The following is a 139,851-nucleotide window of genomic DNA, read 5'->3' as shown; positions in this document are numbered from 1 at the left end:
CGCTTTTTCTTTTGTAAGAATTATTTTGTTCATTGTTGTGTGAGAAAGCGTAGTTAAGATGGAGTCGCCAACACTACAGGAGCTAACAGAACACGGGAGAAAGATGGAGTTGAAGGGAACAGACCTTCAGAAATTCATCTTGGATCAGCAAACTCATTATCGGGAGTTGAGAGCAGCATAGATATCTAAGGAGAAAGAGGAGAGAGAGTATCAGCTGAAGAGATAAGATCTGGATTTAGAAAGGATGAAGTAAGCGGAAGCTAAAGGTATTGCTGAAGCTAAAAGTAAGTACAAAGAGACGTTACTTAAGCTTGAACAACAGTTACAAGAAACTAAAGCTGATATGTCTAGTAATGCTTCTGCTAAAGTGCCTAAAATGCCTTTCTTTGATGAAACAAAAGCTTATATTGATTCATATTTACGTCGATTTGAGCGTTATGGTACAGCACAGAAGTGGAACGGCGAAACGTAGGCGGTAAACCTTAGTGCATTGCTACGGGGAAGAGCGGTGGACGTATACTCTCTTCTGCCACATAAGAGGGACCTATACTATGCAACCCTGAAGGCAGCTCCGTTGAAACGTGTCTAGAAGACTGAGGATGGGTTTAGACAGCAATTTCGCGGATGTCGCCCAGAGAGAGGTGAGACATTTACCCAGCTTTCTGTTAGATTAGCGTGCTATCTCGACAGATGGATAGATATTGGGAAAATGAACAAGACTTTTCAAGAACTATATGACTTAGTTCTGCGTGATCAATTTCTATCAGTATGCAACAAAGACTTAATTTTGTTTCTTTGCGAACGCATTCCCAATACTATTCAAGATATGAGTGCTTTGGCTGATCAATATAAGGAGGCAAGATGTGCTAGCATTCAAACATTAGTTAATTCTAGCAAAAAGGACACATCAGTTGATTCTCAGAATTCTAGCCAATCCAAACCTCAGGTTCAGCGAGATCAGAAGGAAACTGCTGGGAAACCCAAAGATCAACAACCTCAAAGTAAGGATGGATATTACGTGCTACAAGTGTCGAAAACCAGGCCACTTCTCATATCAGTGTTCAAAGGGACGAAATTCTGTTGGGATGGCAGTCGACCGGAAAGGATCTTCGGATAACAGTAATCCAGGCAAGTGCACTGCATTTATTACAGTAACTACTACCTCATCCGTATCCGCAGCAAACAATTTTAGTAAACTGAACATTTCTTGTAACGCTAGTGCATCAGAAGGTAGCTTGCCTACAAGTGATGGTATACTTAATGAACATTTTGTGAAAGTGTTGAGATACACTGGGTGTAATGGGGTTGTTGTTCGTTAAGAGTTAGTTCCAGAGGAGCAACTGACAGGAAACAAGCGGCTTTGCATCCTTGCAGATGAATCGCAGATTGAGGGACCGATAGCTCGTGTGAGTATTGATACCCCATATTTTGTGGGTGAAGTTGATGCTTGGTGTTTGAAAAATCCTTTATTTTAGATTATAATAGGAAACATCCAAAAAGCCAGAGACCCATCTGATCCAGATCGAAACTGGAAGCCGAGTCAGGTGAATGCAGTAATGACGCGTCAGCAGGCGAAGCGGGAAGGTAAGAAGGACAAACCTCTTCATGTACCTGACATAATTCGTCCCGAACTTGCGTTTAGTCCAGATGACGTCACCAGAGCTCAAGTAGAAGATGAACCTGCAGACGAAAGAAGCAAAGTCCGATTCTTCCAGAAAAACGGAATTCTTTATCGATCTTTTCAATCACCTACAGTTGAAAATAATAAGAACATTTCTCAACTTATCGTACCAAAACCTTTAAGAAACAAAGTAATGTCTCTTGCACACGATTCATTAATGACTGGACATTTGGGCTCAAGTAGGACAGCTTATAAACTGAATTTTGTTGGCCTGGGGTGCAATCGGGTGTGCGTCGTTATTGCAGATCGTGTGACATACGTCAGAGAACGACTCCTAAAGGAAGGACAATAAAGGTTCTTCTAGGTGAAATGCCGCTTATCGACGTCCCTTTTCACCGTGTAGCAGTAGACTTGATAGGACCGATGCAGCCAGCTACGGACCGGTGCAATCTCTACATTTTGACGCTGGTGGACTTTGCTTCTCGTTATCCGGAAGCTGTAGCACTTAAAGGTATAGAAACAGAGAAAGGTGCCGAAGCTTTGATTAATATATCTTGTAGAATTTGAGTTCCGAAAGAAATGCTTCGCGGTTATGTTAAGGCTGTCCGAAGCTAGAAATATATCGAAAAATGATACTATTTTAATTATCAAAAAATACTCTAACCAAGCAAGTTTGCTTAAACTTTTATTACATAAATTAACAGTGACATCCAACACTATATTTGATGTATTTTTGTGACGTCATATATTTTTTAAGCACGTGACGGGTGTATTCTAACACGGTAAATAATCTATAAAAATCGCATCGGCACAAGTGAATAATGACATTAAATCAAAAATATTTTTTTGAAAAATCCTTCGATAAGTAATGTATTTTGCAGTTCTTGCTGGTGGTTCTTATAAATATTTCGTTTATTTGAAATATTGTCAAAACATTTCGCACCGCCATCGAAATTATGCACATTTTTACCTTTTAGGCTCGATTTACACAAAATTGGGTCAATCGGTAGGTTACCCCCAGCACGATTCACATTGGTACTTATTTTCTCTCCCGATTTCACGTAAAATATACTAAGATTGATTTTATCTTTCACTTGCACCAAGCCGTTTTTATATGCTTATACATATCACCATTCATTAGATTAAACGTAGCAGGGGGAGTCTCAAAACCATTAGTTTATGAATAGTTATTTACCTATTACAAAACTTTGAAACTGTTGATTTTTTTATACTCCATATCGGTGATATTGAATTTAGTATCACTAGTATTTACAACAGTGTCTATGTAAAGAAATGAAGCGTTTTTATTATGCACAATGAATATCACTTATTACGTTACGATGCATACCCGAAGAACGATCGAAAGGAATGCAGATCGTGACGTCAAAGTGAAATATGACGTCATATCTTATTAAGTACAGACAAGTGACTTTTTACATATCGCTGTGAAATTAATTAATTGAAATTAATTCCTTTAGGCAGCTTACGACTACACTTCACCACCTAATGTGTAATGGTCTTGTCGAACGCTTCAATGGGACGCTGAAACAGATTCTACGCCGTTTATGTGCAGAGCGACCGAAGGATGGGGACAAGTATCTATCAGCAGCTTTATTCGGCTACCGTGATGCTATTCAAGAAAGTTTAGGTTTCTCGCCTTTTGAACTGGTGTATGGACTTATAGTGAGAGGACCGATGAGAATTTTGCGTGAACTCTGGACTAAAGAGGTAAATGATCCTGAAGTTCGTACTACTTATCAATACATTGTAGATCTCAAAGAGCGACTCGAGCCAACGTGCACTAAGGCGAAGGAGAACCTGGAAAAGGCAGCGCAACGGTACCGCATCAACTACAACAAACGTGCAAAGAAGAGAGATATGGAAGTGGGTGAAAAGGTACTAGTCGTGTTGCCGACATCAAGCAATAAACTTTTATTGCAATGGTGAGGTCCGTATGAAATACTTGAAAAAGTTGGTAATGTAGATTACAGAATTAACATGGACGGTAAAACTTAAACATTTCCTGCAAACATGTTGAAATTATACATTGACACAGACAATTAGAATGATGCAGGTGTTTTAGGAATTGCAGGAGTCGCAGTCTTAGATCTTGCGGACGACGAAGACGATGGTGAATATGAGCTGTGTGATTCTCCGGGACAGGAAAGAACAGAAGGTGCTGGGGAAGTTACAGTAAGTGATGAACTCTCTAAAGAAGAAAAGACTGAAATACGAACATTACTTGACGATTTTGAAGATGTTTTATCAGATGTTCCTGGTGTGACGACTTTGGGAATCCACGACATCAAGTTGACGACAAATGAACCAGTTCGTTCGAAACCATATCCTCTTCCTTTCGTTTCCCGGGATACCGTGTGTGAAGAAGTGCGGAAGATGATAGAAGCAGGAGTAATTGAACCGTCGTCAAGTCCATAATGTTCACCCATAGTTATTGTGAAGAAGAAGGACGGGACTAAAAGATTCTGTATTGACTTTCGTGCAATCAATAATATCACTGTTTTTGATGCTGAAACAATCCCTAACGCTGATGACATTTTTGTTCAATTGTCAGCTTGTAGATATGTGTCTTAATTCGATCTTTCTAAATGCTACTGGCAGTTACCGTTGGGGCAATCTTCGGAGGAGATCACAGCGTTCCAGACTCCGATGGGTTTATACCAATTTTCAGTGATAACTTTATTGACGATTTCATTGTTTTTACTCGTACGTTTCGAGAGCATGTTTGTGTTATTAAAGACTTTTTACAGAGACTTCGTGCTGCGAACCTTACTGTTAAACCTAGCAAATGTTTCATAGGATATAAAAGTCTTGAGTGTCTTGGGCATATTGCAGGAAACGACGACCTTCCACCACTTCCGGACAAATGTCAGCTATTTCGAATTTCGCAAGACCTTCTACAAAGAAGCAAGTACGTTCCTTTCTCGGTCTGGTAGGATTCTATCGCAAGTTCATACCAAACTTTTCTGCTGTGGCAGCACCACTGATAGATCTTACCAAGAAGGGCCAATCAAACAAGGTGGTGTGGGGTGAAGCACAGGAGAACGCCTTTACAGCCCTCAAATCGGTGCTTATAGTACGCCTGTTTTGAAGTTGCCAAATTTGAATGAAACGTTTATTTTACAGACAGAAGCTTCTGATTTGGGAGTTGGCGCAGTGTTACTTCAGTACGAGGATGGTGTAAAGAAGCCAGTCGCGTATGCCAGCAAGAAACTAACCAAAGGGCAAGTCAACTACTCCACGATAGAGAAAGAGTGCTTGGCAATAGCATGGTCAGTGCAAAAGTTTGGCGATATCTATACGGAAGGGAGTTTCTTTTAGAAACAGATCATCAACCGTTAGTATACTTGACACAAGCTAAAGTATCCAATGCTCGATTGATGCGATGGGTGTTATAATTACAACCTTATAGATTTCGAATTATATCTATTAAGGGATCAGATAATGTTGGAGCTGACTGTCTAAGTCGTTTGTAAATATGTTTTTTTGTAGATTTTGCATATGTATTTTTGATATTTTTTTATTAAGGGATCAGATAGTGTTGGAGCTGACTGTCTAAGTCGTTTGTAAATATATTTTTTGTAGATTTTGCATATGTATTTTTGATATTTTTTTTTAAAGTTCTTCGAACTTTTTTTTGTTTTGGCAGGTGTTGTTGTCACAAATCAGTATCTACCGGTATTATATTTTTTCTTTACATATTAGTATCCTGTAGGGACCCTCTTAAACGTTCCTGTGTAACTAGTTTTATACCCGTAGTTTACCTTTCTGGACACGGTGTCAGCTACAGTACGTATTGGTCAGTTCTTTTCTATTGTTTGATTACCTTATTTAAACTGCCGCATTGCAGACCTGGCAGACAGTGGCCACATTTTCTACATGACAGGTATGAGCAGCTAAGGTTTTGAGTAACCCTTTCTCCTACTAGGGGTAAGTTAAACTATTATATACTTTTGTAATTTAACTACGGCTCAGTCTTTTTACATTACTGTGGAGTTTATATTAAATATTTTTTGTCACTTCTTGATATACTGGTTTTACGAGGTAGAACTGTTAAACATAGGTGCCTGCTCGCGCGTGTTCCTGTGTGGTCAAGTGTCGAGTATGTGTGCTTTATATTGGGGTATAAATTCATGATATACTTGTATTTTTGCCGTGTAGTACAGTGTACTTGTATATTTTCTGTGTAGTACGGAGTATTTTGTCTATCGTCTAGACGTGGTTTTTCTTTGTTAAGTAGTGTGATACTCTTAACGTTATGCAGTGTTCGTATTCGCTGTGGTTTCACTACTGGCTCTAAACAGTACTGAAAGTGCCATTTTTTACTGATAATTTCTGATATTTACTGATATTGTACTGTTAGTGCTGAGAATTGCTGATATTTACTGATAATTTTACTGCTGTTACTGATAATTGCTGTTGGTTCTGATATTTACTGATATTTACTGATGCTTTTGCTGTGAGCTCTGATAATTACTGATATTTACTGAGATTTACTGTTGGTACTGAGAATTGTTTATAATTACTGAGAATATTTTAAGGCCCAAAACATTGTCTTTTAATTATTAAATAACACATATTTAAGATTTAACACAGTTTATTTGATTATATATTCTTAAGTTTTATTTATTGATATTTAGCTTCTTTTGAACTTCGGAAACTCACAGATCACATTTAAGACAATATTAGAAAGCCGGTCAAAAATTGGTACTTAAACTTAAGGCAGACTCCACACAAAAATTTTAATTTCTAAATGCGGTGGACATTTTGTTTTCAACAATGAAAAATCCCACAATTCTTAAAATGATTATTTTTCTTTTCAAAATAGAGAGATACCCGGTCAGGACTTTATAATGTCTTTGAGGTTTTACTTCACAGAAAGATTAGCGAGGCAGTATCTGTGTATAGTATACATACTTTCAGCAGATCAAGAGGTTTGAATGTCGCAATTCAACCTTGTAAATTGTCAGTCTGGCACCTTGTGTATGACATTACGTAATATCCGTATACAGGAATCCATGATCTTGAGAATATTTATTCAAAGAGAAAAGTATTATTTTTATTGACAACAATATAAATAACGTATTAGAATGATTTTCATATTCATCATCTTATTTGTTCCGCATTCAATTGATTAAAAAAAGTTGGATAAATAATCTCTCTCTCTTTCTCTCTCTCTCTCCTACCATTTGCTGAAATCAAAATAGGTAACAATCAGCGAAGAATAATTTTTATTGTCCGACCTTTCACTCTTTCTCTTTTAATACATATGTAATATATCTTCTGTTGCACGGCTAAGTAATGTTGTCATGATCTAGTTCTATTATTGTAAATCTGCCCACCCTGCTCTCTCTCTCTCTCTTACGCATATATTATCTAGTCCTAAAATTTGAGTTTCAGAGTCAAAATGGCATAACGGCATTAGCACGATAAAGTTCTATTTCAGCATCACAACCGCCATTTCAAACACAGATTTCGAGTGTAAACTATTCTAAGACTACAAAGAACACCAGCTTAATATAGTGAAAAAGTGTTACGGCTTATCATGCTTTCATTTTCTCTCTCTTTCTCTCTCTCTCTCTCTCTCTCTCTCTTACGCATGTATTATCTAGTCCTAAAATTTGAGTTTCAGAGTCAAAATGGCATAACGGCATTAGCACGATAAAGTTCTATTTCAGCATCACAACCGCTATTTCAAACACAGATTTCGAGTGTAAACTATTCTAAGACTACAAAGAACACCAGCTTAATATAGTGAAAAAGTGTTACGGCTTATCATGCTTTCATTCCCTCTCTCTTTCTCTCTCTCTCTCTCTCTCTCTCTCTCTCTCAGATAATCTATTATAACGTATTTTGAGGCGTCAATGCAGAAAGGCATAAGCATGATTATGTCCCATTACAGTATCATAACCACCGATTGCAACAGCAATTTGATTGAAAACCTCTCTCTCTCTCTCTCTCTCTCTCTCTCTCTCTCTCTCTCTCTCTCTCATTAATACTTTATTCATGCACTTGTATGCGGTTATATGACCAGCGGCTATATAATTTTGAAAAGAAGACACACAATTTAACTGATTTTCCTTAATCTATGAACGCTTAGATATTATTTAATCTCCACGCCTAAAAGCAAGCAGAATCAAATATTTTGTATGTCTGGGATTAAGAAAAACCTCAGAACTAACAGAGAGCACTCAGACTATACACACGACAGGGTGACCACGGCAAGGTGTGAAAATTGACCACCTGTGTATATGTCTGGCAGTCGCTGAAAAGATTCTTTTGTATGTCTGGGATCAAGAAAACCCTCAGAACTAACAGACAGCGCTCAGAATATATACACGACAGAGAGACCGTGGCAAGGTGTGAAAATTGTCCACCTGTATATATGTCTTGCAGCCTCAGAATAAACAAATATAAATGGCCGGGAAATACAATGTGAAACAAAAGTGTTTGATTTTATTTTGAAAACAAAATTAGTGATTATGGCCGGGATAAAAACATCTTAAGTTTATAATTATAAATATTTAACACGGTTCAAATTAAAGAATTGATCGCTCAAAATTTAGAATCATTAAATAGATGTTTATCAATTACATAAAGTGGTTAAAATCTTTAAAAAATTTTTCTTTACTATGGATTGTTCTATATATACAATGTAACACTGTAGTATCGAGTGGATTGGCGCACGGGGATAGGATATATAGCAATTCTGCAATTTCTACATTCATTTATTTATGTGCTGAATTGTGTTAATCAGCTAAAATAAAACTTAGAACAAGAACAAACAGAAAAAATATGCATTGAAATAAATAAGCAGATTATAAGAAGAATAATCAAATATAATTTTTGTGGTTGTAAAAAAGAAGTTACTGTTGATAAAAATTTAGTTAGATCTTACATATTTCTTTTTAAAAAATGCCCGGTATTTGTTTACCGATAATTTTAAATAAATATAATTTGCATGTTACAGTAATTAAAATTAATCTCTTAAAAATCCCCTGCCTGTAATTCTCAGTAATTATCAGCAATTGTCAGTACCAACAGTAAATCTCAGTAAATATCAGTAATTATCAGAGCTCACAGCAAAAGCATCAGTAAATATCAGTAAATATCAGAACCAACAGCAATTATCAGTAACAGCAGTAAAATTATCAGTAAATATCAGCAATTCTCAGCACTAACAGTACAATATCAGTAAATATCAGAAATTATCAGTAAAAAATGGCACTTTCAGTACTTTTTAAAGCCAGTAGTGTTTGGTGCTGTTGTATTGCGTGCTGTTGTTGCCATAATGTTATATTAAGTCCGTGCGCTTTAGCCTATGTTTATGTAAGTTATATTAATCATGTAACTCAAAATATGTTTGTTTAATTTAATAAGGTCCCTATCCAGTTTCTGGCAGTCCATCGCCATGGTTATACCTGTCCGCCACTGTCTCACGCCATGCCATGTCTACCCATATCGTCCGTCTACTCACTGGATGGCATCTACTACTATTCTACATGCCTGTGATGGAGACTTGGGACACAAGAGAGCTTTTAACATTTTATTGTTCATGTTATGTATAAATTATGTATATTTGTTTGGTTTTAATTATTTTATATAAAAATTGTAAATAGAAATCGAACTTTGTTGTGTTTGACTGAACAGTCACGATGGCTGCTGTGACAGCTTGTATGACTGGAATGCTGATATATAAGCTGCCACTGTGGATGGAGATAAAGAATTATACAATAAAAACTTTGAGGTTTGGCTTAAAGACTTATCAATGCTGGGCTCATAGGGATGCAGGCCGGATCCATGTAGGAAAAACGTGCTTGGAATTCTTTGACCTGTAATCTAGAAAGTAGATCTGCAGCTATGTAATTGACCCCTTCCATATGTTTAGCTTGGAAAAGGATGTTGTGCGTTAGAGATAAAACCATAAGGCGTCGCATGAGTTGCATGAGTGATGGGTCTTTGGAAGAGTTTTAGTTGATGACATGAATCACTGTTGAGTTGTCGACATGTAAAACAACAGTGCTATTAGATAATAAATGTATTGTGCCGATAAATAACTAAAACTACTCATTGAGTTAAGCGTTTATTGCTCCTCCAGTGAGGGTGAAAACTGCAAAAGTACAAATACAAGTTACAGAAAATTGTACCATGTCAAGTCCATTTATTTTTCACACTGTGCCAAAATGATGAGAATTTTATCATGGAAAGGTTTAGGGCTCATACTTAACTCAGATTGATAATAACAGTTTAAACTTGTAAGAACATCTAGGATATTTACTGTAACATTCTGCTAGTGTGACTAAATAGCATGTGATTAACAATATTCCTAAATTTCCATGTTTTACTATATGCCTTCCACAAGTTTTGATAAAGCTAGTTGAGATGAACTGACATCTAAAGGGATGACAACAGAACTACATTAATGCAAATTGGTCATCTTGGTGTAATTAAATGTTTTATATAATGCTAAACAAAATACTTACTCCGTAGTGCGTAAATGTACACAAAAAATGAGTTGGGCAAAAGTGTCTCAAGCACATAAACACCGGATGAACTAAATAAAAAACAAACCAAACCGGACTCATCAGTTCCGAATTCACCACATATCTCCAGATTTCAAAGGCGATCACAATGGGCAGAAACTCTCTAACTGAAATGTGAAAATCCACCCAAGATAAAGGAAAAGGGGCATAACACCATTTTCTTCCAAAAGTACAACCGAAACCCAAATTGCTAGTATCAGTAAATACGTGTATAGAGGAAGTTGTGTGTTCTATTCCTGATGGAAAGAAACATTTACCATTCTAATGATCAAGTAAAATAGCCCATGCCTTCAGATCAGCTCGAGCCTTTTTGTCTAGATTTCTATGGTGGAAAGGATTTTGCAGGCCCCCAGTAAGGTTAATAATACGCCTAAGGAAAGTACGCCCAGGTGGAACGACTGCACAAGCATAATTTAATGTTCCTATCAAGGACTGCAGTTGGCGTAGTGTAGCAGTGCGTTTATTTTGGAATGATTTTATTTCCAGTTTGAAGCGCTCCAACCTATATGCCGGAAGTCTGATTTCAAACTTAAGTGTATCTAACTCCAACCCAAGGAAAGTTAAAGTGGTTGTTGGGTAAACTGTTTTCTCAGACTTTATAGGAAGGTTAATGTCTTTGGCAAGTGAATAGAAAGCTAACAATGAGCTGTAGCAGTCAGGAGACCTTGGGGTACTAACAAAAAGAAAGTCGTCATATACATGCACACAATAAACCACTTTAAACCTCTCTTCTAAAATCCATTGTAAGGCAGAGCTAAAATGTTCAAAAAAGTGACAAGAATAGCTCAAGCCAAATGGAAGTGTCTAGTCGAAATAATGAGTCAGATATTAGAAAGCTAAGAGCTCGAAGTCGCTAGGATGTATTGGTATTTGTTTATAGGCATTTTCCAAATGTGTCTTAGCAAGGATAGCCCCCTGGCCTACTTGCTTTATGAGAGCAACAGCAGCATCAATAGTTTGATAACTAACAGTGGTCATTTCTTTAGGAATGTGAGAATTGATGGAAACCCCTTCAGGGTAAGACAAATGATGGATCAGTCTAAAATCATTAGAAGCCTTTTTAGGGACCAGGCCCAAGGGAGAGACTTGGATATTCGGGAAGGGTGGGGATAGAGAATGGTGTTTAAATTTGTATTTGATGCCATAGTCATTCCGATAATAATATATAGAGGGAAAAGCGATTTACGTGCAATCTGCACATTCGAATTCAGTGCAGAAAGGTCATATTAAAGACACCGTAACCAAATGAAGCATTATAGACCCCAAAATTTTGTTTTGAATTTTGGTTAAGCTATGTGTGTAGATTTTTTAAAAATACTTTAGAAAAAAATTTGAGACTTTTGATCGCAGGATCCAACGTCCTTAATGTTAAGATCTAGTAAATGATTCCAGACTGATTTTTTGGTGCTAGAACCATTATGACGTCATAATTGATTTGATGAATTTTTCCCGTATTTTACGGCTTTAAAGAAATAATGTAGAAAATAAAACAATTTTTTGACATTCTATATTCAATCACGGGGAAAGTAACCCCAGTACCTATATTCTATTTAACATCATTTTAAAGAGGGGGTCAAGAGCCGTTTTTAAGCCGTTTTTTGGAGAGACTGTGGGTATTCTAGATATATTTTATTAGTCAAAAATGGACAAAACTCTGATATTTGTTCTTTTTTCTTCATATTTCATAGAAAATGATTGTTTAAAACATAATTTTTCATTGTGTTTACCAAAAAATTAAGCACCCTTTGAAACAAAGATATTGTTTTGAAGCATCATTAAATGAGTTTATATCACACACACAAAATTCTCCCAGTTGGGTACTACCTTAAAAAAATCAATATAAAAATTACTGACAGATTTGGGTTTTGTAAAAATAATGTTGAAACAATAGTACATGTTTTTATTTCCTGTAAGAAAATACATACCCTGTGGAGTGAACTTAGTTTATACATTTATAGAAAGACCTCTAAAAGAATTGGATTTAAATTGTCTAATATAATACTTCGCCAAATGCCATTGTCATTTCATAACAAAGTCATATATTTTATAATTCTGAATATGAAACAATATATTTTTTGTTTTCTTATGTCAAATAAAATTCCATGTTTGATTGGTTTCCTTTGTCACTTAAAACTAAAATACAATATTGAAAGATATGCTGCAATACAAACTTGTAAATTACAATATTTTGAAAACTTATGGGATAGTTGGAAAGGTATCTTGGCTGCTGATATCTGATTTATTTTATTATGAATTTTTTTTGGTCTATACTTAATTTTTTCCCCATGTAGGCAAGTAACCACAAAATAATACATTTCGGTGTTTCGGTGTTTATTCATAAGGTGTATATGTGTGTGTGTATGATTGAATGTCTGTTTTGCATGTTTGTTTCTTTGAAAAAGAAATAAATCATAAAAAAAAAATGAGTTTATATCTTAAACCTTTCATTTACTAGACCTTGGCATTAATGCACGTTTGCTCTTCAAATTGGGGACATTAATGAAAAAGTATGTTCTGAATTAAAAGCAATCGATCGTAATTATACCTTAGTGTAAGTACGCTTTGTTTGAGTTAACTCGATGCAGGTGCCACGTAAAACATTCATGCCGAGCAAACACTGTTGATAATTGAGAGAAGTATTGCAAAGATGATTCAGTTTGTTCTTTGCAAAGAGTATGTGCATTGGTGACATTTTACGCCAAAAATGCGGGGGAAGGTTTATAAATTAGAAAAATGGGGTGGGTCAGTTAGAGTTTACCGCCATGTTAATAAATAAGTTCAACGAAAGAAAATCTTGTAAATTTAAGTTCTGAATATAAAAAATAATTTTCTCCAAGAACATATTAAATTCCATTAGAAATTTACTATATAAACGGAGATGAACTGACTTTGAAAACACAATCTTCCAGGATGATTGCTTTTGGTCTTGCTGTGTTAATGTTAATCGCCATAGTTCAAACTTCCACTAATTCTATGCTAACAGATGATGAAACAACAAACTCAACAAGTATCAACCTTGATACGTTGGATTCTAACAATGTGGACGTATTTAGTCAACGACCTTGGTCAAGAATGTCCACGCACTTATGAAAGACATGTTGGCATTACAAAAAAAACCTCATTGCAGCCGAAAACAGGATTTCTAAGATTCACACATCGACTGATCATGAAATATCTGAGCTGAAGGAGGAGGAAAAACTTTTGAAAACGGAAAACGAAATTTAGAAAAATAACAGCGTTTTCATGAAAGCCGACATTGATCATATGAATGAAAACTTCACTAATTTTTCTAACACTCTACCCAACTTAAAAGTGGAGGTTCGATATTCGTCAATAACGTTGTTTGATATAAACACCAATTTGCAAGAAACTGCTAAATTGTTACAGCATCACAATGATTCAATGGAAAATATAAAATCAGACATGGCGGACAACGAACAAAATCAATCGGCAGCACTGTTGGAGCTAGGAAAACAACACATGAGATTTTATGGTAAGTGTATAACTTTTTTAAAGAAATATTATTTTCGAGCTTATTCATTTTACTGCGTTTTACCTACACGATCGACTATAATATTGAAATATCTTCATATATTGACAATAACTTCTGATAATATGATTGGTCTCAAAGCCAAATTCCTATATAGAGTTATAAAGGTAGATGGCATCCATTAAGATGCGTGAGCTTTTCTGATCGTCCGTCGTCCGTCTGTCCGTCCGTCTGTAAACTTCTTACATTTTAAACTTCTTCTTTAAAACCACTTGGCCAAATTCAACCAAATTTGGAACAAAGGATCCTTATAAGAAGGTGAATTTAGATTGCAAAAATAAACGGCCAGATTGTATTCAAAGCAGAGAAAACCTCGAGACTGTAAAAGAGGGGTTACATTTTAAAAAATCTTTTTCTCAAGAACTACCGAGTTAATTTAAACGTAATTTAGCATAAATCATCCTTATGGAAAGGAAAAAATATAAATTGCAAAAATTAAGGGCTAATAATGTTCCAAATTTAAGCTAATTCGGGTTCGTTATTCCATATTTCGTTGACTAGTAATTTCTTACGCTATGGTCATCTGACACGCATTGCCAGCCTATCGTACTATAGAGACAGTACCATATCTCGAAAACGATGTTCTTTGTCTTGGATGCATGTTGTTAATCTTACAAAGATCTATATGTTTCTTGTGCAACAGTTTACGTGCGAATATATCAATATAATCTATAAAATAGGAAGATATATTGGTGCCGATTATTGTTAAGTAAATTGAGGTTAAATATTTCACCGCGTTTTCATTTTCACTTGTGACTGTGGTTTTATTTAGCTTGTGTTGATTTTCGTTTCATTTTTCTTTTTGACTTAGGGAACGATTGCCTGTATTCAGTATTCTGGTATATGGAATTTTTACGTAACGAATCAAACATAGACTTCGTAAACAAGCAGTTGATTATTTGCCTGCGAAAAACTAACAACGCCATTTAATTGGTAATTCGGTATGATCTCTAAGCAATCGTTGGGGTCGCAATGGTGATTAATTCAATGTGTTTTGATAAATGCGTAGCATTTTCTCGAGTCTATTCATTTTAAACAGATATTATTTTCGTTGATGCTGATATGAAGGTATTTTTATGATTTTATGATATGTATAATTTTAAAAATGATTTGTGCTCTTTCTGATTAAGTGCATTTTCCCTGTGTTTTTATTGTTTATTAATTTATTATTTAGTGTTAACAAGGACCAAACAAGAGGGCGACATTGGTTGAGATAATCGATTTTCGATCGGTAACTTCGCCGGAATTTCCTCCGAAAGAAAATTTGAAGTAGCCATGTATTCCAAGTTCATAATCGTGCAAATTAGCTCTAAGGCAATAAAACGATGTTTATGTGATTGAAAAGACGTTTTCACAGCCTCAGTTAAACCCTGTTGTTAATAATCACCCGCAACTATCTTATCGATCTTTACTGTAGAGGTTATAAATATACCGGTGACGCAAACACATTCCGTGCATTAAAAATTATAACTGATATTTATTACATTTCGTGTTGATATTACAATTAGTTGGTAATTTTTTATTAAGTAATAACTCTGCCAAATTAATACAAACCCGTTTATTCGGGGCCTTCCGTTTCCAACGGAAGACCCTATTGATTTCGTAAGGTTTCTTTTTCTCTATTTTTTACTATTACATGTAATCTTCTTCCTTTTTTCTGAACATTTTTCTTAAAACTCAAATATCTCGAATATGCTACAACGGATTTTTATGAAATTTTTACGAATAATACAAAATATCAAGGTTTTTTATCAGGTACATTTTTGTTGATCACTTCCGGCCAGCTGTTATATTTGTTTTTATTTTTGTAAAAAGTGCTTTTGTTCTCCCTTTTTCTCAAAAACGATTAAATATAAAAATTTTAAAATTTCAGGAATGATAGAATTTTGAATTCCTTGTGCCGATCAGGTAAAACCAAGATCGTCTGTCACTTCCAGTCCGCTCAAATAGCATTTTTGGAAAATTGTGTTTTAAAAAGTTTTCAAATTAAAAAATTTACAATTTTTTTTCCATCAGAATATGTTTTAAACTTATCAAATTTTTATATGAGCAGGTCGTCCGTCACTTCCGGTCGTGATTATAAAATTTCGATATTATGATTTTAAAAGCATATACGTGTTGTAGACATGTTTGTACTGAATTCAAAACTAAAAACCGTTTTGAAATCGGAAAACGCATTGCAGTTTAAAAATGACCTTTTCCGGAAATCTCAATTTTGCAGTATAGGTCCAAAATTAGTTTAAAAGGAAGTTAATATAGTAACGCGTACCAAATGATATTTAAATTTAATTAAATTTATCATTTATTCATAATCAAACGGAAGACCAACTCGTTGCTAGCAACGAGATCGTGTCTAGTTTACAGTTATTTTTAAAATTAAAAAGATCCTCTACCTTACCGTTTGTATTTGGGTCATAGGGTAGGATTAATGCCTTCAAAATACACAGAAGTGCATAAACTGATTATGTAACTTGGCTAACTCAATTACAAAACTATTTATCTAAATAATTTACATGAATGCACTACAAATGAACTTAAACAAATTGGATAAGTTTTTAAAGGGTGCTTATAATTTTACGACTGACGTTTGTTGATCATTAGAATTGCCTTACTAAACAATAAATACTTGTGTACAGAAAAATCAAAAGGATGATGTGCTATAACTACTTTGTGGGGTCGCTTCTCATTTGATGAATTATATAAAATCTGCAGCAATTTTGGTGGTTTTCAAACGAGTAAATAAAATGAACTTCTTTTAAACAGTTCTGACACATTATAATTTTGATGAGATCTGCATTATCATTATATTTAAGAAAATATTGCAGCAGAAAATCATCTTGGTGTGTAGCGATTTGTTGTTTTTGTGGAAAGATGAAAAAAATAGATGGTCCCTAGTACAAAAGTGATACCTATTTGCCTGACGATACATTGAATTATATATATAGCTTAATTTTAACATATCACGGGAAGAAATATTAAGGGAAGACCGATTAAGTTTTTTGACTGTAGTCTAGGCAACTTCTGCTACAGAGTGCAAATACTGCATACTGGCTGCCAGACTATCTGGCGATCCTCTGTCCGTCAATCATTGTTAACTTTCACATATGAGATAAGAGCTGTGAAAATGAAATGTATCTCATCGGCATAATATATTCATAGAGCTTAGCATCTTAAATACACACAAAAAAAATATTCACTTAGATGTGGAAAATGAAAATTACACTAATTTAAGGTTTTTTTAATGAATACCAATACACCAAACACAAAAATATTGCAGGTAAATGGTAGCCACATTTTCCAGTATTTTCATCATATAAATTAGATATGTGTTTCATGACCTCTGAGACAAACTAGTAATGAAATTAGAATGTTGGCATCCTTTAATTGTGTAGATTCAATATGTTCAAATTATGATTACACATGATAAGGTAAGCCCACAAAGGGTGATGATTTTTAAACTGATATACGTTTTCCAAAATGTATGAAATTTGTTATCTTTAGAGAGCTAATACTGTTGAGCAAAAACTGCAGGAAATAATAATATACTGGTGTTATATATAATTTATATATTACAATACATGTATAATTTTACCCCCGCTTCTTTATAAAATATTTTGTCTTACATAAGAAAGTTATGGTACTTATTTATAACTTTGCTAAATGTTAAATTTTAATGTTCTTAATCATTTAAAGTGTTTTAAGTCAGAGTAGTTCGCCATTGTTCCTCAGGTAAGCAATGTGGCCCATGGGCCTCTTGTTGAAGACATTTTTATATGTATAGATTTGCAATGGTTTACGATTATTTTTGACTTGTTTACTATCCACGATTTTTTTTAGAGTTGTTTACTATCCACGATCCTTGGCAAGATGAGAGACGCACAACGAGATGGATAAAAATCATATACTTTGGCAAATCATGAGAGATTCTTTTTCCCAAATGCTATATCACGTCCTTTGTGTAAATTGAATTGTTTCTATAAACATCACAGTTGTGAGGCGCACAACACATTTACTACGAAATTCAACAATTTTACTCATGAAGAAAACTGTTCTAAGCTAATCAAACAAACATACAATTCATTTCCGAATATATTCTAATCAGTTGATGAAATAAAATTTATAAACCACAGTTCAACCCTTTACAATTATAAATCTAAACTTTTTAACTTTATCTTGTGTTACTTTTTCAATCTAAGTCGATCAACCGACTTTAAGTTAGACGTAGTAATTAATTATGACGTCATTTGGCGTTATATTTTTAAGAAAAAAATTATTACATGAGTAATATTCACCGCATGTTTACCTAATAATATGATAAAATAGTTTTATCCTAATTCAATACTAATCGCCCTTCTGATAAACCATTCATGACCAATGCCATAAGACGTAAAATGCGCCAACGTAATAGGATCCATTATAAAGCAAAAAAAACTAATAGTGACTACCAATGGAACAAATATCGTTGCTTAAGAAATCAGGTTATTGACATGGTTCGTACTGAAAAAAACAAGTATAAACAAAAGCTTACATCACAAATACTAGATAAATCAATTCCTCCTGGTAAATGGTGGCGAATAGTGAAAGCATTATCAAAGTGTAACAATAAAAAAAAAGTACCACCTCCGATAAATTCTAATGGTAAAATACATATACACCCAGTAGATAAAGCATCAGAACTTAACAAACATTTTGCAAGCATATCACATATAGAAACAACTAATGAACCCAGGCTTCCACCTCAGGGCCCAGGGCCCCCTCACAGCATAGAAAGAATTAACATCACAGCCCAAGATGTTGTTGATCAATTATCAAATCTAAATATCACCAAACCTCCAGGCCCAGACGGTATCTCACCTAAGATTCTTAAAAATATCATACCTTCAATCAAACATCCAATCGCTAAATTATTTAACCTTACACTTCAACATCAAGAATTACCTTTTATATGGAAATTGTCACATATTACACCTGTATATAAGAACAAGGGCAACCCAGAGGACCCCTCAAACTATAGACCAATTGCACTCACATGCACCTTATGTAAAATACTGGAAAAAATTCTTTTAAAAACCCTGCACAATTATATGAAGGACCACAATCTTTTATTTAAAAACCAATCAGGATTTCAGCCCTCTGATTCCACTATTAATCAGCTTACTGAAATTTATTATATTATAATATCTAACCTTGATAAAGGTAAAGATATTATGTTCATATTTTGTGATATATCAAAAGCTTTCAATAAGGTCTGGCATAAAGGTCTCATCTATAAATTACAAAAATATGGAATCAGAGAAGAAATCCTTGGATGGATAGAAAACTATATTACTGATAGAACACAAAAGGTTGTCATCGAGGGCTATTCCTCAGGAATTGAAACCACTAATGCAGGAGTACCCCAGGGGTCAGTGTTAGGACCCTTCCTCTTTCTTATTTACATTAATGATATTGTTGAAAATATATGCAACCAAATAAGACTCTTTGCAGATGACACATCACTTTTTGTAGTAGTTGATGATAATGATAATAATTCAGCTAAATCATTAACAGCTGATCTTGAAAAAATCAAACAGTGGTCTAATCAATGGCTGGTGGATTTTAATCCAAGCAAAACAATAAATGTTAACTTTTCCAGAAAGAAAAAAACCCATCCCCAGGTGTCTTTTGGTAACACTATAAACAATATTATCCAAAAAAATAATCATTGTCATTTAGGACTTACTTTGCAATCAAATGGGGGATGGTCACATCATATATCAAATATCTACGAAAAAGCATGCCAAAGATTGAACATGCTACGCATACTCAAATATAAAATAAATAGGGAATTTTTGATTAAAATTTACTTTGCATTTATTCGCCCTGTGTTAGAGTATGGTGATGTAGTCTGGGACAATTGTACAGATGAACAAAGTAATTTATTGGAAAGTATACAGATTGAAGCTGCACGAATAATTACTGGTCTTAGACGAAACTCATCTAAACAATACCTATATCAGGAATTAGGCTGGGAAACACTTAAGAAACGTAGAAGTAACCATAAATTAATATTATTGTTCAAAATATTAAACAATTATACCCCTGAATACTTATCTAATATTGTTGGTGAATGTTTCCCCCCACATAATACTTACAATCTTCGAAACAATTTCATCTATCGCACACCTGTTGCAAGAACAACATCTTACTTCAATAGTTTTATACCATCTACAATTATATTGTGGAACAATCTACCTCAAAATACAAAAAATATAACTACAGTTTCAGCATTTAAGAACAGCCTCAAAAATATTAATAGTAAAAAACTGTATATGCATAAATTATTTAACCATGGCAAAACATTAGAAAATATTTGGCATTGTCAGTTGAGAAATAACAGTAGTAACTTAAATGCTGACCTTTATTCACACCACCTTATTGCTTCTCCACTATGTCAGAAGTGCTTTCTTGAAGTGGAAGACTCTAAACATTATTTCTTACACTGTCCATTATATGCCTCCCAGAGAAAATCTCTATTTGATTATATGAACGACAATTCCATACCAATCACAATTAAGAATCTACTTTTTGGAAGTGATAAACTAACATTTCAAAATAACTTACTATTATTTGATAAAATTCATTTTTACATAAAAAGTACAAACAGATTTAAGTAAATGCATAGGTAAAAATGTACACATTGTATAAAAAATGTATCAAAATGGGTACCACTGACTCTCCTTACACTCCTTTCTTTTCATTTTTTATTGCTTATTTGTTCTCCCCCTCCCCCTCCCACCCCATCCCCCCAAACTTTCCATTTTTTTCTACTCTGTTATTAATTTTTGTTTTGTTTTTATTACATGTTTTTTCTTTTCTTTCTCATTTTTTCCCTACATTACATATACTTTTTTATTTCCAACCTTAGCAATTAACCATTATTTTTCTATTTTTTTTATTTTCATTTTCCTATCATGAGCTATTTGTTTTGTTTATTTTTTTGCACTGTACCTCCTTCCAATACTATTTACAATATTAATCTATTATACAAAATTCCATGGCAATATATATGTATATATATAAATTATATATAATTATATAATTACTCATATTATACCTTGACTACAGGAGAGAACATAAATAGGCATTGTGCCTGCTGTTCAATCCAATTCAATGTATTTATATACTTGAATAAAATACTTATTAAATTAATTAATACTAATATCCTTGAATAAACATGTTTTGCAATGTGATGACCAATCTCTTAAAAATAAATATATGTCGGTTTTGATCATAAAAATCAGTGTATAAAATAATAATTATTTTCTAGTAATATCATTTGTCTAGTTTAAATACATGTAACATTCACAGTAGCATGTGCGTATCTGATTGAGATCGCATTATTCATTTGCGTAAAACCATAGCGTTATTTTCAATACTGAACTAATCGCCTCATGATAATTTGCCCTATAAACAATTTGCCCTCTTTTAAGGCCCAGACGCTAACCCTTTTAAAACGGACCAATTAAAATTATATTAATCATAAAAGGGCGCGTTAACACGAAAAAAGGGAAAAGTCGGCTAGGGGGGGTTCTGACTTTTCTGGGGACGTTTTATCATAAAAGTAACATCTTTCGATATTTTTTTGTTGTTGACGATTTCTCTTTTGCAGTCAGCACATCGCATACATAAGTATAATTATCTAGAAATCCTAGTGGCATTCACATATATAACTATATTCACATTAAAAAAATATTGAATTGCAAACTATTGCACCTTCCAATTAAAATTCGAAGGCTGTATTGAAAATAAAGTTATGTTTACAAGCAATAAAAATCGTGAAATGTGTTTTAATTTTTTGGCATATATACGGCAGTGGGTTTATTAATCAATATTTTGAAAGTGTGTATAATATATTCTATAACTTATAATTCATAGCAACAAAGAACTATGTGCGGTATTATGCATTTTTCGCCCCCAAAATTGAAGTTTTTTGAAGAGCTTTATAAATAAGGTGGCAGATAGTTGAAATCAAATTGAAAATAATTGTGTAACAGGTTATCACCACCGTGACGTCATAACGTAGAAATGACGTCATGAAAATTGTCTTATTTTGATAAAATCAAGTTTTGTAGCAAAATATAGGTGTTTTCCGATGGTTTTTCGACTGGGAAACATCGAGCACAGGCTTGCTCAAGTACCATCTTTTAGTATGATGTGTATAAGTATAGGAAGAAAAACATACATTCAAATCGTACATGAGCAGACCTGCGCTCTATACTTCCGAATGCAAAATATGAAAAAAAAAAAAACATTCATTTTTTACAAAATTTCGGAAAATGGGTTATTTAGGTGACGTCATAGATAAACAACAAATGAGTAATGATGACTCAAATCAAGATAAAAGTGATAGGCATCCTTTGGAGATTTGATTTTTATACGACACTATTTAAAAATTGGTTAAAATTTGGGGCAGATATTAAACCATACCAAATAAGGTCCTTTTCCATTAAAAAAAACATTCATATTTTAGCTAATTTTGTAATCATAATCATGAATAATCCTTTATATTCCCTAGCTGGTTCAATTTTGTTATTCTTATCGGTGCATTTTAGATGATATCCGTAATGCAACAAGGACATTAAAGGCTGATATGGATCATTTTCAAATCAGTGGAGGTTATCAGCTTCTGTATCGTCTTTGGAACTTTTCAGAAACAATCAAAGAAAGGCTAAATGTGGTATGGAGTAACATTTGAAGAAATAATTTTGGTTTCTTATGTAAAGTGTAATGCATAATATAAAGCAAGATATAAAACTTTTGTTTTGGTACATTAAGGACGTTGTTTACTCAGGGTTTGAGTTCTCAAATTTGGATTGTCATACAGTTCAAAGTCATTAGTAAAATTTGTTCTAAACACTAAAATTATTTATGAAATGAACTATTATTAACGAACCATTCGATATTTTTACTATATTATGGAATTAGGCTCAAACAAAGTTGGACTTTTACCAAAACAGAGGAAATTCGGACTAAAATTTTCAGATTTTGTTTTTCACTGAAATATTTTTGTTAGTACTGTAATATTCAAAGTTAAGATTTTATTTGTTAGTCAACATAATTTTGCATATTTTACGTTGTTTTTATCTCACTTTTTCGTTTAGATATTTGAATGGCACCCACTACAAAAATATTGAAAAATGCTTAAAAACGATAAAAGACACCATATCTCAAAATTTTGATCATTGACCTCATATAACTTTTATGCCTGCAGAGTAAGGTCAATATACCTAGTTTAATGTTATAAACTAGTTTAATTCATTCATTTTTTTGTAAAATTGAATCAAAAAAGGGTAGGAATTTGAAAAATGATAGAGGAAATTCGAACTGGAATATTCATAAATATTGTGAATGAAAACTTAATGCTTTGTGTCTGTTTAGGGTCACTGCCATTCATAAACTGTATTTTATTTTTAAAAGAGTTTAGCAATTTGTATTATTTTCACAATTGAGAAAATTTCAATCATAGTGTAAAATTTTTGGGGACTTTTCTTAAATTTTCAAAAAATATTCAATGGCCATTATCTCAAAAAGTAGGTCATTGACCTACTTTTGTGAAAGTGAAAAATAGCACTACCATGATAGGTCTTTAACACACAATAAATGGTTTTTTATTATCATCAGTGGAATTTTTTTTCATCCTGAGTAAACGTATACCTTAATAGTGACATGACTCATGAAGACAGCTGTGTTGCGTTCACACCCTGACCCAAACACAAGTGGCTTTTAATGAAAACATAAATAGAGAGAGAACATTATAAATTGAATTTGCTTTCCATTAGTCTTAATAGTAATATCCTTTTATGAATATTAATTAATTTAAAAATATCCCTAAAAAAAGAACAGATATATGAAATTAATGTACTTGGTTTAATGTTGTACATTTCTATTTCTAGATCAAAAACAAGAAGTAGCTTTCTCTGCTCCGGTTACCTCATCCAACACAAACTGGAATAGCGGGACACTGATATTCAATGTTGTCATCACCAACGTGGGAAATGGATACAACCATAGTTCTTGAGTATTCACCTCTCCTAAGGAGGGTACTTTTGTATTCTATGTCAGTGCTGTCGGATACTCAAGTCAACTTATTAGTCCCCTACCGGTTTCACCGGAGGGGACTATAGCTTTCCTCTGCGTCCGTCAGTCCGTCTGTCTGTCTGTCCATCCGTCTGTCCGTCTGTCCGTCCGTCTGTCTGTCCCACTTCAGTTTTCCACTGTTTTTTTCTTTATGCGTTTGACAAATGATGTGAAACTTGCTGAGCAGCTTCAAAATATCAAACAGCAGACCAAGTTTATACTTTTGTAGCGTCTGGTCTACACAATTTCCAGAAAATTAATTTTTTCACTCCAAATTTTTTAATGATCGGGTTCGTTATCGGGCTCGGTGTGTACTAAATGAACTAGGACATTATGTGGTCAGTAAAAATATCGTGCATTATTTGTATCGTTACATCTTATATCATTTATAATAACAAACAAATAAGTTCTGTAAAATGGTGTCAAGTATTGTGTTATACATTCTAACGGCAGGGTTTTATTATTAGGGTCTTCCGTTTCCAACGGAAGACCCTCTTGTTATTCTATTGTTTCTTTTTATTATTATTAGGGTCTTCCGTTTTCCAACGGAAGACCCTTTTGTTTTTCTTCGGTTTCTTTTTATTATTATTATACTTTTTCTTTTTTTTCTGACTCCTTTTTTGCTTCATAACTCAAAAAGTTTTCAACCGATTTCAATGAAACTTCCGGAGATTTTAGCAAGTTATCGTCCCTCCAAGATGTTTAAGTTTTAAAGACAACGTCACTTCCGTTTTGACGTTACGTCATTTTTCAATTTTTAAAAAAGTCATTTTGTCCGGGAGTTTTCTCAAAAACGCTTAAAGATAGAGGCTTGAAATTTTAAATGGTTATGATTTGGTCGATTTACCTCTGTAATGAGGCTATTTGATAAAAATCCGTCACTTCCGGTCGAATCTGGAAGCGAATCAAATTTTTCGAAAAATTGAATTTTTTGATCAAACAATAAACGTATACGTATTTTGTAGAGCTTTTTAAGCTGAATCTAATGCTGAAAACCGTTTAAAATTCGGAGGATGCATTACAGAGATATCGGGGTTTAAAAACTGATTTTCCCGGAAATTTTGATGCCGCGTTCTTGGCTTCAAAAATAGTGCAAAATTCACACTGAAAGTAACTTCTACTGTAACAATTCGTACTGATCATAAAACTTTATAAAAAACATCAAATTATGTGCATAGTGTATAGTTTGCAAAGCTAAATACAAAACTTAAATTGGTTTTAAAATCGGATACTGCATTGCAGAGATATCGGGGTTTAAATATTGATTTTTCCGGAAATGTTGATTCCTCGTTATTGGTTTAAAAAATAGTGCAAAATTCACACTTAAAGTAACTCCTGCTGAAAAGATTTCGTACAGGTCATAAAACCGAACTCCTTTTTTATATAGTTAATCAGAGTGTTTATTGAAATAATTTCGTTAATTCGGTCGATAATTACGTTGTTAGTTTTTTATTAGTCTTATTAGCTTTAATCGAAATAATTATCGTACGATTCACCATGTCAACTCGCCATGTTTTGACTGCGAACAACAGCTGATAGCGGTTTGTTAGAAGAAAGGCCTGCAAGACGGCGATAGTGGAAATTTCAGCTCAACTAACGTATGACAAATTATAAAGGTATGTTTCAATACAGGATATGTCGTATTGACTTTTTCTTTTCAAAGTGTTTGTGCACTTTTCAATCTAATCCGACATTCCTCTGACTCTAACCTCCGCTTTTGGCGTGCGTAACAATATAAAGGCGGGTATTTGAGTCAGAGAAATCTCGGGATATTATCTGTCCAATGTATTTTCATGTGTATGTTTCGCTCACTACTCTTTTGAATTTCTATTTATATATTATGTATATGTATGTCTTATTTTGTATTGAACAACACACCACACACTGTAAAACAGTGCAATTAAAAAGGGTGGGGGTCCAAAGGCACACAAGAGTAGAATGTTGTAATTAGAGTGCATGTTTGCATGATGATAACTTTACCCTAAATATTTGAATATAGCAGATCTTTACCATATCACCTCCACTTAATTAATGAATTAAAGAACTCAGACAGCCTTGTGCTTAATTAAATAAATATTTGACATGGTAAATATTCAATCTAATTAAAATTAGAACTTTTGTTTGGCTCGCCGTTATATATGATTATCGCCTGTGAAAGAGCATGTAAAACAGAGTGCAAGATGAAAAGAACTTTAAGTTCAGATTTTAGGTTAATGTTCCCTGATATCTATAAAACATTCTTCTCAAGATTTGATTATTTCGCAGAACCATTGCAAATTCTTTGAGATTAGTTTATCTTTTATATATATTGAATTTTATTGATTCATTTTAGGTAAACTTTACATGCAGAACACATCTACATTGTAAACAATTTTTACAGTAAGACAAATGTATGTAATAATGTTTACTACATGTGCCTCAGATCTCTCTCTCTCTCTCTCTCATGCTTTTAATCTTTGCAAAGCATCACAGAGCAACATCATTTTGTGCATATCTCCATCTAGTAAAAGAAATCAACAATGCTTTAAATTTCAAAATGAGCATGTATTATCGTGCAATCCCTCATTTTTTCATTGTGCAACTAAAATCCAAAGCTTTGTAAAATTGTTTATGGAATTTTATACATGCTAAACATAATATTGTTTTTAAAACCTGTCATTAATAAGAAAAGAGAAAAAAATCCTCGCTAAATTTCTTTGCAAAAAACCCCCAGTAGAATTCATTTAATAAAAAATGGTATAGCAGAAAATTATACTTTGAGGCTGTTCGGATGAAATACTGTAAGTCGTTTTAATTCCACTGTGTTAAAATTTCATAATTTTTACTAAAATATCAATTGCGATGGTTTTAATTTCACGCTGCTTAAAAATTCAATTGATCAGAATAGAAGCATTTAAATTTCATAATATTTGGTTAAAGTGTTCAAACTAATGCTTCTTAGGAAAATCAAAAAATAGGGGGATGGTATACATGTAAGGGTATTTCTAAGTGATGTGATGCTTTTGTCATGATAATATCATGTATATGTATGTAGTTTTGAATAAAGTTTCTTATTTAGGAAGGTTGAACAACAGTTGACCTCTAAAAGATTAGGTAAAGATGCTTTATTTATGGAGAGCCCTATGAATCTGTGTTAAATAGAGGAAAGTGGAAATGCTGGGTTCACTTAAATGGCCATATTTTTCTTAATCCTTAATGGATTTGACAAAATGAGGTATACTTTTTCTCGGAATAGCATAAGCTTTGTAAGTTTAAGACAAGATGACTTTTCAAAGAATGTTAGTGTAAGTTTCAAGACTACATGGTATTTTCAGATTTCTCATTTAACTGTAATTTTTAGTGGATTTTGCACCAAAAGTAGTTTTTTTGGGGGGAAAATGGATGATTTTGTTGGTAATATATGTCATTACATGATTTTTTAGCTATAATATACAAGGGAAGTAACTCCCTTTTAAATGTGTAGAATGACCACCACTAGAGTAAATTGGCTTAGAGAGTAGGCATTTCCTACCCTGATGACAATTAATAGGCTTAAGTTAATTACCGAGATAAGAATTAATACTGTAAAAGAGTTTTGATCAATTGAATTATTTAAATTATAAATTTGCAGCAATTTTGCTGTCTGATTTCATGAAATAACATTAAGCAACTTGACTTATATAACTCAATTTTTTTAAAACAGCATATTTTTCTTTCAAATAAAATTCACACGTAGACAAATACAGTTATCAAAATATACAATATGTCAAAAAACTCAAGTTTTTGCTCCTTCCTATCCAAAAGTGATATTTTAGATATATTTACAGAATTCAAAAAGCCACCCCCTCTTTCCAATAAATTGTCTCCATTACCATTACATGTTTGATATGTAAATGTACATTTGACCTTGAAATAACATCTGCTATAATAATTACTCTCGAAATGATCAAGAAACAACATATTTTTACCCTTTTATTGTATATATGCATCAAAAATGTTGGAAAACATGTAAAATTTGAACATTTATCATGGAATTCTCATCCGTCCCCAGGTACCCGCTTGTGTTTGAATTTTATTTTAATTAAGAGCAGACATCACACCTGTAGGTGTTACTATTTTAGCAAAGTTAAAAGGAGACTAGAAACCAGAATAAATAAGATATTCACTAAATATGATTATTAGCTTACTGTTTCATGAAAACAAGAAATCACATGTATGGCAGCATGTCTTTTTGTGAAAAAAAATGTTACATTTCATCCATTTATCAAGAAAAGATCAATTTTCAATATCAGTGATGGTTGTTTTCAAATATTTGTGAGAAATGACTCAAGGGAATTGCCATAAGTTTCATAATATTTGGTTAAAGTGTTCAAACTAATGCTTCTTAGGAAAATCAAAAAATAGGAGGAGGGTATACATGTAAGGGTATTTCTAAGTGATGTGATGCTTTTGTCATGATAATATCATGTATATGTATGTAGTTTTTAATAAGGTTTCTTATTTAGGGAGGTTGAACAACAGTTGACCTCTATAAGATTAGGTAAAGATACTTTATTTATGGAGAGCCCTATGAATCTGTGTTAAATAGAGGAAAGTGGAAATGCTGGGTTCACTTAAATGGCCATATTTTTATTAATCCTTAATGGAATTGGCAAAATGAGGTATACTTTTTCTCGGAATAGCATAAGCTTTGTAAGTTTAAGACAAGATGACTTTTCAAAGAATGTTAGTGTAAGTAAAAGGTAGCAAGGGACAGTTTCGGATAAAGTACCCGTCAATATTTTTGAAAAATTGAGAGTTGCTGTACTAGTAGGCTTATGAGTGTTGCTAAAATTCATGAAATGATTTTTAATGATTATCATTAGTTAGAGGGATGTCTCTTGTTGAAATTGATATTCAATATGTAGGCCCTATATGTTAGGTACATGAGATTCAGAAGTAAAATGCGAAACCTGCGGCTATGACTGTTGTGTTGACTTTAGACAGTGAAAATGCAAGTTACAGACGGGAGGGTAAATAACACGAAAAGTAGGTGGATGGGGCATTATAAACTATACACCGGTAAGTTTCTGACATGTGATGGAGCAACATGCACATGGTACGGAAGGTCAACCCTTTCCAGGGAATTGGCTGGGGGAGGTATAAAAAGCTGAAAAATCATGAAAAATTAGCAAAATATGGAAGGGTCAAAATCTCATAAAAACCAATATGTAGAAAATTTTACAGGTTTTGACTAGTAATTTTCTTCCGAAATTGGTGATTGGCCTTATAAAGAGTGAATTAAAGGTATTTGTGCTGAATGGGAACTGAGGAAATTCTAGTTACAGGGTTCCGAAGACACACGTTCCCAGGCTACAATGGAATGTATAAAAAAAACTGTCCTGTGCCATCTAATGTCACGTATCGGGATATGTCATACTAATTACACTGCATGGTCAGTGTATTTTTTTTCAGAAATACTATGCATATGTTAATGTAAAGACAGCTATTATTAGTACCGGTACATGTATTAACACAGCTTATTGATTTTTTTAATTTCAGCTATTGGTGGCCACGTGGTTTTTACCTGTTGATTCTTTTGAGCTCTTGAGGTTAACCTGTCACCTCTACCCACATGCATATTCCTTAATGTGTTCTACAGACTATTTACCAGTAATTCAAATTATTAATCGGATAATTCATGAACACTTACTGTAATGGAACTTTAAGAAAGCATCATGCCTTGTTGTGGTTTGTGTTTGATAAGAAATTATAACAAACAAAATTATGGCTGTTTAAAGTAATTTACAATTGTTAGCTATGAAAATTTGTTTTTCAATAAAAGTATGCAATTATGTTTCCTTCATTTTGTTTTTAGCTCACCTGAGCCAAAGGCTTAAGTGAGCTTTTCTGATCACAATTTGTCGTCGTTGTTGTAAACTTTTCATATTTTCATCTTCTTCTCAAGAACCACTGGGCAGATTTCAACCAAATTTGGCACTAAGCACCACTAGGTGAAGGGGATTCAAGTTTGTTCAAATGAAGGGCCACGCCCTCTTTAAAGGGGAGATAATTGAGAATTATTGAAAACTTGTTGGTATTTTTCAAAAATCTTCTTCTAAAAAACTATTCGGCCTGAAAAGCTTAAACTTGTGTGGAGGCATCCTCAGGTAGTGTAGATTCAAGTTTGTTCAAATCATAGTCCCAGGTGGTATGGTGGGGTCACAATGGGGGAATGGATTTTTACATAGGAATATATAGAGAAAATCTTTAAAAATCTTTTTCTCAGAAACTAATCAGCCAGGAAAGCTGAAACTTATGTGGAAGCATCCTCAGGTAGTGTAGATACAAAGTTGTGAAAATCATGATACCGGGGGTAGGTTTGAGCCACAGTGGGTGGGGGGGGGGGGGGTCAAAGTTTAACATAGGAATATATAGAGTAAATATTTAAAAATATTCTTCTCAGAAACTAATTAGCCAGATGAATCTTTATAATTGTTAAGTTCTTTGGCCTCACAAGAAGGTTAAGAGTTTGATGTAGGTTTATATCCCATATATAAACTATTGTTAAGGATCTTTTTGAGAACTGCAATACTCAACATGTGATATGACTATAAAATCATCCAAAAGGGACAAATGATTATAAACATAAGAGTATCCAGGGGGAAATGGATTTTATTTATACAGGATCTACATGTATTATTGTACATTGTCCAGATAGTTTGTATTGGGACTCCATTAAGCTAATTTTATCATACCTATTGTTCCTCAGGTGAGCGATGTGGCCCATTTGCCTCTTGTTTTAGTTTTTCATGTTTTTCAATAGTAAAAATTAAACATATGTAACTTTTGGTAATTTTTATGATGAGTACAAAACTAAAATCCGTTTTTAAATCGGACGATGCATAACAGATATCGTGGTTTAAAAATTGATTTTTCGGAAATTTTGATTCTGCGTTTTTGGTTTCAAAAATAGCGTAAAGTTCAAAGTTAAATAACTCGTGCCAAAAATAATTCGATTTTTGTTAAGTACTTTGATACCTTCGGAATTTTTTTTGTTAAGTCGTTCTTAGAATGGTTAAGGTTTTTGTAAATTCGTACAAAGTATCATTCGTATTTTGTTAAGTCGTACCAAGAATTATTCGATTTTTTTAATGTTTTAGTTTAAGTTGCTTTTGTTATTGATTTAAACAGTCTGCTTCCTGCAGGAACATCAAGCTTTACTCTTGACATTAACGGAAGACCCACTCGTTGCTTTGCAACGAGCTTTGCTCTAGTTATTATTCTTTTTCTTTTCTTCTGACTCCTTTTTTGCTTCATAACTCAAAAAGTTTTTAACCGATTTTGATGAAATTTTCAGAGATATTTGCAAGTTGGCGTCCCTCAAAAATGATACAGTTTTAGAAAAAACGTCACCTCCGTTTTGACGTGACGTCATTTTTAAAAATTTCAAAAAGTCATTTTGTCCCGGACTTTTCTCAAAAACGCTTTAAGAAAGAGGCTTGAAAATTTCAATGGTGATGATTTGGTCGATTTACCTCTGTAATAAGGCTCGAAATGAAAATCTGTCACTTCCGGTCGAAACCGGAAGTGAAACAAATTTTTCGAAAAAATGAATTTTCTGATCAAATGAAAAATGAATATGTGTTTTGTAGAGCTTAATTAGCTGAATCAAACACTGAAAGCCGTTTTAAAATCGGACGATGCATTACAGAGATATCGGGGTTTAAAAATTGACTTTTCCGGAAATTTTGATTCCGCATCCTTGGTTTAAAAAATAGCGTAATGTTCAAAGTAATATTAACTCGTACCAAAAATAATTGTTAAGTCGTACTTGAACAATTCGGATTCTTTTTGTTAAGTTGTTCTTGAAATCGGAAAGGTGTTTGTTAAGTCGTACTAAAAATTATTCGTATTTTGTTAAGTCGTACCAGGAATAATTCGTTTTTTTTTTATCTTTTCATTTTGGTTACTCTTGTTATTGGTTTAAGAGCTCTGCTTCTTACAGGAACTTCCAGCTTTACTTCCGACATTTACGGAAGACCCACTCGTTGCTTTGCAACGAGCTTTGCTCTAGTTATTATACTTTTTCTTTTTTTTTTCTGACTCCTTCTCGGCTTAATAACTCAAAAAGTTTCCAACCGATTTTTATGAAACTTTCAGAGATAATGTGAAACTAATATCCCTCAAAGATGTTAAAGTTTTCTCGACCACGTCACTTCCGTTTTGACGTAACGTCATTTTTAAAATTTTCAAAAAGTCATTTTGTCCGCGGCGTTTCTCAAAAACGCTTAAAGATAGAGGCTTGAAATTTTCAATGGTTATGATTTGGTCGATTTACCTCTGTAATAAGGCTGGAAATGAAAATCTGTCACTTCCGGTCGAAACCGGAAGTGAAACAAATTTTTCGAAAAAATGAATTTTCTGATCAAATCAAAAATGAATATGTGTTCTGCAGAGCTTATTAAACTGAATCTAACACTGAAAGCCATTTTAAAATCGGACGATGCATTACAGAGATATCGGGGTTTAAAAATTGATTTTTCCGGAAATTTTGATTCCGTGTCCTTGGTTTAAAAAATAGCGTAATGTTCAAAGTAAAATTAACTCGTACCAAAAATAATTGTTAAGTCGTACTTGAACACATTCGGATTTTTTTGTTAAGTCGTTCGTGAAATTGAAAAGATTTTTGTTAATTCGTACTCAGAATCATTCGGATTTTGTTAAGTCGTACCAGGAATAATTCGATTTTTTCATCTTTTTATTTTAGTTACTCTTGTTATTGGTTTAAGTGCTCTGCTTCTTACAGGAACTTCCAGCTTTACTTCGGACATTAACGGAAGACCCACTCGTTGCTTTGCAACGAGCTTTGCTCTAGTTATTATTATTATTATAATCGGGTTCGTTATTGGGTTTGGGCGGTTGAATGATAGACTAGACTGCTTCAAATATGTATTTTTTTAATGGATTTTTTAGATTGTTTGCTGTTTATTATAATCATTTTTCATAATTTCATACTATACAATTACTACAGTTATGATAGGGGATATCTAATATATAGGGTCTCAAACTTTTGCCATTCTCAATCAAAGGGGTTACCGGTAGGGGACGTGTATTGCTTATGCAATACTCTCAGAATGCTTGTTGAAATGGATATAGTATTAAACAGCGTGTCTAAAGTTAGATTGCATTGTCACTCTTCCGCAAGCTACCATACAGGAACTAACATGGCTGTGTTAAACCTCCAGAAGGGAGACAGTGTCTGGGTGAGACATGCTGCTGGCAAAGGTTATTTCAGCCATCGTGTACCTTTTACTACTTTCTCGGGATTTCTTGTTTCAGAAGGTTTAAGTATTCATTCCAATTAGCTGGTTTTCTTTGCTTTAATTTCAGGATTTAATTAGAAAGCATAATGATGCATGCATGCTTTGTGATGTATACTGTACAAGTTGCAGTTTTTGTTATTAATAAACAGATAAAAAATCTTCTTTCGCCCTCCAAGCTCTTCAGCAGATTTAAACAATATAAACTAGTTACATTATGACGTCATTCTCGTGACATTATTTTATTAACAATTCTAGGTAAAATTTTAAGCGCATTTTGTTAAAATGACATTTTAGGAGACATTGTATGATATGTACATTATATCTTATGTACATGTATAATATAAACAGTTGAGTTTTGGATTGAACAGGTTTACGAAAACGAGTCACGTCACGCAGCCCAAGACTAACCTCATAATCTCTTTAGCTATCTTTTAGCTATCAATTACACTTGGTACCAGTTAGTTAATTTATATATTTTTTACCCATAAACTTGTTTTTTGATAGGCAGATATTAAAATTTTATGCGGAATCACTTATTATATAAATAAGAAAGCATGTAAGTAAACTCATTATGTTTTTATGTCCAATATTTGGACTTAAGAAATGAAGATAATAATTTTCTTTTGATCGACGTATCAAAGAAAAATTGACCGGAAAACTTTATCAATACGCGTAGCGCATTGATGAAAACGTTTTCCGGTCAATTTTTTTCTTTGATACGTCGATCATTAGAAAAATTATTATCTTCATTTCTTATCATTTAATAAAACATTTTCAAATAAAAAAAATGTGAAGTGTTATTGATCAAAAATGTAAATAATGTAAATTAAGCGGCGCGTATGAATACAAAACAACAACAGCGACAATGTTCAAAATGGATGCGCCTTCAGCCGATGCAGAGCTATTGAATTTAATGGATTAATCACAAATATAGTGAGTTAAAATCTGAACAGGCCGAATTGAAAACAAAAGGAAAATATATGCGATAGCTTGTGATATTATTCACTTTGCAGAAAAACTCGTAATAAAACAGTTTCCATGTGAGATCGCGGGAATATGCAACTGGACATAACCATCCAAGGAAAGGCGATCGTGGACGAAAATAGCTGATATGTCGACAAAGAATAGTATGTATAAGCGATTTTTGTAAACGTTGTGGTAACTAGATAGCCAGTGATGTACTTAAATGGTATATCTGCCGCTTGGAATGCGCCGAAGGAGTTGATGCATTACTGAGGTAGCTTTTCTTTACGACGCTTTATCTGATGACCGATCCTGTACGTGTTTAAAATTAAAAACACCGTTACCAAATTTGAACAGCAGTGTTACCGTGAAAGTTTATAGGCCTATATGTTCGTTATGATATTCCTGGAAAAGGAACAGCCAGCCTCGCTGTAAATGTTGATTGATCTCAAGCAGACGAAATTGTGAGAAGACGCTTAATTTTCTATATCGTGAATCAAATAATGTGTTTTGTTTATTTTTTGAAGGTTAAACTTTCAAGTTTTTATATTCACAAGGTTGCGTTTTGTTTGCTGACAATAAAACAGACACAACTTTACATTTTGTTGACAGTGTTTATCTTGGAAATTCCCGTTCTATAAATAGTGTTAGATCAGAACAGTTGAGAAAAGTAGATCCGGTGTAATGAAGAATAATGACCCCCGTAGAATAATGACCGGGGGTCATTTTTCTACGTAGAATAATGACCCCCCTAGCTGAAGAATAATTGGATTTTTCTGAAGAAAAATGACCCCCATAAAAAAATGCCCCCCCCCCCCGTAAACATGAATAGAAATTGGTTACCCCGTATCCAAGATATGACTTTGAAATTACTTAATTTTTCACTCTGTTCAACTGACTTTGAAGTTATAAACACCGAACTTGTAAATAAATCGATGTTTATAGTTTTTCATATCCGTAGCAAGTACGCGCAAAACACTCTGACATTGCCACAAATTGATTGTTAACAGTTACGTTACTTCTCTCGTCGACATACAGCGGGAAATGACGCAAATAAAGAAAAAATTCATACACAATGAGGACATTGTGTGATAATTAACGAACAATAATCATGAAAGAATAACTGTTGTAATGATATAAGCAATATTTATTGGTGAATGAATTGTCAATCGAAGAATGATACATGTATATATCTTTATGGAAAACGACTAGGGGGCAGGTAACGTAGGAATATGAATATATACTTCTTATTTACATTTCTTGGGGAAAGTGATTTTTTTAAAATTCATTCTGCGTTAGTTTTGTTTTCTTCTACGTAATACATGAACATCAATATTCTAAACATTTATTGTAATGTTGTATTGTGATCATGAATAGACTTTATTCTTTTAGAGCAAATTTGTGAAGAGTACCGGACTATAGTAAATCTTAATAGATAATAAACACTGATCGATTATAATAAGAAAAGATTGTTTCTAAGAGCGTTGATAAGAGGTTAGGGCCCATGTTAGGGGTTTATATCCCGCTAGATTTTGATCACACGATCTTTATTGTATCCAAAGTTACCAATGCTCATACAAACTATTGAAGCATTAATCATCTTGACTAAAGTATGCCAAGGATAAAGTAAAATATATTTTCTGTACGAGTACTCTCAGTACTTTGACGATTTTCCTTATTGGCCATTAACCTCTACTGGCGTAATGGCTGTTGTCAGTGCCTACTAACTTCAGCTTGGTTATAATGCCTAATAGTGGAGTAAACTTTTCATAATTTTGGTTTCATCATTAATTCTGGGTGATGAACTAGTATACCCAGCAGTTTGTATTGTGGAAATCCTCAATGTAAGTATAATTCATGAACAATATGAAGAATATGCTGTCTGATTTCATGAAATAACATTAAGCAACTTGACTTATATAACTCAATTTTTTTAAAACAGCATATTTTTCTTTCAAATAAAATTCACACGTAGACAAATACAGTTATCAAAATATACAATATGTCAAAAAACTCAAGTTTTTGCTCCTTCCTATCCAAAAGTGATATTTTAGATATATTTACAGAATTCAAAAAGCCACCCCCTCTTTCCAATAAATTGTCTCCATTACCATTACATGTTTGATATGTAAATGTACATTTGACCTTGAAATAACATCTGCTATAATAATTACTCTCGAAATGATCAAGAAACAACATATTTTTACCCTTTTATTGTATATATGCATCAAAAATGTTGGAAAACATGTAAAATTTGAACATTTATCATGGAATTCTCATCCGTCCCCAGGTACCCGCTTGTGTTTGAATTTTATTTTAATTAAGAGCAGACATCACACCTGTAGGTGTTACTATTTTAGCAAAGTTAAAAGGAGACTAGAAACCAGAATAAATAAGATATTCACTAAATATGATTATTAGCTTACTGTTTCATGAAAACAAGAAATCACATGTATGGCAGCATGTCTTTTTGTGAAAAAAAATGTTACATTTCATCCATTTATCAAGAAAAGATCAATTTTCAATATCAGTGATGGTTGTTTTCAAATATTTGTGAGAAATGACTCAAGGGAATTGCCATAAGTTTCATAATATTTGGTTAAAGTGTTCAAACTAATGCTTCTTAGGAAAATCAAAAAATAGGAGGAGGGTATACATGTAAGGGTATTTCTAAGTGATGTGATGCTTTTGTCATGATAATATCATGTATATGTATGTAGTTTTTAATAAGGTTTCTTATTTAGGGAGGTTGAACAACAGTTGACCTCTATAAGATTAGGTAAAGATACTTTATTTATGGAGAGCCCTATGAATCTGTGTTAAATAGAGGAAAGTGGAAATGCTGGGTTCACTTAAATGGCCATATTTTTATTAATCCTTAATGGAATTGGCAAAATGAGGTATACTTTTTCTCGGAATAGCATAAGCTTTGTAAGTTTAAGACAAGATGACTTTTCAAAGAATGTTAGTGTAAGTAAAAGGTAGCAAGGGACAGTTTCGGATAAGGTACCCGTCAATATTTTTGAAAAATTGAGAGTTGCTGTACTAGTAGGCTTATGAGTGTTGCTAAAATTCATGAAATGATTTTTAATGATTATCATTAGTTAGAGGGATGTCTCTTGTTGAAATTGATATTCAATATGTAGGCCCTATATGTTAGGTACATGAGATTCAGAAGTAAAATGCGAAACCTGCGGCTATGACTGTTGTGTTGACTTTAGACAGTGAAAATGCAAGTTACAGACGGGAGGGTAAATAACACGAAAAGTAGGTGGATGGGGCATTATAAACTATACACCGGTAAGTTTCTGACATGTGATGGAGCAACATGCACATGGTACGGAAGGTCAACCCTTTCCAGGGAATTGGCTGGGGGAGGTATAAAAAGCTGAAAAATCATGAAAAATTAGCAAAATATGGAAGGGTCAAAATCTCATAAAAACCAATATGTAGAAAATTTTACAGGTTTTGACTAGTAATTTTCTTCCGAAATTGGTGATTGGCCTTATAAAGAGTGAATTAAAGGTATTTGTGCTGAATGGGAACTGAGGAAATTCTAGTTACAGGGTTCCGAAGACACACGTTCCCAGGCTACAATGGAATGTATAAAAAAAACTGTCCTGTGCCATCTAATGTCACGTATCGGGATATGTCATACTAATTACACTGCATGGTCAGTGTATTTTTTTTCAGAAATACTATGCATATGTTAATGTAAAGACAGCTATTATTAGTACCGGTACATGTATTAACACAGCTTATTGATTTTTTTAATTTCAGCTATTGGTGGCCACGTGGTTTTTACCTGTTGATTCTTTTGAGCTCTTGAGGTTAACCTGTCACCTCTACCCACATGCATATTCCTTAATGTGTTCTACAGACTATTTACCAGTAATTCAAATTATTAATCGGATAATTCATGAACACTTACTGTAATGGAACTTTAAGAAAGCATCATGCCTTGTTGTGGTTTGTGTTTGATAAGAAATTATAACAAACAAAATTATGGCTGTTTAAAGTAATTTACAATTGTTAGCTATGAAAATTTGTTTTTCAATAAAAGTATGCAATTATGTTTCCTTCATTTTGTTTTTAGCTCACCTGAGCCAAAGGCTTAAGTGAGCTTTTCTGATCACAATTTGTCGTCGTTGTTGTAAACTTTTCATATTTTCATCTTCTTCTCAAGAACCACTGGGCAGATTTCAACCAAATTTGGCACTAAGCACCACTAGGTGAAGGGGATTCAAGTTTGTTCAAATGAAGGGCCACGCCCTCTTTAAAGGGGAGATAATTGAGAATTATTGAAAACTTGTTGGTATTTTTCAAAAATCTTCTTCTAAAAAACTATTCGGCCTGAAAAGCTTAAACTTGTGTGGAGGCATCCTCAGGTAGTGTAGATTCAAGTTTGTTCAAATCATAGTCCCAGGTGGTATGGTGGGGTCACAATGGGGGAATGGATTTTTACATAGGAATATATAGAGAAAATCTTTAAAAATCTTTTTCTCAGAAACTAATCAGCCAGGAAAGCTGAAACTTATGTGGAAGCATCCTCAGGTAGTGTAGATACAAAGTTGTGAAAATCATGATACCGGGGGTAGGTTTGAGCCACAGTGGGTGGGGGGGGGGTCAAAGTTTAACATAGGAATATATAGAGTAAATATTTAAAAATATTCTTCTCAGAAACTAATTAGCCAGATGAATCTTTATAATTGTTAAGTTCTTTGGCCTCACAAGAAGGTTAAGAGTTTGATGTAGGTTTATATCCCATATATAAACTATTGTTAAGGATCTTTTTGAGAACTGCAATACTCAACATGTGATATGACTATAAAATCATCCAAAAGGGACAAATGATTATAAACATAAGAGTATCCAGGGGGAAATGGATTTTATTTATACAGGATCTACATGTATTATTGTACATTGTCCAGATAGTTTGTATTGGGACTCCATTAAGCTAATTTTATCATACCTATTGTTCCTCAGGTGAGCGATGTGGCCCATTTGCCTCTTGTTTTAGTTTTTCATGTTTTTCAATAGTAAAAATTAAACATATGTAACTTTTGGTAATTTTTATGATGAGTACAAAACTAAAATCCGTTTTTAAATCGGACGATGCATAACAGATATCGTGGTTTAAAAATTGATTTTTCGGAAATTTTGATTCTGCGTTTTTGGTTTCAAAAATAGCGTAAAGTTCAAAGTTAAATAACTCGTGCCAAAAATAATTCGATTTTTGTTAAGTACTTTGATACCTTCGGAATTTTTTTTGTTAAGTCGTTCTTAGAATGGTTAAGGTTTTTGTAAATTCGTACAAAGTATCATTCGTATTTTGTTAAGTCGTACCAAGAATTATTCGATTTTTTTAATGTTTTAGTTTAAGTTGCTTTTGTTATTGATTTAAACAGTCTGCTTCCTGCAGGAACATCAAGCTTTACTCTTGACATTAACGGAAGACCCACTCGTTGCTTTGCAACGAGCTTTGCTCTAGTTATTATTCTTTTTCTTTTCTTCTGACTCCTTTTTTGCTTCATAACTCAAAAAGTTTTTAACCGATTTTGATGAAATTTTCAGAGATGTTTGCAAGTTGGCGTCCCTCAAAAATGATACAGTTTTAGAAAAAACGTCACCTCCGTTTTGACGTGACGTCATTTTTAAAAATTTCAAAAAGTCATTTTGTCCCGGACTTTTCTCAAAAACGCTTTAAGAAAGAGGCTTGAAAATTTCAATGGTGATGATTTGGTCGATTTACCTCTGTAATAAGGCTCGAAATGAAAATCTGTCACTTCCGGTCGAAACCGGAAGTGAAACAAATTTTTCGAAAAAATGAATTTTCTGATCAAATGAAAAATGAATATGTGTTTTGTAGAGCTTAATTAGCTGAATCAAACACTGAAAGCCGTTTTAAAATCGGACGATGCATTACAGAGATATCGGGGTTTAAAAATTGACTTTTCCGGAAATTTTGATTCCGCATCCTTGGTTTAAAAAATAGCGTAATGTTCAAAGTAATATTAACTCGTACCAAAAATAATTGTTAAGTCGTACTTGAACAATTCGGATTCTTTTTGTTAAGTTGTTCTTGAAATCGGAAAGGTGTTTGTTAAGTCGTACTAAAAATTATTCGTATTTTGTTAAGTCGTACCAGGAATAATTCGTTTTTTTTTTATCTTTTCATTTTGGTTACTCTTGTTATTGGTTTAAGAGCTCTGCTTCTTACAGGAACTTCCAGCTTTACTTCCGACATTTACGGAAGACCCACTCGTTGCTTTGCAACGAGCTTTGCTCTAGTTATTATACTTTTTCTTTTTTTTTTCTGACTCCTTCTCGGCTTAATAACTCAAAAAGTTTCCAACCGATTTTTATGAAACTTTCAGAGATAATGTGAAACTAATATCCCTCAAAGATGTTAAAGTTTTCTCGACCACGTCACTTCCGTTTTGACGTAACGTCATTTTTAAAATTTTCAAAAAGTCATTTTGTCCGCGGCGTTTCTCAAAAACGCTTAAAGATAGAGGCTTGAAATTTTCAATGGTTATGATTTGGTCGATTTACCTCTGTAATAAGGCTGGAAATGAAAATCTGTCACTTCCGGTCGAAACCGGAAGTGAAACAAATTTTTCGAAAAAATGAATTTTCTGATCAAATCAAAAATGAATATGTGTTCTGCAGAGCTTATTAAACTGAATCTAACACTGAAAGCCATTTTAAAATCGGACGATGCATTACAGAGATATCGGGGTTTAAAAATTGATTTTTCCGGAAATTTTGATTCCGTGTCCTTGGTTTAAAAAATAGCGTAATGTTCAAAGTAAAATTAACTCGTACCAAAAATAATTGTTAAGTCGTACTTGAACACATTCGGATTTTTTTGTTAAGTCGTTCGTGAAATTGAAAAGATTTTTGTTAATTCGTACTCAGAATCATTCGGATTTTGTTAAGTCGTACCAGGAATAATTCGATTTTTTCATCTTTTTATTTTAGTTACTCTTGTTATTGGTTTAAGTGCTCTGCTTCTTACAGGAACTTCCAGCTTTACTTCGGACATTAACGGAAGACCCACTCGTTGCTTTGCAACGAGCTTTGCTCTAGTTATTATTATTATTATAATCGGGTTCGTTATTGGGTTTGGGCGGTTGAATGATAGACTAGACTGCTTCAAATATGTATTTTTTTAATGGATTTTTTAGATTGTTTGCTGTTTATTATAATCATTTTTCATAATTTCATACTATACAATTACTACAGTTATGATAGGGGATATCTAATATATAGGGTCTCAAACTTTTGCCATTCTCAATCAAAGGGGTTACCGGTAGGGGACGTGTATTGCTTATGCAATACTCTCAGAATGCTTGTTGAAATGGATATAGTATTAAACAGCGTGTCTAAAGTTAGATTGCATTGTCACTCTTCCGCAAGCTACCATACAGGAACTAACATGGCTGTGTTAAACCTCCAGAAGGGAGACAGTGTCTGGGTGAGACATGCTGCTGGCAAAGGTTATTTCAGCCATCGTGTACCTTTTACTACTTTCTCGGGATTTCTTGTTTCAGAAGGTTTAAGTATTCATTCCAATTAGCTGGTTTTCTTTGCTTTAATTTCAGGATTTAATTAGAAAGCATAATGATGCATGCATGCTTTGTGATGTATACTGTACAAGTTGCAGTTTTTGTTATTAATAAACAGATAAAAAATCTTCTTTCGCCCTCCAAGCTCTTCAGCAGATTTAAACAATATAAACTAGTTACATTATGACGTCATTCTCGTGACATTATTTTATTAACAATTCTAGGTAAAATTTTAAGCGCATTTTGTTAAAATGACATTTTAGGAGACATTGTATGATATGTACATTATATCTTATGTACATGTATAATATAAACAGTTGAGTTTTGGATTGAACAGGTTTACGAAAACGAGTCACGTCACGCAGCCCAAGACTAACCTCATAATCTCTTTAGCTATCTTTTAGCTATCAATTACACTTGGTACCAGTTAGTTAATTTATATATTTTTTACCCATAAACTTGTTTTTTGATAGGCAGATATTAAAATTTTATGCGGAATCACTTATTATATAAATAAGAAAGCATGTAAGTAAACTCATTATGTTTTTATGTCCAATATTTGGACTTAAGAAATGAAGATAATAATTTTCTTTTGATCGACGTATCAAAGAAAAATTGACCGGAAAACTTTATCAATACGCGTAGCGCATTGATGAAAACGTTTTCCGGTCAATTTTTTTCTTTGATACGTCGATCATTAGAAAAATTATTATCTTCATTTCTTATCATTTAATAAAACATTTTCAAATAAAAAAAATGTGAAGTGTTATTGATCAAAAATGTAAATAATGTAAATTAAGCGGCGCGTATGAATACAAAACAACAACAGCGACAATGTTCAAAATGGATGCGCCTTCAGCCGATGCAGAGCTATTGAATTTAATGGATTAATCACAAATATAGTGAGTTAAAATCTGAACAGGCCGAATTGAAAACAAAAGGAAAATATATGCGATAGCTTGTGATATTATTCACTTTGCAGAAAAACTCGTAATAAAACAGTTTCCATGTGAGATCGCGGGAATATGCAACTGGACATAACCATCCAAGGAAAGGCGATCGTGGACGAAAATAGCTGATATGTCGACAAAGAATAGTATGTATAAGCGATTTTTGTAAACGTTGTGGTAACTAGATAGCCAGTGATGTACTTAAATGGTATATCTGCCGCTTGGAATGCGCCGAAGGAGTTGATGCATTACTGAGGTAGCTTTTCTTTACGACGCTTTATCTGATGACCGATCCTGTACGTGTTTAAAATTAAAAACACCGTTACCAAATTTGAACAGCAGTGTTACCGTGAAAGTTTATAGGCCTATATGTTCGTTATGATATTCCTGGAAAAGGAACAGCCAGCCTCGCTGTAAATGTTGATTGATCTCAAGCAGACGAAATTGTGAGAAGACGCTTAATTTTCTATATCGTGAATCAAATAATGTGTTTTGTTTATTTTTTGAAGGTTAAACTTTCAAGTTTTTATATTCACAAGGTTGCGTTTTGTTTGCTGACAATAAAACAGACACAACTTTACATTTTGTTGACAGTGTTTATCTTGGAAATTCCCGTTCTATAAATAGTGTTAGATCAGAACAGTTGAGAAAAGTAGATCCGGTGTAATGAAGAATAATGACCCCCGTAGAATAATGACCGGGGGTCATTTTTCTACGTAGAATAATGACCCCCCTAGCTGAAGAATAATTGGATTTTTCTGAAGAAAAATGACCCCCATAAAAAAATGCCCCCCCCCCCCCCCCCCGTAAACATGAATAGAAATTGGTTACCCCGTATCCAAGATATGACTTTGAAATTACTTAATTTTTCACTCTGTTCAACTGACTTTGAAGTTATAAACACCGAACTTGTAAATAAATCGATGTTTATAGTTTTTCATATCCGTAGCAAGTACGCGCAAAACACTCTGACATTGCCACAAATTGATTGTTAACAGTTACGTTACTTCTCTCGTCGACATACAGCGGGAAATGACGCAAATAAAGAAAAAATTCATACACAATGAGGACATTGTGTGATAATTAACGAACAATAATCATGAAAGAATAACTGTTGTAATGATATAAGCAATATTTATTGGTGAATGAATTGTCAATCGAAGAATGATACATGTATATATCTTTATGGAAAACGACTAGGGGGCAGGTAACGTAGGAATATGAATATATACTTCTTATTTACATTTCTTGGGGAAAGTGATTTTTTTAAAATTCATTCTGCGTTAGTTTTGTTTTCTTCTACGTAATACATGAACATCAATATTCTAAACATTTATTGTAATGTTGTATTGTGATCATGAATAGACTTTATTCTTTTAGAGCAAATTTGTGAAGAGTACCGGACTATAGTAAATCTTAATAGATAATAAACACTGATCGATTATAATAAGAAAAGATTGTTTCTAAGAGCGTTGATAAGAGGTTAGGGCCCATGTTAGGGGTTTATATCCCGCTAGATTTTGATCACACGATCTTTATTGTATCCAAAGTTACCAATGCTCATACAAACTATTGAAGCATTAATCATCTTGACTAAAGTATGCCAAGGATAAAGTAAAATATATTTTCTGTACGAGTACTCTCAGTACTTTGACGATTTTCCTTATTGGCCATTAACCTCTACTGGCGTAATGGCTGTTGTCAGTGCCTACTAACTTCAGCTTGGTTATAATGCCTAATAGTGGAGTAAACTTTTCATAATTTTGGTTTCATCATTAATTCTGGGTGATGAACTAGTATACCCAGCAGTTTGTATTGTGGAAATCCTCAATGTAAGTATAATTCATGAACAATATGAAGAATATAGAAGATGCGACGCCGAAGTGCGAAGATGCGAAGACGAAAGTGCTAAGTTGCGAAGGCGAAGAAGTGATACTACTATCGCTTCTTCGCCTTTGCAACTTCGCACTCTCGCCTTCGAATCTTCGCGCTTTCGCCTTTTTAGCTCACCGAGACGAAGTCAATGGGAGCATATGCTATACCCCCGGTGTCGGCGTCCGGAGCTGGTTAAAATTTTAGTTGCAGCTCCTGTATCTAAGCTATTACTTGTCCTCTCTTCACCAAAATTACATGGATGATTCATCTGGACCTACTGAATCTGGTTCCTAACTTTCCGATGCTGGAGGAGGTTAAGGTTTTTGGAGCAGGTTAAAGTTTTTGTTGCAGGTGCCCTTTATTAGCGATATCTAAGTTACTGCTGGTCCGTACTTCACCAAACTTGCATGGATGGTGTGTCTTATGATACTGATGCACCAGACAGGCTTGAGTGCTGAATCTGAGCTATAGGTTTCGGATCCTGGAGGAGGTTAAGGTATTTGGAGCTGGTTAATGTTTTTGAAACATGTGCCCTCTAATGATTATATCTTAGTTATTACTTGTCCTAACTTCACCAGACTTCCATGGATGGTGCGTCTTATGATACTGATGCACCTGACAGGCTTGAATGCTGAGTCTGAGCCATAAGTTTCGGATGCTGGATAATGTTAAGTGTTTTTTGAACAGGTAACATGTATAATTATATAATAGTGTTGTGTTGTGCATGTACTATGCCTAAATAGTAGTCAGGGTTTGATACATAGTGCACTTGCCTCCGACTCGTGCACTATGTATCAAACCCTGACTACTATTTAGGCATAGTACATGCACAACACAACACTATTATATAATTATACATGTTACCTGTTCAAAAAACACTTAACATTATCCAGCATCCGAAACTTATGGCTCAGACTCAGCATTCAAGCCTGTCAGGTGCATCAGTATCATAAGACGCACCATCCATGGAAGTCTGGTGAAGTTAGGACAAGTAATAACTAAGATATAATCATTAGAGGGCACATGTTTCAAAAACATTAACCAGCTCCAAATACCTTAACCTCCTCCAGGATCCGAAACCTATAGCTCAGATTCAGCACTCAAGCCTGTCTGGTGCATCAGTATCATAAGACACACCATCCATGCAAGTTTGGTGAAGTACGGACCAGCAGTAACTTAGATATCGCTAATAAAGGGCACCTGCAACAAAAACTTTAACCTGCTCCAAAAACCTTAACCTCCTCCAGCATCGGAAAGTTAGGAACCAGATTCAGTAGGTCCAGATGAATCATCCATGTAATTTTGGTGAAGAGAGGACAAGTAATAGCTTAGATACAGGGGCTGCAACTAAAATTTTAACCAGCTCCGGACGCCGACACCGGGGGTATAGCATATGCTCCCATTGACTTCGTCTCGGTGAGCTAAAAAGGCGAAAGCGCGAAGATTCGAAGGCGAGAGTGCGAAGTTGCAAAGGCGAAGAAGCGATAGTAGTATCACTTCTTCGCCTTCGCAACTTAGCACTTTCGTCTTCGCATCTTCGCACTTCGGCGTCGCATCTTCTATATTCTTCATATTGTTCATGAATTATACTTACATTGAGGATTTCCACAATACAAACTGCTGGGTATACTAGTTCATCACCCAGAATTAATGATGAAACCAAAATTATGAAAAGTTTACTCCACTATTAGGCATTATAACCAAGCTGAAGTTAGTAGGCACTGACAACAGCCATTACGCCAGTAGAGGTTAATGGCCAATAAGGAAAATCGTCAAAGTACTGAGAGTACTCGTACAGAAAATATATTTTACTTTATCCTTGGCATACTTTAGTCAAGATGATTAATGCTTCAATAGTTTGTATGAGCATTGGTAACTTTGGATACAATAAAGATCGTGTGATCAAAATCTAGCGGGATATAAACCCCTAACATGGGCCCTAACCTCTTATCAACGCTCTTAGAAACAATCTTTTCTTATTATAATCGATCAGTGTTTATTATCTATTAAGATTTACTATAGTCCGGTACTCTTCACAAATTTGCTCTAAAAGAATAAAGTCTATTCATGATCACAATACAACATTACAATAAATGTTTAGAATATTGATGTTCATGTATTACGTAGAAGAAAACAAAACTAACGCAGAATGAATTTTAAAAAAATCACTTTCCCCAAGAAATGTAAATAAGAAGTATATATTCATATTCCTACGTTACCTGCCCCCTAGTCGTTTTCCATAAAGATATATACATGTATCATTCTTCGATTGACAATTCATTCACCAATAAATATTGCTTATATCATTACAACAGTTATTCTTTCATGATTATTGTTCGTTAATTATCACACAATGTCCTCATTGTGTATGAATTTTTTCTTTATTTGCGTCATTTCCCGCTGTATGTCGACGAGAGAAGTAACGTAACTGTTAACAATCAATTTGTGGCAATGTCAGAGTGTTTTGCGCGTACTTGCTACGGATATGAAAAACTATAAACATCGATTTATTTACAAGTTCGGTGTTTATAACTTCAAAGTCAGTTGAACAGAGTGAAAAATTAAGTAATTTCAAAGTCATATCTTGGATACGGGGTAACCAATTTCTATTCATGTTTACGGGGGGGGGGGCATTTTTTTATGGGGGTCATTTTTCTTCAGAAAAATCCAATTATTCTTCAGCTAGGGGGGTCATTATTCTACGTAGAAAAATGACCCCCGGTCATTATTCTACGGGGGTCATTATTCTTCATTACACCGGATCTACTTTTCTCAACTGTTCTGATCTAACACTATTTATAGAACGGGAATTTCCAAGATAAACACTGTCAACAAAATGTAAAGTTGTGTCTGTTTTATTGTCAGCAAACAAAACGCAACCTTGTGAATATAAAAACTTGAAAGTTTAACCTTCAAAAAATAAACAAAACACATTATTTGATTCACGATATAGAAAATTAAGCGTCTTCTCACAATTTCGTCTGCTTGAGATCAATCAACATTTACAGCGAGGCTGGCTGTTCCTTTTCCAGGAATATCATAACGAACATATAGGCCTATAAACTTTCACGGTAACACTGCTGTTCAAATTTGGTAACGGTGTTTTTAATTTTAAACACGTACAGGATCGGTCATCAGATAAAGCGTCGTAAAGAAAAGCTACCTCAGTAATGCATCAACTCCTTCGGCGCATTCCAAGCGGCAGATATACCATTTAAGTACATCACTGGCTATCTAGTTACCACAACGTTTACAAAAATCGCTTATACATACTATTCTTTGTCGACATATCAGCTATTTTCGTCCACGATCGCCTTTCCTTGGATGGTTATGTCCAGTTGCATATTCCCGCGATCTCACATGGAAACTGTTTTATTACGAGTTTTTCTGCAAAGTGAATAATATCACAAGCTATCGCATATATTTTCCTTTTGTTTTCAATTCGGCCTGTTCAGATTTTAACTCACTATATTTGTGATTAATCCATTAAATTCAATAGCTCTGCATCGGCTGAAGGCGCATCCATTTTGAACATTGTCGCTGTTGTTGTTTTGTATTCATACGCGCCGCTTAATTTACATTATTTACATTTTTGATCAATAACACTTCACATTTTTTTTATTTGAAAATGTTTTATTAAATGATAAGAAATGAAGATAATAATTTTTCTAATGATCGACGTATCAAAGAAAAAAATTGACCGGAAAACGTTTTCATCAATGCGCTACGCGTATTGATAAAGTTTTCCGGTCAATTTTTCTTTGATACGTCGATCAAAAGAAAATTATTATCTTCATTTCTTAAGTCCAAATATTGGACATAAAAACATAATGAGTTTACTTACATGCTTTCTTATTTATATAATAAGTGATTCCGCATAAAATTTTAATATCTGCCTATCAAAAAACAAGTTTATGGGTAAAAAATATATAAATTAACTAACTGGTACCAAGTGTAATTGATAGCTAAAAGATAGCTAAAGAGATTATGAGGTTAGTCTTGGGCTGCGTGACGTGACTCGTTTTCGTAAACCTGTTCAATCCAAAACTCAACTGTTTATATTATACATGTACATAAGATATAATGTACATATCATACAATGTCTCCTAAAATGTCATTTTAACAAAATGCGCTTAAAATTTTACCTAGAATTGTTAATAAAATAATGTCACGAGAATGACGTCATAATGTAACTAGTTTATATTGTTTAAATCTGCTGAAGAGCTTGGAGGGCGAAAGAAGATTTTTTATCTGTTTATTAATAACAAAAACTGCAACTTGTACAGTATACATCACAAAGCATGCATGCATCATTATGCTTTCTAATTAAATCCTGAAATTAAAGCAAAGAAAACCAGCTAATTGGAATGAATACTTAAACCTTCTGAAACAAGAAATCCCGAGAAAGTAGTAAAAGGTACACGATGGCTGAAATAACCTTTGCCAGCAGCATGTCTCACCCAGACACTGTCTCCCTTCTGGAGGTTTAACACAGCCATGTTAGTTCCTGTATGGTAGCTTGCGGAAGAGTGACAATGCAATCTAACTTTAGACACGCTGTTTAATACTATATCCATTTCAACAAGCATTCTGAGAGTATTGCATAAGCAATACACGTCCCCTACCGGTAACCCCTTTGATTGAGAATGGCAAAAGTTTGAGACCCTATATATTAGATATCCCCTATCATAACTGTAGTAATTGTATAGTATGAAATTATGAAAAATGATTATAATAAACAGCAAACAATCTAAAAAATCCATTAAAAAAATACATATTTGAAGCAGTCTAGTCTATCATTCAACCGCCCAAACCCAATAACGAACCCGATTATAATAATAATAATAACTAGAGCAAAGCTCGTTGCAAAGCAACGAGTGGGTCTTCCGTTAATGTCCGAAGTAAAGCTGGAAGTTCCTGTAAGAAGCAGAGCACTTAAACCAATAACAAGAGTAACTAAAATAAAAAGATGAAAAAATCGAATTATTCCTGGTACGACTTAACAAAATCCGAATGATTCTGAGTACGAATTAACAAAAATCTTTTCAATTTCACGAACGACTTAACAAAAAAATCCGAATGTGTTCAAGTACGACTTAACAATTATTTTTGGTACGAGTTAATTTTACTTTGAACATTACGCTATTTTTTAAACCAAGGACACGGAATCAAAATTTCCGGAAAAATCAATTTTTAAACCCCGATATCTCTGTAATGCATCGTCCGATTTTAAAATGGCTTTCAGTGTTAGATTCAGTTTAATAAGCTCTGCAGAACACATATTCATTTTTGATTTGATCAGAAAATTCATTTTTTCGAAAAATTTGTTTCACTTCCGGTTTCGACCGGAAGTGACAGATTTTCATTTCCAGCCTTATTACAGAGGTAAATCGACCAAATCATAACCATTGAAAATTTCAAGCCTCTATCTTTAAGCGTTTTTGAGAAACGCCGCGGACAAAATGACTTTTTGAAAATTTTAAAAATGACGTTACGTCAAAACGGAAGTGACGTGGTCGAGAAAACTTTAACATCTTTGAGGGATATTAGTTTCACATTATCTCTGAAAGTTTCATAAAAATCGGTTGGAAACTTTTTGAGTTATTAAGCCGAGAAGGAGTCAGAAAAAAAAAAGAAAAAGTATAATAACTAGAGCAAAGCTCGTTGCAAAGCAACGAGTGGGTCTTCCGTAAATGTCGGAAGTAAAGCTGGAAGTTCCTGTAAGAAGCAGAGCTCTTAAACCAATAACAAGAGTAACCAAAATGAAAAGATAAAAAAAAAACGAATTATTCCTGGTACGACTTAACAAAATACGAATAATTTTTAGTACGACTTAACAAACACCTTTCCGATTTCAAGAACAACTTAACAAAAAGAATCCGAATTGTTCAAGTACGACTTAACAATTATTTTTGGTACGAGTTAATATTACTTTGAACATTACGCTATTTTTTAAACCAAGGATGCGGAATCAAAATTTCCGGAAAAGTCAATTTTTAAACCCCGATATCTCTGTAATGCATCGTCCGATTTTAAAACGGCTTTCAGTGTTTGATTCAGCTAATTAAGCTCTACAAAACACATATTCATTTTTCATTTGATCAGAAAATTCATTTTTTCGAAAAATTTGTTTCACTTCCGGTTTCGACCGGAAGTGACAGATTTTCATTTCGAGCCTTATTACAGAGGTAAATCGACCAAATCATCACCATTGAAATTTTCAAGCCTCTTTCTTAAAGCGTTTTTGAGAAAAGTCCGGGACAAAATGACTTTTTGAAATTTTTAAAAATGACGTCACGTCAAAACGGAGGTGACGTTTTTTCTAAAACTGTATCATTTTTGAGGGACGCCAACTTGCAAACATCTCTGAAAATTTCATCAAAATCGGTTAAAAACTTTTTGAGTTATGAAGCAAAAAAGGAGTCAGAAGAAAAGAAAAAGAATAATAACTAGAGCAAAGCTCGTTGCAAAGCAACGAGTGGGTCTTCCGTTAATGTCAAGAGTAAAGCTTGATGTTCCTGCAGGAAGCAGACTGTTTAAATCAATAACAAAAGCAACTTAAACTAAAACATTAAAAAAATCGAATAATTCTTGGTACGACTTAACAAAATACGAATGATACTTTGTACGAATTTACAAAAACCTTAACCATTCTAAGAACGACTTAACAAAAAAAATTCCGAAGGTATCAAAGTACTTAACAAAAATCGAATTATTTTTGGCACGAGTTATTTAACTTTGAACTTTACGCTATTTTTGAAACCAAAAACGCAGAATCAAAATTTCCGAAAAATCAATTTTTAAACCACGATATCTGTTATGCATCGTCCGATTTAAAAACGGATTTTAGTTTTGTACTCATCATAAAAATTACCAAAAGTTACATATGTTTAATTTTTACTATTGAAAAACATGAAAAACTAAAACAAGAGGCAAATGGGCCACATCGCTCACCTGAGGAACAATAGGTATGATAAAATTAGCTTAATGGAGTCCCAATACAAACTATCTGGACAATGTACAATAATACATGTAGATCCTGTATAAATAAAATCCATTTCCCCCTGGATACTCTTATGTTTATAATCATTTGTCCCTTTTGGATGATTTTATAGTCATATCACATGTTGAGTATTGCAGTTCTCAAAAAGATCCTTAACAATAGTTTATATATGGGATATAAACCTACATCAAACTCTTAACCTTCTTGTGAGGCCAAAGAACTTAACAATTATAAAGATTCATCTGGCTAATTAGTTTCTGAGAAGAATATTTTTAAATATTTACTCTATATATTCCTATGTTAAACTTTGACCCCCCCCCCCCCCCCACCCACTGTGGCTCAAACCTACCCCCGGTATCATGATTTTCACAACTTTGTATCTACACTACCTGAGGATGCTTCCACATAAGTTTCAGCTTTCCTGGCTGATTAGTTTCTGAGAAAAAGATTTTTAAAGATTTTCTCTATATATTCCTATGTAAAAATCCATTCCCCCATTGTGACCCCACCATACCACCTGGGACTATGATTTGAACAAACTTGAATCTACACTACCTGAGGATGCCTCCACACAAGTTTAAGCTTTTCAGGCCGAATAGTTTTTTAGAAGAAGATTTTTGAAAAATACCAACAAGTTTTCAATAATTCTCAATTATCTCCCCTTTAAAGAGGGCGTGGCCCTTCATTTGAACAAACTTGAATCCCCTTCACCTAGTGGTGCTTAGTGCCAAATTTGGTTGAAATCTGCCCAGTGGTTCTTGAGAAGAAGATGAAAATATGAAAAGTTTACAACAACGACGACAAATTGTGATCAGAAAAGCTCACTTAAGCCTTTGGCTCAGGTGAGCTAAAAACAAAATGAAGGAAACATAATTGCATACTTTTATTGAAAAACAAATTTTCATAGCTAACAATTGTAAATTACTTTAAACAGCCATAATTTTGTTTGTTATAATTTCTTATCAAACACAAACCACAACAAGGCATGATGCTTTCTTAAAGTTCCATTACAGTAAGTGTTCATGAATTATCCGATTAATAATTTGAATTACTGGTAAATAGTCTGTAGAACACATTAAGGAATATGCATGTGGGTAGAGGTGACAGGTTAACCTCAAGAGCTCAAAAGAATCAACAGGTAAAAACCACGTGGCCACCAATAGCTGAAATTAAAAAAATCAATAAGCTGTGTTAATACATGTACCGGTACTAATAATAGCTGTCTTTACATTAACATATGCATAGTATTTCTGAAAAAAAATACACTGACCATGCAGTGTAATTAGTATGACATATCCCGATACGTGACATTAGATGGCACAGGACAGTTTTTTTTATACATTCCATTGTAGCCTGGGAACGTGTGTCTTCGGAACCCTGTAACTAGAATTTCCTCAGTTCCCATTCAGCACAAATACCTTTAATTCACTCTTTATAAGGCCAATCACCAATTTCGGAAGAAAATTACTAGTCAAAACCTGTAAAATTTTCTACATATTGGTTTTTATGAGATTTTGACCCTTCCATATTTTGCTAATTTTTCATGATTTTTCAGCTTTTTATACCTCCCCCAGCCAATTCCCTGGAAAGGGTTGACCTTCCGTACCATGTGCATGTTGCTCCATCACATGTCAGAAACTTACCGGTGTATAGTTTATAATGCCCCATCCACCTACTTTTCGTGTTATTTACCCTCCCGTCTGTAACTTGCATTTTCACTGTCTAAAGTCAACACAACAGTCATAGCCGCAGGTTTCGCATTTTACTTCTGAATCTCATGTACCTAACATATAGGGCCTACATATTGAATATCAATTTCAACAAGAGACATCCCTCTAACTAATGATAATCATTAAAAATCATTTCATGAATTTTAGCAACACTCATAAGCCTACTAGTACAGCAACTCTCAATTTTTCAAAAATATTGACGGGTACTTTATCCGAAACTGTCCCTTGCTACCTTTTACTTACACTAACATTCTTTGAAAAGTCATCTTGTCTTAAACTTACAAAGCTTATGCTATTCCGAGAAAAAGTATACCTCATTTTGCCAATTCCATTAAGGATTAATAAAAATATGGCCATTTAAGTGAACCCAGCATTTCCACTTTCCTCTATTTAACACAGATTCATAGGGCTCTCCATAAATAAAGTATCTTTACCTAATCTTATAGAGGTCAACTGTTGTTCAACCTCCCTAAATAAGAAACCTTATTAAAAACTACATACATATACATGATATTATCATGACAAAAGCATCACATCACTTAGAAATACCCTTACATGTATACCCTCCTCCTATTTTTTGATTTTCCTAAGAAGCATTAGTTTGAACACTTTAACCAAATATTATGAAACTTATGGCAATTCCCTTGAGTCATTTCTCACAAATATTTGAAAACAACCATCACTGATATTGAAAATTGATCTTTTCTTGATAAATGGATGAAATGTAACATTTTTTTTCACAAAAAGACATGCTGCCATACATGTGATTTCTTGTTTTCATGAAACAGTAAGCTAATAATCATATTTAGTGAATATCTTATTTATTCTGGTTTCTAGTCTCCTTTTAACTTTGCTAAAATAGTAACACCTACAGGTGTGATGTCTGCTCTTAATTAAAATAAAATTCAAACACAAGCGGGTACCTGGGGACGGATGAGAATTCCATGATAAATGTTCAAATTTTACATGTTTTCCAACATTTTTGATGCATATATACAATAAAAGGGTAAAAATATGTTGTTTCTTGATCATTTCGAGAGTAATTATTATAGCAGATGTTATTTCAAGGTCAAATGTACATTTACATATCAAACATGTAATGGTAATGGAGACAATTTATTGGAAAGAGGGGGTGGCTTTTTGAATTCTGTAAATATATCTAAAATATCACTTTTGGATAGGAAGGAGCAAAAACTTGAGTTTTTTGACATATTGTATATTTTGATAACTGTATTTGTCTACGTGTGAATTTTATTTGAAAGAAAAATATGCTGTTTTAAAAAAATTGAGTTATATAAGTCAAGTTGCTTAATGTTATTTCATGAAATCAGACAGCAAAATTGCTGCAAATTTATAATTTAAATAATTCAATTGATCAAAACTCTTTTACAGTATTAATTCTTATCTCGGTAATTAACTTAAGCCTATTAATTGTCATCAGGGTAGGAAATGCCTACTCTCTAAGCCAATTTACTCTAGTGGTGGTCATTCTACACATTTAAAAGGGAGTTACTTCCCTTGTATATTATAGCTAAAAAATCATGTAATGACATATATTACCAACAAAATCATCCATTTTCCCCCCAAAAAAACTACTTTTGGTGCAAAATCCACTAAAAATTACAGTTAAATGAGAAATCTGAAAATACCATGTAGTCTTGAAACTTACACTAACATTCTTTGAAAAGTCATCTTGTCTTAAACTTACAAAGCTTATGCTATTCCGAGAAAAAGTATACCTCATTTTGTCAAATCCATTAAGGATTAAGAAAAATATGGCCATTTAAGTGAACCCAGCATTTCCACTTTCCTCTATTTAACACAGATTCATAGGGCTCTCCATAAATAAAGCATCTTTACCTAATCTTTTAGAGGTCAACTGTTGTTCAACCTTCCTAAATAAGAAACTTTATTCAAAACTACATACATATACATGATATTATCATGACAAAAGCATCACATCACTTAGAAATACCCTTACATGTATACCATCCCCCTATTTTTTGATTTTCCTAAGAAGCATTAGTTTGAACACTTTAACCAAATATTATGAAATTTAAATGCTTCTATTCTGATCAATTGAATTTTTAAGCAGCGTGAAATTAAAACCATCGCAATTGATATTTTAGTAAAAATTATGAAATTTTAACACAGTGGAATTAAAACGACTTACAGTATTTCATCCGAACAGCCTCAAAGTATAATTTTCTGCTATACCATTTTTTATTAAATGAATTCTACTGGGGGTTTTTTGCAAAGAAATTTAGCGAGGATTTTTTTCTCTTTTCTTATTAATGACAGGTTTTAAAAACAATATTATGTTTAGCATGTATAAAATTCCATAAACAATTTTACAAAGCTTTGGATTTTAGTTGCACAATGAAAAAATGAGGGATTGCACGATAATACATGCTCATTTTGAAATTTAAAGCATTGTTGATTTCTTTTACTAGATGGAGATATGCACAAAATGATGTTGCTCTGTGATGCTTTGCAAAGATTAAAAGCATGAGAGAGAGAGAGAGAGAGATCTGAGGCACATGTAGTAAACATTATTACATACATTTGTCTTACTGTAAAAATTGTTTACAATGTAGATGTGTTCTGCATGTAAAGTTTACCTAAAATGAATCAATAAAATTCAATATATATAAAAGATAAACTAATCTCAAAGAATTTGCAATGGTTCTGCGAAATAATCAAATCTTGAGAAGAATGTTTTATAGATATCAGGGAACATTAACCTAAAATCTGAACTTAAAGTTCTTTTCATCTTGCACTCTGTTTTACATGCTCTTTCACAGGCGATAATCATATATAACGGCGAGCCAAACAAAAGTTCTAATTTTAATTAGATTGAATATTTACCATGTCAAATATTTATTTAATTAAGCACAAGGCTGTCTGAGTTCTTTAATTCATTAATTAAGTGGAGGTGATATGGTAAAGATCTGCTATATTCAAATATTTAGGGTAAAGTTATCATCATGCAAACATGCACTCTAATTACAACATTCTACTCTTGTGTGCCTTTGGACCCCCACCCTTTTTAATTGCACTGTTTTACAGTGTGTGGTGTGTTGTTCAATACAAAATAAGACATACATATACATAATATATAAATAGAAATTCAAAAGAGTAGTGAGCGAAACATACACATGAAAATACATTGGACAGATAATATCCCGAGATTTCTCTGACTCAAATACCCGCCTTTATATTGTTACGCACGCCAAAAGCGGAGGTTAGAGTCAGAGGAATGTCGGATTAGATTGAAAAGTGCACAAACACTTTGAAAAGAAAAAGTCAATACGACATATCCTGTATTGAAACATACCTTTATAATTTGTCATACGTTAGTTGAGCTGAAATTTCCACTATCGCCGTCTTGCAGGCCTTTCTTCTAACAAACCGCTATCAGCTGTTGTTCGCAGTCAAAACATGGCGAGTTGACATGGTGAATCGTACGATAATTATTTCGATTAAAGCTAATAAGACTAATAAAAAACTAACAACGTAATTATCGACCGAATTAACGAAATTATTTCAATAAACACTCTGATTAACTATATAAAAAAGGAGTTCGGTTTTATGACCTGTACGAAATCTTTTCAGCAGGAGTTACTTTAAGTGTGAATTTTGCACTATTTTTTAAACCAATAACGAGGAATCAACATTTCCGGAAAAATCAATATTTAAACCCCGATATCTCTGCAATGCAGTATCCGATTTTAAAACCAATTTAAGTTTTGTATTTAGCTTTGCAAACTATACACTATGCACATAATTTGATGTTTTTTATAAAAATTTATGATCAGTACGAATTGTTACAGTAGAAGTTACTTTCAGTGTGAATTTTGCACTATTTTTGAAGCCAAGAACGCGGCATCAAAATTTCCGGGAAAATCAGTTTTTAAACCCCGATATCTCTGTAATGCATCCTCCGAATTTTAAACGGTTTTCAGCATTAGATTCAGCTTAAAAAGCTCTACAAAATACGTATACGTTTATTGTTTGATCAAAAAATTCAATTTTTCGAAAAATTTGATTCGCTTCCAGATTCGACCGGAAGTGACGGATTTTTATCAAATAGCCTCATTACAGAGGTAAATCGACCAAATCATAACCATTTAAAATTTCAAGCCTCTATCTTTAAGCGTTTTTGAGAAAACTCCCGGACAAAATGACTTTTTTAAAAATTGAAAAATGACGTAACGTCAAAACGGAAGTGACGTTGTCTTTAAAACTTAAACATCTTGGAGGGACGATAACTTGCTAAAATCTCCGGAAGTTTCATTGAAATCGGTTGAAAACTTTTTGAGTTATGAAGCAAAAAAGGAGTCAGAAAAAAAAGAAAAAGTATAATAATAATAAAAAGAAACCGAAGAAAAACAAAAGGGTCTTCCGTTGGAAAACGGAAGACCCTAATAATAATAAAAAGAAACAATAGAATAACAAGAGGGTCTTCCGTTGGAAACGGAAGACCCTAATAATAAAACCCTGCCGTTAGAATGTATAACACAATACTTGACACCATTTTACAGAACTTATTTGTTTGTTATTATAAATGATATAAGATGTAACGATACAAATAATGCACGATATTTTTACTGACCACATAATGTCCTAGTTCATTTAGTACACACCGAGCCCGATAACGAACCCGATCATTAAAAAATTTGGAGTGAAAAAATTAATTTTCTGGAAATTGTGTAGACCAGACGCTACAAAAGTATAAACTTGGTCTGCTGTTTGATATTTTGAAGCTGCTCAGCAAGTTTCACATCATTTGTCAAACGCATAAAGAAAAAAACAGTGGAAAACTGAAGTGGGACAGACAGACGGACGGACAGACGGACAGACGGATGGACAGACAGACAGACGGACTGACGGACGCAGAGGAAAGCTATAGTCCCCTCCGGTGAAACCGGTAGGGGACTAATAAGTTGACTTGAGTATCCGACAGCACTGACATAGAATACAAAAGTACCCTCCTTAGGAGAGGTGAATACTCAAGAACTATGGTTGTATCCATTTCCCACGTTGGTGATGACAACATTGAATATCAGTGTCCCGCTATTCCAGTTTGTGTTGGATGAGGTAACCGGAGCAGAGAAAGCTACTTCTTGTTTTTGATCTAGAAATAGAAATGTACAACATTAAACCAAGTACATTAATTTCATATATCTGTTCTTTTTTTAGGGATATTTTTAAATTAATTAATATTCATAAAAGGATATTGTTACGGACTTTATCTTTTATAAACAATAAAAGATTTTTATTATCAATGTAAATGTGATTATCGCCCTTTCATTGTGTATTTTGTGAAATTGTATAGATGTCGCTTTATATTTGTCACGTGATCATTGTCTATATAAATGTTGATTATCATGATGTTTGATTATTCTTTGCTTTGCTTGGTTCTGGATAAGAGCTCAAGTTTCCTGAATAAGGAACAAATGAAGTCCTGAATAAGGCATGGTCGATTAGCCTGAATAAGGCTGCGACTATTCAGTTTACAACTGCTTAGCCTGAATAAGGCATCAGCTATTATTATTTTTGTTTACATATGATTCAATCCTGTGCTGACGCATTTTTGCTGTTTTCAAATTGATAGACTTCCAATAAATCCATAAACACAGAAACTTGTTTTACTTCAAGCAAAACGAACCCCGTAACAAATTGGTGGCAGCTGCGGGATTGGAAACTATCAAAATAAAATGGCGTCAGGCGGCGAAGACGAAGAGTACCTGAATAGAGAAAACGTCACAAAACGACATATAAGTAGGCAGCATGTACGCGACTCTGGTATTGGAGATATGACAAGTGCTAAGTCATTAGAAGAGGAAAGCCCTCCAAAGATGTCGTGGGATTACGAAAATTATTATTTTAATGGCGAGGAAACGACAGATGGTTCATTTACGGATATGCGTTTGCCAAGAGATAAGCGTTCGCAAGGGACGGCGAATGGCTTGCGTACGCCGGGAATTAGACATACGCCAAGAGATATGAGTCCGGATGGATGTCGTACGCCAGCAGTGGCGGGAATAGGATTAAGACAAACGCCTGAGGTGAAAATCTATCCTCCAAGCAACACCAATGAAAGAGTACATGCTGTAGAAAAGAAATCAATACATATGTTGCAAGACGATCTAGCGGCGACGCTAGAAGAAGTTATTCGTTTACAAGAAGAAGTCATGAAGATGACAAATGCTCAAAACTCAGAAAAACAAAAAGAAAAGCGCATACAGGAAAAAGCAGACATTCCAGATGCTGGAGGAAGACGGCAGCCATGCACCGAAGGGTTAAAACATACGGAAGAATTTCGAAGGCCAAGAATAACCCCTTCAACCTTTGATGGCTTGACACCATGGATGGACTTCAAGGTTCATTTTGAATACTGCACAGAACTAAACGAATGGAACGAGAAACAAAAATGTTTATTCCTCGCAGTAAGTCTCCGCGGCGCAGCACAGCAAGTTCTGAGTAATCTAAGTGCAGAAAAGAAAACAAACTACAATGAGTTAGTCAGTGCCTTGGAAAAACGCTTTGCACCGCCAAATATTGAAGAACTTTACAAGTCTGAACTGAGGATAAGGCAGAGAAAATCTGGTGAATCGCTGTTGGAACTAGGACAGGCGATTAGACGGTTGGTTACCCTTGCGTACCCTAAAGCACCAGAAGAAGTTCTCGATACACTATCTAAAGACAGTTTCTTAAACTCGTTGACAGAATCTGAAGTTCGTCTTAAACTTCTGCGCGCCCGACCGGTTTCCTTTGACGAAACATTACAGATTGCTGTGGAACTCGATGCTTGCATGAAAGCTGAAGAAAAGAGAACAGGAAAATGGAGTAAGGTGATTCGAGAGGTTGATACAGAAACCTTTCGTAAACAAGATGATAGCAGAGATGCAGAAATCAAGGAACTAAAGACTGAAATTCAGCAATTAAAGCAGCTAATGCAAGCACAAACGCATTGGAAGGGAAGAGGAAATCATAGCAGAGGTTCCAGACAGACAACAAGAGATGACATCATTTGTTTTAACTGCAATCAAAAAGGACACATAAGCCGCAAATGTCCGCAACGAGTGGCACCAGAGAAGACAAATGATGGAAGCCAGCCTAAGAAGAATGATGAAGAGTGCACACGGCCTACTCGCCAGGTACGGAGTGGATGCTTAACATCAATTGACTCCGGATTATATATTCCAACAATTGTTAACGGAAAAGATGCCAATTTCATTGTCGACTCCGGAGCTTCAGTAACAATAGTATCTTACGAAACATATGATGCTATGCCATCAACAAATCAACCGATCTTACGACCGGCATACTTAGGACTCACCTTAGCAGATGGTAAAACATTGGAGACCAAAGGATCAGCAGTGTTTGAATTTAGAGTAGGACGAAAGTTGATCAAACACGAAGCGGTTGTTGCAGCAATAAGAGGACCTGGTATTCTAGGGCTTGATTTCATGGTCGAACATGAATGTACTCTGAACCTCAAGTCAATGACCCTAAGTTTTGAGGATGAAATTGTCGGCGTACTATTGGAGCAAAATATGCATTGTTGCAGGGTTTCTATCCAAGAAACATCAGTCATACCAGGCAGAAGCGAGCGTATCATCTTTGGTGAAGTGCTACCTTTGGAATGCAAAAGGCCACTTCCATTATATGGAATCGTAGAACCATGCCAGAATTTCAGCCAGAAGACAAAGTCGATGATGTGTAGATCAATTGTATCCACAGATCATAGCAATTCTGTTCCTTTGAGGCTGATGAATCTCCATGAAGATCCCTTAGTAATATATAAAGGAACCATTGCCGGAATATTTGAGCCAATCAGAACCACACTACCTGCAGACAGCGGCGAGTCGACAGAAAATACAAATCTACCTGACCACATTCAAACTCTATTGGACAATACTGATGGTCTTTCACCAGAACAAAGAAAACACGCCAGTTCATTTCTGCTTAAGCATGTAAATCTTTTTGCTGAGAAGGGTGCCGACCAAGGACATACAAATTTGATTAAACATAAAATCGACACCGGAGATGCAAAGCCAATACGCCAACAACCAAGACGCGTACCTTTTCATCTTAAGAAAGAGATTGACACTCAGATCGACAATATGCTGTCCAACAATATTATCAGGCCGTCTTCAAGTCCATGGGCAAGTCCAATCGTACTAGTACGGAAGAAGGATGGATCTCTAAGATTCTGTATTGACTTCAGGAGGCTCAACAATGTGACAGTAAAGGATGCCTACCCGTTGCCAAGAATCGATGAATCGTTAGATGCGCTAGGCGGTTCAAGATGGTTTTCCACTTTGGATATGATGAGCGGTTATTGGCAAATAGAGGTTGATGAGAGTGACAAACAAAAGACTGCCTTTACGTCACACAAAGGACTGTTCGAGTTCAATGTTATGCCTTTTGGCTTATGCAATGCGGCAGGAACGTTCGAACGACTTATGCAGACCGTCTGCGCTGGCCTGAGATGGGACATATGTTTGATCTACCTCGACGATATCATTGTATTCAGTTCTACCTTTGAGCAACACCTAGAAAGACTTGAATCAGTATTTAACAGACTTCAAAATGCAGGACTTCGTCTGAGAAGTAAGAAATGCAGTCAGTTTAAACATAGAGTCTCGTATCTTGGCCATGTCATTACAGAAAATGGAGTTGAAACAGATCCACAAAAAGTAAAGTGCATAAGATCATGGCCAACGCCAACCAATGTGAGTGACCTACGCAGTTTTCTGGGTTTATGCTCTTACTATAGGAGGTTTGTGAAGGGATTTGCCGCTATTGCCAATCCTTTGCATGGCCTTACGCAGAAAGACAAGAAATTTGATTGGAATGCCGATTGTGAAACAGCTTTCCAAGACCTAAAACGATTGCTGGTTACATCCCCTGTTCTTGCATTGCCGGACTTCTCAAAACAATTTGTCTTAGACACGGATGCATCTGGTAGCGGTATCGGTGCAGTGTTAAGTCAAATTCAGGATGGTGCTGAACAAGTCATTTCCTATGGAAGTAGGTCTTTAACCAAAGCAGAAAGAAGATACAGCATTACAAGAAAAGAACTTTTAGCAGTTGTACATTTTATAAAGACATACAGACCCTATCTTTATGGCAGGCGTTTCGTTTTGCGCACTGATCATAGTGCCTTGAAGTGGATGATGAGCTTCAAAGAACCGGAAGGACAATTAGCCCGATGGCTGGATACATTATCGGAGTATGACTTTGAGATTCGTCACAGAGCAGGGAGAATACACGGCAATGCTGACGCACTATCGCGGATTGATCATGAGGCCGGTATATGGAGCAAATCAGAGGGAAAACCAGTAGCAGCCATCACCATTGCAACGCATTCTAAAGATTTGCAAAAGCAACAATCAGACGATCCAGAGATTGCTGAAGTGATAGAGTGGCTAAGAAACGCACATAGGCCAGGTTGGGACAAAATATCCACAAGCAGCACAAGTTTAAAAGCGTACTGGGCTCAGTTTGACCAGTTGTCAGTAAGAGACAATATATTGTACCGGAAATGGTTTACAAACAAAGGAAAAGTGGAGAAAGAACAAGTTGCGGTACCAAATTCCATGAGGTCAACCATTCAAAAGCAATGCCATGATTCACCATCAGGAGGACATCTTGGTAGGCATAAGACCCTTACAAAAATAAAGCAGAGCTTCTACTGGCCAGGCATGGACAAAGATGTAAGAAGATGGTGTGCGTCCTGTCCTGATTGCGCAAAAAGAAAGAAATACGGTAAAACTCCACGTGCGCCTATGCAAGTTACCGGAGCAGGGGACCCAGGAGAAAGAGTTGCGATGGACATTTTAGGTCCCGTTCCTACATCAAACAGAGGGAACAAATACATTTTGGTAATTCAAGACTATTTCACAAAATGGGCTGAAGCTATTCCAATACCGGACATGGAGGCCAAGACGGTAGCGCAAGCTTTCATAGACAATTACGTTACCAAATATGGCGCACCTAGAACTCTCCATACTGACCAAGGACGCCAGTTCGAATCAAGATTATTCAAACAACTATGCGATATACTGAGAATCAACAAGACTCGCACGACCCCCTACCATCCGCAATCTGATGGCATGGTGGAGCGCATGAACCGCACACTTGAAAATATGTTGTCAATGTACGTCGATTCAAATCAAAAGAACTGGGATGAAAACCTTCAGCTGGTGTGCATGGCATATAGATCTGCAGAGCACGAGAGTTCCGGATTTACGCCTAACTATTTAACTTTTGGACGGGAGGTTGTTCTGCCAGTAGAGTTAGTAGCAGGTTTACCCGCTCACCAGAAGAGATCAACAGAAGAATATATCAATGAACTAGAAGATACATTGGCAGTAGCGCATGAAATAGCAAGAAATAATTTGTCAGACGCTTTAAAACGGCAAAAACTGAGATACGACTCAAGACTGTCCTGGAAGAAATTTGACATTGGCAGTAAGGTTTGGCTGTATACACCAAAGAGAACCAAAGGCATCTCACCAAAGTTTCAGAAGTGGTGGACAGGGCCGTATACGGTGCTGAAGAAATTCAGTGATGTCACATATCAAATTGGAAAAGACAAGAATCGATTGGTAGTCCATGTTGATAGGTTAAAGACTTGTATTTGTCGTGAAGAAACAAGTGAAAGTAACGATAAGAAAAATAATGGTAAAGAAGTTCATTTTAAAGAAGACACAAATGACCCTCCGTATGTTTCAGACATAATTATTGACCCTGTTGCGGTTCCATACACTGATGACGATGCAGAGACCCTCAGTGTTGCCAGCGCTACAGATTCAAAAGATCAAAGGTTTCATCGCGGAGCAACTACCCGGTCTCAAAGACAATGCCGACCACCGAGACGGTTTGATGATTTTCAATTGTATCGCTTGTCGGGAGTAGCCGAGACATCAAAGAGAGAGCCGCTCAATCCAAACATCATTGCTTGTGACTGTCATTTGCAAACTTGCAATCGTATGGCCAGGACGAAAAATACGGTGCGTAAAGTATCTGCAATGCATAAGTGTCCGCTATGTATAGAAATTTTCCAGAGCCCTGAAGAAGTGATAGACCATGTTGGACGTAAACACGACAAAAGATTAAGGTGTGAGTACTGCGACTACACATCTGAAAGATCAGCAGACATCAAGAGACATTGCGAACGCCGTCATCCTTCGCACGCCGATGTAGAGAGACCCAAGCCACGGATAGAGGATGACTGTACTACCCGGCGCCGCACTCAGCCTATGCCTGTATTCAACCCTAAGAAGGACAAGCCGACTGCGACCGGATCATTGCGCGACAAGAATAACAACACTGACAGTTTGATGTCCGTTATATCCACGGATGTTGTTCCCCCTGTAGATCAACATAAAACTTCTGTTGCGCCGCGATGCGATCAAACCGCCAGAAACGTTGGATGCCAGACGGATGCTGTTAACCAGTGTAAGGATGCCGCCGTACAGTGCAATACGGAAATCGCGAGCCGTTGTGATGTTACCACCCAGTGCAATGGAGTTATCGTTCGTAAACGACGCGTATCTGAAACCGAGTGGACGGAGTTTGAGTGACAATTTAGTGAATAGTGAACATTTTATTTGACTTTGTTTACGCGATTCGGGACGAATCTACAAGAGGCGTGGGTTATGTTACGGACTTTATCTTTTATAAACAATAAAAGATTTTTATTATCAATGTAAATGTGATTATCGCCCTTTCATTGTGTATTTTGTGAAATTGTATAGATGTCGCTTTATATTTGTCACGTGATCATTGTCTATATAAATGTTGATTATCATGATGTTTGATTATTCTTTGCTTTGCTTGGTTCTGGATAAGAGCTCAAGTTTCCTGAATAAGGAACAAATGAAGTCCTGAATAAGGCATGGTCGATTAGCCTGAATAAGGCTGCGACTATTCAGTTTACAACTGCTTAGCCTGAATAAGGCATCAGCTATTATTATTTTTGTTTACATATGATTCAATCCTGTGCTGACGCATTTTTGCTGTTTTCAAATTGATAGACTTCCAATAAATCCATAAACACAGAAACTTGTTTTACTTCAAGCAAAACGAACCCCGTAACAATATTACTATTAAGACTAATGGAAAGCAAATTCAATTTATAATGTTCTCTCTCTATTTATGTTTTCATTAAAAGCCACTTGTGTTTGGGTCAGGGTGTGAACGCAACACAGCTGTCTTCATGAGTCATGTCACTATTAAGGTATACGTTTACTCAGGATGAAAAAAAATTCCACTGATGATAATAAAAAACCATTTATTGTGTGTTAAAGACCTATCATGGTAGTGCTATTTTTCACTTTCACAAAAGTAGGTCAATGACCTACTTTTTGAGATAATGGCCATTGAATATTTTTTGAAAATTTAAGAAAAGTCCCCAAAAATTTTACACTATGATTGAAATTTTCTCAATTGTGAAAATAATACAAATTGCTAAACTCTTTTAAAAATAAAATACAGTTTATGAATGGCAGTGACCCTAAACAGACACAAAGCATTAAGTTTTCATTCACAATATTTATGAATATTCCAGTTCGAATTTCCTCTATCATTTTTCAAATTCCTACCCTTTTTTGATTCAATTTTACAAAAAAATGAATGAATTAAACTAGTTTATAACATTAAACTAGGTATATTGACCTTACTCTGCAGGCATAAAAGTTATATGAGGTCAATGATCAAAATTTTGAGATATGGTGTCTTTTATCGTTTTTAAGCATTTTTCAATATTTTTGTAGTGGGTGCCATTCAAATATCTAAACGAAAAAGTGAGATAAAAACAACGTAAAATATGCAAAATTATGTTGACTAACAAATAAAATCTTAACTTTGAATATTACAGTACTAACAAAAATATTTCAGTGAAAAACAAAATCTGAAAATTTTAGTCCGAATTTCCTCTGTTTTGGTAAAAGTCCAACTTTGTTTGAGCCTAATTCCATAATATAGTAAAAATATCGAATGGTTCGTTAATAATAGTTCATTTCATAAATAATTTTAGTGTTTAGAACAAATTTTACTAATGACTTTGAACTGTATGACAATCCAAATTTGAGAACTCAAACCCTGAGTAAACAAGAGATGCTGGAGGAGGTGAAAGTTTTAATTGCTGGTGCCCTCTGATGATGATATCTTAGTTATTACGGGTCCTATCTTCACCAATCATGCATGGATGGTGCGTCTTATGATATTGATGCACCTGACAGGCTTGAATGCTGAATCAGAGCCATAGGTTTATGATTCTTGATGAGGTTAAGTTTTTTAGAACAGGTCACATGTTTTATAGATGATAGCTTGCATAGTTGATTTAACTACATGTATATTATAAATGAAACGCAGAGGTTGCTTTAGATGCAGAGCCTGATCTCCATGAATATAGTATGATTTGAAACACTATTGTTTAATAAGATACAATATAATACCATATGTTATATTGTAAAACGTTATATGATACGATAAAATATTGTATCAATTTTTTTTATATTTTATGATATGATGTTGTATCATGATATTGTTAGGTATAGTATTGATTATTATGATACAATATTGTATAATATTATATTGTATTATTTATTAATTATTTAATCACAATAAATCTGATAACATTTACCCTCAGTAGCTGTCAATCTCATTCTGGCGTGTCTTGCGCTGATGCCGGGGTTGTGACCACGCGCGCGTTATAGCTCTGCATTTTTCAGCACATTGCTTGATAATTTTTCCAAGGACGTTTCTGCCAGGCCAGGCATCAGGATTGGTATGTAGAGTTTTATCCGCGTCTAATCCGGAGCCCCAGTACCGGTCATAAACGGAGTGCGCAAAGATGACGCTGGGTTTAGACGATGAAAGCAGCTTCTTCATTTCCGAAAGCTGGCTCACTTTTGCATCGATGATCTCCTCCATCACAGATTCGGCCTCAAGACGCCACTGTGGAGACTCGGAGACGGTCTTGCCGATCAATAAATCTCCCGGACTTGACGGCTTGCCTGTTGAGTTCTATAAAATGTTTTGGAAACACCTAAAGCAATACATGTTCGATGCGCTAATAAAATCTTTTGAGGATAAGAACTAACAAATACGCAAAAATGCTCTGTTTTGTCTTTGATTCATAAGAAAGGAAAACTAGATGAACTTCAAAACTATCGTCCCATAAGTTTAACAAATTGTGATTACAAAATTATTGCTTGTGTTTTTTCTCGACGTTTAAAAAAAATTATAGACAAATTAATAAACCCCGATCAGTCTGGATATATTAAAGGACGTTATATAGGAACAAATACTAGACTTATTTTAGATATTTTTGATTATTGGGAAAAAAGCAATGAATCAGGAATCCTCTTATTTGCTGACTTTCAGAAGGCATTCGATTCTGTTGAATGGGAGTTTCTGTTGCAGTCAATGATGAAATTTAATTTCGGCGACAATTTTGTTAAATGGATCAAAATTTTGTATACAAATCCTTATTTCTATATAAAAAACAATGGTTGGATCTCTAGAAAATGTCATATGTATAGAGGTATTAGACAAGGATGTCCTGTCTCAGCCATTTTATTTCTATTTGTAATGGAAATTTTATCAACAAGAATTAATAATTCTGATAGTGTTAATGGATTTAAAATAAGCAACACACGAAATGAAATTAAATGCATACAACATGCAGATGATAGTACTTTCCCTGTTAAGGACATAGAATCCCTTGAACATGTTGTCAAAATTATTGAAAACTTTGGATCTGTATCAGGAACAAAGTTGAATTTATCAAAGACGGAATGTATTCCTTTAGGGGCGCTTAAACATACTATGGAAGGCGAAACAACTCTTAAAGGTATAAAAATTAATTTTGAAACAATTAAATGTCTGGGTATATATATGGGGCATAATAAAACCGAAAATAATGAAAGAAACTGGTTATGTAAACTTAAGGAATTTGAAAAAATACTTGACTCTTGGCGAAGTAGAAAATTAACTATTTTTGGAAAATGCCAGCTTATTAATTCTCTTTAAATCTCCAAGGTCTTGTACACGGCTACTATTTTAGAAAACCCTGAACAATCCTTCATAAAGAGTATAAATAAAATAATTTTCTCCTTTCTTTGGGGTAACCGAGAGCGCATCAAGCGTAACACCTTAATTAGAAACATAAATGAAGGCGGCATTGGTATTACAGACTTTGAATCAAAACTCAAAGCTATAAAAGCTTCTTGGGTTTCGAAAATTATTCAAAATAGAAGTAGTCTATCTTCACTCTTAAACGCTTGTGTAGTAAAACATAATATCGATATTCCATTTTTGATCAATTCAAGCATTACAAAATACGAAGAATTTAAATTAAACTCCCTTCCTGTGTTCTATAAAGAGGTCCTTGTGGCCTTTAACGAATGCAAAGATATTTCATTAACCAATTTTGCTAATCAAAATATCTGGTTCAATAAAAACATATGTTTTAAGGGTAAATCTATATTTTTTTCAAGTTGGACAAAAGGTGGTTTATTACTAGTAAAAGACCTCTTTAATGAGAATGGCTTCAAAACAATAAACGACATAAAAGAATGCTTGGCATCAACAAGCAATTTTTTATGTGAGTACTTTATAGTTAAAAATGCAATAAAGTTGCACCTTTCATGAATAGATTTACAAACCATAAATTTCACGAATTCGCTCACTAACTCACATTTCTATTTTGAAGGAAAGCTAGAAGATACTTCAAATAAAAAGTATAAATTTTTCTACAAAATTCTTATAAACAAGAAATCCCAAAAACCTATTATGGAAAATATATGGTGTAAGGAATTCCAAATAGACAAGTACTACTTTAATGTAATCTACGAGAACAAGATTCGATCATTATTTGATAAATCTGTATCAGAGTTTAATTATAAATTACTTCACAACTTGTTGACCACGAATCTATCGGTTAGTAAATGGGATAAAAACATTAATGGGAACTGTAATAATTGCAATACGCCAGAAAATATAAAACATTTAATCTACGAGTGTGACTTGACAATGCCACTTTGGCGGAAAATTTCTCTGATACTAAATATTGATGTTACATGGAAATTGATTGTCATTGGTTTTATTTTCACGAGCAACAAATATACTCTTATCTTAGACAACACTTTGTCATTCATTGCATGCAAAATTTACAAATATAAAATGAAACGTAGAATCTTAAACGCACATGTGTCATATGAAGATATGCGTTGTTTTTTAAAAAATGCGCTAATGCAATTGTATCTTACTGTAAAAAAATCAAAATGTGTAAAGTTAAACTTCAGCATTCTTGAAAAAATATCAAATAGTACATGATAAATGAAATATTATGAACTTTATTAATGTACTATTGCAATATACAAGAGGGAGACCTGTCCCTCTTCACATATATGCGGTAGGCAATGTTGGACTGTGATGCTGTTGTTAGTCCTGCCGCATTGCATTTACTTTATGTTCCGATTGTATATCTATTGTATGAATATTATATCAATTGATACCTCCCCGAATAGTACTCTCATTTTACTTTACTATTACTTGTATCAAAGTGTGTTATTTCATATTTATGTCTAATTACGCTTTAAAAAAAATACAATTATACATATTGAAGAAAACAAATACCTTATACATTATATATAAATGCTCTACAAATGTATATACAATATTGATACGAATATTATATCAATTGTTATTTCATATCTAAGTCTATTTACGCTTAAAAATACAATTATAAATATTGATTCATTTATATCGCTGATTAGCATTACTGATCCAGGGGGCCCCTGGCACCCCAGGTGATGTATATATAGAGAGCCTCTGCGGAGGTATTATCTCGAATCAAAATGTACTGTGTTTAATAAATACATACAAAAAAAAAATTATTTAATCACATGATACTATTACATATGATATTGCAATATATCATACTATAATATTTACATTCACTTTCTTCCCTCTATTAAATTGCATTGGTTGATTTGAGTGATATTTTTGCACAACACAGAAGACGCAATCACCAAATCTGGTGCGTATGAATACATTTAGTATTCCTTCAGTATTTCTCGAAGAACAAGAACTGACTCTTCTCGCGACTTCAAACCGGATAACGACCTGATATTATACTTACGCTGATAAATATTTTATTGATGTAAATATATTATGTATTCAATTGATTAATTTCTTAGTTTACCAAGAGTAAATTCATTAAATTACAGAAAGAAAAATAAAATTGTGTTATTAGAATTTAAAACGCTGTGCACTATATATGTCAGCATATTTCGGCTGTTCCAGTGGCCATTCCGTTAATTTCGCATTATCGTTGAATAAGACGCTTTTTAAAAAAAAAAAATCATATTTGCGGGAAGGAAATACATGTTTCAAAAAAGTAAATATAAGCATTGATTCATTATTTTTTGAAAGATGAGGTCTTATAACTTCAACGATGAGTGCAAACAAATTTTCATAACGCGCTAGCGCGCGTTATACAATTTGTATGCACACACCGTTGCAGTTATGAGACCACATCTTTCAAAAAATAATGATTCAATGCTTAATTATACAATATAATATCATATGTTTCAATGTTATGATGTATTATTGCAATATGATATTGTTTCATATAATACTGTATTGTATTATGTTTTATGATATTATATTATTTGATCAAATACAATCATAATGTATAACACATTACAATGCCATTTCATACGTTACAATATCATATCACAATTTTTTACGGTATTTTATGGTAATATATTATATATATTGTAAGTTTGATAGGATGCAATTTTAATTTTTGGGAGTTGATTTAATCAACTCTCCTATGCAGTTACTCGGGCAAACCGAAAGTGAAACAGTGTTTAGACCTAAGCACAAATCAATACACCGCTGACAACATATAGTTCCAATCGATAAATTATTCGATGTAATGAGTTATTAAGCATTGTTTTTCAAGGAAATTGATTTATAGATTCCTCGTAAAAAGTCAGATTTTAAATGGTACGGATAATTTAGATATTTTTTGAAGTCGTTCATTTTATGTATTCCTACGCTAGAGTTCAATATAGTCTCGTTCAGTCAGACGCTCGGCTGTCTCCGTAAATCTCCGACAAGCAGAGAGTCTCTCTTGCTTGTCGGAGATTAACGGAAACAGCTGAGTCTGGCTTAACGAGACTATAGTTCAATTTTGCTTGGGCCCATACAGTTTCTCATAACTATTTTGATTATTGATACGTAGTTTGATGGAATAATTCTTTGAATATTACACAACATGATTCATACATTTCACGCAATTCCTGCGTGAGAATTCATATTTTAAAAAATGAGCGTAATTCAAATACAAATAGTGGCCAGCTTGTCATGCAAAATAACGTATCGTTGATTTTGTGAGAATTCATATTTAAAAAATGTGCGTAATTCAAATACATATAAGGAACAGCTTGTCATGCAAAATATCATATCGTTGTTTTTATTATAAATAATAATCGATAAAATCATTTCCCGTCAGTACTTCAGTACTTTGATTTATTATTGTATTGATTAACATATGAACATATGATTATCATACAATTTTTTAACAGATAACATACGATATTGTTTCAAAACAGAATCCATGAATATCCAAGATCATAAAGGATGGTTTTCATATAATATGATAAAGGTGGTTTCATAAAGGCGATGCCTCATAAAGGTGATGCCTCGTCTCGGTGAGCTTTGTAATCTGGGATTACATATGTTTTATAATTGCGGAGCTCTCCATCGTTTAAAGGGTTCCGAGGCATATTTTGGATTTTTTTAAATAAAATTAATAGAAATAAATTATCCAGGGGGATAGGGTCCGGACTCCCTCTCCCGTTTTACTGCGTAAAGTTAATGATATTGAATTTTCCGGGGGGCGGACCCCCTCTCCCCCTCTAGATCCATGCATGAGCAAGGGGTGTCGCATAGTGAAATTAGAATGTTACTGTGTCGGTCCACGGTAAACAGACGGCTCGTAAGTGTGTAACCAGATAGCCGTATATATATGAAATATAATATTATGATTGTGTTCTGCTTTACGTTAATTAGTCATTAGCTTGTTGTGCACTCGATACGAAATAAGTGTATAGTGAACAATGTTAAAGGTCATTGACCGAGAGGGACAACTGCGTAGTTAGAACTCGTGGTGTTAGCGGAATGACCAGGAAGAATAAAACTCTCGATGATGATTGGACTTTGGAAAGCGGTCAACGGATGCAAGACTCTTAATTGTAATTAACCTTTAACAATGGACTCCGTTATAAGTCACTTATGAACTGTGACCCGAAAGGATGTTCTAACAATTGATTATTTTATTTTACTGATTTATATACTTATGATTTGATTAATAATTAGGAGATGGATTTTGGATTGATAGCAGATTGATGATATATTGCTTTTATACCACTATACGATTACAGTGCTTAATAAATATCATAAAACTCCAACTGACTTATGATTTCAAAAGTCTAAAGAATAACAACAGAAGGATCACATAGACTTTTATGGTGCCAGTGACCAGGATAAAACGAAGTGCTAAAGAAAAACTGAACTGTTAAGGTAAGAACTTTTTCTCAATATCTCTGTTCACTATCTCAAAGTAAATAACTCTGATCAGCAACCTATATGGCAACTGGAAATGGTTATGATAGAAAAGAATTTATAAACCAAATGGAATAATTGGAAACACAATTTGTGGGGTTGGGTCAAAGTAAAGAAAAGGAAGGGCATGAAACAGGTCATAAATTCTCAGAACAAGAACAGGTAAAACAAAACACTTTTGAAAAACAAACTGACACATATTTGATGCAAGGTTGTATGAAACTAATGAACCTCGACACCGAGTCCCGAATCAGGATGATGATAAAGATTTTTTCATTGGTCAGGTTAAAGCTATAACATCCGCGCTTTCAGTGCCCCTATCTTCTGTGATAACTCCTTTCGAAGGAGATGCTAGTAAATTCAAGCAGTGGATAAAGGAAATTGAAAAATATGGTTTATTGTCTGGGAAACAGGGTCATGAAATCCCCATGCTCGCGTATATTACGAGTAAAGGTTCGGTAGGGGATTTTATCAAAAGATATTTGGACGAAACAGACGCGTCGGAAGAAAAGAATCCTTAAAAAACAGATTCGCGGAGATTACCGACTCACAACACGCGTTAGCAGTTATGCGCAGGACGCGGCAAAATTCAAACGAAAGTGTACAGTTATTCGCAGAACGGTTGTTGCAAATCGCGGAAGACGCGTATAGTAAAGACAAATTAAAAGATCCCTTAGTCCAACAACAACTTGTAGACATATTCTGTGACGGTCTGACCTTTGACTATCTCAGGATGAAAATCCTTAGAGAAAATCCCAAAGACTTGGAGTCAGCAATTCAGGTAGCAATGCGCGAGCAAAATTTAAGACAAAGGCTAGCTATAAGGGGGTCAAGTATAACAAGTACTACGCCGAATGACAATAGACAGACTGTTTCAAGGTTTGACAGTACAACGCCTTTATTAAGTGAAAGATTGGTTAACTTGTCCTCGACAGACAATAGACAGGAAGAACCCATGGAGGTTGACCACACGAGGAACAAAGGGTGTTTTAAGTGTATGAAAATTGGTCATAGGGCCAGATTCTGTCCACTAAATAAACCCCAGGTTAGGCCCCGCCCTCAATTAAATAAACGACTTCATAATACCCAGTCTGTGCATTATGTTGAGCAAAGCCCCCGCCCACCGATTGAGTGTTGGAATTGTGGTAGAATAGGACATTTGCGTGCAGATTGCTGGAGCAAACGCAGGTTTTCCAGAACGCAGCAAAACAGAGGTAGGTCAGCTGATCGTCAAGATCGATCACGTGATTTTAAAGACCAAAATGATAGGAGATCACCCAAAATCTGGACCCGTCGCGCCACTTTTGATAAACAAAATCAGGAAAACTAAGATGTTCTTCCTTCGTTGAAGCCCGAAGGAGGAACGTCCATAAAAAACCTACATTTGAAATTAACTTTACAAACAACCCCAGTAGCTGTTTATTAAAAATTGGTAAAAATAAATTCAGAGCGTTAGTAGATACTGGCGCGGCCGTATCTTTGATTAGTAAAAAAAATGTATGATAATTTGTTCCCCCGCCCCAGATTGTGTAAAAATGATATTCCTTGTCTTCAAGCAGCAAATGGTAATTCTTTAATTGCGTTAGGGTATGTAAATATTTCATTTAAGATTGCAGGGTTAACTTTAGACCATAAACTTTTTGTGACAAGGGGACTCAACCGAAACCTGATTCTCGGTCGTGATTGGCTCAAGAAAAACAATGTTCGTTTTTACTTTGATCTTGGACTCATGCGCATTGATGGCAGGGCTTATGCTGAATTAAAGGAGGATCTACACATTTCACCGATCGTAAGAACACCCAAGAAACTTATGGTGAAACCAAATACTGTGACTGTATTTTATGGAAAAGTAAACAATAATTTCCCCCTTGAAGAAAAAGACTTAGTGGAAGTGAACAGTATAGACAATAATTGTATTATGGAGGACCCAGGACTATATTTAAAAGACTCAGTTTGTGTTGTCCGAAGAGACAGAAAAATCCCCATGATCTTCGTTAATCAAACCAACAAAAGTTACAAAATCCCTAAAGGCTACATAGTAGGACGTGTCACCGCATTAGGACCAAAAGAAATTTCAGAAATCCAAACCCAACAGGACAATGAAGAAAAGATTGATGTGCCTGAAAGATTCGAACTCTCCATCCAAAGACTTGTGAGGAAAAACAATGACTTATTTGCTAAAAAGGACAGCGACCTTGGAGTGACCGACACTGTCAAAATGAAGATAGAAACTGGAGATCATCACCCAATAAGGAACAGACCATATCGGGTTCCCCTCAATAAAAGACAGATAATCGACAAGGCCATAAAGGAGATGATGAGCGCAAGGATTATTGAAAGATCACAGTCACCTTGGTCATTTCCTCTGGTAGTAGTAAAGAAGAAGGACGGATCAGACCGGATGTGCGTAGACTTTCAAAGTTTAAACAAGATAGTAAGGCCAGTATCATTCCCATTACCATTGATTGATGACATTCTTTGTTTGCTCGGTAAGGCCAGGTACTTCACTGCACTAGATTTAAAGAGTGGATATTGGCAGGTAAAATTAGAAGAATCAAGTAAAAAAAAACAGCTTTTGCATGCCACAAGGGATTGTTTCAATTTAATAGGATGCCATTTGGATTAAGTAATGCCCCAGCAGTCTTCCAAGAACTCATGAACATCGTTCTACAAGGACAAGAGGAGTTTGCTATCGCATACCTGGACGATATACTCATATTCTCAGAAACACCGGAAGATCACCTCCATCATATCCAGGAAGTGTTTGATCGTCTAAGGACACATGGACTAAAACTGAAGTTAAAGAAGTGTAGTTTCTTCAAAGAGCAGACTGAATATCTTGGTTTTATTATCAATGAACATGGCGTCAAACCGGATCCGAATAAAGTGGAAGCCATTAAGAAATTACCAGCCCCCACTACAGTTCGAGAAGTCCGTGGTTTTATAGGTATGTGCAGTTATTATAGAAGATTTATACCAAATTTCTCACAGATTGCGGAACCATTGATCGACTTAACCAGGAAGTATGCCAGATTCAAGTGGACATCATGCTGTCAAGAAGCGTTTGACTTCCTTAAAGAGAGTTTAACAGAAGTGCCTTTATTAGCTTATCCAGATACTAATAAGCCATACATCTTGTATACCGATGCCAGCGACAATTGTATAGGAGCTTGCCTCACCCAAAAGACTGACGAAGGAGAAGATAAGCCGATATACTATCTATCCCACAAGCTGAGTAAAACCCAGGTGAAATGGTCAACCATAGAAAAGGAGGCATTTGCAATCCACTACGCTCTCCAGAAGCTGGACCATTACCTTCACAGTGCTGAGTTTACTATACGGACAGATCACAAACCGCTCAAATATATTTTAGAATCCCCTATGCAAAATAAAAAGATTCAATTATGGGCTTTGAGTATCGCTGGATATAACTGCAAGGTAGAGTACATAGAAGGAAGGTTCAATTGCTGTGCAGATCTTTTATCCAGGTTACCGTCCACTATCTCTGATGATGAAGCGGAAGAAAAATCTGAATGTGATGAACCGGATGTTAAAGACAATTTCTTTGAAGTAAACGTACTAAACTCAAATGCTTTCTCACCTAAAAGATTAGCCAGGTGCGAAGTTAAACAGCAGGACGAATTGCTCAAGCCTTTCATCGACTTGCCGGAAGAAGTAAACATAAAGGAAAGCCAACAAAATGATGAGCAGATTAAAAAGCTGAGGAATAGGTTGAGTAAAGGCAAAGCAACAGCGACCGAAGAGAAGAAGTTTCTTGAAATAGATGGCTTAATGTACTATCTCTCAGATGGAGATTCCGAAGGTCCGAGACTGCGTCTGTATATACCACGTGAGTTAGAACTTTTGGTAGTACAACAATACTATGATGGACTTGGACACATGGGAGTGGACAAAACGTATGATGTAATCAGACAAAAATATTATATGACAAACTTATACAAGAGGTTATACTCTTATATAGAAGGATGCGTAATATGCCAAACGAGGAGCAATAAGAGAACTCAACCTCCACTTCAAGAGACAGATATACCACCTTTTCCAATGGCTAAGGTAGGACTCGATTTGTCAGGACCATATCCAACTTCACTGACAGGAAAGAAGTATATAGTTTCTTTCATTGACATTTACTCGGGATGGCCGGAAGCCTTCCCCGTTCCTGACAAGTCAGCTGACAATATAGTGCACCTTATATTAGAAGAAATATACCCCAGATATGGCTGTCCTCTTCAAATTCTCACAGACAATGGAACAGAGAATGTAAATCAAAAGGTACAAGAAACCTTGAAAGAACTAAACATTAACCACATCACAACATCTTACTACAGTCCTCAAGGCAACGGCAAGGTAGAGAGATTCCACCGCACTCTTCATGACGTAATGGCTAAGAAGATAACAGACAATGCTCAAACATGGGATATTCATCTTAACCAAACATTGGCAGCTATTCGATTTCACCCGAATGAATCTTCAAAGTTTTCCCCATACTACCTGATGTACAATAGAGACGTTGTATTACCTCTTGATACTTTACTGAAACCTCGTCGAAGATATGCAGGAGAAGATCAACATAAAATCGCCCTTCAAGAACAGCACAAGGCGTTTATGCTAGTACATCGCAGACGAAGAAAATATACCCTTAGCTGAACTTCAGAGACGCATAAGAGCTAAACAGATCATGGATGGTCGATCGAGTAAGGACGAGCATGAACAGACTGTTGAGTCGGAATCGGATGAGAACCCTGAGTCAGAACAAAGTGAATATCATGATCAAAATTATGAGATACCTTTAAATACCCCAGCTATGCCCTTAGACGAGGAAATGGAAATTGGTGAAATAAATTCTAAAGTAGGTCTAGGTTTCACCCATAAACCACTTCCCAAACCGCGTAAACCAGTCCTTAAACCTCGTAAGAATATAGCTGTTAGTAAACAACAGCACGTAGAAAATTGTTTTGCTATCATGGCTGAAGCGTTTAAAGCAATTGTATAATGTGTTGTAAATATAAATAATAATGAGTAAACTTGCTTTGTATGTATTGCTCGCTTTTGAATAGGTACAGTAGTGTGGTCCCTTTGACATTTTGACTGATAATGAAATACCGCAGACGAAACGGAGATTACACATATTCGAAATATCGGAACCCGCGATTATGTAAAGAAACCGTAAAACTTTGTCGTTGTAAGAAATCTAAAATTACTGGTAAAATAATAAATGTAAAGATAAACATCTTGAGTTTGGACAGGTTGTTCTGGTTTTCATGGTTCATTATTACTTCCTCCTTACTATAATCGCGAAAGTCAATTTAATATGTTTGACTCCTTTCAAAATTTTATTGATGGCATAAACACACACACACTTTGGGATCACCTAAACATCAAATTTCTGGGGATGGGACACATTAAGATTCCCGATAAATTAAAGGATATTAAAGTTTTCCCTATGGACACACTAATGGCGGAATTGCCAGTAAGCACTGAACTACAACCTATGGAATCATTACCTTGGGTGGGAAGTCTTTGGTTTTATGTATTTTTGATTTTGGCAATAATAATTGTATTCGGAATTTGTATCATGAAACGTAAAACTATCAAAAAGTTAGGATATAAGTGCCGTGGTTGCTGGTCGGGTTGTCGAAAAAGGGGTGGTGACGGGGATGAGGAAAGTTCTGGCAGAGACAATTTGTCTGGTGTTAATCCTGATCAACGAAATTCTCAAGAGACTATTGAAATGAACCCCATAGTAAAGGACACTACAACCCCAAAGAGACCTCGCCGTTATGGAAAACCACGACGATCAATTGCAGACGCTCACGCTATTGGACCAATCACTGAAGAATTAGCATACCAGTTGACCGGAGCGAATAGGAACTCCGATTATCCGAGGCCTGAACGCTATGGACCGGACCCGGACTTGGCACGCGAATACCTTGCAGAAAGGGCGTTGATGTCTAAGAAATAGAGGAACGCAGTCGATGTTCCGCGAGGAGCAAACTCGCCATCCGCGCAGGAAGTGCCGTTGGTGTGCTTATGAAAGTTGTGTATTCAATATGTTAAAATTTGTGAAAAATGTAAAATGTTTTTGAAATAATTATGTAATGTTAAATTTAAAATCAAATGTGGTGAGCTGATAACTGCGAATGGAATTCTTCGAATCCGAATTACACAACGTTTTCTTGATTATCGTTCCGATTATTCGAAATGGATGCAATTGTGTGAAACCGATAACTTTAGTGTAACTTTTATGTACGCTGGACTGTGTAACCTTTATATATGCTTATGTATTTTATTATAATTCTAGCGGCGCTTATGCTTGAAGAAACATTTTATAATGGACTTTATATGTTACCTGTGTGGAACTTTGGACATTGGACAATTCTGATTGCATTTAATTGCAATTATATTTGATTTTGATTATTTTGTATTAATTTCTATTGTTGTCAAAAGTATATATGATTATTACTGACTTTTGCATGAATTGCTAAACAATTGAGTGAAGTATACATATTTGTTGAAAGACTATTATTGTGTCTCAAGCCGGTATAGGAAATTGGTCACTTCATTCAACCTCTTAACATAGATGTTCTGACCGGTATGTCACCAGGAAGTTCATCTGACCTAGAAGAGCTTGAAGGATCATTTCTCACACCGGGCACCTGGCGAAAGAAATCTCCCTCGGGGATATTTCTTTTGTTAGGGGGACGTATGTAACCAGATAGCCGTATATATATGAAATATAATATTATGATTGTGTTCTGCTTTACGTTAATTAGTCATTAGCTTGTTGTGCACTCGATACGAAATAAGTGTATAGTGAACAATGTTAAAGGTCATTGACCGAGAGGGACAACTGCGTAGTTAGAACTCGTGGTGTTAGCGGAATGACCAGGAAGAATAAAACTCTCGATGATGATTGGACTTTGGAAAGCGGTCAACGGATGCAAGACTCTTAATTGTAATTAACCTTTAACAATGGACTCCGTTATAAGTCACTTATGAACCGTGACCCGAAAGGATGTTCTAACAATTGATTATTTTATTTTACTGATTTATATACTTATGATTTGATTAATAATTGGGAGATGGATTTTGGATTGATAGCAGATTGATTATATATTGCTTTTATACAACTATACGATTACAGTGCTTAATAAATATCATAAAACTCCAACTGACTTATGATTTCAAAAGTCTAAAGAATAACAACAAGTGACAGGAGGCTAGAAGTGCATATGTACACATTGTGCCGGACATTAAATTTTGTGTGGAGTAGATAATGATTAGGCATAGCCAGCACTGGTAAACATATATGTTACATGTACACATTAAAATATTTATAAACAGTCATAGTAAGCGCGATGGCCTAGCGCATGCGTACCAATAATAACATGGATTAATCGGAAAACCTTGGCGAGTACGGTGCCTGTATTAAAATCTATGTAATCGACTGAGACTTGCTGAATGCAATCAAAAAAGGCGAAGGCGAAAGTGCGAAGATGCGAAGGTCAGAGTGCAAGTTGAGAATGAGCGATAGTAGTATCGCTCCTACGCCTTCGCACATTCGCACTTTAGGCATCACATCTTCGCGCTTCATCGTCGCATCTTCGCACTTTTGCTCCTTCACCTTCGCACTATCGCCTTTGCAACTTAGGTCGAAGTGGCCCTATCGGAACACTATAGATATATATAAATGTAATTGTTAAGATGACAACCTTACCCCGATGCAAAACGTCAATATCTTGTTATAACGGAATGATTTTTATTTTCTAAGATATACCCTTTCTTTCACTTTAAGTTTATTTGAATATGAATTATGATTTCTGTTACTTTCTGTAAACTGCAGCAGTAAAAACTACAATAGTGTAAAGACTATTTCACAAATACTAGTAATAAAAAAAAATATACTGAAAAACTTTAATCTACAAGGGGGTCATTATTCTACAGGGGTCACTTTTCTTCATGTGGAGTGTGCTCATTTTTATGAAAATGACACTTATTCTTCAGGCAAAGGGGTCATTTTTCTACGTAAAATAATGACCGGGGGTCATTTTTCGGCGTAGAACAAAGACTGGGGGGTCATTATTCTACGTAGAAAAATGACCCCCGGTCATTATTCTACGGGGGTCATTATTCTTCATTACACCGGCAAAAAAATTTATTGATGCAGGTATCAAAGAAATTTTTCGACCAATCAGAAGCGCCAATATCTCATCAAACGAATAAATATTAAATGATTTTGGCAGTATGCTTTCATTGTTTTGTATTAATGGCTGGCAATTTAGATATGATGTTAACTACATTTCTGTATCATAACAATCTATAATGTTTCCTTAAACCATGCATAATTTTACACAATCACGTTTTCATATCTATTAATCTCCCCCTTAACTTCTGTTTACAATACAGGTACGATGTCGGGCTCGTAATTTGCCATGTATGTTTATTGACTATGCACCCCTCCCCCCCAAATATCTTTTTACACACTTGTTAGTTTCACAACTCAGGCACGTAGCATCAGGGGGGGCCAGGGGGGGGGGGCCTGGCCCCCCCCCCCCACTTTTTCTCGCAGCAACAAATTTTTTAAAATTTACATGTAAAAAAATGAATTATAATGGAGTTGGCCCCCCCCCCCCCCACTTTTTTGGAAGTAAGGAAAAAATTGATATGAAAATAAGGAAATGAGGAGTAAATTGAAGTTACCTCTTCCTACCCCCCCCCCCCCCACCCACGGATTAGGAATTTCATGATTTGGAGGGAAGAAAATTTTGGTAGGGAAAATTTTTTTTTTTGGAAGTATAGGTAAGTCTACCCTCCCCCCCCCCCCCTACGGATTAGGATTTTGAAGATTTTTGGAAACTTTAAATTTTCTTCTTTTTTATTTGCTTGTCAAGATTTTTTGGATGGGTCTGGCCCCCCCACTTTCAAAAACGATGCTACGTGCCTGCAACTTCTTAATAAATATCGATGTGTGGATTCAACTTGCTCATGTACATGCCCGGATGAATTTGGCCGTGACGTATGTTTACTAGGTAAGAGCTTAACAACCGATGTTCAAAGAATATCAATTACTGTTGGGTCGCCAATATAAAAGTTGCGACTAAAGTCGTCATTAGAGATATAACGGGAGTCTTGAAAAAACTTCACTTATGAGAGTTAATGATTATAACTGTTATTATGAAAGGTGATAAATATTCTAATTGGTTATCAAAACGAAACAATTCTAACTGGTTATGAGCTTGGGACGCCATTTTAATTTGCTTAAAAAGCACTTTTAAAAATAGGTTTGCTCCTCAGATTTTGGGTAGCCATTTTGGGTCACATCTAGTTTGCAAATTCTGCATTATATATTAGTTTCATTTGTGTGTATATATATATATATATATATATATATATATATATATATATATATATATATATATATATATATATATATATATATATATATATATATATTACAATGCAAAATAAACCATATTTAATAAAATGGTGGGGTGGTTTTTAAATTCATTTTTACAGAGTTTGGTAGGGGATTTTATATTGTGGCGGAAGGTTTTCAAGAACAAAATGAACAATTTTCATAACTCAATATTTTTAGAGTACCGTGATTTTAGCTTCCTCATTTTCAGCACTAACTAAACTCTCAGAGAGTTTGTGTATAAAACATATTTTCATGATTTTCTGAAAAACAAATTTAAACAATATTTTGATATTCCTATTGATATTTTTTTGTATAATTAGGTTAATGGTATATTTCATAGAAGTCAAGAAACAATTTACTCCAGTTTTTGCCTAAAATTAGCTTATTTCATGCCTCATCTCAGATTTTTTTAGATGTGACCCCTCCTTTTTTCATTTTTGCATGGGACATTAAAATATAATGTATGTCTATTTGTATGCAAAGTTTTGGAAAGGTGACATTACTATTATACTTTTTATTTGTGTTATAATTTGATAACTCCAAAATTGTGTGACAATCTTTACATCTGTTGTTGAGTTCGTTATCTACTGGCATTTAAAGTCACCAGGATAGCAATTTTTTTTATTTGACTGAGATATTAGTTTTATAGTCACTACATGTGTTCAACTTCATACTGTATTGAAATCATAATTAAATAATAGTTCAAACTATAAATATTTGTTTAATTTCTTTAAATAAATATCCGTGCCAAATTTCAGCAATTATTTCAGAAAAATTATCATTTCTGTTTGGGGCCCCATATTTCTATTAAAATGCCATGTGACATAGGTCACAAATAAAATAAATGAACATTTTAGGTCCCCTCTTTAAGTCCAAGTGGTTTTCAGATGATTGACAGTACTATTAATTCAGATGCCAATCTCCTTAAAACAGTCTACACAGCAAAAGACTGTCGCTTGTAAAGTAAGGCAGACGTTCGCTTTATACCAGGTTTTCATAAAGAAAAAAAGGTTGGGTGTCTAAATATGGTCGCATAAGACAGAAAGTCGCTTAATACGGAGAGTCGCTAAGGCAGTCTAAACTTTATTTAAACCTTTTGATTTCGGGTGTCGCATTTTATATTTGTTAATAAAGCATTTACCTGTATATTTGATATACGTGTGCTCCTTGTGTCGACTAATTGCGTTACATTTTGATAATTTCATCGCGAATGGGTAACACGGTGATGCAAAATGTACGTCCACGGTTTATATAGGGGTTATATGGATAACGGCGTTCAAAGAGATATATCGCCAACAATCCTTTTACGATTAGTGTTCAGCTTTAAAATTTACTAAAAGGTCATATATTGAAATTGTTCTGCATTTGATCTTCTTTTCGGATATATTAGCTAATGCTAATATAATGCTAATATAATAACATATATTAGCTAATGCTCAGTCGACTGAATAGCAAAGACTTATCTTGTTATACCATGCAAAGAGTAACAAACCGATGGCGTTTGAATAAAAACCTATTTCGTTAGCATTCAATTTATGTGGTCAATTTACTTCAAGTCAAAACAGTCAATAAATTACAGTTTCTACTACGATGTTTCACAACATACAATACAAACCCTAGGTCACTTTATTCATCATCTTGTGAATACTTGAAAAATAATACTTTACTTTTGTTGACGTATCATCATGTGAAAAACTCATTATTTTGCTCACGTTTTCAAAATTAACAACCTTGAAACACTTAAAAATGATCACGAAACTACTTTTGGTGTGTGTTTTTAGATCTGAAATACTTTTGTAATTGTCATTTCTGATGATCTCTTTACAAATACTACCATTCATGTGATAAACAAATTAAAACTTCTCCCAAAAACACCAGTTTTAAATATATAATTACTTCATTTGAAGAACATTCAAAATTAATTTCAAGAACCCGCATTGTTCAGATACTAAATAAACTAAAATGATATTTCTCTGTATAAACACAATCTTCCAGGATGATTGCTGTCGATCTCGTTGTGTTGATGCTAATTGCCATAGTTCAAAGTTCCACTATATCTATGTTAACAGATGATGAAACAAAAAATTTAACAAGTCTCAATCTTGATACGTTGGATTCTAGAAATGTGGACGTATTTAGACAACTTCTGAACCAGGAAACCATTATCAGAATAACTTTGGTCAAGAATGTCCATGCGCTTATGAAAGACATGTTGACATTACAAGAAAAACTCACTGCAGCCGAAAACAGGATTTGCAAGATTCACACTTCGACTGATCATGAAATATCTAAGCTGAAGGAGGAGGTAAACCTTTTAAAAACGGAAAACGATTTTTTGAAAAACAACAGCGTTCACATAAAAGCCGACATAGATCATTTAAATAAAAACTTGTCTGACTTTTCGAACACCCTTACCGACGTAAAAATTGAGGTTCGATATTTGTCAATAACGCTGTTTGAGATAAACGCCAATATGCGTGAAACTGCTGAAATGTTACAGCACCACAATGACTCAATGGAACATATTAAATCAGACATAGCAGACAAAAACCAAAAACAAACGGCAGCGCTGATTGAGCAGAAAACCCGACACACGAGAGTTATAGGTAAGTGTGTCTTTTTTTTAAATAATAAATTTTCACAAGGCATTATTTTACGAAAATTTATTTGTATCTATTTCAATTCAATTGAATATTTTTCTCAAAACTTTTTTTTCTTTTTAGTGATAATTATATTGATATTGCCCATTTATTCACAGACAAGATCCTATTATTATAGTTGTCTCACTTAATCTATTTGTTCTCAATAAAATGATATATTGCGCAGACAGTATTGATAAATTACAATAGAACAACATAACTCAGAGCTAAGCTAACATATTTATTTATTAGTGATGTAATATTGTGTCAATTATGGTTTGCTGGTCTCTATATAGTCCATTAAATGGTTGGAGATAATTACATATGATATACTTATTTTAACAAATGTTAATCTAACTGCTTGCTGGACATGTACTTGAATGCATTGTATAATCTTATAAACCTAAAGATATTTTTACAATACTTGTCAATTCGTTCCATGATAGTAGCCCGATAAAATTTGCCCGTTTTAATATTTGAGGCACCCTAATTATTCTCTATCTCAAGAAGCTGTCATTCCTATCTTTGCATTTAAATCAACATGTTTTTCTTTTTTTTTTCTTTTTTTTTTCTTTGATAAATTTCTAATCTGAATATTTAACTAAATATTTAATTTAGATTAAGTCAAACGTTCTATTTTACTTTTACTTTTTAACACTCTAAACGTTTGCATCTTGATAAAAAAAATGACGGTTGTATTTTTATTGATGATACATGCTTAAGTTGACATATCGGAAAGGTGAACAATTGATTTAATTGATAATGACGGAAATTAAGGCGGAGCCGAGTCTGTGCAAACCTGGGCCCTTGATGCCATTGTAGGATCGTAATATTACGGGCAAAGGGGGTCACTCTAAATATTTTGGGGCTTAAAAATCAAAAGGTATTGTTGAAGGTTTGTGTAAAAAAAAATCAGCTCAAATAACGTTACTTTCGCCAAGTGCCATATAAATTTTGACGCTTGTCGTGTAAAGAAATTTATAAGGCAATCACGTGACGCGATTCATTCAATGACGTCGAGACTTTATATACGTGTAGTCCGGGGCAAAACAAATTTATTTTATTAAATTAGTTCGTATGTAAAAGGCATTTTTAAAAAATCAATACTAAGTAAGAGCTTATGATATATTACAAAAATGTATATAGTTTGTGCTCGTAAGCAATTGGTTTTTTTTTAAATATTACTTTGAATAATAGATGAAATCCTAAACACGACAAGGAGTCTCAATGCTGACCTTGACCAGTATAAAACGGATCAGTGGAGGTTATCAGCTTCTGTATCATCTTTGGAACTTTTCCGAAACAATCAAACAAAATGTGGTATGTGTAAACATTTCTTAAGTAATTCCAAAGAGAGGATGTAAATTTACATGCAGCAGTGATATATCAATCAACCTAAAATTGTACAAGACGTGTATTCTGTATGCTGATTATTGTGCTAGAAATTATTGTATACTTTCTTCATTTTTTTTTGGTATATATAACAGATAAAAAGACATTTGGAGGAAAAAGAATGCTTTCTTCCTATATAGTTAAAATACGTACAGTTATATATATACATAATTATATATATATATATATATATATATATATATATATATATATATATATATATATATATATATATATATATATATATATATATATATATATAATTGTCATAAATGTCATACCTTATACAAAAGATTTGGTTTGTACATATACGTTTGAACATTGGATTTGTTTTTTAAATACATAAGATCCTGAGAAATATTATGTTTACATGTATTTGGCTTTTTCGTTATATCCCCATGTATTGACAAGTTGAAAAAAAAATTGGAAAAAAATATGATATTAACATGAATGTACGTGATTTTTGCAATCCTTTTTCTAGATCCAAACCAAGAAGTAGCCTTCACTGCTTCAGTAACATCGTCAAGCTCCACTTGGAATAGCGGGACTTTGATATTTGATGTGGTCATCACGAATACCGGAAACGGATACAACCCCAGCACAGGGGTGTTCACCTCGCCTATAAGTGGAACATACGTCTTCTACATTACTGCTGTAGAATACTCTACACAACATCTTGCCATAGATATAGTATTAAACAGCGTGTCTAAAGTTCGAGCGTATTGTTATACTTCTGCATTATACCACACAGGGACTAACATGGTAGTATTAAAACTCCAGAAGGGAGACAGCGTCTGGGTGAGATGTGCTGCTGGCAAAGGCTATTACACCCAAGGTGTACCCTTAACAACATTCTCGGGATATCTTATTTCATAAAGTTTAAGTGTTCATTCATATAAATGTGTTTAGCTTTGATTGTTTTTTTCAGTCTTTTATTTTTAAAAAAGTATAATACCTGCATTCTTTTATTAAACCTTTGCAATTTTTTTTTTTACGGGAACTGTGCTTAATCATGTTTGCTGCTATTTATGTGTAATGTATTCTGTACACGTCGACTAAAGTGTTTGATTATTTTAATTTTTCGGACTTTCGGAATTTTTTAATTCTTTTATTTATTTCCTTCTCAAGGTCATTTGATTATAATTTATTTCAATAATAATGTTATTCTAACATGTGACGCATTTAACATACTGAATAAAGCAATGTGTAACACAACTACAAGTTCTTTTGTATTACAAAGGCATCCTTCAAAAGTTCCTTATAAATTTACAAATACATAGTTCTAACTCGTGACTGTTGTGTTTTGATTTGAATACGAAAAGTGGTTTTGTTCTTAAAAGAAAACGGTAAGTATCGCGCTATCAGATAGATGTACCCCACTAAACAGCTGCCAGGAAGCATGTAGCTTTTCTGACGGGCCCACCTTTCGATATCATCCAGTTTCTTTCACTTCATAAATATTTCAAAGAATTTTCCGAAGAGAAATGGAAGTTGTCCTTTGTTGAGGAAGTAAAATTAAATAGATTAATCGTTGACTTTTGGCTGCGTTTTATTATGAATTATTGGGACCAAACTATTTAACTCTTAATATTCATTAGATAGCAAATGTTTCGCTTAATTCCATTAAAATGTTCAAATTGGGATTAAATTTATTTGAAATGAACGTTTTTGTACACGTTCTCCCTATTAAGACCATTCCACAGATCTGAAGGGGAAAATAAATAGCGATTAGTTTATTTGTAAAACGTATTTCAAAATTAACAAGAGGCCCATGGGGCCACATCGCTCACCTGAGCAACAATTACTTTATATGGGCGTTCAAAGGATATTGTACCATACGGCCCCTCGGTAGAATTACAAAAAAATATTTATTGTAAAGCATGAATTTGACTCTTATTTTTGCATACACTGATCTTTGACGTTGTACCTTTATGGAATACCATTTTACCTCAAAAAATGAAAATCTTATGCAAGATATAAAACTAAACTCTTGTTAGGGGTACACTATTAACCTCCCATTTCCTTTATTTTCGTTTTGCCCCCTCCTTCCCCCAACTTTATAAAGCGATCAAAATATTTGCAGTATAATAGAGCAGATAGGTACATTTTGCTCCTTAACTACTTACTAGTTACATTGTATTTTATTTTTTAAAAATTTATTATAATATTTATTGTTCGATATTACACCAGTTGCTGGAATGAACTATATGGGAAGAAGATTTTATTAAATAGATACCTATAGTTGTGAAGAATAAAATTGTGCTTCAAAGCGCTCAATTCTTCAATTTAAAAACATTCAAAAAATTGATTGGTCTTCCCCATTATAAACGACTGTTGTTTACCTGGCGTAAATTCCCTTTTTAAATTGACTTTTTAACCTTACTTACTTGATTGATGAATACACTCGAATGAAAATTACTGTCACGTGACTTGTAAAAGAGCTACAAAAGTCAATGTATCGACAGGCATATCACTGTATTTTACTAAGACCCACCCATTATTTTCATCTTATTCGAAACAACAAATGGCTACAAACCCGGCTACAAATGATTTTATGCTGTTATATTTTCTAAGGAGTAGTGATACATGTAACACCAGGTCCATTATCCCTGAAACAAAATGTGTCAGAACTATGGAAACTATAGAAAGTGTATTAACGGTGTCGTTTTTATTTACTAATGTCTGAAAAAGTATCAAAATAAATGTAAAATTCATATAATTCTGAATCATCGTATAAAGAGGGGGCCCCAGAAAGTAGTTACAGCATATCATATTTTGTACAAGGTTTAATGTTTAGCAAGACATTTCTAATGTATGATCAACCAAAATTTCGGCGTAAATCATAGAATTATAAGCAAAATACAGAGCTCACAATTTTGCAAAATTTTTAATTTGGTATTTTTTATTTAGCATCTAAAATGTAAACAAAAAGGTCTCAGATCTGTCTACAAAGCTCTGTATCTTGCTCATCATTTGAAGCTTAACACTCAAAAATGGTTAGTAAATAGAAATTGTTAATTATTTCCGTCAGCAATATAAATTATAAGAAACAGGGAGATTCTATCCGACGTGGCTGGTGCCACCTTGCAACTGGCCGCCACAAACAACAAACAAACACGGTCTAGACCTTTAAATGCATATACATGCTTTGAATAATAACACATGTTTAGTTGAAATACATTTATTGTTACTTAAGGCACAGTTAAACAAAACACAGTTTTTTATCCTTACAAAACAAAATTGTTAATAGAAGGCCGCAATTTTTTTGTGAGTGACTGGGGATACATACAAGAGTACCAAGACAACTATAGGCACTCAGGGGGCCGAGTGTAAGCACAAGTGCCCGATCCGAACGGTCACCACGTTCTGGACTGATGAATGAGTGACTGCCCTTCTCCCTGTCTCCTGCGCCACCTGGTTTATACCATATTTACCAGACTGTGGCCTCCCCCGCTTGTGCGAGGTGGAGCCAGCAATAACAGGCTATGGACCACTAATATCAACATCTGGGGTTATATATTTTATAAACACTTAAGTATAACATCCCGAACACGCCCCCTTGCCTTGTGACAGGGTGGGGGAGACAATCAGGTTATTGGACCACTTGATCACAACATACACCAAAGTATCCCGCAGTCCCCGCCACAGGATAAAGCTATTTCCCCCCACAAAAAATATAAACATGTAGTTGGGTATAGTCCACTAATGCATTTTCCATAGGCGGTAATGTTAACGTTAGGGTTCATAGCTTCGACCCTAATTTTCTTTCAGCAACGAGGGACCTCTTGAATAAAAGCTCATCAAATTGTCTCTTTCCTGTTAAAATTTCGTGGAGTCAGATTCGTTTTCCGGCAAAATGCGTCTGTATTGAAAAGTTCTGAAAATGAAAGTAAAAGTAGGGAATTTCACAAATTTGGAAAGGGTGTACATCAAACAATTTCAACTATTTTCTTCAAATGATATTTCAATTTTGACACTTGCTTTTAAAATTGCAAATCTTCTTTTCTAGCAGAGTGTATATTCATTTTGATTTAAAATGTCCCATGAAATAAATATACACTCTGCAAGTATAGGAACTATTTTGGTTAAAGGCACTACTTTGTTGTCCTACCGATTCTAAAAATAGTTAGAGGGATAAACCCAGGGATTGGAATGATAAGCTTATGGGGACAATGTCAGGCAAGCTAAGGAAGGTACACTTGGTGCTTTTGTTTAAAAACATTTGGAGAGATTATTGTAAGTTATTGAGGTATATTTCCAAGCCTGTTTTTGACAAGTGTGTACCATCATGTCTGAATAATTGTATTTCTGAGATTTTTTTGGCTGAATCGTGGTTGATGTAACATCCACCAACTTCGGAAGCAATGAACTTGTTGATTGCTTTGTTGACTTTAAGTCTTTTGGAGTTAATCTTTTTCCCCGCTGAGGGTAGGACGCATTGCCAATATAATCTTTGCAACATGAATGAAAATATTAGTGTGGTACTCGGTACTCGGCAGTAGCACGTTGTAGCGATACAGACTGCACTGTATTTTGTGAATCAGCTGTATGCCTGTTAATTCTGATGTTGTCAAGTCGTTAGAACCCAGGTGAAATAATAGAAAAAATTAGGAGGTGGATACCGATCTAAATATTCTGAAATTGCCTTGTCCAGTTCTTCCCAACACATTCCCCTACGTCCCAGCCAGGTGATTGTAGCTGTTAAGTTGAGGTTACTTTCCCCAGGTCTGTATGTCGCAGCGTGATTGCCTGCCCTAAAGGGGATTGAAGATCCTACGATCCAAATGCTAGGTGCTCCTACAAAACTTAGAACTGGTTAAAATAAGTTTTTGTTTAGTTTAAAATTGAGCTATTGATGTGTTCTAATGTAACTCAAATAAGATGCTGATCGCAATCTTCCCATGGTCTTAATTTCTTACTCTGACGCGCCTAGTTTAGCTAACTCTGTTGCCATCCAAATTCTAAAGCAATGGGAATGACTAGGGGCCCCAAAAGAGTCCAAAGATTTTTGTAACACAGACTGGAACTGATATTTCGTAAGCGGTTTAGAGTTTAAATGTGTTAACAAGCGGGGGGTTTGGGATAATTTTTCCCTAGGGCTTCAACAACTTTTAATAGTTTCAATTGGGCTGATAGAAGATGTAGGGTGTGGAGTTATGTCCAAAACAGAGGAAACCCCCATTTGATCTGTCTGGGGAATTTGTATATTGATTTGAATGAGTAGGTTGGCTTTGATCTTGATGTCTTTACATTGCAAGGCAAATGTTTCACTGACTCTTAACAAGCCGAAATATGTGAGGGTGAAAGGTGCTTAAAACAATGCCAACTCATATGCATATAAACCTAAGATGAATTTTTAGCTATGATGTTTTGTATTACAAACATTCAAAATTTTCACCTACCTCATTTCAACGAGGGGCTAAATGAAAAAGAGGGTAAAGGAACAATTCAAGGGGAAAAACTACAATTTTAAGGTTAACTGAGTAGGCGGATCTAAATACATATATTGACATGCGATGAATTGGGAATGACGCTTCACACTTTCTTCTTTAAAACCTCTAACTGAAAGGGAATGTGATAATAATAAACACAATTTTAGCATTGGGTGATGAACCTCTGAATCAACTGAATGAGGTCACAAAATATGTCTTATCCAAAATTATGGGTTTTTTCTTATATGGCTTTCAAAAAAACGACAAAGCACTTCATACATTTCTATATATTTTGCTTCAAAATCAGTTTTTAAATGGATATGTTGGGCCCTAGTTTTCAAATTTAAAATCAATTTCTCAATCTTATCAGACGGTGGGGATGCATTTTGAGTGGGTGTTTATTTCTGTACATTTTTGATTAATGAATTAGCAACGAAAAGTATTTCTTTTAAGAATACAAACCATTACGACTAATTAATTGATTGTGTGAAAGATATTAAAATCATATTTTTTTAAAAATATATTTTAACCAAATAAATATTTTACGACACAATCAGCTCTGATAAGCGGTATCAACATTTAGTGAATCGGCTTTGGTTATGCATTGGTCAATCAATAAATAATCTTACAAAACTAAAGAATAGAAACTACGTGTATCATAATGATATCTATTACGAATTCGTTTCCGAAAACCCGTATAGATAAACAATGGAATCAAATCTATCATAAAGCTCTTCGGGCTCTGATGGATTTAATTACGCCCCGACCGAAATTATCAACTCATAATACTCAAAGAATGATTCCTTTTTCATTTAATAGATTGTCTATTACATAGGTACTAAGTAAGTATCCTAGAGGTCGCTCCATACGGAGAGATAAGGATTCGTCATGAAAACACTCATTCTTTCTGCTATTTGTCTGACCCCATTTTTGGTAAGTTTGTTATTAAATGTGAAAAAAGGTTTCATTCTGTAGTTTTTGTTACTGTTTGTCAGATTGATTGACAGAAAACACAAGTAAAACTATTAAACAAAGCAATAATATATTGATATAAATTCAATAAAACTAATATAGACGTGCTCGTATGACTATACAATCGAGTCCGGATCAAGTCATTTGAACACCTTTCTAGGACTTTGCAATAGTTGTATGCTTATATAGTTGGTTTGTCTCTTCCCAATATTAATTATGTCTTTAAACAGAAGAAAAATCATATTTCAACAAAAGTTTATAGTTTATTGTCAACAAAGGGCATTGATAGATACCAGCGGCCAAATCGTTGTCTTCTTCTAATTTTCATGTTCTATATATTGAATTACAAAAGTTAGAGCGTTCTATGATTTGCAATCTTCGACAAAAAGACAAAACAAAGTTGTTTATGTAAAGATATTAACAATACAAAAAGCAAATACACCATACTCGTAAGATTGTTCATCCTCCTAGAAATCCGTATGTTATTAACTTGAACTTAAATACCAAATGTATATCCTCTGTTTTAGATATCATACTTGCAGTTCATATTTGAAAGTCTCAAGACATTTACCAGTCATGTATATCTACTGACTGTCAATCAAACTGGCCTTTCTGAACTTTCAAGTGACTCTAGCATGCTTTTTATAAAAAAATATCTTTGATTTCTTTTATTCAACATTATTCTTGTATAAATGAAATTTATCGAAAACACATACAACAGAGCATCTTCCTTGCTGCGGTGCTACCGGAAACGACTCATCACGTGACTACAACACACGTTACTACAACCCCGAGGCCAACCCCGGAAAGATATGAGCAAACCAACAACTGTACGACAGGGACAGCGTATGTATCAGTCCTCAATATTATTTATGTACCTGAATCGCGTCGGATAATATAATAATCTTATTTTAAGTTCTTTACATCACTGAACTGTAACCTGTAAACACCCGTCATCTACAATGGTAACATCGGTCTTGGTAGCCCTCTTTCAGTACGTCTGCAATTATTTTTATCTGTTTTGAAGCATAATTTCAGTAAGTTTGTGTTACCTATGTTGATTTAATACATAGCGTATTTAGCATTACTTCAGTAAGTTTGTATTACCTATGTTGATTTATTACATGGTGTTTTAGTATTACTTAAGTAAGTTTGTATTACCTATGTTGATTTAATACATGGTTTATTTATCATTACTTCAGTAAGTTTGTATTACCTATGTTGATTTAACACATGGTGTTTAAGTATTACTTAAGTAAGTTTGTAATACCTATGTTAATTTAATGCATGGTTTATTTATCATTACTTCAGTCGGTTTGTATTACCTATGTTGATTTAATACACGATGTTTTAGTATAACTTCAGTAAACTTGTATTACCTGTGTTGATTAAATACATGGTTTATTTAGCATTACTTCAGTAAGTTTGTATAACCTATGTTGTTTTAATATATGGTTTATTTAGCGTTACTTCAGTAAGTTTGTATAACCTACGTTGATTTAATATATGGTTTATTTAGCATTACTTCAGTAAGTTTGTATTACCTATGTTGATTTAATATACGGTTTATTTAGCATTACTTCAGTAAGTTTGTATAACCTATGTTGATTTAATATACGGTTTATTTAGCATTACTTCAGTAAGTTTGTGTTACCTATGTTGATTTAATATATGGTTTAATTAGCATTACTTCAGTAAGTTTGTGTTACCTATGTTGATTTAATACATGGTTTATTTAGCATTACTTCAGTAAGTTTGTATAACCTATGTTGATTTAATACATGGTTTATTTAGCATTACTTCAGTAAGTTTGTATAACCTATGTTGATTTAATACATGGTTTATTTAGCATTACTTCAGTAAGTTTGTATTACCTATGTTGATTTAATACATGGTTTATTTAGCATTACTTCAGTAAGGTTGTATAACCTATGTTGATTTAATATATGTTTTATTTAGCATTCCTTCAGTAAGTTTGTATAACCTATGTTGATTTAATACATGGTTTATTTAGCATTACTTCAGTAAGTTTGTATTACCTATGTTGACTTAATGCATGATTTATTTAGCATTACTTCAGTAAGTTTGTATAACCTATGTTGACTTACTGCATGATTTATTTAGCATTACCTCAGTAAGGTTGTATTACCTATGTTGATTTAATGCATGGTTTATTTAGCATTACTTCAGTAAGTTTGTATTACCTATGTTGATTTAATATATGGTTTATTTAGCATTACTTCAGTAAGTTTGTATTACCTATGTTGATTTAATATATGGTTTATTTAGCATTACTTCAGTAAGTTTGTATAACCTATGTTGATTTAATACATGGTTTATTTAGCATTACTTCAGTAAGGTTGTATTACCTTTGTTGATTTAATACATGGTTTATTTAGCATTACTTCAGTAAGTTTGTATTACCTTTGTTGATTTAATATATGGTTTATTTAGCATTACTTCAGTAAGTTTGTATTACCTATGTTGACTTAATGCATGATTTATTTAGCATTACTTTAGTAAGGTTGTATAACCTATGTTGATTTAATACATGGTTTATTTAGCATTACTTCAGTAAGGTTGTATTACCTATGTTGATTTAATATATGGTTTATTTAGCATTACTTCAGTAAGTTTGTATTACCTATGTTAATTTAATATATGGTTTATTTAGCATTACTTCAGTAAGTTTGTATTACCTATGTTGATTTAATACATGGTTTATTAAGCATTACTTCAGTAAAGTTGTATTACCTATGTTGATTTAATACATGGTTTATTTAGCATTACTGTAGTAAGTTTGTATTACCTATGTTGATTTAATACATGGTTTATTTAGCATTACTGTAGTAGGATTGTATTACATATACTGATTTAATACATGGTTTATTTAGCATTACTTCAGTCAGATTGCATTACCAATGTTGACTTAATGCATGATTTATTTAGCATTACTTCAGTAAGTTTGTATAACTTTAATGATTAAATACATGGTTTATTTAGCATTACTTCAGTAAGTTTGTATAACCTATGTTGATTTAATATATAGTTGTTTTAGTATTACTTCAGTAAGTTTGTATTACCTATGTTGATTTAATACATGGTTTATTTAGCATTACTGTAGTAAGTTTGTATTACTTATGTTGATTTAATACATGGTTTATTTAGTATTATTTTAGCAAGGTTTTATTATCTGTTTTGATTCAGCATTACTTCAGTAAGGTTTTATTATCTGTTTTGATTCAGCATTACTTCAGTAAGGTTTTATTATCTGTTTTGATCCAGCATTACTTCAGTAAGGTTTTATTATCTGTTTTGATCCAGCATTACTTCAGCAAGGTTTTATTATCTGTTTTGATCCAGCATTACTTCAGTAAGGTTTTATTATCTGTTTTGATTTAGCATTACTTCAGCAAGGTTTTATTATCTGTTTTGATCCAGCATTACTTCAGTAAGGTTTTATTATCTGTTTTGATCCAGCATTACTTTAGTAAGGTTTTGTTCTGTTTTGATTCAGCATTACTTCAGCAGGGTTTTATTTTCTGTTTTGATCCAGCATTACTTCAGCAAGGTTTTATTTTCTGTTTTGATCCAGCATTACTTCAGCAAGGTTTTATTATCTGTTTTGATCCAGCATTACTTCAGCAAGGTTTTATTATCTGTTTTGATCCAGCATTACTTTAGCAAGGTTTTATTATCTGTTTTGATCCAGCATTACTTCAGCAAGGTTTTATTATCTGTTTTGATCCAGCATTACTTCAGCAAGGTTTTATTATCTGTTTTGATCCAGCATTACATTAGCAAGGTTTTATTTTCTGTTTTGATTCAGCATTACTTCAGCAGGGTTTTATTTTCTTTTTTGATTCAGCATTACTTCAGTAAGGTTTTATTATCTGTTTTGTTCTGTTTTGATCCAGCATTACTTCTGTGTCTCCCATCATTCTATCCGTGTTCACTACCACTACTGTCTCTGCTATCATCTCCCGTATGAACACAGAGGGGAGCTCAATGATCCCATGTTGCTTTTAAAAACAGAGGTACAAAACGTTTAACAGACTAAACTTCTATTTTTCGCGTTTTGTGTATTACTGTGTTCTTATAGATATTATTCATGTGAAAGTTCATTATATTTAATCGCGATATGTGTAATGTGTTCTTCTCTGTAAAATGTTTCACCGTCATTTTATACAAATAGTTTTCTATCAAGTTAGAAACAGCTAAGATTTTCAGATCAGAAGTCACCTTAAATGAATCAATATTTAATGGTCAAAACTTAGTACTATGAAATTTCCCTTTGCTTTATATATAGCTCTACATCTTGGATTGACGTAAACTGATCAAAATGGGTCGTTTCTTTTTACTTCTTGCTTCTTTGAACTACATTTCCAAAGATATACGCAGTGTATATATATTTTTTTTCATTTGCAGATAGTCTGAAAATATTTTAGTGCTCTAGTATATAGTGATTTTGTATAGATCGTATTGGGTTCAGATACTCTGAAATAATTGAAATTTAAAGACTGTTATAAAATATACAACCACTTTATTCATATTTATAGAACTTTTTAGTACGTTTCGTTTAAAAGTCAAAGAAACAAATATTGGTCACAACCATGAACTTTAACTTTTATATATGCATTATAACAATCAATAAAATTAACCATTTGAAAAAAAGACTACCAGTCTGTGAAGATGATGTTTCATTAGCGTCTGTAGTCGGAAATTGACATTGTGGTTGTCTAAATATTCCTCTGAATGATGAATTGTGTTATGATGGTTTAAATCAAGCTCTCTAATACATTAGTGTTATGCACTCCATGCGCAGATCTGGGGGAGGGGGGGGGGGTATTACATGATTTTGGGAATTTTATTTTTCTAGGTTTGATATTATTTTGGAGCTATAGGTATACTACGCCACCCCCCCCCCCCCCCGTAAATATTTTTATAAACAAAATAAATATTTTTTATATTTTTTTCTTTGCTTGTCAAGAATTCTGGTGATTAGTGTAGGCCCCCCTCCGACATTCAATCCACCTGGACATTTTTTTTGGATCCGCGCATGCTCTCCAATACCATTATAAATGTATTATAATTATGATATGTATAATTAAAAAATGGATCATGACTAAATCACAATTTTAGTAAACGTTTAATCTTAACTTGCACATATCTGATTCGAGATACACTCTGTTTTGCAGGAGAGAATTTAAGCATTGTTGGGTATTTGACCTTATTAGAATCTTGTCTGTAATACATGTACCATCAGTAATTTTGAAATGTTTATTATTGTAGAAATTGATGTTTGAATTATATGATGCGGGGTTTTACGTACAACTACCATTGAGGTAGCTTGAATATTACAGCCACCGAAACTATGCTATGTATACTCCCACTAATGGTAATCCACCGAACACGACTTTCTTTATGGTGTATCCCAAACCCGACAAATGAAATGCAGGTTCAAGAAGAATGTAAATAAAATGTTCACACCAATTGTAAAATGCATTTGCGTTAAATTTTGTATGAATGTATACTGAAGATGCTTTTTTTTAAAATCATAATCTTAGAAAATAATAAGAATTTGTGCGGTTGTCCGGATCGGGTCATTTACATTCGGATCATTTGGCTGGCCGTGTCGCCAATCAAAAAATACCTGAGGGGATCCATCCGTATCCACGAAAGACAACTCGTGCTCTTTATCAAAGACACCAATAAATGTTCCTGAGTGGTCACCTCTATCAAATTTACAAATCTCATTTATTAATGTGTTATTTTATTGCTATCAATATTATAAGCTGGCTGCTAAAAATCTCTTCATATAATATAAATTTAACTCAAAGGTTTTTATTTAAGAAGGCAAATGTTAGGTCTTAAATTATATAATACGACTAATATTCTAAGTTGAATACAGACGCAAATTCAGAGCGGATGGATGATTTTATAAATTCGTCAGCAGTTCTTGACGGAATGTAGGCCAGTTTTCCTCCATGGAATGTGTCAGCGCATGCTTTGGCGCCGTCGTCGGCATTGCGCTCTTGTTTCAGTAGATACATGTAATAGCACACGTGCACCTGTCCATCCTTAAATTCGTGAGTTCCAGAGGGACAGGTTGTTGCGGCAATAAGTATATAAAAGGGTGCAATTATGATACTAAGGATTGAAAATCCTAATTATTAGATTTTAATTAAAGCTTAGGTCACATCAGAAGAAAGTCGTTTTGACAAGAGCTTGGACTTTGGGCAGTAAGTGACAAACTCCGATATGAAGGTTAGATCTAACTTATGGTTATCTTTTCAGTCATTTGCTTATAGATATGAATACATTGATTGAACACAATGGCACTTGATCGACTTCATCCACGGCTGTATGTTAATGTTGAAAACGCGTGTTTTTCACACATCAGAACAGAAATAACTTGTTTTGATTAGCAAACGAGAAAGTAACATCCCACTGAAAATTCCAGCTTTTGTTAAAACGGCTCCAATATATCTAACTCATATATGTACTAGCATTCAACAAAGTTAAATTTCAATAAAACATCAAATAATGTAGAAAACCATACGTTCCAGTTCAGACGGCAGTTTGTTGTTACAGAGATCCGTGTCACAGCAGCCAAACTGTAGGTTACGTTTGTACACGGCTCTTCTTCCCACCGCGGGCGGGGAATGGGGCAGATCGGTCCCAGAGGTACAATACTGACGATATTTCATAGATGTCAACATAACATATAGTTTCATAACATCACACATCCAATTAAATTGTTTAAATGAACACTTTAATTATTAGACTGAATACAAACTTGTTTTATTTTTTATTAAAACACATGAAAAATAGTTTATGTCTTTACCGATTTATCAACACATCCCAAATTGTTATTGTAAATGAAGTCATCTCCGATCGTCTCCGAAACAATGCATTGTTGCAAAACCAAATGTCAAAATCAGCAAATGTGTATAATTTTGATAGAATAAAAACGATTATAGTTGTCTCTTCTACAAGCAATCTTTCAAAGATATTATATTTGATTAACTTGCAAAACCATGCTCGGTGTTATTGAAAAAAAATTCTTACTTAAACGACTCCACAGTTTACGGAAGTAGTGCAAGTTGTAGGATCATTAACCCCATGACATTGGTAACACGTTCTTGCTTTTAAAAACCAACATTCAAACCATTTTAAAGTACGCATGTTTAAAAATCATATTGGTTTAATATTTCTAAATTGAATTTATTGAAAACTACGATATGTTCGGTTAATAATCATATTGTCAAGATATCTATATTCAAAGCATTTTTGGGGATAGGTTTACTGTTGTCTCGTAATATCGGGGTACTTATTTTTTCACTAAAAAACGATATTCCAAAATTGTCACTTTCACATGTCATTAAATGCTGTTCATAAAACTTGTATTAGACTAGCTTTTCTGAGGAACATCAATTTCTCAAATTACTTCTTTTATTTTGTTAGGTTTTTTTTAGATCACAAGTCTTATTCACCTTTAAAATTTATATAGAGTTCCATAGTATCGCAGCATTGAAAATCTAGAAGCCTGTTTCAATTAAAAAGGACGGATTTTTAAAATAAAAACATGATTATCATAAAAGCAAAGTCACTCAAAGTGCATATGAAATGAAATTTGATTTTATGATACTTTTTATTTACATTTTTCAACAAATGCACTGTGGACTTTTGAACTCGATTTACCTCTGGGGTAACTATTACGTGTGAGAAAATTTCTATTTGCCGATATATTTGAAAACCATTTCTGCACTCATCCTGGGGTTGGTGCATGAGCTCTTTGCGGAAAATCGCGGAAAAAAGGGAATGCTAGTTTTTGGAACATACCGCGATAAAACGGAAACCGCGATACAATGAGAAGATAAAAAATAGTTATCAAATTAAAAAAACATAGTCATATTAGGTAAAAGATGAATGAAAGAGACATTCGAATTTGATCTCTAGAATTCATCTTGCACTTATTTTTGTTATCTGTTCATAAGATAACAATTCACTAATTGATCCTTCTGAAGGGGGACATTCCAAATGCGCAAAACATCAAGCAAGGGGAGTCAAGGTATCGGTATTTGAAACGATCAATCTTTGTGACAAAATTATCTTATGAAAAATATGTAAAATTATGACATCGTTCAATATGACATCGTTAACAACTCACTACAAAGTCCACAGAAAGATGGGCATTCCACTTGTGCTGATGCAGTGGTGCAAAAATTAGATTAGGCCGCGACAAGCAGACGACAGGCGTCAGAGTTGATGTCCTTATAGGGAGTGTCGGCAGCCGATGCTATACAAAGTACTGTCGGGAATAAGAGGAAAAACAATATCACCACCATTCTATGAAATAAAATTTTAAAAAAGCATTAATATGACAACTTTAATCTCATTAAATTTTGGTGGATCTTTAACATTATGACAAACAACGAATCAAAAAAACATTCGGGAAATAATTCTTATTCAATAGATGTTCTTTAAATTAAAACATAACACACGTTTAGTGGTGGTAAAATGCTTCAATGTTTTTTTTTAAAACTTGTTGATTCAATTTAATGATAGTACTAATAATGTTCGATAAATCTTAAATACCACGTTATTATGAAGCGCTATAGTGTACTAAGAGTACAGTTTTCCTACAACATAGGGCTCCTGCAAACATCCATCATTTTCAATTCATTTCAAACAATACTAGTTTAAATATATTTTAAGAAACGCATATTGCAAATTTATCAGGCTAAAAAAATTTTTAACTTTCTCCCATTACATCACTAAAATCCTTTTTGTAAGGTTTTGCAAGAAATTATAAGAACCTAGTATACATTCAAAAAGAATAAGAAATTCAACTAGAGCAAAGCTCGTTGCAAAGCAACGAGTGGGTCTTCCGTTAATGTCGAGAGAAAAGCTAGAAGTACCTGTAAGAAGCAGAGTTCTTAAGCCAAGAACAAGTGTAACTAAAACAAAAAGAAAAAAATTCGAATAATTCTTGGTACGACTTAACAAAATCCGAATAATTTTAAGTACGACTTAACAAAAACCTTTCCGATATCAAGAATGTCTTAACAATATAAACCCGAATGTGTTCATGTACGACTTGACACGATTATTTTTGGTATGAATGATTTTTAAACCAAGAACGCAGAATCATAATTTCCGGAAAAATCAAATTTTAAGCCCAAATTTCTCTGTAGTGCATGGTCCGCTTTTAAAACGAATTTCAGCGTTAGATTAACCTTAAAAAGTTCTTTGTTTTTGCTAAATGAAAAATATCAAATTATCGCTTATAAAAAAGTTATCATAAAAAGACTTACTAGCCCTTTTAGCCCCTAATTAGAGGGGCCATCACTTATTTCTTTATATTAAATAAAGGTCTCGCAAAAGTAAACATATTTTGTTCACATGTATTCACGAATTATTAAACATTTTCGAGATATCTGAACAGCTGTGTTTTAGGGGCCGACCCTTTAACTCCTTATCGGGGCCACCAACAAAACATTTTGATTGCCATATTGTTAAGAACATTATTCTTAACATTTTGTGTTCTACATTGCTTTTCAAAATATTTCTCCTTTTTCAGATATTAATGATCAAATTTTTGAACTTCTGGCCCCTTGAAACCCCTAATTACTTAATATATGACTTAGCTATGGTACTGAAAAGATAAACAGCTGTACAGTGAACATTTGTGCTTCTATAATTGATAACAAATTTTTGTTCAGTAAAGAGTTATTGTAAGAAGATTTTTGAGCCCTCATGGCCCCTAATTTGAAGGGCCAGCCCCTTTTTCTTGATATCAAATTAAAGGTCTTGCAAATATAAACATATTTAGTTCACCAAGTGTTCACAAAGTGTTAACTGTTCTCGAGATATCTGTATAAATGTGTTTTAGGGGCCGACCCTTAAAAACCTTAGTGGGGCCATCATCAACAAATTTAAAGTGGCATATTCTACAGAACATTATTTTGAGCAACTTTTGTTCTACATTGCTTTTCAAAATGTTTCTCCTTTTTCCGAAATAAATGATCAGTGTTTTGAACTTCTGGCCCCTTGAAACCCCTAATTACGTAATATATGACTAAGCTATGGTACTTTATAGATAAACAGTTGTACAATAAACATTTTTGCTTCTATGATTGATAACAAATTATTGTTCAGTAAACGGTTATTGTAAGAAGATTTTAGAGCCCTCTAGGCCCCTAATTTGAGGGGCCAGCCCCTTTTTCTTTATATCAAATTAAAGGTCTTGCAAAAATAAACATCTTTTGCATTACATTATTTCACAAAATATGTATACATCAAAAGATATTTCAGAAAATGTTAAAAAATTTCGTGGAAAAATTTTGTGCTTATTTTCAGGTTCAGGCGAGCATCAAAGCCTCGCACAATTTCCATAAGTGAAGGCAATGGGGTACATCTACATACATTTATCTACAATACCTGAAAATTTCAAGCTTCTATCTTGATTAGTTTCGGAGGAGATGCGTGGACAAAATGACCCTTAAAAATTTACAAAACCGTCAATTTCTGAAACCGGAAGTGACGTCTTATGTTTAAATTTTAAAAACCTCGAGTATTTACGATACCAAATAAGTTCTGAAAATTTCGTGGAAATCGGTTAAATACTTTTTGAGATATAAGCCACAAAAAAAGTCAGAGGAAGAATAATAATAATGAAAAAGAATCCGAAGAAAAACAATAGGGTCTTCCGTTGGAAACGGAAGACCCTAATTATATTATGTTCTGCAGGTATTGCAGTTCACGTTTCCATTGAAAAGATTTTGGTATACATTACATCGAGTTTGGACTAACGTGGTCTACTAACTGAAGATAAAACAAATACATGTATTTCATTTAGGGACCTTTCCAATATAGTCATGTATACAACCACATGAAATGAATTTCAATTTTGCAGTCACTTGATTGATCCCACCAAACTGTACTCTTTTTCTCTTTACTTAAAGCATGGTAAGAATAGAAATTTTAAATTACTTGTATCTTCTCTCATGTAACATTTATGTTTAAAATTATATAATTCTGAGAATAAACACGTTCATTATAAACCGATTTTTAAAATTACACTTCACCCTGTTTTCACTTAAATTCATTGCTTTCTGCTGGAAGTAATCAAGGTTCAGAATATCAGTGGTTCCAGAAACCATTATAAAACCATTACTTAGGTTTCGAAAATTTTATTGCGACAGGCACTCGTATATATTATTAGTACATTTGAAAGGTACTTTTCGTTCAAACACGGAAAAATGGTTTTTATGTCAACTAAAACAATTCTCTACATGTACCAGCAAACAGAGAAATATTAAATTCAGTGGTATTGCCTGAAAGGTTATAAATCATTTAATTCGATTGCGACAAAATGCACACAAACCTATACTATACCACGGACTAAACTCCGGCGTATCAGACCAATGGCAATAGAATGTTTTAAGACTTTAAATAAAAGTCTTTTTAACCTGCAGGATGTTATCTAAATTAAAGAAATGCCATATTCTTTTAGATATAAAAATACAGCTGTTTTACCGAAAATAAGATTAACAACACATTATCTTAGAGATCTTTTAGATATGAATCTGCAAAACTCTGGTGTTATTTAGAAACATTACTTCTTTTGAGCAATTCAAATCAAACATAAATAGTTGGTATGGAAACTGTTGTAATTTTTACGCTTGTCGCTAAATTACCAAAACAGGGTTAATTTCAGTAGGTCAGAATAATTGTGGTATTATTTATCTAAAAGTATTCTTGTTGTATGTTTGTAGTTATTCTCTTAGCTGTGTGATACTGATATTGTATATTTAATGTTGTAATTATATGTAATAGTATTACGTAGTCAAGAAATAGCTCCTCAGAGTTAATGTTTATTGTTAGCAAAACCCGACTTTAAATACATATTATCTTATCAAAAGGGGCTTTAGAAATAACTGTTTCTTTTGTTACTAAATTAACGCTGTGCAAATATTTATATATCGCCAAAACGAAGATTTCTGTGTCAAAATATTTGAAAACATTCAAACTGTGAAGTTTTTAACATTCCTAGAATGTTTCGTAAGTGTGGAATGGCGATATAAAACACATGGTGAAAATCCTAGTACAATATATAAATCTGTTATTAAGAAAACTTTAAAGTTAAAATTTATAGATTTTCTTTTTTCAAAATGTCTATTTTTTTTTTTTAGAATTTTTGAAATCAAAGGTATATCTGATGGTTAATATTATGAACAACCAAGCACATTTAAAAATATAGAAAAGATCCCTTTCAATCAATAATGTAACTTTACTACTTGCTAAGTTGTGTGGAATTGCGCGTGTAGTATGGTCCGGATGGCAAGAACTGAAATGAAGGTATTGATGGTTTTTTGTTGGTCTGTAATACATGTCAGTGGTAATATTTTCCACGCATTTAGAGATGAGGACATCCAAAAATGGAAAACAGATTTCACTTTCATCTAGCGTAAAGTTGATGTTTGGGTCCAGATTTTTCACAATGTCTAAAGGACTGCTAAATTGGCGTCGCTTTCGTTCCAAATGATAAAACAGTCCAATCGTCAAGACATCTTTTCCATCCATTTTTTATATCTTGTGTGGTTTGGTGGTTAAATTGCTGTCTAGTTTTTTCATACATTGTTTCTTCTAAATATAAGTATCCTAATGTGAGGGTGGCATAAGTCGGGCCAGTTTTAGTCCCCATAGCCGTTGCAAATGATGTTTGCCGTTGAAAGAGAATGTGTTGTTTTAAGTACTAAACTGTTTGTCTCTAGGATAAACTCTCTGCTGAAACGGCTGTCGATATGGATATTTATTGATCCAGTATTTGAGGGCACTGATACCGAGATCGGTGGTTATGTTTGTATACAAATTTGTTACATCCATAGTGACCAACTTTGCATCTTAGATAATTAATAAGCATTAATACGTCATAGTATGATTGTTGACGTTATCACTAGCTAACGTAATTGTGTCATAATTTTAAGGACTGTAAAACGTTTAATTTTTTAAATTTTATATATAGTTTTTGTTTATGCATGTCAATATCATAAAATAATTTTTACGTCGTTTTATTGACTGTTTTATTTATAGTGGAGTTAAAAGCCCATTGAAATATAAAAACATACTCCTTATCAATGTTTTGTTAATAAAAACTTAACTTGTGAAAGTAAATAAATATTTGTAAGAATTTAACAAGATGTCTAAAAGTATCGCTGTTCTATATTTAAAGACATTGCAGCACAAACATTAATCTAAAACACATTGATCAACTTAATTCTATAAAAAATAGGCGCCGAATTTTATTCTAGTAGTTTGAGCGCTGAGTTGAACTTAAAACTAAATACAGACTAATAATTAGTTATGTTAACGAGTATTCTAGTACTCGACTATTACTCAGTCACACTGATCATTGGCTGAAATGTTATCGTAATAAATTGAATAAGATTCAAAACATAAGATTTAAATTTTAATTGTTGCATGGAACAATGATGGCTTAGCTTTGGCTTAGACACGTTTAAGTTGCATTTGATGATATATGTTTTAGCTCAATTATGTGTTATCATCACAAGAAAAATAATAAAATGAAAACCAGAGCAATTGTTACCAACTATTAAGTTTAAAATAACTTATCAAATAAAATATATTTTGTAAATGGGGTTTTACGTTTTTGGAATGTTTTGAGTTAAAGACACGGGGTATATAATAAAGATAGTTCTATTATTTTATTAGAAAAAAGATACACAGTTTATATAAATAAATGAGTTTTTAATTATCGCTTGACTAAAGCCCCGTATATTTGAATGCAATAATAACCATAATTCACAAAAGAGTCACCAGCTGGAACACTTGTGGGAGTAATTGTACATGTACTACATATGGTATCATCTTTTTGTGTCCTTGCATGGTAACATTTGCTTCAATCCATATAGATGTAAAGCTAAATTAGAAAATATATACCGTTAATCTGGAAAGTCATAAAGCTATAGATTAATTTTTACGATTAAATTTTTTGCAAATTGTCATCAGCGCTAAAAATAAAAAGTACACATTGTATTATTCCTCGTTTACGAGTTTCCGAGCAATGCAATGAAATTGTCATACTCTGTGTTAAAAGTACTACAGACATGTTCACGAAGTTATAATAGGAATATGGTGCGTCCTAAGAACATCTTAGGAAACGTCTTGGCTTTAAGTCTGTTTCTCGAACCTCTCTTAAATCACAGGCACCTGAATTTTTATCAATCAGTCGCTTAATAAATCATATATCGAAAAATTCTACCCCTACTATATATAAATAGACAAGGTGTGCAACGCCATTTTGACCCCCTTGTCGATTCAGGCGTCAATTTGTCACATAAATCAGATATGCCTACCGGTTTGCGTGTAACATTGAGTTCAAATGTGATATTTCTCACTATACATTTCTTCCTGAAGTTTAAGTCCAACGCATTGAAAATGCTATCAACTAATATTCATGCAAACTTTGAATTTCGTCCCGAGGCTCGATAGCCATCAGCTGACGTCACAAAATTTCAATTCCGCACTGAATGCTCTAATACTTAAACTTTTTAAAACATATGTTAAGTACAATGAGGATAACAAACAACATAGTTTTTTGGTTTATTTAGTGTCTCTGATCTTAGTTTGTCAATGAAATAAATTTATAATTATTATTTTAAACAATTTAGGACACGCAATAGTTTGTCATAACTTTAGGATATCACTTAACTTTTTCTAAGACCATTCTAGGACTGTAAAATAACGTTTTTAAGGATGTTGTAAAGCTTTTTCGGTAGAATAATGCAATATTTTCTACAGTTTCAGCATTTCTGACAAACCTCAAATTCCTAATCCGGGAGGTGGGCGGAGTTATAGTCATTTATTCTATCATGTACGTTCATTTTATCGAAATATTGTGAAGAGGGACCCCGAACTCTCCCTCTCCCCCTCCCTCTCCCCTTCCCCGAAGCTACGTGTTTGCCTTGGAGCTGACATGTTAAACAATTCTTTTTGGCAAATACTGTCTCTGTTTGACGAATGAAACCTATTCACTTTTTTTAATATCTACAATGTACAAATAAATATAACTTTTTAAGTTTTTTTATCACTTCTCCTGAAAAAAAATGTACAGGTTATAAAAAATGTTCTATAATTGTTTTTGATGTATACAAGGTCTATTGGCTGTACCTTCGCTACAAAATGCAACCTTTTTATGTATTTTGTTATTTCGAAATGCATAAATATTGAACTAAAGTTGCACAAGTAAATACATGTCTAGATAATTGTGCGCTTTTTTAACATAAATTAAATTATCCACCTTTGTACCTGATATGTGAAAAAAATTACTCACTCACATAATCAAATCGACATAGTTCCCAATAAACCTGTACTCTTGATCACATGCTTGGATAACACACTTTTACCCTCAGTAAATTGCCTTAAAGCTGACAGCATCGTTAACAAAAATTCATGATTGCAAGAGCGAGACAAATGAACCCCGTCATTCAGAAAGAGATTAGTTTGATAAGGTTTAATATAATCATACGAAATCAAAGCATCACCTTTCTTCAAAACAAAAGTAGCCACAGAACTATTAATCATTAGCCTAGATGTCTCTGCTGTAATGTTTGAAATCGCTTGTCGCCAATTTAATCTAGGTATAATTTAATTTAACAATAGTGGTTTTAAAATAATGTCGTTTAAAGTGTAAAAATTGGAAATGATTTAAATATAAGTGAAAAAGAATCATTCGTTGAATATTTTGAGGTGATAATTTCGGTCGGAGCGTGGTTCAAATCTTTCATAAAGCCATTTGGCCTTTATTGGATTTGACTACGCCCCGACCGAAATTATCACCTTATAATACTCACAGAATGATTCTTTATTCCTTGATTATAAACTTTTGTTGTCTACGTAATGGGTTATCATCTTTACCAATGTCATTTCCACCTGCATGGATGACGAGAAATATCGGATGTGGATATTTTGATCGCAAGTCACAAATAATCAGTAAAACTGTCAAAACTTAATCCCGATTCTTCTTTCCACAACACCTGGTAATGAAAGCTCTATACCAAACTTTTTCTGTACTAATTTTCTTCTGCACTCGACCGAGGATTGAAATGAATAGGCCAATAGCGAATGCTCAGGAATAAATAAAATATTGAGTCATGATGTATAGGTAAAATTTTCCAGGAAAATTACACTAATTTATTATCAATAATTGTATTTATCTGTGAGGGATAAATTTGTTCAATTGTTGGGTGATTTACATCTTCGCTAGCCAAGGGTTTTCGGTTCATATTGCTCCCTATAAACCCTTGGCGGATTTCATTACGAAAACTCGGTGACAAGCTCCGTTTTATGATTGGCTGCAGCTGCGAGTAGCTGATCCAATCACAGTGCTTTTAAATATAAACTTTAAAAGAAAACACTTGTGTGAACTATGGTAAAACATTCGTTGCTTTTAACAAGTTGAGACACAGTTCTCGAGTACAGTGCCTCCCCAACATTGGTCGAACCAGATCGCTTTAAAAACCCACATATTTTACTGAGATTGAGCATAGTTCTACAAACTTGTCAAGGCTCGCGTGATAGCATGGGAGGTAAACATGTATGAATACACGAATGTAGAAGTTGCCTATCCCTTTCGTATATACGTTCCTCCTTATGATTATTGCTTTTAAAGGTTCAATGAGCTACGATTTCTTTGGTCCGCAATATTCATGACAACGATACCTGGTTTTATGGCATGACAGCTTTAACATAAATCGGCGACGTTTTCACTCCCGGCACAGGTCCTTACAAAACACTATGAATAAAACACCCCGTGCTTTCCCTAGGTTATAACTTAATTCGAATCGTTTATTATGTTTCGATATTCGATATTCAACAAGTTTTCAAGTTGTAATAATGCCGTAGTGTGTATATAACCCGTTCTTCGTTTGATTCGATTCAAATGTATATATTCAAGGGCGCAACTCACGTTGCTCGCTAGATAGCGCCACCACATCACCGAGTTTTCGTAATGAAATCCGCCAAGGGTTTATTGGGAGCAAAGTGGACCAAAAACCCGTGGCTAGCAAAAATAAGTGATTTATCACTAATAAACCATTCAAAGTCTTTATAAAAATAAACAACAACGTTCTTACCTATAAACGCCGTAAGTAGTGCGTCAACATATTACTGTAAATTCCTAATTAAACGCGAGGAATTAATATTCGCGTAAAATCGCGAGAAGCCCGTCTCGCGAATTCTAAAATCTCGCTTTTAATTTTGGGAGACATGTAAACTACATGAAACAATGATGAAATTTCGCCATTCGCGATTTTATGTTCTCGCGATTTGATGGTAAATCGTTGAATCGCTGAATTAAGTACTCGCGTAAAATAAGGAATCTACAGTATTAGATATGACTGAATACTCCAAATCGGGTCTCGTTTCTTAATAGACAAGTATCATTGAATCCACGACATATGCACAGCACTTTTTCTCATTTTTCAAAGTTTCAGGGCAATTCTTAAGGAAGATGCATGGTAAATTTGCACGCTCAGATTGGTACATATCAATGGATTCTTCACAGTTTACGAAACCTTTCAAATTGTTTCTACTTCAAGTAAACAAAGGGAACATCAATCACAAAACACAGTAAAAATTTTACGCAGTAATCTTCATTTATACCAGTTTTTATCAAAAGTATTCGCATACCAACTCTTTATTTTTATCGTATCAAACAGTAAAGGTAAAAACGTTTTTGATTTATATTAACATGAGATCTTTTATTCTAAAAATGTTTAAAACATTTTGCCTAGTGTTAAAAATATTTCGCCGTTATAAAAATAAGTACTAGTATTCAGGAATTACACACTTAGAAATACATGCATACTAAAACTGTGTAAATTGTGAACACACTCTGTACCTGAATAATAGCTAAAAAAATATCTATCCATGATTTTTTGCTTTTAAATGAACATTTTAGCCATCATTATTTTATAAAAATAATAAATTTATAAATTTCAATCATTTTTTATTTTAATAATCTCGAGTTACAACTAGACTTTTGTGCCCCATACTTTGCAAATCAAACAAATTCAAAATGTCTTTGTAGAGAGATAGAATTGTCCACATTTAGGATGCAGAACGGTAGGTAAATATTTGCATTTGGGAATAACAAGATTATATCATGTAATATTTACATTTTCAACTGTCTTTCTCTGTGATAGCATTACGAAGCCTATAACCGAATGATATCATAAAAGGCTGAGCGACACAAAATGGGCATGTCTTATAGCATAACTGAAATATGGCATTGGCTGTAACTACTAGTAATAACTACTGCTCTTAATTTTTAGAATCTGAACAGAGTATTTACAGATTGTGGGGGTTTTTTTTCAGATCGAAAAAGAAATACGTTCGATATCTTGATTCCCAATCTAGATTCAATAAAAACTTTATTCAAACTTTTATTTCTCTCAAGCTATCTGCACGGAACTTTATTAACAACAAAGCCGTAACACGCATGTAATCTTAGAATCCGAAGACAAATATAGTGTTCGGGGTTTTTTTTTTCTATCATTACGCACAAGGAAGTTACAACCAGGAAAATACGAATTTCACCATAAATCATCTTCTTGTAAATACTTGTATTACAAGAACAATACATCTGGGAGTGGGACAGAGATTTGTTTTGAAACACTTACTTTTTTTTGCTCACTTTGCAAATTTATCAACTTGAAAACACTAACATACTTCAAAACAATCACAAAACAACTTCTTGTGGGGGTTTTTTAGTGTATGAAATACTTTTGTAATTGACATTTCTGAGGATCTCCTTACAAATACTACCAAACACGTGATAAACAAAGGAAAGCTTTTCAACAAAAACTCAAGTATTCAGTACTTGTTTAGAGTACATGCTTATTTCAAATAAAGAATCCTTGTCGTTCAGGTACTATATAAACTGAAATGAACTTTCTTTGCATAAACACATTCTTCAAGATGATTCTTACGGGTCTCTGTATGTTACTGATAATTTCAAGAGTTCAAACTTCCACCATTTCTATGCTAACAGATGATGAAACAACAAACGCAACGAGTCTCAACCTTGATACGTTGGATTCTAACAATGTGGACGTATTTAGACAGCTTCTAAACCAGGAAACCATCATCAGAATGACGTTGGTCAAGAATGTTCACGCGCTTATGAAAGACATGTTGATATTACAAGAAAAACTCACTGCAGCCGAAAACAGGATTTCCAAGATTCACACATCTACTGATCATGAAATATCTAAGCTGAAGGAGGAGGTCAAACTTTTAAAAACGGAAAACGAATTTCTAAAAAATAACAGCGCTCAAGTAAGAGCCGACATAGATCAGTTGAATGAAAACTTGACTGACTTATCGAACACCCTTACTGACGTAAAAATTGAGGTTCGATATCTGTCGATAACGTTGTTTGATATTAACACTAATGTGCGAGAAACCGCCGAAATATTACAGCATCACAATAATTCAATGGAAAATATAAACTCAGACATAGTTCACAACGACCGAAAACAATCTGCAGCATTGTTGGAGCTAGGAAAACAACACGTGAGATTTATTGGTAAGCGTATTCGTTTTTTAAAGAAATATTGATTTCAAAACCTAGTTAAAATGTGTTTCTAAACTCCCGGAAAGTATTGCATATACATATTCATTTTACAATGTTCAGAATAGAAATATGTTAAGATAATGACACTTCCCGTGTATTCTCTGAAATGAAATGATTAACATGAATAGGATTTTACCTAATCGATATATTCTACATAAAGTTTTATCATATACAGAAAATATCTTTAGATTACTTTGAAATCATTAGTCGAGGCCAAATTATAATACAGAAATATTATTAGTAATGCATGGCATCAATTATGGTAAGTAGACCTCTCATAAAGTTCTTTGTCTGATGAAGATATATAAATAGATATATATATGAGATATATATTATATAAATATTGGTTTTCGTAATATGTAATACGGGTATACCCTTATATGTATCTGTTTGCCAAAGTGACAACCGAGCTATGACATACAAGTAAATATGACAGTATTGATCATGAAGTTAGGTGTAAATAAAATATGCTAGTATTGTCATTTGTCTGACTTTAGATGAAATTCCCAGTAGCATATGCTCATATGCGCATACATGAACATAGATGCATAGTAGAATCACATGAACAAATCGTCCTAAAACATTTAATCTTATAAGCACGATGCTCTTTATGAGGCTCCTTAGCAATTCCCATTAAAAATATTAAAAATATTTTAAAAATTATAATAACAAATAGACAAGTTAACTGATAAAAGGGGGAAATTTATGCCACGAAGGCGATGGATTTTATTTAGGAGGGGGGGGGTTATTTATAAAATGACATGTCTCGATATCAGTTTTTATTGCTAACCTTATCTTTACTGCGGTCAGCACATTACTTAAATACATATTTCTAGAAAGCTTCTATACTTTTCACTATCTTCGCGTTAAAATCAACATATCCATTTAATTTTGAATCTGAAAATTTTGCCAGTTTTAATCTAAAAGCCATATACTTTAACTTTTCATAACAGAGACCACTGCATCTAAAAGTTAGGGGCGGTTTGTGATACATTTATACTTACCTTGATATCCAAGGAGATTATCAATTGGTTTAATTAATGATGAGAAAATGTGTATTTTTCTTTGTTTGCACGGTGTTTTTTTAACCAAGAGAGACAAACATTCCAATTGTTTTTGTAAGTAGTGCTTATCTTACCAAATGCATAAATATTTTTAAAGATCTTTCAGTAAATTCCAGGAATTGCAATCAATTTCTAAACTGGAAATAAACAAATCCCGAATCGCTCCGAAATACTAATTGGTTATAAGTATCCAAATGCACACATTTATGCACATTATTCTTTATTTCCTTTAAAGCATCACATTAATATTTTGTAGATTTGTAGCAAAGAATTCTATATACATATCGTTTAGCATTACTATATTTTAATCTAAAACAATAAAATCAGTAATAGGTTCATTTCATTAGATAGGTTATTAAATGGGTTAGCAGAGAATGATCAATTAAAGTTGCCTATAAAAGTTTTACTCTTTCGTTTTAGATAATAATCCTTTATGATCGTAGTTACAAATATTTGCTTTCATATCAATAAATGCATATTTATTAAATTTATGCCGAGTTAAGTCAATCTAATTTTAATTAGACTTATATTTCCACATCTTTACGATATGCTGTACAAAATCTATCAACATCCCGTGCGGGATCATCTCATGACAGTCTTTCAATAATAACTAAACATGAACATATTAGCCAATCAGATACAAGCTCTATAAAACAAGTCTTGAAAAGGTTTTATTATTTTATACTTTACAACTCTAATGCTCGGTCGTCTATTTCATGCCAAGTTATGTTTTTCTCGCCAAAATTGTGTATAGTATACTATCCATCCGATCTCCTTTTTTCGTGAATCATGCAAACAACAATAACAAAAACTTTGAATTGATACACGCACTTTGCTCTGACGTTATTAACTTTACGAGGCACCCAGGGATACAGGTAATTGATAATAAATAAACTTATATCTGAACTTCCAGCCAATATTCCAACTGCAGCGATTTCGTTAGCTATTTGAAAAGTTGCTTATAGATGACCACGTACTAGTTGTATAGGTTTGTTGTTAAGAGGCGGATTTGTAAGTCTAATTTTAATAAGACTTTAATAGTCGCGGCCATTTTTATGCTAATTTAATCTCCAATAGACGAAGAGCTTAGATTAAATGTGTGGGTTTAAATTTATTTTTATTTAAAACAATTTACAAAATCGTGGTCATCAATAACTTATACATAATTATGAATTTCATTTTAAATCACAATTCATTGTCAAGTATGTAGGTACATTATTAAGCACACATTAATACATATAAGAAAACATACATAATAATATATAATGTATCGTACACGAAAAAATACTAATACTCACAAGCGGGTATAGGAATGTTACATTCATAAGTTTATGTAGTAAAATAAGCTGAACCCCTCGCTTGCCCGGTGGACATTACATCTACATTTTTATACAGTCCATCACTACGTCCCCAGGTAAAGCTTAGACAGTCCCTATGTGTATCGGATATATTATTGCTTAAAAAAGAATTACAAATGTCAAAGTTTAGATATCAAAAGTTGAAAAAGCTCATTTTCTCTTGTATTTTTAAGCATTGTCATATCTAGAACTGCACAGTGTCATAAAATATTCTTTGAATGATTTTTTTATCAATAAAATTGATTCGCGTAAATTTTTGTTGTCTACAATACATTTTACATTTGTATATTCTATAGGCAATAAATGACATAAAAGGTTATATAACTTTTGACCTGTGTTTTTTCCAAGTAAAACCCCACAACAATTTTTTTTCCATTTAATATCAAAATTTAAGGACTTGCTGCTTTCTAAATTTGTTCTACATTAACACAATCAAAAATAAGATTTTTCGAATTTTCAATTTTGTTACTATGCTGCATTTAGCAGTGATATTTTTATTCCATTTGCTCACTGAAAGATTATTACATAACAGATTGTTCAGTAGTTTGTAACTAAACTCTGCTAAGGCTTTGTCTTTGGTAATTTTAATTTTTAATTTCTGTATGTATATTGATTCCCATACATTTTCGCTTTTCAACTTAAATTCTTTTTCTAATATGGATTATGTACAAGGTGATTGAAATTTACGTTTGATCAATCTTAAATAAAAAGTCTTGGTGTTGTATTGATGGGAAGTAAATAGGGTCTTCCGTTTCTAACGGAAGACCCTAGTGTTTTTGTTAGGTTTCTTTTTCTCTATTTTTCACTATCATTATTATTCTTTTTTTGTTCTTAACATTTTTCTTAAAACTCAAATATCTCAAATATAACAGATTTTTATGAAATTTTCACGAATAATACAAAATATCAAGGTCTTTTATCACTTACATTTTCATTGATGACGTCACTTCCGCTCAACCGTTATTTTCGTTTTTCTTTTTTTTTTTTTAAGTGATTTTGTTCTCCCTTTTTCTTAAAAACGATTAAAAATAGACCATTGAAATTTTCAGGAAAAAATATTTTTGAATTCTTAGTGCCTATCAGGTAAAACCATGATCGTCAATCACTTCCGGTCTGCTCAAACAACATTTTTAGAAAATTGTGTTTTAAAATTTTTTTTAATTAAAAATGTACAATTTTTTTTCATCAGAATATGTTTTAAACTTATCAAATTTTAATATGAGCAGGTCGTCCGTCACTTCCGGTCGTCACCGGAAGTGATTCCAAAATTTCGATTTTGGTATATTTTTACGTTTTGTAGACATTTTTGTACTGAACACAAAACTAAAAACTGTTTTAAAATCGGACAACGCCTTGCAGAGATATTGCAGTTTTATTATTTTGTATTCACATAGCCAGTTTGTTCTTTCGCGCAATGTATCGAATATATCAGACGATCTGTTTATAGTTCCACTTTCTTCAAAAATAACCTTAGCATATAGAATTCCGCTTTTAATCAAATTTTCAAAGCAGATTGTCTTACCTTTAAAATCAAATCTATATTTAACCAAATAGGCTGTAATAAAAAAGATTCGGTAGAAAAGGCAGATATTTTGTTTTCACTATCATCTTTGCATAGATTATAGCATATAAAAGCCTGCTTGTAGAACTCTGGAAAGTTATATCAAAATTATACCATAGTCTTTGGCAACCATCTCATTTGTATTTATCAGATATTCGATATCACTGTACTGAGTAAACGTGGAATCCACATAGCTTTATGGGCCATAAATTCAGACTCTATATCGACAAGGCCTATTCCATCCTCACGTACTTCACCTATGATCGAATGTGTTAATATATTCGTCTTAACACACAATTAATGAATAATTTAAAATAATATATTTTACAGTATCAGGCAGATCTGATGGCTATTTTTTTACCATCTAGCCTCCATGATAATTATAAAAAAGTAAACAGACAGTGCAATGACATGTTGTTTGAACAGAAATTACAATTCACACTTACTGACCATTTTTCTTCCATCCTTACTCATAAGGCCTTAAATGTATTACAACAATTTGTATTTAATATAACTAATCGGTAGCTACATGTAATTTTGTAACCATTTACATTGTTGCAATCCTTAATATATATTCTAGAAATGGTGCTTGTTAGCAGTAGCTTTTCTTATAAAAAAAAATTATTTTAGGTAAACATTGTCTTAACAGTCATTATAGAATAAAATCTTTATATTCGTAGGCTGATTCATTTTTTCTCTGCATTTTAGATGACATTCGTAACACCACAAGGACTCTTAAGGCTGACATTGACCAATTTCAAACGGATCAGTGGAGGTTATCAGCTTCTGTATCATCTTTGGAACTATTCCGTAACAATCAAACGAAATGTGGTATGTGTAAACTTTTCTTACGTAATTTCAAATAGAGGATGTAAATTTAAATACAATCAATCAACCTAAAATGATATAGTACGTGTATTCTGTATGTTGATTATTGTGCTAGAAATTTGTGTATACTTTGTTTATTTTTATATATAAAAAATAAAAAGACATTAAGAAAAAGAATGCTTTGTTCCTATATATATATATTTAATGTAGTATAATCATACATTTTTTGTAATGTATATATATATGATAGGTATGCCATAACTCCATGAAGATTTGGGTTTTTCACATACGTATGAACATCAGATTTGTTTTTGAAATACAAAAGATCGTGAGAAATATAATGTTTACATGTATTCGACATTTTTGTTTTTCCCCCATGTATTGCCTAGTTGAAAAAAATATGCTTTTTGAAAAAAAAATGATATTAGCATGAATGTAAGTGTTTTTACAACCCTATTTCTAGATCAAAACCAAGAAGTAGCCTTCACTGCTTCAGTAACATCGCCTAGCTCTACTTGGAATAGCGGGACTTTGATATTTGATGTGGTCATCACGAATACCGGAAATGGATACAACCCCAGCACAGGGGTTTTCACCTCGCCTAGAAGTGGAACATACGTCTTCTACATTACTGCTATAGAAAACAGTGCACAATCTCTTTTCATAGATATAGTATTAAACAGCGTGTCTAAAGTTCGAGCGTATTGTCATAGTTCTGCATCATACCGTACAGGGACTAACATGGTAGTGTTAGAACTCCAGAAGGGAGACAGTGTATGGGTGAGGCATTATAGTGGAAAAGGCTATCACACCCACTCTGTACCCTTAACAACATTCTCTGGATATCTTATTTCATAAAGTTTAAGTATTCATTCACATTAATGTGTTTAGCTTTGATTGGGTTTTTTTCAGGATTTAATTTGTAAAAAAGTATAATATCTGCATTCTTTTTAAAAAACTTTGCAAACTTTTTTTTTAACGGGAACTGTACTTAAGTATGTTTGCTACGATTAATGTGTAATGTATTCTGTAGACGTCGACTAAAGTGTTTAATTATTTTAAATTACTATTAAAGTTGACTGTTTAACAATTGATTTTTCGGACTTTCGGACTTTTTTTTTAATCGTTTATTTATTTCCTTCTCAGGGTCATTTGATTATATTATATGTCAATAATAATGCTATTCTAACATGTGACGCATTTAACATACTGAATAAAGCAATGTGTAACAAAACTACAAGTTCTTTTGTATTACAAAGGCATCCTTCAAAAGTTCCTTATTAATTTACAAATACATAGTTCTAACTCGTGACTGTTGTGTGTTGATTTGAATACGAAAAGAGGTTTTGTTCTGAAAAGAAAACAGCAAGTATCGCGCTATCGGATAGATATACCCCACTAAACAGCTGCCAGGAAGCATGTAGCTTTTCTGACGGGCCCACCTTTCGATATCATCTTCCAGTTTCTTTCACTTCATAAATATTTCAAAGAATTTTCCGAAGAGAAATGGAAGTTGTCCTTTGTTGAGGAAGTAAAATTAAATAGATTAATCGTTGACTTTTGGCTGCGTTTTATTATGAAACTTGGGACCAACCTAATTAACTCTTAATATTCATTAGATAGCAAATGTTTCGCTAATTCCATTAAAATGTTCAAATTGGGATTACATTTATTTGAAATGAACGTTTTGTACACGTTCTGCCTACTTAGGCCATTCCACAGATCTGAAGGGGAAATAAATCGCGATTAGTTTATTTGTAAAACCTATTTCAAAATTAACAAAAGGCCCATGGGGCCACATCGCTCACTTGAGCAACAATTACTTTTTATAGGCGTTCAAAGGAAAATTGGCCCCTCGGTAGAATTACAAAAAATATATTGTACAGCATTCGAAATTGACACTTATTTTTGCATACACTTAATCTTTGACGTTGTGCCTTTATGAAATACCATTTTACCAAAAAAAAATGGAAATCCTATGCAAGATATAAAACTAAACTTTTTTTAGGGGTACACTATTAACCTCCCATTCCCTAAATTTTCGTTCTGCCCCCTCCTTCCCCCAACTTTATAGAGCGATCAAAATATTTGAGAGCAGATGGTTACATTTTCTTCCTTAATTACTTACAAGTTATTTTATTTTTGAAAAATTTGTTATAATATTTATTGTTCGATATTAAACCAGTTGGTAGAATGAACAATATCGGAAGAAAATTTTATTTAAAAAATACCTATAGTTGTGAAGAATAAAATTGTGCTTCAAAGCGCTCAATTCCTCAATTTAAAAACATTCAAAAATTTGATTGGTCTTCCCCATTATAAACGACTGTTGTTTACCTGGCGTAAACTCCCATGACTTTTTAACCATACACACTTGATTGATGAATACACTAAATGAAAATTGTTGTCACCTGACATGTAAAAGAGCTATAAAAGTCAATGTATTGACCGGCATATCACTGTATTTTAAATTATTTTCATCTTATTCAAAAACAACAAATGGCTACAAACCAGGATGATTTTACGCTGTAATATTTTCTTAGGAATAGTGATACATGTAATTCCTTTATCCCCGTAACAAAATGTGTCAGAACTATGGAAACTATAGAAACTGTTTTAACGGTGTCGGTTTTCTTTACTTGTGTCTGGAAAACTGTCAAAATTAATGTGGAATTCATATAATTCTGAATCATTGTATAAAGAGAGGGTCCCAGAAAGTAGTTAGGTCATGGGGCCACTTGATCACAAAATACACTAAAGTATCTCGCAGTCCCCGCCACAGGATATAGCCATCTAGCTAACCCTCACACAAAAAATATAAAGGAGGGTAAATTATGGTACTTTTGTAAAAATAATTGGAGAGATGATTGCAAGTTATTGAGGTATGTTTCAAGGCCTGTTTTTGACAAGTGTGTACCATCATGTCTGAGTAACTGTATTTCTAAGATGATTTTTATGGCTGTATCGTGGTTGATGTAACATCCACCAACTTCGGAAGCAATGAACTTGTTAATGGCCTTGTTGACTTTGAGTCTTTTGGAGTTAATCTTTTTTTTTTCGCTGAGGGTGGGACACCATGCCAATATAATCTTGGCAACATGGATGAAAATATAACTGTGGTATTCGGAAGGAGTAGCGATACAGGCTGCACTGTATTTTGTGAATCAGCTGTATGCCTGTTAATCCTGATGTTGTAAAGTCGTTAGAACCCAGGTGAAATAATAAAAACATTAGGAAGTGGATACCGAGCTAAATATTCGGAAATTGCCTTGTCCAGTTCATCCCAACACATTCCTCTACGTCCCAACCAGGTGATTATTGCTGTTAAGTTGAGGTTACTTTCCCCAAGTCTGTATGTTGCAGCGTGATGGCCTGCCAAAAAGGGGATTGAAGATCCTACGATCCAAATGCTAGCTCCTACAAAACTTTGAACTAGTTAAAATATGTTTTTGTTTAGTTAAAAATTGAGCTATTGATGTGTTCTAATGTAACTCAAATAAGATGCTGATAGCCATCTTCCAATGGTCTTAATTTCTGACTCTGACGCGCCTAGTTTAGCTAACTCTGTTGCCATCCCATTTCTAAAGCGATGAGAAAGACTAGGGGCCCCAATAGAGTCCAAAGATTTTTGTAACACAGACTGGAACTGATATTTCGTAAGCGGTTTAGAGTTTAAATGTGTTAACAAGCTGGGGGTTTGGGATAAGTTTTCCCTAGGGCTTAAAAAACTTTTAATAGTTTCAATTGGGCTGATAGAAGATGTAGGATGTGGAGTTATGTCCACAACAGAGGAAACCCCCATTTGATCTGTCTTGGACTTTTGTATAGTGATTTGAATGAGTAGGTTGGCTTTGATCTTGATGTCTTTACATTGCAAGGCTAATGTTTTACTGACTCTTAACAAGCCGAAATATGTGAGGGTAAAATCTGCTGAAAACAATGCTTACTCATATGCATATAAACCTAAGATGAATTTTTCGCTAGGATGTTTTGTATTACAAACATTCAACATTTTCACCAACCTCATTTCAACGAGGAGCTAAATGAAAAAGAGGGTAAAGGACCAATTCAAGGGGAAAAACTACAATTATAATGTTAAATGCGTAGGCGGATCCAAATACATTTATTGGCATGCGATGAATTAGGGATGATGCTTCACACTTTCTTCATTAAAACCTTCAACTAAAAGGGAATGTGATGATAATAAACACAATTTTAGCATTGGGTGATGAATCTTGCACGGCTCTTAACCTTTTAATCAACTGTATGAGGTCACAAAATATGTCTTATCCAAAATTATGGGCTTTTTTTTATATGGCTTTCAAAAAAATGACAAAGCACTTCATAGATTTCTATATATTTTGCTTCAAAATCAGTTTTTAAATGGATATGTTGGGCCTTAGTTTTGAAATTTAAAATCAATTTCTCAATCCTATCAGACGGTGGGGATGCATTTTGAGTGGGTGTTGTTTTGTGTACTCTTTTGATTAATGAATTAGCAACGAAAAGTATTTCTTTTAAGAAAACAAATCATTCCGACTCATTAATTGATTGTTTGAAAGATATTAAAATTATAATTTAAAAAAATATATATATTTTAACCAAATAAATATTTTACGACACAATCAGCTCTGATGAGCTGTATCAACTGTTAGTGAATCGGCTTTGGTTATGCATTGGTCAAGCAATAAATAATCTTACAAAACTAATGAACTACATGTATAATAATGACATTTATTACGAATTCGTTTCCGAAAACTCGTATAGATAAACAATGGGGATTGGATTGAGAAGTAACTTATACGACATCTTTATGTTACATTTTCCAGTGTCTTTGCCTATGGTAACACTACGTATCGATTTTGTACTACATAACCCATAACTTCAAATGACGCCAAATTGAGTCGCCAGCGGGGTTTGCTTATTTACGTGGTATATATAACAATTTAATCGTACGATGGCTTGAAATTATATAAATATAGGTTTCAATTGAGTTATAGATATTGTAATAGAATTTATGCAACAATAAATAAGAAAATGGCACAAAATAGGATGTTTGAACACCAACTTAAGATCCTATTTGTGCCCAAGAGGACACAAGAGGCTTTGATATAAAATCATTTTGACGCAAGCGTCAAATGGGCCGCAAAAATATAATTCTTGTATGAATCATCATTAGTTGTTTACATAAAAAACACACCACAAAGAAAAAAACGTGTTAGTTGTACTAATTTTAATGGTAGATTTAATTTAATTATTATATTTTCAGCAACTCGTTTTGAATTTTAACATTTTATTATTATTATTAAGAATAAAGTTCGATAATTTTTTTCCTAAATGGAATTATAAATCTTATCTACACTACAGTTTATGAAGATAATCATTGTTATTTCAAAAGAATTAAAAATAATCAGGTTAGCTCAAATTTTCAGATTCATACAAATGTTAAGGATTTTTTTATATGTTTGCGTAAAAAATGATATGGATGTCATTTCATGATAATTTTCTACCACAAAGCACATGCCAATATAATAAATTGACACACAAAGTCATTTTATTTGACGCAGCACATAGAAATTCAAATACATCATTTATATAAAAGTTCATGTCATTCAGGTCTTTAGTATTTCAGGTCTTTAGTATGTCCCGTATACCGATCCCGATACAAAGGAAAACTCCGAAATTTTCCGAATATATAATAGTCACGATAAAAACGCGTCTAACAACGAACAAAACAAAAAATATGTAATATTTTTAAAAGGCATAAAACATATTTCTACATGCAAATTAACTTTTAATTGATAAAAATGAGCATAATATTAATTCATTTAAAAAAAACTATCCCGCAGAAACGCAGTTACAATAATAAGATGTGTATCAAATAACGGACCGCCTCCTGGCGGCCCTAATAAGGAATTATCCTTTGAATATTATGAGGTGATTATTTCGGTCGGGGCGTGATCGAATCTATCATAAAGCCCTTCGGGCTTTATTGGATTTACAGTGCTGCTATCGTGAAAGTTGACAAAACTATCCTATCCTATCCTATATCCTGCATCCTATCTTGCAAATAAGCTCTATCCTATCCTATCCTATCCCATACTTTCAAAATATAGGAATGCAAGTTAAATGAAACGAAATTTAAAAATAAAATGATCTTATCAATTAATGTAGTACTCAAAATGAATAATTAAATCTTAAAACCGAATATTCATCGAGCGGGATAACTTACTTACCTGTGCTACGGTAAAATTAAATCGTACGCGGGATGGACACAATAACGTAAACAAACAGGTAGGCGATTAGATTTTTGATTTAATTATATTTATGCATAAAAAACAGATAAATAACTTCGATGCACTTATTGAGGAACTGTTAAGTCACATATTTTTATCAAACTATTTTCTTATCACATATAACTGAGCGTAATTCTCATTATTCGAGCGATTCGTTCGGCGATAAATGTTAACACGATCTGAAAATAAATAATTCCTTTAGGAAGTTTATATCGTTTATAGTTAAACCACTCGGAGTTATTTTTAAAGTAAAAACTCTTAAACATTTATAGCTAGCTAACATTTATTAATTCGATATGTTCAGGTTAATATCGGACCAAAATATATGTCCCTTTTATTGGGCATCGAAGAAATTATACGAAACGTGGAGCAATGTCTGTTTCTTGTATACATGTTTATCTTTTAAAATGCCAAATAAGTCGTTTATAAATTCAAGCTTTTATTAATTTGCAGACTTTTAATGAAGTAAATACAGAAATCTATTTCTGATGTTGTCAAATGTTGCAACGAATTCTCGCAGTAACTCCGTACTTGCGTACGAATGGACAAAGATGAAGCGCCGACATTTTAGCGCGCATTGATGTTATGCACCGCGTTCTTGATATAATAATTATTTTTAAATGGTTTAACTTGTAAAACGTATTAAATTGATATTGAAAATACATTGTTTAGTCAAGTTTCGTTTCGCAAAATAACTCTGAAATTTATACTCGAATCTGATTGGCTACAGGATGCAGGATAGGATAGGATAGGATAGGATAGGATAGGATAGGATAGAACTTAACTTTTATATTTCTATCATGTATCGTGCATCCTGCACCCTATCCTATCCTATCCTTGTCAACTTTCAGGATAGCAGCACTGTAACCACGCCCGACCGAAATTATCAACTCATAAAACTCAAAGAATGATTCCCTTTTCCTTAAATAGATTGTCTAGAACATAAGTACTAAGTAAGTATCCTAGAGGTCGCTCAATACGGAGAGATAAGGATTCGTCATGAAAACACTCATTCTTTCTGCTATTTGTCTGACCCCATTTTTGGTAAGTTTGTTATTAAATGTTAAAAAGGGTTTCATTCTGTAGTTTTTGTTACTGTTTGTCAGATTGACAGAAAAAACAAGTAAAACTATTAAACAAAGCAATAATATATTGGTATAAATTCAATAAAACTAATATAGACATGCTCGTATGACTGTACAATCGAGTCCGGATCAAGTCTTTTGAAAACCTTTCTAGGACTTTGCAATAGTTGTATGCTTATATAGTTGGTTTCTCTCTTCACAATATTAATTATGTCTTTAATTAAAAGAAATATCATATTTCAACAATAGTTTATAGTTTATTGTCAATAAAGGGCATTGATAGATACCAGCGGTCAAATCATTGTCTTCTCCTAATCTTCATGTTCTATACATTGAATTACAAACATTTGAGCGTTCTATGATTTGCAATCTTTGACATTAGACACAAAACAGAGTTGTATATGTTAAGATATTAACAATACAGAAAGCTATCAAAAAGCACAACACCATATCCATAAGATTGTTCATCCTCTAGAAATTCGTATGTTATTAACTTGAACTTAAATACCAAATGCCTATCCTCTGTTAGAGATATCATACTTGCTGTTCATATTTGAAGGTCTGAAGACTTTAAAATATGTGCGGCCTCTGTCTACTGCAGTGGTCACAAACTGTTTGTTAGTCTTTTAAGAGAGTTTTTTATGGGCACAGGAACTACAAAGAAGTTCTTAACTTTATGCAAACTATTCAAATAAAGAAATTGATCCTTCAATCCTCTAAGATATTCATATATATAGTTACGTGATGGAGAAGGAAAGAGGACTAAAGACCTGGTTTTAAAGTTTATAGAAGTTACATGCAACAATTTTCAAAATAACTTGTCATTATTCTTTTGCAATAACATTTCAATAGTTTTATAAGCATGAACTATTACGTCATGCTATTCTTTATTCCACTTCTTCTACTCCTTCATCTTTTTTAGTCTTTCAAAATATGTAAATAATTCTTTTGCCGAGAAATAGTCTCTTACAACTAGAAAAATAGTCAATACCCCTGCAATTGCTGAAAAACTCATTAGTATTGACATTTACCAGTCATGTGTATCTACTGACTGTCAATCAAACTGGCCTTTCTGAACTTTCATATTACTCTAGCGTGCTTCTTATAAAATATCTTTGTTTCTTTTTCTTCAAAATTATTCTTGTACAAATGAAATGTATCAAAAACACATACAACAGAGCATCTTCCTTGCTGCGGTGCTACCGGAAACGACTCATCACGTGACTACAAAACACGTTACTACAACCCCGAGGCCAACCCCGGAAAGATATGAGCAAACCAACAACTTCTACCTGTACGACAGGGACAGTGTATGTATCAGTCCTCAATATTATTTATGTACCTGAATCGCGTCGGATAATATATTAAACTTATTTTAAGTACTTTACATCTCTTAACTGAAACTTGTAAACACCCGTCATCTACAAAAGTTACATCGGTCTTGGTAGCCCTCTTTCAGTACGTCTGCAATTATCATTACTTATTTGAGTTTAAATTTAAACTGTTTTGAAGCATAATTTCAGTAAGTTTGTATTACCTATGTTGATTTAATACATAGCGTATTTAGCATTACTTCAGTAAGTTTGTATTACCTATGTTGATTTAATACATAGCGTATTTATCATTACTTCAGTAAGTTTGTATTACCTATGTTGATTTAATACATGGTGTTTTAGTATTACTTCAGTAAGGTTGTATTACCAGTGTTGATTTAACACATGGTTTATTTAGCATTACTGTAGTAAGTTTGTATTACCTCTGTTGATTTAATACATAGCGTATTTAGCATTACTTCAGTAAGTTTGTATTACCTCTGTTGATTTAATACATGGTTTATTTAGCACTACTTCAGTAAGGTTTTATTACCAATGTTGATTTAATGCATGATTTATTTAGCATTACTTCGGTAAGTTTGTATAACTTTAATGATTAAATACATGGTTTATTTAGCATTACTTCAGTAAGTTTGTATAACCTATGTTGATTTAATGCATGGTTTATTTAGCATTACTTCAGTAAGTTTGTATAACTTTAATGATTAAATACATGGTTTATTTAGTATTACTTCAGTAAGGTTGTATTACCAGTGTTGATTTAATACATGGTTTATTTAGCATTACTTCAGTAAGTTTGTATTACCAGTGTTGATTTAATACATAGTTTATTTAGCATTACTTCAGTAAGGTTTTATTACCAATGTTGATTTATGCATGATTTATTTAGCATTACTGTAGTAAGTTTGTATTACCTATGTTGATTTAATACATGGTGTATTAAGCATTACTTCAGTAAGTTTGTATTACCTATGTTGATTTAATACATGGTTTATTTAGCATTACTTTAGTAAGTTTGTATAACCTATGTTGATTAAATGCATGGTTTTTTAGCATTACTTTAGTACGGTTGTATTACCTATGTTGATTTAATACATAGTGTTTTAGCATTACTTCAGCAAGGTTTTATTTTCTGTTTTGATCCAGCATTACTTCAGCAAGGTTTTATTATCTGTTTTGATTCAGCATTACTTCAGCAGGGTTTTATTATCTGTTTTGATCAAGCATTACTTCAGCAAGGTTTTATTATCTGTTTTGATCCAGCATTACTTCAGCAATGTTTTATTATCTGTTTTGATCCAGCATTACTTCAGCAAGGTTTTATTATCTGTTTTGATCCAGCTTTACTTCAGCAATGTTTTATTATCTGTTTTGATCAAGCATTACTTCAGCAAGGTTTTATTATCTGTTTTGATCCAGCATTACTTCAGCAAGGTTTTATTATCTGTTTTGATCCAGCTTTACTTCAGCAATGTTTTATTATCTGTTTTGATCCAGCATTACTTCAGCAAGGTTTTATTATATGTTTTGATCCAGCTTTACCTCTGTGTCTCCCATCATGCCATCCGTGAACACAGGGGGGAGCTCAATGATCCCATGTTGCTTTTGAAAACAGAGGTACAAAACGTTTAACAGACTAAACTTCTATTTTTTGTATTACTGTGTTCTTAGTTATTTTATTCATATGAATGTCCATTATATTTAATCGTAAAATGTGTAATTTATTCCTCTCTGTAAAATGTTTCACCGTCATTTTATACAAATAGTTTTCTATCAAGTTAGAAAAAGCCAATACCTTCAGAAGTCACCTTAAATAAATCAATATTTAATGGTCAAAACTTAGTACTATGAAATTTCCCTTTGCTTTATAGCTCTACATCTTGGATTGACGTATACTGATCAAAACAGGTCGTTTCTTTTTACTTTCTCTTGCTCCTTTCAACTACATTTCCAAAGATATACGTACGCAGTGTATATATATATTTTTTCATTTGCAGATAGTCTGAAAATATTTTAGTGCTCTAGTATATAATGATTTTGTATATATCGTATTGGGTTCAGATATTCTGAAATAATTAAAATTTAAAGATTGTTATAAAATATACAACCTCTTTATTCATATTTATAGAACTTTTTAGTACGTTTCGTTTAAAAGTCAAAGAAACAAATATTGGTCACAACCATGAACTTTAATTTTTATAAATGCATTATAACAATCAATAAAATTAACCATTTGAAAAAAAGACTACCAGTCTGTGAAGATGATGTTTCATTAGCGTCTGTAGTCGGAAATTGACATTGTGGTTGTCTAAATATTCGTCTGAATGATAAATCATGTTATGATGGTTTAAATGAAGCTCTCTAATACATTAGTGTTATGCACTCCATGCGCAGATCTGGGGGGGGGGGGGTCATTACATGATTTTGGGAATTTTATTTTTCTAGGTTTGATATTATTTTGGAGCTATAGGTATACTACGCCACACCCCCCCCCCCCCCCCCGTAAATATTTTTATAAAATAAATAAATATTTTTTTATATTTTTTTCTTTGCTTGTCAAGAATTCTGGTGATTAGTGTAGGCCCCCCTCCGACTTTCAATTCGGATCCACCTGGAAATTTTTTTTTGGATCCGCGCATGCTCTCCAATACCATTATAAATGTATTATAATTATGATATGTATAATAAAAAATGGATCATGACTAAATCACAATTTTAGAAAACGTTTAATCTTAACTTGCACATATCTGATTCGAGATACACTCTGTTTTGCAGGAGAGAATTTAAGCATTGTTGGGTATTTGACCTTATTGGAATCTTGTCTGTAATACATGTACCATCGGTAATTTTGAAATGTTTATCATTGTAGAAATTGATGTTTGAATTATATGACGCGGGGTATTACGTACAACTACTATTGAGGGAGCTTGAATATTACAGCCACCGAAACTATGCTATGTGTACTCACACTAATGGTAATCCACCGAACACGACTTTCTTTATGGTGTATCCCAAACCCGACAAATAAAATGCAGGTTCAAGGAGAATGTAAATAAAATGTTCACACCAATTGTAAAATGCATTTGTGTTAGATTTTGTATGAATGTATAATGGAGATGCTTTTTTTAAAATCACAATCTTAGATAAAAAAAAAGAATTTGTGCGGTTGTCATAGAAAGGAACAAATCACGTGTGATGTCTCTAAATAAGAAGCAATAATTTTATTTGTGGATGTTAATGGAACATAGAGTCCAAGCAAGTTGTTTGCATGGTTTGTCCTCCCAGGTAAAATGTTCTCTGTCGATAGGGAACATGCGCACGCAGTCCTGTGCGGGTTCCCGGATCGGGTCATTTACATTCGGATCATTGGGCTGGCCGTGTCGCCAGTCAAAAAATACCTGAGGGGATCCATCCGTATCCACGAAAGACAACTCGTGCTCTTTATCAAAGACACCAATAAATGTTCCTGAGTGGTCACCTCTATCAAATTTACAAATCTCATTTATTAATGTGTTATTTTATTGATATCAATATTATAAGCTGGCTGCTAAAAATCTCTTCATATAATATAAATTTAACTCAAAGGTTTTTATTTAAGAAGGCAAATGTTAGTTCTTATATTATATAATACGACTAATATTCTAAGTTGAATACATACGCAAACTCAGACCCGAGGGATGATTTCATAAATTCGTCAGCAGCTCTTGACGGAATGTAGGCCAGTTTTCCTCCATGGAATGTGTCAGCGCATGCTTTGGCGCCGTCGTCGGCATTGCGCTCTTGTTTCAGCAGATAATACTGTGGTTTCATTAATATTCAAGGGTATCAATTTTCGTGGATAAAGTGAAAATCACAGTTTCGAGGATACGTAAATTCGTGGCCAATGACCCCATCAATACAAATTGATAGTAGGAATTGCATTTCAATGAACATTTAATTTCATGGATAAACTTAACAACGAAATCCACGAAAATTGGTATTCAGCGAATATTGATGAAACCACAGTAGCACACGTGCACCTGTCCATCCTTAAATTCGTGAGTTCCAGAAGGACAGGTTGTTGCTGCAATAAGTATATAAAAGGGTGCAATTATGATACTAAGGATGGAAATTCCTAATTATCAGATTTTAATTAAAGCTTAGGTCACATCAGAAGAAAGTCGTTTTGACAAAAGCTTGGACTTTGCGCAGCAAGTGACAAACTCCGATTTGAAGGTTGGATCTAACTTATGGTTAACTTTCCAGTCATTTGCTTATAGATATAAATACATCGATTGAACGCAATCGCACTTGTTCGACTTCCTCCACGGCTGTATGTTTACGTTGAAAAATCGTGTTTTTCACACATCAGAAGAGAAATAACTTGTTATGATCAGCAAACTAGAGAGTAACATCCCGCTGAAAATTCCAGCTTTTGTTAAAACGGCTCCAATATATCTAACTGATATATGTACTAGCATTTAACAAAGTTGAATTTCAATAAAACATCAAATAATGTAGAAAACCATACGTGTCAGTTCGGACGGCAGTTTGTTGTTACAGAGGTCCGTGTCACAGCAGCCAAACTGTAGGTTACGTTTGTACATGGCTTTTCTTCCCACCGCGGGCGGGGAATGGGGCAGATCGGTCCCAGAGGTACAATACTGACAAAATTTCATAGATGCCAACTTAACATATAGTTTCATCACATCACACATCCAAGTAAATTGTTTAAATGAACACTTTAATTATTAGACTGAATACAAATATGGTTTTTTTTTAATTTAAACACATGACAAATAGTTTATGTCGTTTGTGTGTCATCATCGCACATTTATAAAATTAATAACACTAAATTTACCGATTTATCAACACATCCCAAATTATAATGGTAAATGAAGTCATCTCCGATTGTCTCCGAAACTATATATGCATTGCTGCAAAACCAAATGTCAAAATCAGCAAATGTGTACAATTTTGATAAAATAGAAACCATTATAGTTGTCTCTTCTACAAATAATCTATCAAAGATATTATATTTGATTAAATTGCAAAACCATGCTCGGCGTAATTGAAAAAAATTCTTACTTTTCCGAATCCACAGTTAACGGAAGTAGTGCAAGTTGTAGGATCGTTAACCCCATGGCATTGGTAACACGTTCTTGCTTTTAAAAACCAACATTCAAACCATTTAAAAGTACGCATGCTTAAAAAATCATATGGGTTTCATTTTTGTAAATTTAATCTATTGAAAACTACGATATGTTCTGTAAATATTTATATTGTCAAGATATCGACATTGAAAGCATTTTTGGGAATAGGTTTACCGGTGTCTCGTACTATCGCGGTACTTATTTTTTTCCCTGAAAAACAATATTCCAAAATTGTTACTTTCACATGTCATTAAATGCTACTCATAAAGCTTGTATTAGACTAGCTTTTCTGAGGAACATCAATTTTTTCCGACTTACTTCGTTTATTTAGTTAGGTTTTTTAGATCACAAGTCTTATTCACCTTTAAAATTAGAGAGCTCCATTGTATCGCGGCATTAAAAATCTAGAAGCCTGGTTCAGTTAAAAAGGACAGGGTTTTTTTAATCAAAATATGATAATCATAAAAGCATCAAGTCACTCACATTGCATATGAAATGAAATTTGCATTTTATGATGCTTTTTATTTACATTTTTCATCAAATACACTGTGGACTTTTGAACTTGCTTTACCTATTAAATAAGTATTACTTGTGAGAAAATTTCTATTTGCCGATATATTTGGCAACCATTTTCGCACTCATCCTGAGGTTGGTGCATGAGCTCTTTGAGGAAATCGCGGAAATAAGGGGAATGCTAGTTTTTGGAACATACCGCGATAAAACGTAACCCGCGATACAATGAGATATAGTAAATAGTTAGAAAATTAAAAACATAGTCATATTAGGTAAAAGATGCATGCAAGAGACATTCGAATTTGATCTCTAGAATTCATCTTGCACTTATTTTTGTTATCTGTTCATAAGATAATAATTCGCTATAGCTAATTAATCCGTCTAAAGGTGGAAATGCTCAAAACTTCAAGCAAGGGAAGTCAAGGTATCGGTATTTGAAACGATCTTTCTTTGTTACAAAAATACCTTATGAAAAATATAAAAAATTATGACATCGATCAATATAATATTGTTAACAACTCACTACAAAGTCCACAGAAAGATGGGCATTCCACTTGTGCTGATGCAGTGGTGCAGAAGTTGGGAGAGGCCGCGACAAGCAGACGACAGGCGTCTGAGCTGATGTCCTTACAGGGAGTGTCGGCAGCCGATGCTAAACAAAGTGCTATCGGGAATAAGAGGAAAAAAATATCACTACTATTTTGTGAAATAAAATTTTTTAAAAGCATTAATATGACAACTTAAATCTCATTACGTTTTGGTAGATCTCTTACTGTATTGCAACCAACGAATCATTTGTAATCGTTTTTTGGAACGCAGTTCGCAGTTCGCAATTGAATAGTGAACTGCGTTATAGAACGCAATTCAAAATTTAAAATTCATATTTGGGGCCCGAAATTTTCAGGGGCATCTACTATTGTTATATCACTACCACTGTGAAAATATGGTGATGCGGTTATCTCTAGTTTTTGAATTGCGAACTGCGTTCTAGAGCGCAATTCACCATTCAATGGCGACTGCGAACTGCGTTTCAAAAACCGACTGCCTGAAAGGCAAAGACATTCATGAAATAATTCTTATTCAATAGATGTTCTTTAAATTAAAACATAACACAATTTTAGTGGTGGTAAAATGCTTTCATGTTTTTTAAGAACTTGTTGATTCAATTTAATGATAGTAATGTTCAATAACTTTTACATAACACGTTATTATGAAACGCTATAGTGTACTAAGCGTATAATTTCTCTACAACATAGGGCTCTTGCAAACATCCATCATTTTCAATTCATTTCAAACAATATTTAGTTTAAATACATCTAAAGAAAGCATATTGCACATTTACCAGGCTTAAAACAATCTTAACTTTCTCCAATTACATCATTAAAATCCTTTTTGTAAGGTTTTGCAAGAGATGTATTTCAGTTCACAATTGCATTGAATTCATTTTGGTATACATCATTATAATATTGAGTTTGGACTAACGTGATCTTTTTACTGACAATTAAACAAATACATGTTTTTCATTTATTGACCTGTCTAATACAGTCATGTATACAGCTAATGAAGTATTATATATAAATGTGTTGAGTTGTGTGTCTTATTGGTAACCCGTAGGCCTCTTAATTTTGAGGTCACTTAATTGATCTTTACTTAAAGCATGATTAGAATAGAAAGTTTAAATGACTTGTATCTTCTCTTATGTAGCATTTTTGTTTAACATTGTATCATTCTGAGAATAAGCACGTTCAAAATAAAACCGATTTTTAAAATTACACTTCATCCTGTTTTCACTTATATTCATTGTTTTCTGCTGGAAGTAATCATGGTCCAGAATATCAGTGGTTACAGACACTTCTGTAAACTACTACCTAGGTTTCGAAAATTATACTGCGGCAGTCACTGGTATATATTATTCACCCCTGCAAATGTGTTCGGAATGTTTTCTTTATATTTGCTAAGTATGTAATAAATCCAGAGGTGATCGAATGAAAGTTCACGAGACTTCACAAAGATTTGTTCAGTTCCTGTAAAATTTCGAGCGGAAGTATAAGTGTTCGGATAATATTCTCAAAATACGTAAGTACTGGTCGATTTTCTTATCATATCCTACTTTGATTTATGTTAAAACATCAACATCTTGTAAGATGTATCTCTTATTTCGCCATCCAGCGGTTTTTTAAATTAAACGATGGTATTCAGAACAGAGTTATCGTTCGTGTTCAACCACGTGTAGAGTGGTTGATAATATAAACATTGGGTTGCTTAATAAAATCATAGCCATGTTTGATGCTTGTGTTGTGCAATACCATGTTTTAAAAAAAATAATGGGTGAACTTTTTACATAAAAACTTAGTATATCGAGCCATTTTCAAGGAACATTCTGCATAAAATAGTACAGCCTGTTTCACTATTGATGTTATTACTAGGTCAGGCGCGGATCGAAAATTTATCCTTAGGGGGGTCTCTACAACGCATGTTAATTGTCGCAACAGCAGAAAAAAACTATTTTTTGTATTGTCACATTTATTTCTAGAACACATTTTATCCACCAATTAACGAAGATAAAGTTTAAAATCAATAAACCTCTATAAATTATATTTGACTACAAGTACCCAGATTCTCTAAAATAGACTATAAACACGAGGCACGATTTTTACTGCGAAACTGAAAGGGTCAAATAAAACCACGTGATCTAAAATTTTAATGACAATAACTATCGCAGGGGTGTTTTTAGTAGATTTGAAAGGTACTTTTCATTCAAACACGGAGAAGACTCTATACATCTTTGGTTTTAATGTCAACTTAAACAATTTACCAGCAAACAGAGAAATATTAAATTCAGTGGTATTGCCTGAAATGTGAAAAATCATTTAATTCGATTGGGACAAAATGCACACAAACTTATACTTTACATAATTATACTCTGCTGGAAAAAAGATTATATTTTCAAGGCTTACATGTATCTCAGCAGTCTAATGTTATTACCTGTTCAAATAAAAAAATACAGATACGGGCATTGCGATTTGTCTATGACAATTGCATTAATTCATCTTCTTCAAAAATCAAAACTACCACGCAATAAACTCCGGCGTATCAGAACATTGGCAATAGAATGTTTTAAGATTTTAAATAAACAAAGCCTTTTTTACCAGTTGGATTTTTTTCCAAATTAAAAAAATGCCATATTCTTTTAGATTTACAATACAGCTGTTTTACCGAAAGTATGATCAACAACATATGATCGAAAAACTTTTAGATTTGAATCTGCAAAAATCTGGAATCCTCTTCCGAAGTCATTTAGAAACATCACTTCTTTTGAGCAATTTAAATCAAACATGAGTAGTTGGTATGGAAACTGTTGTAATTATTACGCTTTTCGTTAAACTTCCAAAACACATTTAATTTCAGAATTATTGTGGTATTATTTGTCTCAAAATATCCTTGTCGTATGTTTGTAGTTATTTTTAGTAGTGTGATACTGAAATTGTATATTTAATAGATTAATTATATGTAATAGTATTACGTTGTCAAAAAAACGCTCATCAGAGCTAATGTTTATTGTTTGCAAAACCCGACTTAAAATAATTATAATCTTATCAAATGGGCCTTTAAAAACAACCGTTTCTCTTTTTTTTTTAATAATTTAACGCTGTACAAATATTCATATATCGCCAAAACGAAGGTTTCTGTGTAAAAAATATCGGAAAACAGTCAAACTGTGAGGTTTAAAATTCATAGAATATTTCGCAAGTGTGGAATGGCGATATAAAATAAGTAGTGAATATACTAGTAAAATATATAAATCTTTTATTAAGAAAAAAGCTTTGTATAAAAATATTAAAATGCATTTAAACTTTAAAGTTAAAATTAATAGATCTTCTTTTTTCAAAATGTTTGTTGTTTAGAATTGTTGAACATCAAAGGTATATCTGATGGTTAATATTATGAACACCTTATGAAGCACCTTTAAAAATATAAAAAAGATCCCTTTCAATCAATAATGTAACTTTACTACTTGCTAAGTTGTATGGAATTGCGTGTATAGTAAGGCCCGGATGGCTAGAACTGAAATAAAGGTATTGATGGGTTTCTGTTGGTTTGTAATACATGTCGGTGGTTATATTTTCCACGCATTTAGAGATGAGGACATCCAAAAATGGAATACAGATTGCACTTTCATCTAGCGTAAAGTTGATGTTTGGGTCCAGATTTTTCACAATGTCTAAAGGACTGCTAAATTGCCGTCGCTCTCGTTCCAAATGATAAAACAGTTTAATCGTCAAGATATCTTTTCAATCCATTTTTTATATTTTGTGTGGTTTGGTGGTTATTTTGCTGTCTAGTCTTTTCATACATTTTTTCTTTTAGTATACCGGTATTTATCCTAATGTGAGGGTGGCATAAGTCAGGCCCATTTTAGTCCCCATAGCCGTTGCAAATGATGTTTGCCATTGAAAGAGAATATGTTGTTTTTAAGTACTAAACTGTTTGTATCTGGGATAAACTCTCTGCTGAAACGGCTGTTGATATTTTATGGATATTTATTCATCTAGTATTTGAGGGCACTGTTACCGAGATCAGTGGTTATGTTTGTATACAAAGGACTAAGTGCGGTTTTATGCAATTTTTGCCCCCCAAAATCAAAGTTTCAGAAAGAACTTTAAAATAAGGTGAAAGATAGTTAAAATCATATTGGAAATAAAGGTGTAAAAGGTTATCACCACAGTGACGTCATAATGTAGAAATGACGTCATGAATATTGCATTATTTTGATACATTGATGTTTTTAGCAAAATATGGGTGTTTTCCGATGGTGATCCGACTTGGAAACATCGAGCGCAGGCTTGCTCAAGTACCATTTTTTAGTATAAAATGTATAACTATCTGAAGAAAAACATATGTTAAAATCCCACTTGAGCAGACCTGCGCTCTATACTTCCGAATGCAAAATATAGAGCAAACATGAGAATATCTTCATTTGTTTGCAAATTTGCGGAAATTAGGTCATTAAGGTGACGTCATAGATAAACAGGGAGTGAGCAATGATGACTAAAATCATTAATAAAGTTATAGGCATCTTCTTTACAATGGTTTGTGAAGATTTCATTATTAGACGATACTATTTAAACATTGGTTGAAATCGGGGGCAGATATTTGACCATACCGCACATAGTCCTTTGTTACATCCATAGTGACCAACTTTGCATCTTAGTCAACTGGTAAATATCTCAGGTAATTGATACGTCATAGTATGATTGTTTACGTTATCACCAGCATAACGTAATTGCGTCATAATTTTAACGACTGTAAAACGTTTGAAGATTTAAGAAATGAAAGCGATTACGTTTTGCAATTAGTGTTGCTTTTGTTTTCTTTTTAACTCATTCAGATATATATATATATATATATATATATATATATATATATATATATATATATATATATATATATATATATATATATATATATATATATATATATATATATATATATTAAGTTACGCTAAGTAGACATTAACAAAACAAAAATATCCGAATTTACACTTATTTACAAAATTTGTCAAAAGATCTCATCATAGCTCACAGAATTGTCATAACTTAGGATAATCTTAAAAACTGTCATAATCTTAAGACAGCAAAACACAGGTCTTAAGTCCAATTTTAACATGGCGAGAGCTATTACATTGGTCCACCACCGGAGGCCGAGAATAATTCGAGTGCGCGCGACTTTTTATTTTCATGCTGCCGTTAGTGCTGATTAAAAAACATCAAATAAAACATATTTTGATTTTAAAACATGAATCGAGTAAAAAGTACTACAGACAGCATTGTTCTCTGGTATTGTATAATATGCAGGAAACCGAGGGAATATGAATCGCTTGAAGGAGACCGTGTGTCTTTTATTTACTTAGAATTGAAATATTGACAGAGTACCAAAAGAAGCATGTACTTTATATATTTTTTTCATTCAGAGTTAACCAATATATATTGCGATATGCCAAATTAAAGTGAATGAGGCACTTTTACTTTGACAAAAAATTACTTTGATATGATCTCAGAACAAAATTTTAGCCAGATGATCAAAATTAAAAAAAAAACCATTTGGTGAATGAATTTTTACAATAATTTTCATGCATGTGAAAGAACAAAACTGAATCCTTGGACAGAAAAACAAGAACTGCATTTAATAACTTATTTGGAGATAATGGTGATGCTTCTTCGACAGTGTTCCAGATTAAGACTTCCGTGCACCTCCCCCCTCTTCCCCGCGCTTCAACTCCTATTGATACCTTTTTCGTATCTTCTGTCTCCTTCTTTAGAGCATTTCTAACAGATACATTCTTTCTTGAAACTAAATTTCAACCGTGTCTGTAAAATTGGACACCGCACATCGTTGTTATTTTCACATGGATGGTTCTGACCGCAAAGGGTTTGTTACATCACCCAGGCCGACTTGGAATTCGGGGACCTCGATATTCGATGTTGTCATAACGAATGTTGGAAATGGATACAACGTGAGCACAGGGTGTTTTTATCACTCCCAAGAAAATAGCTTTTGTCTTCTATGTTACTGCTTTAGAATACTTAACACAATATCTTAAAATAGATATAGTAATGAACAGCGTATCTAAAGTTCGGGCGTTAAGGACGTTGGATCCTGCGAATCAAAAGTCTTAAAGTTTTTTTCTAAAGTAAATTTTAGAATTCTACACACATAGCTTAACTAAAATTCAAAACAAAATTGTGGGGTCTATATGCTTCATTTGACGCTACGGTGTATTTAATATGACCTTTCTGCACTGAAAGTGCAGATTGCACATAAATCACTTTTTCCTCTATATTTTATTATCGGAATGAGCCATGGCATCAAATGCAAACTTATACTATTTAAAAGAAATAAAATTCAAATTATCATAGAGAAAAATGTTACAATTTACCATCTAATTGATATTTTGACCGTTTTGCACTGATAAAACGCTATTTTTATCCATTACAAATTCAACATGTAATGAAATTATTTAACAGTCTCAAAATTTTTGTCAAGCTATGATAAACTTGTCAGAAAAAACTTAAAATTTCAGAAAATAAAACAAAATGTATGGGTCTATTATGTAAAATTTAAGATATGGCATGAAGTACATTATAAGCTGATATTAGGCAAAAATTGGGATTCCTTTTTCCTTGACTTTTATGAAATATAGGTTAGATTTGCCAATATGTGTGGATATAAATATTGAAAAATTGTAAAATTATGTTTTTCGAAACAAAATGAAGATATCCGAATGCACAAACTAACTGTAAATTTTGTTTGAACTGAAAATAAGGAAGGTAAAGTGACGGTACTCGAAAACAACTGAGTTATGAAAAATGTTCATTTTCTTCTTAAAAACCTCCCGCCACAAAATATAGTCCCATACTAAACTCTGAAAATATGTAATTTTTTCATTATTATTTTATTTAAAATAGTTTAATTGGCGTTATAAAATTTGAATTTATGGGTAGAATCAACATATGATGCATAATTTCTAGAACAGAGGTGACCCAAAATGGCTACCCAAAATACAGAGGAACGAACCTCTTTTAAGTGATAGTTCTGTATCATACCAGACAGGGACAAACATGGTCGTGTTAAATCTACAGAAGGGAGACAGAGTCTGGGTGAGACATTTTTTTGGAAAAGATTATACAAACGCTGATGTACCCGAATCAACATTTTCGGGGTTTCTGATTTCATAGTTTTCATATAATTACCCAAAGTATGATTTTTATACATAGAAGTTTTGAACTGTGAATTTTTTCCACAAAAAGGAGAAAATATGCATTTGCTTCAATTTTTACTTCAAATCACTATGTGCTTTGTGTTATAATTGTGTATACTTATGTACAAATATTAATGTAAAATGTCCATATTATAAATTTTATAAATAGTTCTTGTTTATGCATGTCAATATCATAAAATAATGTTTACGTCTTTTTATAGATTGTTTTATTTATAGTGAAGTTAAAAGCCCATTGAATAATAAAAACACAACCCTTATCAATGTAATGTCAATAAAAACTTAACTTGTGAAAGTAAATTAATATTTGTAAGAATTTAACAAGATGTCTAAAAGAATCGCTGTTCTATATTTAAAGACATTGCAGCACAAACATTAATCTAAAACACATTGATCAACTTAATTCTATGAAAAATAGCCGCCAAATTTTATTCTATTAGTTTGAGCGCTGAGTTGTACTTAAAATTAAATACCGACTAA

The 139,851-nt window shown here is 33.5% G+C and overlaps 2 protein-coding genes and 5 pseudogenes across 2 annotated transcripts; 5 read left to right on the top strand and 2 right to left on the bottom strand.

Moving 5' to 3' along the window:
- Window positions 1-13,092: 13,092 nt before the first annotated feature.
- On the top strand, window positions 13,093-33,177 carry LOC128185482 (multimerin-2-like; annotated as a pseudogene).
- A 51,107-nt stretch (window positions 33,178-84,284) lies between these two features.
- LOC128184902 (uncharacterized) lies at window positions 84,285-87,562 on the top strand (annotated as a pseudogene).
- A 5,111-nt stretch (window positions 87,563-92,673) lies between these two features.
- On the top strand, window positions 92,674-98,208 carry LOC128184308 (uncharacterized; annotated as a pseudogene).
- Window positions 98,209-98,320: 112 nt separating this feature from the next.
- On the bottom strand, window positions 98,321-101,108 carry LOC128185481 (uncharacterized; annotated as a pseudogene).
- Window positions 101,109-111,732: 10,624 nt separating this feature from the next.
- LOC128184304 (uncharacterized) lies at window positions 111,733-118,384 on the top strand. Its single transcript, XM_052853739.1, has 3 exons — window positions 111,733-112,375; window positions 117,115-117,237; window positions 117,698-118,384. The coding sequence occupies exons 1-3, from the start codon at window positions 111,733-111,735 to the stop codon at window positions 118,090-118,092; spliced, it is 1,161 nt and encodes a 386-aa protein (XP_052709699.1). The 3' UTR covers window positions 118,093-118,384.
- Window positions 118,385-124,407: 6,023 nt separating this feature from the next.
- On the top strand, window positions 124,408-129,051 carry LOC128184309 (uncharacterized). Its single transcript, XM_052853743.1, has 3 exons — window positions 124,408-124,574; window positions 125,794-125,925; window positions 128,819-129,051. Exons 1-3 carry the CDS (start codon window positions 124,530-124,532, stop codon window positions 128,975-128,977), a joined length of 336 nt encoding a protein of 111 aa, XP_052709703.1. The 5' UTR covers window positions 124,408-124,529; the 3' UTR covers window positions 128,978-129,051.
- Window positions 129,052-129,151: 100 nt separating this feature from the next.
- On the bottom strand, window positions 129,152-132,389 carry LOC128185480 (versican core protein-like; annotated as a pseudogene).
- Window positions 132,390-139,851: the final 7,462 nt, after the last annotated feature.

Source organism: Crassostrea angulata, chromosome 5 (genome assembly GCF_025612915.1).
Source record: "Crassostrea angulata isolate pt1a10 chromosome 5, ASM2561291v2, whole genome shotgun sequence".
NCBI lineage: Eukaryota > Metazoa > Mollusca > Bivalvia > Ostreida > Ostreidae > Magallana > Magallana angulata.
The sequence above is the reverse complement of the archived record's forward strand: the minus strand, read 5'-3'. Positions and strand labels throughout refer to the sequence as shown.

Coding starts and splice junctions, on each gene's coding strand:
- LOC128184304 (XM_052853739.1), top strand. CDS start 111,733: ATGAACTTTCTTTGCATAAACACATTCTTCAAGATGATTCTTACGGGT. Junction 112,376..117,114: donor ACAACACGTGAGATTTATTG/GTAAGCGTATTC, acceptor TCTGCATTTTAG/ATGACATTCGTAACACCACA. Junction 117,238..117,697: donor TAACAATCAAACGAAATGTG/GTATGTGTAAAC, acceptor CCCTATTTCTAG/ATCAAAACCAAGAAGTAGCC.
- LOC128184309 (XM_052853743.1), top strand. CDS start 124,530: ATGAAAACACTCATTCTTTCTGCTATTTGTCTGACCCCATTTTTG. Junction 124,575..125,793: donor TTTGTCTGACCCCATTTTTG/GTAAGTTTGTTA, acceptor CACATACAACAG/AGCATCTTCCTTGCTGCGGT. Junction 125,926..128,818: donor ACCTGTACGACAGGGACAGT/GTATGTATCAGT, acceptor TTATCATTGTAG/AAATTGATGTTTGAATTATA.